Source organism: Brassica napus, chromosome C4 (assembly GCF_020379485.1).
Source record: "Brassica napus cultivar Da-Ae chromosome C4, Da-Ae, whole genome shotgun sequence".
Classification (NCBI taxonomy): domain Eukaryota; kingdom Viridiplantae; phylum Streptophyta; class Magnoliopsida; order Brassicales; family Brassicaceae; genus Brassica; species Brassica napus.
The window spans coordinates 38,486,472-38,630,650 of NC_063447.1; the positions used below are offsets into that span (position 1 = coordinate 38,486,472).

Genomic DNA, 144,179 nt, shown 5'->3' on the forward strand with positions numbered 1-144,179 from the left:
TCCATGTTTGGGATAACTCGCCAAAATAGATGATCCATGTTTGCGTAGATTGATTCCGTTGGAAAGATTGCAGGATTAGATGGAATCTTAGAGAGCGCCCATGTCTGAATTGCCGGTGGACATTCAAAAAAAACATGGTTTATAGATTCCTCTGGAGCACCACATCGAGCGCAACAGATATCTCTTTGCATCCCTCTTGCCTGCAAATTTTTCCTAACCGATAGACATCCAGATAATATTTGCCATAGAAAATGTCGTATTTTCGATGGGCATCGAGTTTTCCAGCAGAAGGACTTGAGTGAGTCTACCGTGGGTCCGTAGGTTTCTGCCTATTGATTATTGATTATAACTATTGATTATTTTGATCATTAATAAAATCAAAATTTGGTGGAAAAAAAAATTAAGGACTTGGATGGGGAAATGGATTAATAGAAACAGTTATGGCCCTTTCCTAGACTGTTGAATGGGGGCACGCTGATATGAGGGTATCACACACTAGTAGAGGCATAATCGTGGACAATGCAATCATGTTGGTTTTTGGGTTATAACGTTATTCTCAGTACTAGTTACATATAAATATAATCTAAAGGTTCAACACTACAACTATACTATTAGATGCTGGAAATGTATAGTATATTCACTTCGGTTAAATTTTCACAAAGGTAATGATCATGAAGAAAATGTCCTGACACTTTGGCTAGCAGTGTGGTTACATCTCAATCTCAATGGAGCATGTCCCACTGTAGTCCATCTTTTCTTGAATTCCTTGTTAAACGTAAAAGGGAGTATACTCAATCTCAATTCTTCACAGCACAGAAAATGTGCTGATACTTTGGCTAGCAATGCCGTTAAATCTCAACCTCAATGGAATCATGTGTTGAAGTCCTTGTAAACCCAAGGGCCTATACAAATAACAGTCACCAAACTTTTGGTCATATAACATGGCAATAAAATCTTTCGGAGTTGATACTACAACAACGCTTTTAGTAATCCAAAACTCTTTTCCATCTATCAAAAAATGAAATGTAGAGATGACTCCATAAAAGGGATCCTCCAGCTGAGGCCAAGACCAAATCAAAGCCTCCTTCCCCTTCTTCCACCCTTTCTGCGAGTACTGCAGGTTGGGATTGGAGTTACATCCTCTTGAGCTCAAAAACAAAAACAATGTTAGAGATTTGTTCACATTCTAAGATGCAATAAGCAAAAACATTTGAGATGAAAAAATTGCTTTTTTTTTTACCAATGCGACCAACTTTCATTCCAGAACGGGCATGGGCTCTTAGTGCAGACTGAGCATCAGGACCAGGGGTATTGGTCTTGTTACCACTCCTGTCCAAAAAACGACTACAATTACAGAAACGGTTTAATACTAAGCTTGGTAATGCATGTTCTCTCTTGCCTCCTTAGTCCTTACCTTGCATCTCTGAGCTACATCTTGTGCAGCATAAGGTGAGGACTCATCTCTATCGGCTTTCACTTATAAGTTAAAAGACAACAACAACTTATAAGTCAACACTACTGCATCGAACGATGCTCTATTTAGAAATGCTTTAAAGTTGTCATAGTGTGAAGAAACTAAAAGCAATTCATCTCAGAGAACTAGGTACTAGATATAGTTCAGCAATATGTTATTTTGGTCGGAAATTAAAACAAAAATGACAGAACAAGGTTGGTTACTGACAATGAAAGTGTCGTTGGATGAAGCAAAGATGTGAACAACACCAAACACTTGCTCTCCATCACGAACAGCAGGACCAAGAGTCACAGTCTCTTCCTTTGGCTCTCTCGTCTTTCTCCTCGACTACAACATTTGCACCAAAACTTGCATTACACGTTTTGAAATTATCTTTAAAAACTTGACTGATTCCACACTACAACACAGTATCAGAGATTCTACCTTCCAAATAACACTAAAACTATGATAAGATTATCGTGTAATTAATTCTCTATCTTAACGATCTGCAATCACTGAATCCAAGAAAAAAAAGAGGCAACAAGCTTTGGACAAAGCTTACTACCATTGGTCACGAAAGGACGATGAAGAGAACCTAGGGTTTCTTTTTGCTTAGCTAGCGACCAAGAGTTAACTTTAATAGTCCGTTAAGTTTAAGAGTAGTAGTTTTATGGCCCCACAGGATAACTCAAGGCCAATATGTTACCATTATAAAGCATGGACTCGTCGTTGTTTTAGTATCTAAAAAACTTAGGATGAATCGTTGGAGATAATTTGCTTTTTAACATTATTCTATCATGAGGAGCACATAAGTAATAACTAGTTACGATTGAATTTGCTATTTTGGAGAAGAAGAGAGATAAACCGTAAGACCATGATTAACCCGAGTTCTTACGGTGAGGTTCTTAGCTTCGGTTAAGAACAGTTTCTTAACTTTTAACTAAGAAAAAAGTAAGAACCGGCTCTTAAATCTTATAACATAAAGAACAAGGCTACTCTCTTTTTAGAGCTCCACGTCATCAAATAGGAGAGCGAGAAGCTGCCACGTGTCGAAGCATCCAAACGCATCGCGTTGTTTAGTCTGTGGGTTATAGACGCTTTGTTTGTTGGGCCTTGCCATTTAGCCCATGCAATATAAGATTATACAAAACACAGAGCTTTGAGTTAGGTTTACGGTGGTTGTTTTGTTGCGTCTCCAGCTTAGATCGTTTCACTCCTTGCGCATCTGACCTTCCATCTCCTCCATCGCAAGACCTCAGAAACTGAACGAGCGTCTTTAATCCCGTCATTAATCTATCACCCACGATCTGGATTCAATGCGATATTTTGATGTGCGATGCGTTTGAGACGACTATAAGAAGGTATCTTTCGTTCTTCTCAGATACTACATCACTTCCGTTCTACATTCTTCTCGGAAAAAAGTGCTATGGCTAACGTTTTGGTTCTCCTATCCGATCTCCATTCCGGTCGCTCTTCCTCCGCCGTCGAAGTCCGCTTGCTCCGCTTCTGGGAGGCCAGAAACGTCCGCCGTAGTGGAGAACTCATGGGCGTCGACATGCTCTTACTCGACTCGCAGGTTAGGTTTTACATCCGCCATTGGTTTTGATTATCCGATTGAATCTGTACGCGTAGCCGCCGTCTTGAATCCATATTAAAAGCACGCCGATCAAATCTTTGGTTCTTGCTGATGCTCATAATATATTTAATTAATTGGTTCACAACTTCACTGCCTTGAGTTTACATTTGTCGGAATTATTGATGGAAGATTTCGTAGATAATTATATAAGGTTTGTCAGTTTCTTCACGTTGGCTTTTGTTGATAATTTTATAAGATTTGTATATAATAATTTTTAGATCTACCTTATTATGATTTGCCTTGAGTTTACATTTGTTGGATTCATTGATATAAGATTTGCGAGATAATTATATGAGGTTTGTCAGTTTATAATTATGTTATTTAAGATTTTAAAAGATTTGTTGGATAATAATATTTAGTTCTCGCTCATTATGATCTAAATATTTGGTTACTAGGTTCACAACTTCATTGCCTTGAGTTTACATTTGTTAGATTTAGAAAATTATTTGAGGTTTGTCGGTTTATTCAGAGTTTTGTATAAGATTTGTTTAGATTTTTTTTCTTTGTTAATCATAGTTGTGTTTTGTTTCATTTTCAGTCAACCATGATGCCGGCTACAGTTAATGTTAACCGTCTCGCAACACACCTGACTAATCTTGAAGAGGGTTCGGTCTACTCTCTTACAGGTTTTGAAGTCACACATTGTAACCAGAATTATCGCCTGTCAGACTCTTCTCTACTAATCCGGTTTACCGACTCCACCTCTTTCAAGAAGGTCACCGAACCAGCCGTTCCAATACCTCTTGAATCATTCCGGTTCCGTAACTACAGTGAAATGCTTGGTCTTGCTAATTCCAACAATCAATTACCGGGTAATGCTCCTCTTATTACCTCTTCTGATTACATATATATATATCTGATAGTCTTTTGCTCACAGATCTTATTGGCGAGATTACTGCTGTCAAGAGTACGGTAACTGACCCTCCTCAGGATAAGAATCGTGTCATGGCGACCATTAGGATGGACAAGTAAGTTTTTATGAGCTTCAGTATCTTCACAGTTGTTTTGTCTTCTTACTGTTCAGTTTCCAAAATTGCAGTGACACGTCTGTGACTATGAGCCTCTTTGACGCTCAGGCTGTTAAGATTCATAATCAGCTAGAACAGATAGGAGTGGATCCAAGGGTTGTTGTTGCAACCAGTGTGAACCCAAAGATTGTGGGAGGTAAGCAACCAGTGTGATACAAACATGTCTAGCCCTGAAATGATGTTGATATCATTCATACTCGACTTATAATGCAGGGCGTCTGTTTTTGAACGCCACATCCGGCACACACATCTATTTCGACAAGCAAACAGATGCAGGGGAACGATTGTTTTACAGGTATCAGTTTGCGTGCCATTGCTTTCAAACATCTTGATTGTAGTATTTTCTGAACTGTGCATGGGAGTGCCTAAGGACATTGTTATCTTCGTAAACAGGTTGGTTGAGCGAGACACTGGACTCCCGCCAGTAGCTCCGCTGCTAAAGAGTTATGCTAAGGTGGAGAAGCTGAGTATATCTGAGCTCAATGATTTTGTCGTCACTGCTACGTCTCAGGTTTGTTAGCATGATTGTCATGACCCATATCGAATGTGATTTAGAATTCTTAATCTGACTTTATAACAATGCAGGAAATTGATTTCATTTGCGCCGGAAAGGTGACTGGAGTGAAATTGGACAAGGGGTGGTGCTATGTTTCCTGTTCAAAATGTTTCAAGAAACTCCAACGGTCTGTCTCATCTCTCACGTGTATGTCTTGCAACAACACCAGTGCAGTTGGTGTTCTTCGGTATGTACTTACCCTAAGCGGCTTAATCATCTACGCTGAACTAACTGTGTGATTTGAAAATTTTATATGCACTAGATACCGTGTGGAGATGTCAATCGCAGACGAGACTGGTGAAGGTTTGTTTGTTGCGTTTGATGGAGTTATTGCGAAGCTCCATAACATGAGGGCCCATGAAGCTGCCAACCTCTTGGTACGTTATTTTATAAGGTGCTTTAATTGTCGGTTGAATATATACTTAGTGAACCGTACCATTGTAAATGCAGGCCGGTGATGATGTCAACCCCGAAGAAACTGATGCTCCTCCGTTTGTTCGAGACATGGAGGGAAAGTCATACACGTTCCAGGTGAAGGTGGGCCCATACAATTTCACAGCAAATCATCAAAGCTTCACCATCTCACGTATTCTCGGGGAGGGTGAACGTGCGCCACAGCCTGAGTTTGTTGAAGATGTAATACTCTTATATCCTCCACTACCGTTTCTGCTTTGAATAAATTTAACGTTTTCATTCTATAGGGTGGTGACGATGACAATGGAGATGACAACGACGGTGCTGGCTTGGTGAGACGTAAGATGAAGGATGGTGGATGTAGCAAGTCCGCAGGGCCATCTGCTAAGTCTAAGAAGGCACGGAAGGCATAAGTGGGAAGGCAGATACCCCTTCTCAATAATAATAAAGTTTTTGCTTTTTTTTCAATAGACAATTATGCATTTGGTGTTTCTCCTTTGGTGTTTTTATCTTTGTTGACAATTGCGTTTTCTTTATGAACAAGTATGCATTTGGTATTTCCCTATTTATTATTCCATGTTTCGTGATAGCTTATAATTTTATCTACCATTATTAAAGATCGAATTATTTTGCAAAAATGATATTGTTTATTTTCCTTGGGAATAAACCAGCTAGCGTTACATAACATCAATTTCCCATAAAATATTTTTAGTTGTTTATTTGTTTCCATTATGTGGATTTAGTATATTTGTCCACTTATTACCTTCATGGTGATTAGCATGTTCCTATAAAAAATCAAACAAATAGATCATTGTTTTGGCGGTGGTCTCTTTGCGTTACTGATTTCATAAAGTACAAGCGCTCCTGTAAATATATATTGTTTATTCTCTCTTTATTGACATTTGAGTTGTTCCTTTTTTTATGTTATGTGCTATCTTACGGCTTTAACTATATTTATAAAACATCTAATTATTTTAGCAGAACTGTTAACGTCGACCATTTATACAGTATTATTATGTAAATGTCACAATTATCATTCCATCAATGGTTTTTTTTTAAAAAAAATGATCAGTTAGTATACAATTTATAAATTTGTTCGGTATTGAATTTAATATCTTATATCTTTTATGTTATAAGATATTAGTTTAGATCATTTAAAAATATTAAAAAAAAAATACACCTAAATAGCTAGGTACTAAAAAATATATTATTGACAATCATTACATAGCTTTGGAATATTTATCGATTACACCTATTAATATTCAAACTGATAAATGTTTAAAAGGTTATAAATTCTCTCTGGCATGTTTACTACCGTCACTATGAACACAATTCCTGATGCAACTCTTCACATACGCATCAGTCACTTTGTAACTGCCAATTAAATGCCTCGCAGAAGGCTGTATATGTGGGACGCTAGATCGTCAGCAATACATACACGTCCCTCATGAACCCTCAAGATCCACTAAACAACTGAGAAAAACCATACTCGAAGATTTCTTTACGATGAGGTTATGGTGAAGAATTCAACTGCCCAATCCTCAGACGCATCTAACGTTGCTACTACCTCGATTACATGTTTGTATTATCTACTTATCCATATCAGTCGGCGAATTTTTTATACTTGAGTTTTACTGACATATTAAAGTTCCGGCTCGACCCTTTGAACAAAAACTAAATTTTCAACCACATTCTCATACGGTCCAGGTGCAGCGCGACATGTGAGGGCTGTCATTCGAGCATCTAAGAGAAGACAGCCATCGACGAGAGGTTATGCATTTATTTTGTTTTGGAACATATTAACTGAGAGTTGGGTCCGCATGTACTAACACAGACTACACGTTTTTAAAATTTACTTCTTAGATCCAACTGAGCAACCAAATAAACGAAGAAGAGGGAGACCGTCACTTAAACATCAAAGTACAACACACACAGTTTTATAAAGAAAAATACATAGAAGTGAATATACAGTGTCTAAATAAACATCATATTTCTTTTTGTCGAGGTCAATGCTCTTCCTCGAATGGAGATACTGACGTGCTTCATCGGCCGTGGCTAAATGAAATATACAGAGTACCTGAGTCATCGCATAACAATAATCAAGCGAGCAGCATACCATCTGGTACACAAGAATTATGTTGAACAAATAATTGCTGGTTTACCGAACTTTCTGTTTTCTAATCACGACCACGTTGCAGGTTCTGCTAAAAAAGCAAGATTTCTTAGGAAGGCACTATGTGTACGTAAGAAGGAGTCGCAATTCACACAATCAAGCGATAATAAAGGTCAGTGTTGTGCTCAACTATTCGTATAAATAATAAAGACAGAACTGTAGTAAAACATATTCGGTCAACACACAATCTAATACTCTGGCCCATAATATGTTGTGATCAGGAAAAAGGAAAAAAAAAAGTGATGCCAGGTACGAGATAGTATCATGTCCATCATGCAACGCTTTACTGTGGGCTGGTGAAGCTGTTGGTGGTGATATCAACCGCGGGGAAGGACAGTTCAGCATTTGTTGTCAACAGGGCAGAGTCAGGCTACCACCCGTGCGAGAAGCACCGTCACCCCTCAAAGAACTTCTTGAAAGTAATAAATTCCGCCCCAACATCAGAGTAGCTAACAGTCTGTTGGCATTCACATCAATGGGTGCTAATGTGGATCACAGTGTAACTGGTACTTCTGGACCATTTACATACCGGGTCAATGGACAGGTTATACACAGGATCGGGTCTCTACTACCTGACGATGGTGCTCTGCCAGAATATTTACAGTTATATATTTTTGACACCGATAATGAGCTAGAAAACAGAAAAAGAGCGTTCACTCAAGGTTCCTCCTCTTTGGCTATCCCTGACAGTATTATTGTTCAGTTAATTGAGATGATGGACAAACATAACCACCTTGCAAAGACGTTTCGTCACGCCCGTGATAGATTTAAAGAGACTGGTACCATTGAGTACAGTATCACTCTGGTCAGTCAAACTAACCTTGGACGTCAGTATGATCTACCAAGTGCGAGCGAGATTGGTGGATTGATTGTTGGGGACCTATCTGCGACGTCTGTTGGTAGAGATATTGTTGTGGAGCTTAAATCATCTGCTTTGCAGCGAATAAATGATCAACACCCCCTGATGATGAGTCTCCAATATCCATTGTTGTTTCCGTACGGGGAGACTGGATATAACCAGAGACTGCCATATGAAGGTCCTCAGATGTCTAAAATAAGAAGAGAATATATGACAATGCGTGAGTTTTACGCTTATCAGTTTCAGACTCGGCCAACTGAGGGAATGACAATCATAAAAGGCGGGAGATTGCTGCACCAGTATATTGTAGATGCATACACTGCAACCGAGCAAGAGAGATTAAGGTTTATTCTGTTGAACCAAAAGAAACTCCGAGCAGATTTGTATAGCAACTTGTGTGATGCTGTGGAGAGCGGAGATTCAGATGCAACACAGCTTGGCAGGAAGATCATTCTACCTTCTTCATTCACTGGTGGTCCTAGGTACATGGCTGAGAAGTATCAAGACGCAATGGCTATATGTCGGTGGTATGGCAATCCTCATCTGTTCATCACAGTCACAGCAAATCCAAACTGGGTGGAGTTAAAGCATCATCTGGACGCATACGGTGGTGAATCTGCTAATAGCCGACCCGACCTTGAATGTAGACTGTTCAAACTCAAACTGGAGGAGATGGTTTCTGATTTCAAGAAAGGAGTTTTCTTTCCCAAAACTTCTGCAGGTAAACACTCTTTATCGTTATATTAGCATATTAATTTATATATGTTACATACTCAAATTGTGTTATTAACTTGATTGTTTTTTTTTTGGAAAATTTAGTTGTATACACCATTGAATTCCAGAAACGAGGACTGCCTCATGCCCATATTTTATTATGGTTAGAAGGCATTAAGAAAGAAGCAACCACCTCAATGATTGATCAGTATATATCAGCTGAATTGCCAGACAGAGATGTAGATCCTGAAGGTTTTGCATTGGTCGACCGCCATATGATTCATGGGCCATGCGGAAAACGTCGACCAACATCACCTTGCATGGACAAGGGAGAGTGCACCAAGGCTTACCCTAAGCCGTTATCAGATCATTCACACATTGACAAGTCTGGGTTTGTCAGATACAGAAGGCGATCAAATCCCAAGCATTTAGTCTTGAAGAGCAATATTGAGATAGGGAATCAGTACGTTGTCCCTCACAACCTCAGTCTCCTTAAAAAATATCAGGCCCATATCAATGTTGAATGGTGCTGCAGAACCAGTGCAATCAAATATCTTTTTAAATACATTACAAAAGGTGTTGATCGAGCTACTGTTCTTTTAAAGGAGGTGGAAAAAAGAGGCGATGGGAAGGAGAAAAAGAAAGAAGGGGTGGATGTGGTCAATGAGATAGATAGATATATGGAATGTCGATACATCTCTGCATGTGAGGCCTCATGGAGATTATTTGCCTTTCAGATACATCACAATCAACCTAATGTTATTAAGCTGCCTGTACATCTACCAGGTCAGCACTATACTGTCTACGACGAGTCTTCTAACTTAGAAGAAGTTATTTCAAAAGAAGACATCGAGAAAACGATGTTAACTGCATGGTTTGTAGCATGTGAAACGTATGAAGAAGCACGAGACCTGACGTACGTTGAGCTCCCTACTAGGTTCGTTTATCACACATCAGGGAAACTATGGACCCCCAGGAAAACGGGTGGAGCAATAGGCAGGGTGGTTTACGTCAGTCCAGCGGCCGGTGATAACTATTTCTTGCGGATTTTGGTAAATGTTGTTAGAGGCCCAAGGTGTTACGAGGACTTAAGAACAGTTGGTGGTGTGGTGTTTAAAAAGTATAGAGAAGCATGTTACGCACGCGGTTTGCTTGACGACGACAGAGAGTGGCATGATGCTATAGAGGAGCCATCATATTGGGCTACTGGTCGCCAGCTCAGACGGTTGTTTATGATTATCTTATTGTTTTGTCGAGTTGTAAATCCACTGAAGCTTTGGGAACATACCTGGAAGTTCCTGGCAGAAGACATCCTCTACACGAAACGCAAAGAATTCAGATTCCCAGGTCTTGAGCTCAACGACGACCAGCTGAAGCAATATACTCTCATCGAGCTCGAGCAACTCTTGAAGGAGAATGATCAGTCACTTGCGGACTACCCTGACATTCCATTGCCTGATGATGCTATTTTGACTGAGATTTCAAACACAGTGCTGATGCAGGAGTTGAGTTATGACATTCAGCAGGAGAATGAGACACATACAGAGTTGTTTGCATCAATGAATCAAGATCAGAAAATGGTATATCATGCAGTGCTTCAATCTGTTGATAAGCAATCTGGGCAGTTGTTTTTTGTTAATGGGGCAGGAGGTACAGGTAAAACATACCTATACAGGACCATCATCGCAAAGCTTAGATCAACCAATAAAGTTGTTATCCCAGTCGCATCATCTGGTGTTGCTGCGCTATTGCTCCCAGGAGGAAGAACAGCCCATTCTCGGTTCAAACTGCCGCTTACACTGAGCGATGTGTCAATGTGTAATATTCCCAAGTGTTCTATGTTGGCTTCATTGATAGCAAAGTCGGATTTAATAATCTGGGACGAAGCTCCGATGGCCCATCGCCAAGCATTTGAGACACTTGACCGTTCACTCCGGGATTTGTTGAGTCCTTCAGATCCAACGGCTTCCGACAAACCATTTGGTGGTAAGACCGTTCTCTTGGGAGGTGATTTCAGGCAAATATTACCAGTCGTGCCTCAAGGAAGACGTCCAGACACAGTCCTTGCATCAATCAGCAAATCTTATCTATGGAAAAAGGCAGAAGTTTATACTCTTTCCATGAACATGCGATTGGAAAAAGAAGAAAGGGAATTTGCTAAATGGATCCTTGAGGTTGGTGATGGAACAGCTGATACCATCCTCTCTCATACGAGCAGCAATGAAGAGGGTGAACAAATTGTTGTGGACCAAAGATTCATGATCCCTTCAACAGATAAACCACACGAAGCACTAGCAGCTGCGGCATATCCTGACTTCCTTCATAATTATCGGAACAAGAAGTACTTGACAGAGAGAGCGGTGCTGACACCTACAAATAGTACTGTTCATGAGCTAAATGCATACATGCTGTCCCAAGTTCCCTCACAAGCTAAAGAGTATTTGAGCTCCGATTCCGTTGAGCTGGAGGCCACACCAGAAGATGATTGGAGTAGCCACTATACTCAAGAGTATCTTAATTCTCTTGAGTTCTCTGGACTGCCTAACCACAGACTATGCCTGAAGGTGGGGTCCCCGGTGATGATGCTGCGTAATCTTAACCAAGCGTATGGGTTATGCAATGGGACACGGATGATAGTCAGTCGTGTAGGTGACAGGATAGTAGAAGTTGAGATCATGACTGGCACACAAGTAGGCAAAACAGTGTTGATCCCTCGAATACAGCTTTCTCCTCTTGACACCGTGCATCCATTCACGTTTTGCCGCCGTCAGTATCCTCTGCGCTTATGCTACGCAATGACAATCAATAAAAGTCAGGGACAAAGTCTCAAACAAGCTGCTTTGTACCTCCCTAGATCGGTCTTCACCCATGGCCAGTTGTACGTAGCTTTATCTAGAGTGACATCACCAGAGGGGCTTAAGATATTAGACGATTCTTCTGATTCGGACGGTACGGACGGAGTAAGAAATATTGTGTACAAAGAGATCTTCCAGGGCCTCTGTGACAGAAAGGTTTACATTCAAGTGATTTTCTTAATATGTCAGTCTCATACGGATTGTTTCGACTAATAACCAAATCAAAATGCTTGCAGGGAAAGAAGGCACTGTGGACTTGAACATCCAAAAATCATGTACTTCTACTGCAGTTTTATTCCACCTTATGCAGTTCTGTTCTAATCAATCATATATCCTTCTCATTTTCTCTGTTATTTTCAGTGTGCAACCCTCATGGATCAAATGGTGAGAACACTTTCATTCCAGTGATTGGATCAAGCGTCAAGTATTATAACTTCATATTCTGTAAAAGACATTGGCGTGACTGTGAACATAGTGTTTCTTCTAACACACGCAATTCATCCTATCTGTTATCAAACTTTTTGAATTTTTCCACTCATTTACCCAGTCCTTACAATTTCATTATTACAACTCCATTTAATATTATCCTCTTTGGTTCCTACTCTATTATTCACAGTTTGCAAACAACATATTAAAAACATATCACTCAACAACATATGGAACCCAGAAGAAAAACGTTAACAAGTCATGGCATGCAACAATGTATTCTATCACCAATGTATTCTCGACTGGATGCGCTCGAATAAAATATTCTTTACCATCCTCATGAATACTCTACACCTATTAACCAGGCGGAATAAATTGGTAAATAGTGTTTGATCAAAAAAAAATAGAAGTTTATGATCTGAAGCACGCAATGCATCATGTTTGTTATTTACCTTTAAGATTTTCCACTTTTATTTTCAGTCATTACAATAGCATTCTAAAAAGTCGATTTTATCAATCCGGTTTAGTTGGCAAACTTAACCGGACATGTTATTGTCTTTAAGTATGTATATTAGTTTCGTGATACTTCTATTTCACTAATTCCTTAACATTAAGTTTTACAATCAAATGAACCAAAATAACAAATCAGACCGAACATGAAATTAAATAAAAATTTACAGGTTCATCAAAACCCCCCGTACTTACAAAATTGTATACATTACTAAAATGACTCAAACTGCATCTGAACTCTTAGCAACACTTATCAAACTCTAGAAAGGCACTGATCTTAGAACAGCTTACATATACTTCTGAGTACACGATACAGTCGAACACTAAATAAGTCTACCCCAAAAAAAAAAAAATATTAGATGATAATAATCTAGAAATACTAAATATAAATCTAATAACATACAGTGCAGCCTATTAGAACATGGCGTTACTCCACTTCCAAATTTCGCGTAAAAAAACGTCATTGGGCCTTATCAACATGCAGCCCATAATGACACGGATTTAAAAACATAATGTCACGATACGCAACGTTTTGGATCAGGTTACGCTGGGATTTCCTCGCGTCTCTAGCTCGAAAGTCGATTCACCTTGCGCATCTGACCCTCGGTCTCCTTCATCGCTCGAACTCATAAACCGACCAAACAATCATCTTTAATCACCCCCTCCCTAATTAATCTATCATCCACGATCTCGATTCAATGCGATGTGCAAGGCGTTAGAGTCGACTATAAGAAGGTATGCTTGGTTCTTCTCATAAACTACATCTCTTTCGTTTTAAACTAATCAAAAAAATACAGTACTATGGCTGACGATTTAGTTTTCCTCTCCGATCTCCAGGCCGGTCACTCATCCTCCACCGTCGAAGTCCGCTTGCTCCGCTCTTGGGATGCTAGAACCCTACGCCGTGGTGGAGAACGAATGAGCGTCGAGATGCTCTTGCTTGACTCTCAGGTTATGTTTTACATCCGCCGTTAGTTTAACGATTTCCCGACTGAAAACAAATATTCAAATATTATATATCTACCCGACGATCATTTTTTTTATCTTCCTGATTAAAATATATAATATAAAAAATATCCAATAAGATTTATTTACATATTTACATCTTCATACATATTTGTTAGATTTATTTACATATTTACATCAAATTTGTTAGATTGATTTACATCAGATTTGTTAGATTTGTTGGATTTATTTCAATAAGATTTGTTAGATAGTTGTATGATATTTGTTATATATCCTCACGTAAGAATTGATAGATTGATAGATAATTATATATTTAATCAATTCTGTGGCACTTTCTTTTATTCCATCTGTTTTTGTTAATTGTATTTGTGTTTGTTTCATTTTCAGGCGACCATGATGCCGGCTTCTGTGAACGTTAACCGTCTCGCAACGCACCAGACTAATCTTGAAGCGGGTACGGTTTACTCCCTGACCGGTTTTGAAGTAACAAGGTGTAACCAGGATTACCGCCTCTCGGACTCTTCTCTACTAATCCGGTTTACTGACTCCACCACTTTCGAGAAGATCACTGACCCGGCTGTTCCGATACCTCTTGAATCATTCCGGTTCCGTAACTACAGTGAGATGCTTCGTCTTGCTAACTCCAACAACCAACTTCCAGGTAATGATCCTCTTATCATCTCCTCCGACAACATATTTAAGTTTCTGATAGTCTTTTCACAGATCTTATTGGTAAGATAACTGCTGTCAAGAGTACGATCACTGAACCTCCTCTGGACAAGAACCGTGTTAGTGCAACCATCAAGATGGACAAGTAAGTTTTTATGAATTATGATGTCTTAACAATCATTTTTGGAAATTGTAACTACAATATTCTCACTGTTATGCCTTCCCACAATGCAGTGACACATCTGTGACTTTAACACTCTTTGACGCTCAAGCTGTGAAGATCCATAACCAGCTCGCTCAGATGGCGGTAGATCCACGAATTTGCGTTGCAACCAGTGTGAATCCGAGAATGGTGGGAGGTAAGCAACCAGTTTAACACTAAAATGGCTGCCTCTGTAATGATGTCGAGTTCATACATATTCTACTCATAATGCAGGGCGTCTGTTTTTTAATGGCACAGCCGGCACACACATCCATTTCGACGTGGAAACAGTTGCCGGGGAAAGTTTGTTTTCCAGGTAGCATTTTCCGAGACATTACTTTTAAACATACCGTGACTATAAAATTCTCTATTTGTTCATGGATGTGCCTAATCACATTGTTATCTTCGTAAGCGGTTTGCTTGAACAAGACACTGGGCTTGCGCCAGTAGGACGGCTGGTAAGGAGTTTTGCTAAGGTGGAGACACTGAGCATAGCTGAGCTGAACGATTTTGTCCTCAATGCTTCGTCTCAGGTTGGCTATCATAGTTGTGATACTCTATATGGAATGTAAATTATCATGGTCGTATCCTAACTTTACAACCATGCAGAACATTGATTTCATTTGTACGGGGAAAGTTACTGGAATCAAGTTAGACAAGGGGTGGTGCTATGTCTCCTGTGCAAAATGCTTCAGGAAACTCCACCGGTCTGTCTCATCGCTCACGTGTCTATCTTGCAACAACACCGATGCAGTTGGTATCCTTCGGTATGTACTGACTCTGATCAAGTTAAACATGTACGTTAAACTTGATGTGTTATTTGATACATTTATTCTACGCGCTAGGTACCGTGTGGAGATATCAATTGCAGACGAGACTGGTGAGGGTTTGTTTGTTGCGTTTGATGGAGTTATGGCGAAACTCCATAACATGAGGGCCCATGAAGCTGTCAACCTCTTGGTACGTTCTTCAATTCTGTGATTTATTTGTCAGCTGAATATATACTCAAGCAATCGTATCATTGTACATGCAGCCTGGTAATGATGTCAACCCCGAAGAATCTGATGCCCCTCAGTTTGTTCTAGACATGGAGGGAAATACATACACGTTTCAGGTTAAGGTGGGGCCATACAATTTCACGGCAAATAATCACAGCTTCACCATTTCACGCATTCTCGGTGAGGGTGACCCTGAGCCACAACCTGCGTTCGTTGATGATGTGAGATCCTTATATTTGCCCTAGCGTCTGTTTTTTTACCTGCATATAACTTTTCCATTCGATAGGGTGCTGCTGATGACAATGGAGACGACAACAACGATGTGTAGAATCGGTCAAGTTGCATGCGTGGAAACGCATACTACATTCTAAATAATAATGAAGTTGTTTTTTCTTTTTAAACCAAGTATGCATTTCGTTTTTATACTTTGCTGTTTATCTTTTTTGCCATTCGAGTGTTTCCTATATACACAAGTATGCATTTCGTATTAACATATTTCATAATTTCTACTATCTGTTACCTTATAGGTCGAACTAAATCTATTATGCCTTGGCAATATTCCGTTTCTTTTTTTCCTTTTACTTATAGATTATGACCTTATACAATAGAAAACAAATTTTGGTGATCATATAGCTTACCATCTCTTATTACATGCTCAAATTTTAGTGATCATATAGTTAAAATATACTTTTACCCTTTAATACATATTTTTTGGTCATTTTTGTCATTAAAAATTATTTTGTAACAAAAACTAAGAAAACTATCTTAAAAAATTATTAACATATACATAATATTTTGAAAACCACAACTCCGTTAGAGATTAGATACAGACACTATAAGCCAACTACAATATATATTCGTTTAACGCAACAAAACACTTTTAACTACCAAAAAATGTCATTGTACCAAGTAAAACAATACAAGCATAATTAATTAGCCTTTGACCAAAAATTCAACATTGCAAAAATAGTTGCGTCAAACACATTAAATTTTTGTTACCTGATATCTCATTGTAACTGAACCATTCTTCTAAACCAAAGTCTCCGATGTAAAACAATTACACGAAACTGCCCCCATCTACAAACACTCTATATAAACATCCAACCCGTGGAAACATACATATAAAACCTGTTATTCCTAAAATTATCAGGTGGAAAAAAAAACACTACAAATGGTATCTGACATTTCAGAACACAATTATGACTCGGACGAGAGCATTGGTAGTTCTGAAGAAAACTCCTATAACATACCCCCAACCATCTTTTTCAAGAATCAAACCCTCAGTTACTTTGTAGCAGAACCACTCCGTATGTATACAACTTCAGTGATTTGAAGAATGAATGTTTAGTTGCTGGCAATCCAAGGGCTCACTACATAGAGGGGTTGCTTCAATACTTTCAGTGCCGTAAATCTATCAAAGGACTTGACCATCTTCGTCAATCCGCAGATGGAAACTATGATAATGGTACCTATATTTATGGTATTTTAATGTTGTGCAGGGGCAACTTTGCTGAGGGACAATATTACCTCGATATGTTATCCTGGAAAACTAATCAGGACAGAACTACCCAATGCTTGACAATGCTTAAGCAATCCCTTAAAGCAATCAGGGTCAGTGTGAAGGCAAAATATGTAGCAAATACAGACACAATGGAACCCTTAGCAGATTGCAACACTCATGCGATGGATAGCGCATGCGAGGATTGTTATTACTTTAAGAAGATGAAAGAATTTGTTGACTACATTCGCAACAAAAAACAGTAGACAACACAGATCGGTCTTTCGATTTATTTTACAGGTGTTTTGTATTATGCTTATGCGTAATAATATGAATTTGACCGCCTCCTACCCGAGCCCATAAAGAAATTAGGGAAAATAAATAATTACTAAACCTACTAAATAAAATTAAATATTATCCTAATTTAAATAAATTTGGAACAAATAAATTATTAAATAATACGTTAGTATCAAATCAAATTTGTCTGAAGAGAGATCAGCATGTGTTTTGAACATAAACCAAAAGCATGGAAGGGAAAATATACACTTTCCAGGTCAAGTCGACTACTTATGATGACTGCAAAACACATACAACACCTTCCGAACCATGCAGATCTATCACCAACCATATACAAAAATTCTTAAAAGATTTTCCAAAAGATTCTTAAAAGATTTTCCAAAAACAAAATTATTAAAAACGGTCCGTCTCGCCATCAAATCCCGCGCGTAGCGCGGGCACCGCCTAGTAAGAGATATAAGAGCTGGTTCTTACCGTAAAAAAAAAGGTCAAATCATGAGTTAAGAACTTCAAATTAAGAGTCCGGATTAATTATGTTCCAGTGATGGATGAGAGCTATAGATTTATTCTCGGAGTTCTTCGAAGGCAAGGGTTTGAAGGGATCTCGAACTCGTGAAGCATGAGGCGACCAGAGTCGGTCGTTCAAGGAAACGAATCAAAAGGTTCAGCTGGCAAAATACCATATTAAATAGCTACAGTTGAAAAATTAAATAAAAGTTGACAGCTGTGGGATTTGAACCCACGCCCTTTCGGACCAGAGCCTAAATCTGGCGCCTTAGACCACTCGGCCAAACTGTCAGTTGGTTCTAGACTTACGAGTGTAAATAAGTACAGAAACTAGATTGGCTGTTGGTCGGTGTTTTTATTTTATTTTTTGATAGAAACTTTAATCGGCGTTTTTTTTTGTCAACTACCCATATGGTTAAAACGGTTGATAGGAATGTCACTCGAAAAGTATATAACTCTATTCGATCATATCTGATTTACATGAAAAAACCTACATTTCTCATCCTAGTTTCTTTTGCTAGTCAATTTGCACAAACATTTCTGCTCATGGAATATGAATCAACTCACACTTTTTATTTTAAATGTTGAATTTTATACATTCTTTGTTTAATAAAAAGTATCACTTTTCACATATATTAAGAAAATGATTTAAATGCATTTATGTTTTTTACTAATTACACATATTTAATCATTACTAATATTTAAAAATTATTTGTAAAATCAATTATGCAGTCTGCAATTAATATTAAGTTGAAATTAAATATAAATTATATTAAAATATTAAAATGACACTTTTTGTGTAACAAACAAAATGTCAAAATAACAGTTATTGTAGAAAAGATAGTTTATTGTGTGTAATTCCTAAAATTTTGCTTTCAACAGAAAAGCAATTAATATAGATATCCAAGGTGTCATCTCATCTTAAACTCCTCCACATAAGTCCAACTCTACCAATACGCAAACTTCATATTGCATATCAATTTGCTAAGAACATTTCTAAAAGTACACTCTATAATTTTAAAAATGAAGTTTTTTATTCTATAAAAGAACATACAAATTTGAAGTTTTGAGAAGTGAAATTTCAGATATAGAGTGTTACTATTCAAAACTTTCAATAAGAAATTTCATAATTTTATTTACATTTTGGTTCTTACAATTACACATTATATTTATGATTCTTAAATATTTCAATTTTATTTTCATAAATCCATGATTACACATAAATTAAATAAAACTTTAAAGTAAAATTTAAAATGTTTAAAACTAGATTTAGACAACAAAAATATTACAAAACAAACTTAACAAATGCACTAATTGGTCATATATGAGTGTATTACGAAATAATTTTATGGATTTAAATTAATTATGGAAAATATAAAACCATAGTATAAAGCATAAATATCTTTGAAGTTAAATTTGAAATTTTGATTTTGGAGAAAAACACCTTTGAATTTCAAATATAAAATTTTGCAAACTTCAAACTAGAGTGTCTTTTTTAAGATGGTCTAATGCCTATATCATAGCAAAAATAAACATTCTTTGTAAGTAAAACAGATTATTGAGTAAAGGGAATCAAAGATCACTTTGACGAAGAAGAGGTGAATGGTGAATCTAGGATAAGCGATGACTTTAATTGGAAAGGGATAATGTTGTAACATATTTATTTAAGTTTCTGTATAAAAAGGCATTAAATACTCTAAAGGGAGTGTTTAGACAGTGGTATAAGGAATTCTCAAACCAGAACAAGACAATTATAGACATCGATCCTCTTAAAGGGTCAATGAAACGATCTAATATGTTTTTGGTGTTTTGGAACATTAACAACCAACCAATCTTGAAATGAACAAAACATGTTTTTGATTTGGATTTCATAAACCATTCGTTTCTACAACCAATGAGTTCAAAGAATAAAAGATATTAGTTTACATTGCAAGTAGATATACAAATATAACTTTATTATTATTTACTCAGGCGGCTTAATTTAGCTTTTGTAATCAAACTCGGATTTTCTTAGAGCATCTGCATTGAAGGTTCAATGCCCAGGTTCACACTATTCCCAAAAACAAAAAAAAAATTATAATATTCTTATTTTTATGAACTCACTCCTTGCAGGTTCGCTGGGATGAACTCGGTTCATCACTGTAACGCGGGCTCCACGCTAGGCCTGGGCGTTCGGGTCTTCGGGTCGGATTCGGGCCGGTTCCTTTCGGATCCGGGTCTTTTCGGGTCCTAAATATTTAGACCCACTAGGTACTTAGAAATTTTCGATTCGGGTTCGGGTCAGTTCTGCTCGGATCCGGGTCGGTTCGGGTCTATAATTAAAATACCCATAAAATACCCGTAATTTTTCGGATCCATATCGGGTCCGGGTCGGGTTCGGGTATTTAGGATCTGAAAAGGACATGATATACCCAATTCCATCAACTTTAGTTGAATATTTGTCATATATATCTAAAATTTTACAAAACAACTTAAATGAAACTATTAATAAATAAAATAAAATATTTTAAAACTCTAAATTTTACATTTTAAAGCTTTATATTACTTTAAAAATGTTAAAAAATAATAACAAATTGTTGTTAACAAAAGATATTTCAACTAAATCATAAAATAATATATATATAATAGAATACAAAATATCATAGTTTTAGATATACATGTTTTTAAGTTGGGTACAAATCGGTTCTTATCGGATCGGATCTATTCGGGTCGGTTCTTTTCGGGTCCGGGTCTATTCGGGTCGGTTCCTTTTCGGTTCTGGCTCTTTCGGGTAAAAAAAATTTAGACCCAAAAGGTACTTTTAAATTTTCGCTCCGGTTCCGGGTCGGATATTTTTGGACCGGTTCCGGTTCGGGTCTTCGGGTCCAGGTTAAAATGCTCAGGCCTACCCCCACGCCACGTGGCGGCCCGCGATTGGTCCGCTTATTTTTTTTATTTTTTTATTTTAGAAAAAATCAAAAGAAAAAATAATAAAAAATAATAAAAAATTAAAATTATGATCCCCTCAAGGTTTATTGATGCAGATGCTCTGTTAGTTTATTTGACCAGTAACGATTTATTTGAATCGCTTGAAACATAACAAATCAAGAAAAAATTGGTTGCCGGAAACAAAGTGAAAGAACTAAGTTATTCTTCACTCTTCAAATTCGTAATGAATTAAGGAATATGGAAGTAAGATAACAAGTAAAAAGTATCATAGTTTCAAAGCTTCTCTTAATTTTCATTGAATACCTTCACATGGGATATAAGTAACTGATGAAAGTATTGGATATTACCGAATGGTGGTATATGATATGCCATTTACTATCTAATTTTTATTTTTGTTGAAGTTAGTTCTTCACTATTTTAACTCCTCCAATTTTTTCTTTATGATTTGATGATGTAAGTCACATAAGGCATGTAAGTCACATAAGGCTTGAAAGCAGAGGCATACAGATGCTTTACCATACGCGGTCACGTGCCCCTACTGTTTTCTATTTCTTATGAATATAATTCAAATAAATTTGGTCAAATATCTTTAGTTTTAGAGAAAACAAAAAAGAAATACCGATTCTATATTGTTTTTGGAATTTTTTTTTTTTTTTTAAACAGGAGGTTCAGTGGCGATCCGTAATCCGCACGTGGTTTCCGATTGCCAACCATCTAATCCCCCTAGCCCAGAACCAGCCGGCACTAATAACCATTACCCAAGGACCCAGCACCAACGCCGCGTTAACTTTAAACTTGGGAATGGCGTAAAGCATTCCGTGGCCACAAGGGATATTCGAACTCGGGTCCGTATTGGTGGAAGTAACTACCTCAAGACCACTAGCCCACCACCCCGTGGTTTGTTTTTGAAAATTTTCGTATTGTATTGTGCCTCTCTACCTAAGAAATATTTATAGACCCGACTCTGCTTAAAATATATTTTTCATCTTATATTTTCATGTCCTGAAAACTAATTAACTATTTTATAAACATAATTAACATAACACATATCATTCATAATAGCATGGAGTTTAGAATAAGTGAAAATAACAGTTTAAGAAAAATACGATCAATACGTTAAATGATAGTTTTTAGTGTTTTTAATTTTGTTTAATGATAAAATTTTGTGCTATAATTTTGTGCTATATTGATAGCTCTAATACGTTAAATGATAGTTTTTAGTCTTTTTAATTTTACTAGAGTCTTTGTCCGCGCTACGCGCAGAAAAGTGTGTTGATAGTTAATTTTCCGATTATAAGTTTCAATGTTTTTGTTTGTAATGGGAGCATTGTATTTTCCAAAATGATGGAAAAATGGGTGGATATCAAGTTTATGCAATTGTTTAAAAACCAAAAGAGTAGCTTAAGTAATCATAAGTAATGTAAAAAAGAGATCAAGTCTTTTGAAAAACATAAGCTGCAATGTGGAACATAAGAAAGAAATAGCCTAAAATTGGTAAAAATTAAATTAGTTAACTTAAATTATAGTATATACCAAACTATGGTTATTTATATAAAAAAGATACATACTGGCATAGCTGGGTAGAGACTCTGTGTAAGTCCTTATTTGATTGTACCATCGTTTGGTTAATATTTTGGACATTGTAAATCTGTGAATAGAATAATTTATCAGAAGACTTTTGAAAAATTGTGGAAGTGAAAAGTTCTAATTTTAATTAAAAATATCTTTATTATGTTTAGGTCTGCTGCAAGCCGGTCATGGGCACAAGCAGTAGAAGTAGTGGCTTCCGGCTGTCGATTAATATGTAATATGTCGACCATAAATTTTTCAAAATGTGTTTTTACTCTAGTGGTAGAATAGCCCTTGTATATGTTCTTGAACCAGGGTTCGAAAACCGGACACGATGCGGTTTATATATTTTAAATTTATTATTTTTATTTTTGTTTGAGATTATTTTTATAATTTTCTATTAAATAACTTTCATCATTTTTTTTTTATTTCAAGGTTTAAAGTTATACAATAGATTTATATTCTTTAAATTTGTTACTTTATATTTTTATTATTATGTGTATTCTTTTGTTTGAGATTATTTTTATAAATTTTTATTAAATGATTTTCATATTTTTTCTAGGTTTAGAGAGTTATACAATAGCTATACAATTCTAAAAACAGAAAATGAGTAGCATTACTAACATTCCAAATGCGAATATTACTCTGACGTGATTTTTTCATCCAAGTCGTTAATTTTCATTGACTGCATATTATATTATTTTTTATTTTTTGGTAATTCTTATTTAAAATTTTGAGTAATATTGATGGATTTATTAAATTAAAATCTTATTATTGGTGTTTAGGCTATAACTAATTTTCTACATTGTTTTTAATTAGTTATTGAACTATATTAGATATGGTTAAGTAATATTTTTTCCTAGTCATTATATATTTTAGGACTAATATTTGTTACCAACATAATTTTCTTTCCACTTTTTAATGGCAAATAATTTTATGAAAGTATTTGTTTCTTATCCTATATAGTCTGCCGCACAAATATGGACCTACAATAAAATATATTTATTAAATTTCATTTTCAGTTGCATATTTTTCTATTGTACATTTAAATACAGTAGAAAATCTATAAATTAATAATCGATAAATTAATAAACACTATAATATTTTTTGTTCTCAAATTGAATCGATTTAAAATACGACATAAACTGATAAAATAAACAAAAGTTTTGAATTTTTTTTTTGTAAATATATAGTTCATTAAAATCATAAATTAATTATTTATATACATAATATTTATATAAGTATAATAAAACATTGTATTATTTGTTTTATATTCACAACGTAATTCATCTTTACTTTTCTTAACACTTCAATATATTTTGATAATATTTAATAAAATTTAATCTAAACTACATTTAAATTCTATGAAGGAGAAATTTTACTTATACCACTTTTAAAACATATTTTATATACATCAAAGAAATTTAATTAATGCATATATGGTAAAATCAATGTTTTTAATTTATACAAAACACATCTTGTAAAACAGAAAATCTAAAAAGAAATTTATACAAAATTAGTAACTCTATAAATTAATAAAATACCATAATCTCAACATCATTAATTTGTAGAATTTTTACTGTATAAGCCTATCTCTATCTTCATTTATTCCTTACATGATGTGTGTTTTACCTTTTATATGTTTTCAATCGTTTTTTATATGGTTAATAATACTCAACTTTTTGTTATTGTTGTATTTTTTTCTATTTATGTGTTTTGTTTTCTCTGGTCTTTACTTATGTTTTGTTAGATACGTGTTTAGCTTATGTTGTGTCAGCTTATCCCTTCAGTTTTGTAACTTCGTAGTTTCTTGTTGTGATATAATTTTGATATGTTTTTTTCTTTAAAAAAAGTTTATCTCGTCCTAATGCAGTATGTTCCACATCTTCTTTAAAGTTCAAGTAATAGAAAAAATAGTAAGAAAAAATATCAGTGTGACTGAGTTGGATCTTTGCAAGAAACAATTATAAAAGAAAAATACATGAATATCAGTGAACATTCCAATTAAAGCTGAGCCAATGAAGTTTTTAAATTGCAACAACCTATAGTCACAGTTAAAAATAAATCATACAAAAAGAAATCATTCATATGAACACTTCTTTCACCAACAACAAAGATTGACATATTTATACAAATATTTTAGTCTATGCCAGTTTGATAAAAAAGGAATGTCCTCTTTTCCATTCACATAAGTTACACGCCAATTAACTTAAATTCATCCCTCCATACCCATAATTACCCTCATATAGGCACAGAATACCGCATACCTAAACTGTAAAACTCAGCCACAGATTAGACGTGAGTTAAGAAAAAGTTAAAACAACATATCACTGACGGTAACATATGTCACCGCGCGTAGCCACTTCCTAGATGTATACACATAACTTGGCACTAAGCCTGTGGTGTGCATGCATAAACAATGCAACACTGAGGGGCGGACATGTTTTAGAAAATATAAAACAGGAGCAATTAATATCCAGTGAGAACCAGTACCTTAGAAATGAAGATTTAGCACAGCTGGTATCCCTGACTATAGAGACATTGATGTTTTCACCAAGGTTGATTCCTTCATGAATGGTCTCATGCACATCTTCAAGGAAGAGTATAAGTTCATGACATCAATTGTAAAAATACCCGTTTGTATCATTTCTTTAGGGTAAGTGCTTTCACTGGGGTTTATTGAGCTTCCTATAAGTATTACCGACAGAACTTAAAACAACAACAATTTTTTTTGTTTCAGAGGTCAGACAATGAAGCACAATCAACACTCACCAGAAAATATCAAGGTATGCCTCAGGCAAAATAGGAGGGCCGTTATCAATTGGCTTTCTTGAGCAGTTAAAAATGCGCCCAAGCATGTCATGTCATAGATGTGTTTTCAGTACCTGAAATCGTACAATGAACAGAAAAGATTAAACAGAAAATTATAAGCAATCATTGGTTCTAAGAAAAGCTTAAAAGAAGAGACTTTCATAGTAAATACCTCTCCAGGGAATTGAACGGTGCCAATTTCAGATGTTCCTTCAAAAACATGAAACCAAGAGAAAATAAGTTATTGAGGACATCAAACCTGTACAGCCAATTGCATTGGTGTAGTGTCAAATTCAATCTAGAATACCTGAACAGTTTCTCGCCATCAACCTCCACGACCTGACCACGTCTCGTAGATCCATCACCTAAGCAATATTAACAATCTGCTGGTACTTTGGACCCTGCAGGTACACTATAAACATTTATATAGCAAAGATATAATTCAGTATATCAATGGAAAATCTTCTCGTTATCAATGTGTATACCTTCACTTTTTCAACGATGATCAAGGGTCCCACAACACTGAGACCTTTATGTACTATACATTTAAAAGATATTCAAATCAGTCTCTTACAAAGATGATATGTACACAAAAAATTTCCTAGACAAAACAAAATCGAGTTGTTGAAAGAGAGATTACTTCTTCAAGGAACAGTAACAAAAGAAAATAGACAAAAGGATTGCAAAAATCTAACCTTGTAAGTGTTCTAAGCCTCAGCGTCATCAATGTTGTCACCATGACCAATAAAGAGCTCAGCAGTATTCTGATTTCAAATATATGAACGTTCCAAAACAGCAGCACATGCTTGGCGGAGAGCTACAGCCTCTTTCTATAAGAGTTGGTCATATTTCCTCCCCTTTGGAAACCGTACTTGTTTTTCTCTGCCAGCGAGATTAAATCATTGAAAGTATTGATGATATTAGAGAGTAGAAACGACAAAAAAAATTGCTTATATTTATCTCAACCTTAACTCTAGAGTCTGCCGAAGATCAATCATGATTGTATAACACACAGATTCCTTTCTTTCTTGGAGATTCACAAAAGAAGGAAAAAAACAGTTCTGTTCTTGTAAATTTACCCTTGATAGAGATGAATTATGGATCAAGAATGAAAAGACAATTCTGTTTTCTGTATTTGTCAGCGCCATCAATTATTCATATCAACAAAACCTAAAGAGCTCCGTATGTAATGTCGATTAGGTGAAGCGAATAGCTATTGATGAATCTGAAAATTTGAAGCGGTTTGGTTCTCGTAACATCAAACCCACTGATTAAAAAAACAAAAGGTAAAATAAGCAGGACAAACTTTTCATTAATCAAGAGCATGACCACCGTCTGCGGAGAACAACCGGACTTCAAATCTGACAGCAGGAGAGGAGATGAGAGGTCAACATTGTTGCAAGTTAATTGAATGGAAGAGATTTGATCACAGCATCCTCATTATTTATAGTGTAGATATCTCTAAATTTTTTTTTAGGTAGAAAAAGAGGAAATTAAATGTAACGTAGAGGAAGGGGTTGGTATAGAAATTAATGGAGAAGCTTAATTACAATCGTTTCATGTTCGGACTTTTCATGTTGCGGCCACTCGTTATGTTCGTGGTCTCTAACAAACGGTGGAACTCAAGGTTTAGGCCCATTTTTTACTCTGCGATTTAAAAAATAAACAACAAAAGCCCAAACCATATCAATTCGTAATGACATGGACTAAACCTGCAATCTGATTGGCTGGAATTTCCCATCCAACGTGGACAGGCTAAAAACACTTAGTATTCGGCTTTTAGTATTGTTTGATTTTTTACCCTTCTTAAAACAACATATTCACCAACCAATAAAAAGGAAAACATATTTCCAGATTTGATATTTTTATAACCATGTGAGGCAAATTGAAAAAAAAAAGAGGCCTTTTTCAAATCAACCCATTTTGGGCTTCAAAATTAAAACAATTTGATTGTCTTCTTACTTATGAAGCATTTATTTTTGGTCAAGAACTTATGAAGCATTTGATACGTTCCAAAGTTAATAATAGCTGTATTTTCCCGACTCTCCCCTTCCTCTGAGTTCTCTCTGAAGTTTGATGGTGTGAATTTGAGACACAGAAGACAAAAAAATCTTCAATGACTTTGATAATTAATTAATTGTTTTTCTAACACTAATTAAATGATTATAAATATAGAAGTTAGCATTGTCTAAATATACGTTTGAATTTTTTAAAAGTGTGATATTTTATATCAAAATCATTAATACTAGGCATGGTCATTCGGACAACCGGTTCGGATCCGGTTCGGGTTTTTTTGGATTTTGGATATTTCAGAACTAGAGAAAATGGTACCGTTCGGATAACTTTAAATTTCGGTTCAGATACGGTTCGGTACCTGTCGGATCTGGTTTGGATCCGGTTACATCCCGAAGTAACAAAAAAATTAACGTATTCGGTCCGGTTCTTAGTATATAACAAACCATTTAACCCAATAGAACCGAACATAATCCAAAAGAACCGAAGATATTCTAAATATCCGAAAAACATAAACAAGATAACCAAAATTACAATATAATAACATAACATAATCATTTAATATAATCAAACCAAAGTTTAATCTCCAAAATGAAAACAAGCATTAACTAGTGTTAGTAGATTACTAGGGTTATCTTAACTAAGGTTTAATTCGGATCTTTCGGATACCCGTACGGATCCCGGTTATAACCCGTATCCGATCCGGTACCCGACCAAATTTTAAACATTATCCAACCAGATATTTTCCTATATCCGAATCCGATCCAAAACCCGATTTTTCGGCTGAGAGTTTATGTCGATCTTCCTTGGCTTCAATCAATGCATGCAATATCTAGCCAGCTCTGATTTTTATTATCCCTACCTTTCAGATTCGCTTTTTTTAATCTGGTTTCTATTAGAAGGATTTGCGTGTCGACTCCAAGTTTTCTTTGCTCATCGAGGGAGGTTGAATCCGGGGTTGATTGGGTGCGCTCCTTGTCTTGTATCATAAGATCTTAGCGAGATCTAATCATGTGTATTGCTTCAACTTTGTGTTTCCAGTTAGTCTCCTCCGACATCATCTTTCCCGGCTAAGGCGTAAGAACTTAAAGAAGTTCTATTTTGGTGGTGTATGGAGCTTTAGTTATTTTATTCGTCTTGGATTTTCACTATGGGAGGTATCACAAACCAGATTGTTAGGTTTGTGATGGCTTCTTTGATTTGGTTCTTTCAAAGGAGCTTGTTTGATGTCCATGCAAGTTGTTCTACGTATTTGTGGATTTAATTGATCTATTTTTGGCTGTACTAGACTACTAGTTATGTGTTTGTGGTTTTAGACTAGTTGTTTGTTTCCACTACAAGAAATATACGCATTCTTAGCACGGAAAATATGTTATGGTAGAGATTTCATAGCGAATTCGTAAATGTTATGTCATCGGCAGCCATCTTAGATACCCCTCCTACGATAACATTATTTAAACATTACAAAATATGCAGATAAGATAGCAATGCTTGAATGCTATTATTAACTTATCTATTGCACTACTTTTTTGTTACAAATTGATTATGATTCATATATTCATGTTATGATAAGTATTTCTACAATAAACCAAAAATAATTATAATTAAAATAAAATAAATGAAAATTAAACTGAAAATTGTTCTATAAATAAAATAAAATAAATATTATTTATAAATTAAAATTGGTTTACAAATAAATTCTGGTTTACAAAACTAAACCAGAAATTTAAAAATAAAGTCAAACCACTACGATTTCCCTAACTAGATTTACACTAAACCAAATCTAAAATAAAAAAACCTAAACTTAAAAAAAAAAGACTCAGCCGCCTCCTCCCTCCACCATCTCCTGCCGCCGTTAGCTTCCAACTTCGACACCACCACCACGAGCTTCCTCTCCCATCTCTGGACCCTAGGTTCTTCAGATCCGGCGTTGCTGGGCTCGCTCTAGCTCCACCATCTCATGAAGCCTTCGACATCCACGGCAAGCTCGACACCCTGACGACGGCAAGCTCGAGACCCTGACGACGGCGAGCTCGAGACCCTGACGACGGCTAGCTCGAGCCCATGACGACGGCGACGATGCTCAGACTGTTGGAGATGGGCTTAGCACAGGCCCATTAAAAGCTAAGCCCAAAATCAGGTCCGGCCCGTTAAGCAACAATTGATGATTTCACTAGAAGACAAAACGTAGGTCACTATAAATAGAAGACGTCAGACTCATTGAAAGGACGGTCAGAAACGTACAGAAGTACATAAAAGGAGAACATCGCCTCTTCATCACATACAAAGTCTTGGACGACCTCGACCACTAGGCAAGCTCGGCCCAGACGACCTCAAACCATTAAATAGAAAGATACTTGTTTAGACGAACTGTTTAGACGAGCATCTTTAGTTCTTGTAATTGTCCGAGCTTGTTTATTCTTGACTATTAATACGGAAATCTCCACCCCTTTGTATCATTTATAAATATTACATCACCGACCAGATATGGAAACAACAATTGGCGCCCACCGTGGAGCAGGGGATTCTTCTTCACCTCAAGACAGCTCGGCAGTCACAGAACCCACAGCGCAACCAGACGCCCCGATTTCTGCAACCACCGACCATCCTGGAATAACGAGCGCACAACTAGCTGCAATGACAATCTCGGACCATCTAGCCAACACCTCGATGCTAGTGGCGACGACCTCGGGCAAACCATCAATGGTGGCAACCTCGGACCATCTAGCCAACACCTCGACACTAGTATCGACAACCTTAGACAAACCATCAATGGTGGCAACCTCGGATCATCCAGCCAACACCTCGACGTTAGTGGTGACGACCTCGACCCAACCATCAATGTTGACAACCTCGGCCCTTCCAGCCAACAACACAGCGTCTATGGTGGCGACCTCAGCTCTACCAGCAGCAGTTACGACCTCACATCATCTAGCCGGCACCACGTCTGTCATACCGACGACCTCGGGCGAACCATCAATGGTGGCAACCTCGGACCATCTAGCCAACACCTCGACACTAGTAGCGATGACCTCAGACAAACCATTAATGGTGGCAACCTCGGATCATCCAGCCAACACCTCGACGTTAGTGGCGACGACCTCGACCCAACCATCAATGTTGATAACCTCGGCCTTTCCAGCAAACAACACAGCGTCTATGGTGGCGACCTCGGCCCTACCAGCAGCAGTTACGACCTCGCGTCATCTAGCCGGCACCACGTCTCTCATACCGACGACCTCGAGGGAACCATCAATGGTGGCAACCTCGGACTATCTAGCCAACACCTCGACGCTAGTGGCGACGACCTCGGGCGAACCATCAATGGTGGCAACCTCGGACCATCTAGCCAACACCTCGACGTTAGTGGCGACGATCTCGACCCATCCATCAATGGTGACAACCTCGACCTTTCCAGCCAACAACACAACGTCTATGGTGGCGACCTCGGCCCTACCAGCTGCAGTGACGACCTCGCGTCATCCAGCCAGCACCACGTCTCTCATACCAACGACCTCAGTCCAACCAATAAATCTAGAGACTTACGCTCGGATCACAACTCCTGTGCAACCCACAAACAGGACAACACCTGTCGTAACCCCAGCTGCAACAAAACCACCTAACACAAGAACGATGTACTCCACTCAGCCAGACATCTCCATGATCTTTCAGACCCTTCTCGGAAGGATCGACGAGCTAGCTCGAGGAATGACCTCTCGTTTGGACGCATTCTCAGATTGCTTGCAACAACCGCATCAACAAACTCCAGTCTGTCGAGATTGGCGCATCAAGATCACAACAAGTTGATATCACTCCACGACTCCAGCGTGTTCTTTTCAACGATTTACCAACACCAATGACCGGTTCAGGAGAGCAGCGATCAATCCAAGCCAACGATCTACATGCACCAATCACAAGTTCCGGACAACAACATCAGAATCATGTGAACGAATCTTCATCACCAATCATCGACTCCAGACAGCAGCGCCCAAGTTATCTAAATGATCAACATCTTCAAAACATCAATTTCCCGCAGATCACCAACAGGGAGACCCAACACAGAGACGACGACATTGAAGAAATGAGGGCTCAGCTGGCAAGCATGAACTCCAAAGTCCATCAGGCAACCAGCACAGCACCAGAGATCGATCTTGTACTCCGCAAGACCCAGAATACACCTTTTACAACTCGTCTCCTCAGTATCCCTGTTCGACATCAGAAGAACAAAATCAAACTCCCAACTTAAAACATAACATCTGATCCAAAAGAGTATCTCACCGCCTTCAGCATCGCAACCGAGAGAGCCAATTTCTCACCAGAGGAACGCGACGCCGGTCTTTGTCAATTGTTTGTGGAAAATTTGAGCGGACTCGCCCTCGGTTGGTTCTCACGCCTTGAAACCCATTCTATCGACAACTACAATCAACTCTCGACGGCCTTCCTCAAACACTACTCGCTGTTTATCCAACAGAGTGCAACTAAAGAAAATTGGTAAAATGAAATGTACATTCTAGTAGACTCTTTATATTATTTTAATATCTTTTATAAAAACTGTACTTATTCGTACCATAAAATAATAAATAGAGTATATCTAGTTATATAAAATAAAATAAATACGCAAGCAGTGACGTAAGCAATGACGCAAGCAGTGACGTAAGCAATGACGCAAGCAGTGACATAAGCAATGACGCAATAACAATGTCGGCACCATTAGATGGAAGACACGTGTACTCAACCAATGAATCAACGCCACAACTATCAAGCCTCTTCGCCTATAAATACACAAGCTATGGAAGCAAAGGAGGCATCAGAAGTTCTCCGAAGCCCTCTCGCTCTAAAAAATTCTCACTCTAAAAATCTCTGCTCTCACCCCCTTTGTAATACTCTCTACTTATTGTAAGTTTCCAACAAAAAAATTTGTAATCAAAATCTCGTTATTAATAAAACAAAAGTTTTATTCAGTTTATGCTTTCAAAATACAAAGTCCAGCGAATCTAGTCTTTAGATTCTAGCAACCCGAATCCAAGAAACTCTGACTAACCGTTAATACCCTAAAAAGTTAATACGGTTTGACAGCAGTATCGGGGAAAACTTTGTATTTTCTGGTATCATTGGTTGAGTACACATGTCTTCCATCTAATGGTGCCGACATTGTTATTGCGTCATTGCTTACGTCACTGCTTGCGTCATTGCTTAGGATGTTGGCCGTATTGTCGAATTAATTGTCTCGAATGTTGACGTTGATCTTCAGTTGGAATTGATCTTGATAGTTGAACGATTGATTTTTCTATATTTCTGTTGTCGGTGAAGAATTTTTGCATACTGGTGATTGAGCATCTTTCTTGGTCGTATTTGTCCCACCATTTGACGCGGAATTGCTTGACTAAAGACATTGGCATGTCGGGTTGGAGTTGAGTAAGGTGAAAGTGCCAACTGCAAATCCATGGTATTCCCATGTCAATGTGGAAGGCTATTTTGGACAAGATTGGAATGGATGGTTGAGGTGTTTGTTTTTGGTAATATGGTAAGGATGTTTTAAGTATAGGTTCTCGGTAGATTTGGTCAACTGGACCAAAGTAGTACCACCATTCGTAGAACCAGTTTGGTATTAGTTTGGGACAATTGAATTGAAATTGGATAAACCATGAATGGGTGAATGGTCTACGGAAGAATGTGTAGAAAAAGGCGTTTTGGTAATCTGTGTAGGTATATCCGGGTATGTAAAAGCCGGGGGTATTGAAGGGTTTTGAGTATGGAGGTTGGTGAAGCCAAGGTCTCGGTAGGATGCAACACGGATAATTTTGCAGGTTGAGTAGTCTATTTGGTCTGGGTTATTTTGGTTTTCATGATGTACAATTGAAGCAGACATAGAGTCTACTAGAATGTACTCGTAGAAGGTTTGGTTTTTGGTTACATTGTCTGTTGTCCATAGGCTTGTTTCGTAGAAAACGCGGTTGATATAGTTTTGGAGTTCTTTTAGGGTTATCGGTTTTGGAAAATGGGTTGTATGGATGTGTTGGTAATAGGGTTTTGTATAGTAGTCGTATTTTTGAGTAGGAGTTACTGACTTCGAAGAGGTTTGCCCGGAATTTGAACTGGCCGCTTTTGCATATGATAAGGGAGGAAACTCCGCAAGGGCTGAGAAGGTGTTGGTAGTTTGGGTAAGGTGTTTGTCTTGAAGGCGTGGTTGATTTTTGATATAGTCGAGGGCTGTCATTGGTCTTTTCTTTCTATCCGTCATGTTGAATATTTTGTTGATTACGTTTTCCCTGTAAATATTCACGAGTTAAGAAGTCAGGTAAAGAATTGTTTTCTCCTTTGATATATTGAATATCGAAATCAAATACTGATAAAATCGCTTGCCATCTTGCAAAAATTTGTTTTGAAACTAGATTTTTAACATCTTTTTGTAAAATCTCTTTCGCTGATTTGCAATCCACGCGAAGTAAAAACCTTTTATTTATTAAATCGTCCTGGAATTTTGAAATACAATTTACAATCGATAAAACTTCCTTCTTAACAGTAGAGTAGTTAGTTTGGGGTCCTATCCATACTCCGGAATGAAACCTAACTATAACTTCTTTGGACTGATTGGGTAGCTTTTGCTTAAGGATACCGCCATAACCTACTTCTGAAGCGTATGTTTCTACTATCATATCGGCTTCAGGGTGAGGGATAGATAGACAGGGTAAAATCTTGATATTTAGCTTGACCTGTTTGACTAAATTAGTATGTTTATCTGTCCAAGGTTTAGGATTTTTTTGTAATCTTTGATATAATGGTTGAATAGTTTTTCTAAGATTTGGAAGGAAGTCTGATACATAATTAAGACATCCTAAGAATCTTTGAAGTTGAGTTTTTTCTCTTAATTCGTCGGGAAATTTATCGGCGAATTCTATTGATCTTGCAATAGGGACTATAGTTCCTTGATATATATTATGTCCTAGAAATCTTATTCTAGTTTGGAATAAGGATATTTTCTTTGCTGATATTACTAAACCGTGTTTTTTGACCGTATGGAAAAATGTTTCTAAATGTTTAATATGTTGTTCGATTGAGTTTGAATAGACTAGTACATCTTCTATATAGACTATTGTGAATTTAGTATAATTATTGAAAATGTCATTCATAATATGTTGAAATTCACTTGGTGCGTTTTTTAATCCAAATGGCATTACGTTCCATTCGTAATGTCCGAATGGTACTGTAAATGCAGTTTTGTATTTATCATTTTCGGATATTTGTATTTGCCAAAATCCGCTTTTCATGTCAAATTTTGAGAATATTTTTGCATCATATAATCGATTTAATAGATCTCTTTTATTTGGTATTGGGTATCTAATCCATTGTAAAACATCATTTAATGGTTTATAATTGATTACCAATCGTGGTACTCCTCGTTCTTTTTCGGCTTGATTATTTACGTAGAATGCTGCACAACTCCAAGGTGATTTTGATTGTCTTATTAATTTCTTTTTGAGTAAGTCATTTATTTCTAGTTCACATGTTTCAAGTAATTCTTTATTCATTTGAATAGGTTTTGCTTTAGTTGGAATATTTTTTTCATTAAAATCTTTTATATAGGGTAGTTCGACTGTATGTTGTTTTCTTTCCCAAAAGGCGTTGGGAAGGTCTGAACACACTTGTTCTAATAGTTTGTTCTCGATTTCTTTAATTTTATTTTGAATATAAGGTGTTTGGAGCTGTTCTTCTATTTTCTTGTAAGAAATTTCTTCTTGTAAATATTGAATGTGACTTTCTTTACTTTTTATTAAGTTTATTGTTTTTTGAATAGTGTTTTCTTGGAGTTCAAGGACTTCTTTTCGTTTTATAGGATTTAAGAATTCAAATGTTAATATGGTTCTCATTACTTTAGTGGTTACTCCTATTTCGCTTGCTTTAAATGGGTAGATTTGAGTAACAAATGGGGTTCCTAAAATTACTTCTTGTGACAAATATTTTACTAATATAAATTGATTTTTAAAACAATATCCATTATTGCATACTTTTGCACACGATAGTTTATATTTTATTATGAGACTGTTTCCTCCGGCTCCGCTTAATCTTTCGGAGGTTTTTTCATAATACTTAGAGGGTATAATTCCTTCTCTTATACAATTTTGGTCTGCACCAGTGTCTAGGAGTGCGATTATATTTGTTTTAAAATATTTTCCTACATGCAGAGTTATCTTTATATACCATTTTTGGTAGTTGATTTTTTCAATGTTTTGGATATAATCTTCTTGAGATACGTTTAATGGTTCTTTGAATGGTGTTCCGTTTGATGTGCTGGATGAGGGTTTATCGTTTTGGATGAGTGCTAATTTAGCATCGAATTCTAATTGTTTTAAAGCTTGTTGATTAACAATTGTTTGTAGTTCTTTAACTAAGGTTTAATTCGGATCTTTCGGATACCCGTACGGATCCCGGTTATAACCCGTATCCGATCCGGTACCCGACAAATTTTAAACATTATCCAACCAGATATTTTCCTATATCCGAATCCGATCCAAAACCCAATTTTTCGGCTGAGAGTTTATGTCGATCTTCCTTGGCTTCAATCAATGCATGCAATATCTAGCCAGCTCTGATTTTTTTTATCCCTACCTTTCAGATTCGCTTTTTTTAATCTGGTTTCTATTAGAAGGATTTGCGTGTCGACTCCAAGTTCTCTTTGCTCATCGAGGGAGGTTGAATCCGGGGTTGATTGGGTGCGCTCCTTGTCTTGTATCATAAGATCTTAGCGAGATCTAATCATGTGTATTGCTTCAACTTTGTGTTTCCAGTTAGTCTCCTCCGACATCATCTTTCCCGGCTAAGGCGTAAGAACTTAAAGAAGTTCTATTTTGGTGGTGTATGGAGCTTTAGTTATTTTATTCGTCTTGGATTTTCACTATGGGAGGTATCACAAACCAGATTGTTAGGTTTGTGATGGCTTCTTTGATTTGGTTCTTTCAAAGGAGCTTGTTTGATGTCCATGCAAGTTGTTCTACGTATTTCTGGATTTAATTGATCTATTTTTGGCTGTACTAGACTACTAGTTATGTGTTTGTTGTTTTAGACTAGTTGTTTGTTTCCACTACAAGAAATATGCGCATTCTTAGCACGGAAAATATGTTATGGTAGAGATTTCATAGCGAATTCGTAAATGTTATGTCATCGGCAGCCATCTTAGATACCCCTCCTACGATAACATTATTTAAACACTACAAAATATGCAGATAAGATAGCAATGCTTGAATGCTATTATTAACTTATCTATTGCACTACTTTTTTGTTACAAATTGATTATGATTCATATATTCATGTTATGATAAGTATTTCTACAATAAACCAAAAATAATTATAATTAAAATAAAATAAATGAAAATTAAACTGAAAATTGTTCTATAAATAAAATAAAATAAATATTATTTATAAATTAAAATTGGTTTACAAATAAATTCTGGTTTACAAAACTAAACCAGAAATTTAAAAATAAAGTCAAACCACTACGATTTCCCTAACTAGATTTACACTAAACCAAATCTAAAATAAAAAAACCTAAACTTAAAAAAAAAGACTCAGCCGCCTCCTCCCTCCACCATCTCCTACCGCCGTTAGCTTCCAACTTCGACACCACCACCACGAGCTTCCTCTCCCATCTCTGGACCCTAGGTTCTTCAGATCCGGCGTTGCTGGGCTCGCTCTAGCTCCACCATCTCATGAAGCCTTCGACATCCACGGCAAGCTCGAGACCCTGATGACGGCAAGCTCGAGACCCTGACGACGGCGAGCTCGAGACCCTGACGACGGCTAGCTCGAGCCCATGACGACGGCGACGATGCTCAGACTGTTGGAGATGGGCTTAGCACATGCCCATTAAAAGCTAAGCCCAAAATCAGGTCCGGCCCGTTAAGCAACAATTGATGATTTCACTAGAAGACAAAACGTAGGTCACTATAAATAGAAGACGTCAGACTCATTGAAAGGACGGTCAGAAACGTACAGAAAGTACATAAAAGGAGAACATCGCCTCTTCATCACATACAAAGTCTTGGACGACCTCGACCACTAGGCGAGCTCGGCCCAGACGACCTCAAACCATTAAATAGAAAGATACTTGTTTAGACGAGCATCTTTAGTTCTTGTAATTGTCCGAGCTTGTTTATTCTTGACTATTAATACGAAAATCTCCACCCCTTTATATCATTTATAAATATTACATCACCGACCAGATATGGAAACAACAATTGGCGCCCACCGTGGGGCAGGGGATTCTTCTTCACCTCAAGAGAGCTCGGAAGTCACAGAACCCACAGCGCAACCAGACGCCCCGATTTCTGCAACCACCGACCATCCTGGAATAACGAGCGCACAACTAGCTGCAATGACAATCTCGGACCATCTAGCCAACACCTCGATGCTAGTGGCGACGACCTCGGGCAAACCATCAATGGTGGCAACCTCGGACCATCTAGCCAACACCTCGACACTAGTATCGACGACCTCAGACAAACCATCAATGGTGGCAACCTCGGATCATCCAGCCAACACCTCGACGTTAGTGGTGACGACCTCGACCCAACCATCAATGTTGACAACCTTGGCCCTTCCAGCCAACAACACAGCGTTTATGGTGGCGACCTCGGCTCTACCAGCAGCAGTTACGACCTCACATCATCTAGCCGGCACCACGTCTGTCATACCGACGACCTCGGGCGAACCATCAATGGTGGCAACCTCGGACCATCTAGCCAACACCTCGACACTAGTAGCGACGACCTCAGACAAACCATCAATGGTGGCAACCTCGGATCATCCAGCCAACACCTCGACGTTAGTGGCGACGACCTCGACCCAACCATCAATGTTGACAACCTCGGCCCTTCCAGCCAACAACACAGCGTCTATGGTGGCGACCTCGGCCCTACCAGCAGCAGTTACGACCTCGCGTCATCTAGCCGGCACCACGTCTCTCATACCGACGACCTCGGGGGAACCATCAATGGTGGCAACCTCGAACTATCTAGCAGACACCTCGACGCTAGTGGCGACGACCTCGGGCGAACCATCAATGGTGGCAACCTCGGACCATCTAGCCAACACCTCGACGTTAGTGGCGACGATCTCGACCCATCCATCAATGGTGACAACCTCGACCCTTCCAGCCAACAACACAACGTCTATGGTGGCGACCTCGGCCCTACCAGCAGTAGTGACGACCTCGCGTCATCCAGCCAGCACCACGTCTCTCATACCAACGACCTCAGTCCAACCAATAAATCTAGAGACTTACGCTCGGATCACAACTCATGTGCAACCCACAAACAGGACAACACTTGTCGTAACCCCAGCTGCAACAAAACCACCTAACACAAGAACGATGTACTCCACTCAGCCAGACATCTCCATGATCTTTCAGACCCTTCTCGGAAGGATCGACGAGCTAGCTCGAGGAACGACCTCTCGTTTGGACGACCTCGCGCATTCTCAGATTGCTTGCAACAACCGCATCAACAAACTCCAGTCTGTCGAGATTGGCGCATCAAGATCACAACAAGTTGATATCACTCCACGACTCCAGCGTGTTCTTTTCAACGATTTACCAACACCAATGACCGGTTCAGGACAGCAGCGATCAATCCAAGCCAACGATCTACGTGCACCAATCACAAGTTCCGGACAACAACATCAGAATCATGTGAACGAATCTTCATCACCAATCATCGACTCCAGACAGCAGCGCCCAAGTTATCTAAATGATCAACATCTTCAAAACATCAATTTCCCGCAGATCACCAACAGGGAGACCCAACACAGAGACGACGACATTGAAGAAATGAGGGCTCAGCTGCAAAGCATGAACTCCAAAGTCCATCAGGCAACCAGCACAGCACCAGAGATCGATCGTGTATTCCGCGAGACCCAGAATACACCTTTTACAACTCGTCTCCTCAGTATCCCTGTCCGACATAAGAAGAACAAAATCAAACTCCCAACTTACAACAGAACATCTGATCCAAAAGAGTATCTCACTGCCTTCAGCATCGCAACCAAGAGAGCCAATTTCTCACCAGAGGAACGCGACGCCGGTCTTTGTCAAATGTTTGTGGAAAATTTGAGCGGACTCGCCCTCGGTTGGTTCTCACGCCTTGAAACCCATTCTATCGACAACTACAATCAACTCTCGACGGCCTTCCTCAAACACTACTCGCTGTTTATCCAACAGAGTGCAACTAATGCCGACCTATGGACTCTGGCTCAAGAACCTACGGAAACACTATGCTCGTACATCGACAAGTTCAGAGCCATCGTTTCTCGCATCACAGTACTCGACGAAGCAGCAGTCCTCGCACTCCGAAACGGTCTTTGGTACGAATCACCATTCCGAGAAGAGCTCATGAAGTATAAACCACTGACTCTGGAAGATGCACTCCATCGGGCGATAACTTTCATCGAAATCGAAGAAGATAAAGCTGCATTCAGCAAAAAGCACGCATCCACCAAAAAATCATCTTCGAAAAATAAAGAGCCTGACGAATATTACGAACCTAGACAGCATTATGACGAAGCATACAAAGATGGAAAGAGCAGAAAAGCATCCAATTATCAAATCAGCGACCAACCATCCAGTCGCTCCACAGGAAAGCACGCTCGCAACAGTCAAGGATCAGAAGATGCCCAGGCATATTGCAGTTCTATAAAAAAATATAAAAAATATACCTAAGAAGAAGGCGCAAGCAAGAAGACCGGCGCGCCCCTGATGTACCAAAAATAAGACCCCAGGAGGATCCGCCCTTTTAATTCAAGCATTTACTTTCCTTGTAAAGGTGAACTACGGTCGGCTTGATCCCCGCATGTGGGGTACGTAGGCAACCTCTCACGAGGCTCAGCTAGTTCTATAAAAAAATTCTATATTTTTCAAACAAATATCAGGATACGACCATCTCTCACGTAAAAAAATACGAGATCCGTTCTCAGTGCTGCAGCTCCGCGCTCACACAATCAAATGTGCAAAAAATACGAGATCCGTTCTCAGTGCTGAAACTCCGTGCTCACACTTATTCAAATTTGCAAAAAAAATAAAATAATACGAGATCCGTTCTCAGTGTTGCAGCTCTGAGCTCACACTTAATCGAATTTGCAAAAACAAAATATACGAGATCCGTTCTCAGTGCTATAGCTCCGCGCTCACACTTAATCAAATTTGCAAAAAAAAATATACGAGATCCGTTCTCAGTGTTGCAGCTCCGCACTCACACTTAATAAAATTTGCAAAAAAATAAAAATACGAGATCAGTTCTCAGTGCTGCAGCTCCGCGCTCACACTTAACCCAACAACTAAAAAAAGTTCATATTTTCAACCTGAGTCAATAAACGGGATGCACTGCCAAACCTCCAATCGCCTCACCTCCGTCCAACCCCGAGCCCTCGTCGCTTTGAAGTATTCAACGCACTCACTATCACCAGGAGCAACAGGAACACCAACTAAATGAGAGACGAGCTCAACCCCACCTCACCACGACACGGCTCCGTCGACAAACGACAAGCTCGGGATAGCAAGCGACAAGCTCGAACCAAGGGACGAGCTAGGAACGACAGGAAACAAACTTGGAACAAAACTGAAGAGCTTGAAACAAAAGCCGAACTCGAAGCCACCATTAACAAACTCAGAGCATTAGATGAGCTCGGAACATCAGACAAGTTTGGGATCTCCAGCAACGAAATTGGAGCCACCATTGACGATCTTGGGACAACAGGAGACGAGCGCGGGATCTTCAACAACGAGCTTGGAGCCGCCATTGACGAGCTTGGGACGACAGGAGACGAGCTCGGGATCTTCAACAACGAGCTTGGAGCCGCAATTGACGAGCTCGGAGCCGACATTGACGAGCTCGAGACATCAAGAGGCAAGCTCGGAGCCGCCATCGATGAGCTCGGGACATCAAGAGGCAAGCTCGGAGCCGCCATTAACGAGCTCAGAGCCACCAGTGACAAGCTCGGGACGACATGAGACAAAATCAGAACCTCCATTGACGAGCTCTTCTCAAACCCAGCTCCTCCTTCGACGAGCTCAGCCTCTCCCAACGAACTCAGAACCACCATTGACGAGCTCTTCTCCAGCTCAGCCCCTCCTTCGACGAGCTCAGCCTTTCACCGGTGACAAGCTCAGCTCCTCCTTCAAACGAGCTCAGCCTCTCTTCCCCACACCCCAGACCAAGACCAAACCTTAAAAAAAAAAAAAGAGCTCAGCCTCTCTTCTCCACACCACAGACCACGACCAAACAACCCTTCCTTCAAACAAGTTCAGCCTCTCTTCCCCACACCACAGACCACGACCAAACCTTAAAAAAAAAAAAAAAAAAAAAAAAAAGATCTCAGCCTCTCTTCCCCACACCACAGACCATGACCAAACAACCCTTCCTTCAAACAAGCTCAGCCTCCCTTTCCCACACCACAGACCACGACCAAACCTTTTAAGAAAAAAAAAGGAGCTCAGCCTCTCTTCCCCACACCACAGACCACGACCAAACAACCATTCCTTCAAACAAGCTCAGCCTCTCCTTTCCAACAATTGCTTCCGCCTGTTTTCAACGAGCTCAGCGTCTTCTTTCTTACACCTCAAACCCACGACCAAAACCCCTCTTTCTTTTAAAAAAAAAAGTGTCGGCAGAGAGATATGGTGAGGAGGAGGACCACCCAAAAATAAAAATAAAAATACAAATAAAAAGATAAGAAAAAGAGAGAAGGAACCACACAAAAAAAGACACAAATTTTTTTTTTTTACCTTGCTTCCAAGTGGGGGACAAGAACTAAAAAATAATAAGACATAACCATCACTTATATAGGAAAGAAAAAATGTGTTGTCCTATTTCCCGACAATTCTCGAACCTGACCTGATTTTCTCAGACAGAAGATTCCAGAAGAATTCAGCAAGACTCGACACTTGGCGAACAGTGGAGGGGGGGGGGGACAATTGTTGGAGATGGGCTTAGCACAGGCCCATTAAAAGCTAAGCCCAAAATCAGGTCCGGCCCGTTAAGCAACAATTGATGATTTCAGTAGAAGACAAAACGTACGTCACTATAAATAGAAGACGTCAGACTCATTGAAAGGACGGTCAGAAACGTACAGAAAGTACATAAAAGGAGAACATCGCCTCTTCATCACAGACAAAGTCTTGGACGACCTCGACCACTAGGCGAGCTCGGCCCAGACGACCTCGACCACTAGGCGAGCTCGGCCCAGACGACCTCAACCACTAGGCGAGCTCGGCCCAGACGACCTCAAACCATAAAATAGAAAGATACTTGTTTAGACGAACTGTTTAGACGAGCATCTTTAGTTCTTGTAATTGTCCGAGCTTGTTTATTCTTGACTATTAATACGAAAATCTCCACCCCTTTATATCATTTATAAATATTACATCACCGACCAGATATGGAAACAACACAGACTCGTAGAAAGAGACACAAATAAGGTGGTGGTGGTGAGCGTGACAGCTCCAGTCATAGAAGAGGAGAAGGATGTGGAGTGGTGATGATGCTAGACATGGATCTGTAGTGTCGAGTGGAGAAGGATATTGAGAGCCAGAGACAACAAGGTTTGGTGGTGACGATGAAGTCTGTGACACTTCACAAAATTGGAAGATGAGATTGTGAGTGTGACCCTTCGAAAAAATTGTGAATCTGGAAACATAAGAAACGAGAGAGAGAGAGAGAGAGAGAGAGAGAGAGAGAGAGGAAAAAGCAAGATGAATCTGGACCATTCAAAACATTTAATCAATGGTTGTGATTACACAGAGCTGATCCTCACCCTTGTATGTGATAGGCCACTTTATGTTGACCAATCAGATTTTTGTAGCTGTTTTTCTATTCTCTTAATACCATTATTTTATATTTTATTTTGTGTGTTTAATATATATAATATTTATGATATATTTCGTAAATAAAAATTATTTTGAGAAAACATCTCAATTTTAGAATTCACAATTTAATTTTTTTAGATTTAAATTTATAATTTTAAAAGTTAAAATTTGTGATTGATATTAAAGTATAGGAAATAGAGTTTAGAGTTCATAAGTTATAAATTTTAAATTAAGATTCAGAGTTGAAAAGAAAAGATAAAAAACTAGAGTTTAAATTTATCATATAGAGTATAAGATTTTCGATTGTAGTTTAGTGTTTATGGTATAGATCGTTAAGTTTGGAATATGGTGTTTGGAGTTTGGATTTTAAGATTGGAGATTAAATTTTGAAAAAGATTAAATTTGAAAAATACTAAATTTTTGTTTAAGTTAAAAATGTAAGATTGATTTTCGCAAAAGATTAGCGTTTTACGGTTAGTTTTGAAGTTTATATTTAGAGTATTGATTGTATAGTTTGTGTTTGAAGTTAGGATCTATGATATATAGTTTAATTAAAGATTAAATATTTTTCTTTAGGAAATTATAGTTTTAGATTAAGAAGATTAAATTTTGAGTTTAATTTCAAGATTTGAAATTATAATATGAAAATATTAGAGTTTAGGGGTTCAAATAGCAACTCCCACATTAATTAGGAACTGGTGGAACTGGAGCACTTGTTTATTTACCATCTCCTTATACTTGAAGACTCTTTTCTTAGCATTAGGAAAATACTATTATATGTCTTTGATATCATTTCTTAAGCCGCTTAAATAATATCTTTGGCGCTTAAGTCTAATTTCCCAATAAATTTTGGCAGAATCTGTGATTTGATCTACCCACACACTTAATTTTTAAAATAGCATTAATTAAGTGTTATTTAAGGTTTCATCCTATAATAGAGTTTATCTAACGCTATTATATAATGCATAAATTTCTATGTCATCTACGATAGCAGTTCAGTAAAACGTGCTATAACAATTTGTTATCAAGACTTTTTTTTAGTGTTTGATTATAATCTTTTTGGGGACTTTTGTTTGTCCGCCAGCTTGTTCTTACGGGATTCACTGAATCACCAAATGCTGTATCACCTTAGTATTAAACAGGGATTCACTGAATCACCAATTGCTGTATCACCTTAGTATTAAACAGTTGTGTAGGCAGCTAAATTTTTGAGGGATCAATCATATAATAAACATGTAAACATGGGTTGATAAATTAAATTTGTAAGATTTTAAGAATATTATCTTCAAACACACAAGTATTATTTTCTTTTTAAGAAAACCGATATGGGTCATTCAATTCCCTCACGACAAACTGCCACTGCGAATATATCTTTCTTCTCTTCCTTTTCTGATATCCAATTGTTTGTAGCTGATTAGATGTTGGATAAAAACTACACCCTACTGATGGAGTTTTAATTATAAAACTTTAATGTTTTATATCTTTGAATAAGTAATTGCATTTCTTTAAAATTAAGAAGTTTTGAATCTGAAATTCTGTACTTGCACTTCCATCACTAATACATTGATATATTTTTATTTCCTTGAATTTGTTATAAATTATCAGAACTAAAAGACTAAAAGCACAAACTTTTTTTTGTGAACTATGGAAAGTAACTCAAAGTAATTGAGTTCAACTGTTATTTACGAAACATCCATATGGATATTTCGTAGACATACATTTGTAGTTTTTAATTGAAACCATAGTTTGAAATAGACGTTTCAACATATTATTAAATTTTATTTTAATTTCTTTACTTTTCAATTTTTAAAATAATTATGTACGATATTTAAAAGTTTTGTTGTGTATGCTTTATTATTATTATTATTATTATTATTTAATTTTATCTATTAATTTATGTAATTATTGTTTTTTTGTAGCTTGTAAAAAATATTTTTTCAGTCATTTTTGAATAAATTGTATTTACTAAAGTAAATTTCTAAAATAACTTTAAACTACTTTAGTCACGTTATTTTATAATATTCATTGTAACAACTCTTTTATTTTCTATAACCGATGTTTTCTAAATTATTGGATACAATCCTTGTCTTCTATCTATATTAGCAAGATCTAATCACTTGCATTTGCTTCAACTTGGCATTTAAAGCTGGTATACTCCGACATCGCTTTTCCAGTTTAAGGCTTAAGAACTTAAAGAAGTTCTATCTTGCTGGTGTATGGAGCTTTGTGTTGGGAAAATTGGCGGATAATATTTTCTTTGAGAGGTTAAGATGAAATGTAGACGGTTTATGTTTTTGATGGCTTTTGTATTTGGGAAAGGGATTTTCTACTAAGGCTTGTGTTTGGAGATTCTTTTAGAATCTTTCTTAGAACTCTTTCTTGAATGTTTTCTCTCAATTGTTTTTCTTGATGTGGGATGATTACAAATGGTGCTAAGCACCCCTATTTATACAAGTGAAAGAGCACACTCCAACAAGTTCTAGATTTCTCTAAATTATTATTTATTTCAAAATATCTAACTCCATAACTTTCTCTCTTCTTCTACACAATTCTTCTTCTATACTTCTCCACTTTTCTCTAGATGTTTCTTCTTCTTGGACTAAGGCTTGATTATGATTTGATTAGTTTTGGGCTTAAGGAGAGAAATCCAACAAATCTCCCCCTTCCCGATTTAGCCCGAAACAGTCGCCATGCCTGTGCCTTTGCAGCAATCTTCAAACTTCTTGATCGGTAATACTTTGGTCATAAAGTCTGACCAGTTTTCGTCGGTGTTTACCTTTGTGAGATGTATGAGTTTCTCTTCAAGAACTTCTCGGATCCAATGATGCCGAATGTCAATGTGCTTCGAGCGAGAGTGAAACGTAGGATTCTTTGCTAAGTGAATAGCACTTTGGTTGTCACATAGCATGTTGTACTTTTCTTGCTTTACTCCCAACTCCAGCAAGAAATTCTTCATCCATAGCATCTCCTTGCACGCTTCCATTGCTGCGATGTTCTCCGCTTCCGTGGTGGATAAGGCAACACACTTTTGTAGCTTTGATTGCCAAGAAACAGCTCCCCCTGCAAAGGTAGTCACAAATCCTGATGTAGATTTCCTTGAATCTTTATCACCAGCCCAATCTGCATCAGTGTAACCGTTCAACTCCAATTTTCCATTGCCAAAACATAGACACTTCTTCGTTGTGCCTCGTAGGTAGCGTAGGATCCACTTAACTGTTTTCCAATGTTCTTTTCCTGGATTGGCGAGAAAGCGACTCACAACTCCTACGGCATAGGCAATGTCGGGTCTGGTGCACACCATAGCATACATGAGACTACCCACTGCTGATGCATATGGGGTAGTCTTCATTTCCTCTTTCTCCTTCTCACTTGTTGGACTTTGCTTCGAACTTAGCTTGAAATGTCCACCAAGTGGAGTGCTCACCGGCTTTGCTTTGTGCATGTTGAATCTCTCCAACACCCTTTCAACATATCTTTCTTGGGACAACCATAAAAGCTTATTTGGTCTATCCCGAGTGATCTTCATTCCAAGAATCTGTCTCGCTTGCCCCAGATCTTTCATCGCAAAACATCTTCCCAAATCTTTCTTCAATGCGGCTATCTTGTTGCGATCTTGGCCCACAATTAACATATCATCAACATAGAGCAATAATATGAGAAAGTCACCGCTTTCGTACCTCTTTATGAAGACGCAATGATCATTCTTGGTTTTCTTGAAGTTGTGATCCACCATGAAGGAGTCAAACTTCTTGTACCATTGTCTTGGAGTTTGCTTGAGACCGTAAAGACTCTTCTTTAATCGGCACACCAAGTCTTCTTTTCCTGGAACCTTGAATCCTTCAGGTTGCTCCATATAGATCTCCTCCTCGAGTTCACCATGTAGAAAGGCCGTCTTGACATCGAGTTGTTCAATCTCCAAGTCTAGAACCGCTGCTAGACCAAGAACCACTCGGATAGAGGACATCTTCACCACTGGAGAGAATATTTCTTCAAAATCAATGCCTTTCTTCTGGTTGAATCCTTTCACAACCAATCGAGCTTTGTATCTTGGATTTGAGTTTCTCTCCTCGTGCTTCAACCTGTACACCCACTTGTTCTTCAAGGCTTTCTTTCCTTTTGGTAGCTTCATCAGCTCATAAGTGTGATTATCATGCAAGGATTGCATTTCATCTTGCATAGCTTCAACCCACTCATCTCTATGAGTGTCTCCTATGGCCTCCTCATAACTTTGAGGCTCCCCCTCATCTGTAAGATTAACATACTCATCTCGATAATATCTTACAGATGGTCTTGTCTCTCTTCCAGACCTTCTTGGCTCATGTTCTTCCTCTAGCTCCACTTGAACTTCTTCTTCACCTTCATCACCATTCGGATCCATGATAGGATCCCCTTCGCCCTCATCTCCAATCACTTGTTCATGATCTTGAGGCTTATGAGAATCTTCATTCCTTACAACCCTTAGCTTTGGTTTCTTTGATTTGTTGATGTCTTCGATTGTTTGATCTTCGAAGAAAACAACATCTCTGCTCCGGATAATTTTTCTGTTAACCGGATCCCAAAGCCGATAGCCAAAATCATCTCTTAGTGATCCAAGATAGATGCACTCTTTAGTCTTGGAGTCTAGCTTGGTTCGTTCATCCTTAGGTATATGAACAAACGCTCTGCAACCGAACACCTTCAAATGGTTGTAAGAGACCTTCTTACCCGACCAAATTTCCTCCGGGACATCACCTTCCAAAGGAACTGATGGTGTAAGATTTATGACGTCCACTGCAGTCTTTATGGCTTCTCCCCAAAATGGCTTGGGTAGTTTAAGGTGAGAGAGCATGCATCGAACTCTTTCTGTGATCGTTCGATTCATTCTTTCAGCTAGCCCGTTCAGTTGTGGCGTCTTTGGTGGTGTCTTCTCCATCCTGATTCCATGAGCTTTGCAAAACGCTTCAAAGGGACCTCGGTACTCTCCACCATTGTCAGATCGAACACACTTGAGTTTTTGACCCGTACTTCGCTCTGCTTGGGCTACAAACTCCTTGAAAGCATCAAGAACTTGATCTTTTGACTTCAAAAGGTATACCCATACCTTCCTTGAATGGTCATCAATAAAGGTGACGAAATATGATGCCCCTCCATTGGATTTCTCGGACATGGAGCATACGTCAGTATGCACAAGATCAAGAATATGCTTTCTTCTCATAGGCGTAGATGATCTTCGGAAAGCGACCCTATGTTGTTTTCCGGCTAAGCAATCATGACATGGTGAGAGAGAAATACCTTTCATATCAGGAAGAAGTTTCTTGCGAGAAATTATATTTAAACCTTTCTCACTAATATGCCCGAGTCTTCGGTGCCATATATCGATGTCATCACTTGCGACATTTAATTCTTCCTTGCAAAGCTTGGCTTGAGTCACGTATAATGAGCCTTCTTTTCTTCCTCGAGCCATGATCAAACTTCCTTTGGTTAACTTCCATTTGCCACCACCAAAATGACTGTCCAAGCCGACATCATCGAGCTTTCCGGTTGATATGAGATTGAGTCGCATGTCGGGAACATGTCTCACATCCTTGAGAACTATCTTACATCCAGTGTTTGATGTAAGAATAACATTCCCCTTTCCAATGATCTTGCTTCTTCCTTGATTTCCCATTTGAACATTACCAAAGTCACCACTTTGATAGGTTGTGAAGAAGCTTCCATGAGGGGTGACGTGAAAAGAAGCACCAGAATCAACGATCCATGAGCTATCATCAGAGCTAAGATTACATTCTCCAACGAGATATAAATCTTGGCTCTGGTCTTCAACAATGGTCGTTGTCTTGTCCTCATGCTTCTTTGTAGGATTGAACCGATCTGGTTTGATATTACCGGCTTGTTTATCTTTCTTGAGAAACCGACATTCTGACTTCATGTGACCCGACTTACCACAATAATAGCATGTAACTCTTGGACGTGACTTGGATCTTCCTCGAGATTGGTCTCGTCCTCTGCTTCCATTGTGACCCCGAGTCTCTTCTCTACCCCTTCTATCAACAATGTTAGCTTCTGAATAAGAACTCGAACCTCGCTCCTTCCTGTGAACTTCTTCGTTTAGAAGGCTATCAGTGACGGTGTCCATGGTAAGTTTTCCCTCTGGTGCTGAATTGCTTAGAGTGACGACTAGTGTGTCCCAACTCTCTGGTAGTGAACTAAGGAGTAAAAGGGCTTGCATTTCGTCTTCAACCTTCATATCAACTTTGTTAAGCTGATTTACAATCCCCTTGAAATTGTTCAAGTGCTCCATCTTGCTCTGGCCATCCTTGTACTCCAACTTTACCAACCGTCGAACAAGAAGAGCTTTGTTTCGTGGTGTTTTCTTTTGAATCATGGATTCAAGTTTTGTCCATAATTCAAAAGCATTTGTGTAGGTAGAAACATGTTCAAAGAGAGATCGGTCAATGTACTTACGAATTACAGCAACCGCCTTTCGGTTTAGTATTTCCCATGTTTTGTCATCCTTTCCTTCCGGCTTCTCCTTCATGATGATGGGTTCATGCAAATCCTTACAATAAAGGTGATCTTCCATCATCGGTTTCCAATAAGAGAAGTTGTCCGTCGTGAGCTTGAACATGTCACCTTCAAAGGTAACGGTGGCCTCCATCTTCACTTCTTCAAAGATAACGGTAACCTTGCTCTGATACCAGCTGTTGGGAAAATTGGCGGATAATATTTTCTTTGAGAGGTTAAGATGAAATGTAGACGGTTTATGTTTTTGATGGCTTTTGTATTTGGGAAAGAGATTTTCTACTAAGGCTTGTGTTTGGAGATTCTTTTAGAATCTTTCTTAGAACTCTTTCTTGAATGTTTTCTCTCAATTGTTTTTCTTGATGTGGAAGATTACAAATGGTGCTAAGCACCCCTATTTATACAAGTGAAGGAGCACACTCCAACAAGTTCTAGATTTCTCTAAATTATTATTTATTTCAAAATATCTAACTCCATAACTTTCTCTCTTCTTCTACACAATTCTTCTTCTATACTTCTCCACTTTTCTCTAGATGTTTCTTCTTCTTGGACTAAAGCTTGATTATGATTTGATTAGTTTTGGGCTTAAGGAGGGAAATCCAACACTTTGGTTGTTTAATTCGTCTGGGTTTTTCACTATAGGAGGTATCGTAAACTGGATTAGATTTGTGATGGCTTCTTCGATTTGGTTCTATCAAAGTAGCTTGTTTGATGTCCATGCAAGTTTTTCTATGTATTATGGGCAGGGGCGGATGCAGTAAGGGACGTGCGGGGTCACGTGCCCCCGTCTCATTCTTAATTTTCTTTAAGCAATTAAAGTTAATCAAAGCCAGTGCCCCCATCTAACTATAAAATATAGTGAAAAAAATTTATGTGCCCCCGGTTAAATGCAGTTCTAGATCCGCCACTGATTATGGGTTCAATTGATCTATTTTTTGTTGTACTAGTTATCTGTTTGTTGTCTTAGGATAGTTGTTTGTTTTGATTCTATCTCGACTCTCATTTGTGGGCCAATGTATCTAGGGACATGTTTGTCCGTCAACTTCGTTCTTACATGATTCACTAAGTTATCCATTGTTGTTTTACCTTGGTATCAATGTAATCTTTCTTTTAGTGTTAAAAAAAATCTTCAATTTTATTATTGCACCTGAATAAACAGTTCTGAATCCAGCTAAATATTTGAGAGGGATCAAATATATAATAAGCATTTTAAATATGGGTTAATAAACTTAATTTGTAACATTTTCTCAAATGTTATCTTCAAACACACGCACATATAGCATGTTCGTTTTATGAACGCCACGACTAGCGGCAGCGGCAGAAAATAAAGCTAGGGCAGAAGAAAATTCTTTGATGTTCTGATTAAAAACAGCCGCAACGGACAATCAGAGACATGAAAACGGAATCGCCGCTGCCGCTGAAATTTCGAGCGTCGTATTTGCTGGGTTGAAGTTGACGCAGCGACTTGAAAAATGGAGGATGTGATTGTTTTTACAAAACCCAGCGACAACGATGATAGTTATTTGCTTTATATTTTTGAAACGCTGACGCGGCCGCGGCGTCTCCAAAAAGAACAGGCCTATATTACTTTATTTTTAAGAAAACCGACTTGGGTCATTCGATACCCTCGCAACAAATTACCTCTGCCACTGCAAACATATCTTTCTTCTCTTCATTTTCTGATATCCAAAATATTGGAGCTGATTAGAGCGGGTGTTAGATTATATGTTGTATAACAACTACATCCTTACATATATATCTGATGGAGTTTAAAATTCTAACACTTTAACATTTTATATCTTTGAATAAGTAATTACATTTCTTAAAAATCCAGAAGTTTTAAATCCGAAAATCTGTACTTGACACTTTCATCACTAATACATTGATAGATTTTTATTTTTCTCGAGTTTGTTATAAATTATTAAAAACACAAAAAGCACAACTTTTGTGAACTATGGAAAGTAATTAAAAGTAATTGAGTTTAATTGTTATTTACGAAACGGCCAAATGGATATTTGATAGATACACATTTGTAGCTTTTAATTGAAACCGTCGTTTGAAATAGACGTTTCAACGTATCATTAATTTTATTTTAATTTATTTACTTTTCTAAATTTAAAATAATTATGTAAGATATTTTAAAGTTTTGTTGTGTCTGCTTTATTATTATTATAGTTATTATTATTTAATATTATCTTATTACTTTATGCAAATTTTTAATTTTTTGTCGCTTGTAAATTTTTTTTTCCAGTCATTTTTGAATAAATCGTATTTACTAAAGACTATTTCTAAAATAACTTTAAACTACTTTAGTCACGTTATTTTATAATAATCATCGTAACAACTCTTTTATTTTCTATAACCGCTGTTTTAAATTTTGACACATACTAAAATTATTAGATTTTATATTGTACCGATTATATATTACCGTATTATGTATAGGCTTATTTTTAACCAATAAACTTAAGTAAAGTTGATAAAATTTGAACATCAATTAAAATGTTGCACTAGAAATGAAAAAAAAAAGTGAAAAAAACATTATAAAAAAAAATTATTTGTTTACTAGTCCAATTCATTTGTTCATATTTAGTTGCAACATTTCTCTCTTCCCTCAACATCTAAGCAATAAATAGTTTGCTGGGCTTGTTTAAATGCACTAATGCATTGTTTACTGATTTTCCTTTGTTTCATATATTTGTCTCTACTGTATTTTACTATTCTCCCACTTCCAATTAGTAAGTCAATTACTAGATAAAGAATCTCACGTTCTCTGTCCACAACATACAATTACTTTATTCAACAAAATTAATTATTTATCATAAATAGCTCCTTTGCGTCCTTATATATATACATTTGTTTAAGAAGCCATCAGTACCATTAAACCCCTCACCTAAAACAAGAGAAAGAAGAAAAATAATACATAATCCCTCTCGACCAGCCCGAAGTTTCCAAGATGTTAAACAAGAATGGTAAAAGAGTTAGAGACGAGTCACCGGCTAAAACGGGGGAATCTGTAGTTGCTGATCAGAGGTTTAAAAGAGGATCTTCACCGACCCACTCATCATCATCGCTTTACTCGTGCTTATCGACCACGGAGGAAAAGAAGGAGGAAGTTGCATCGTCGTGGATTGATGAGGAACCGTCGGTGCTGGTGTTGGTAGGATGTCGAAGGTGTCTTATGTATACTATGGTTATTCAGAAAAAGCTACGTTGCCTTAACTGCAAATGCAATGATCAGTTGATCCTGCTTTAAAGAATTTGTTCTTAGTTATGATTTCAGTTTGGGACTTTAGTATTGGGATTTTCTCTCTGCATGGTGAATTTTCTGTATTGTAAAGTCAAATGAAAAATCAAATTAAGTAATAACCTGATCATTTCTGTTTATTAACTGAGTTTGAGACGGTCTGAGAAACCTAAGCGGAATACGACAACTAATAAAACACAAGTTTGGCGTCAGTCTAACTCCATTTTTGACGTCAAACGACTATTTTATTACTAAAATTTGAGGTGGTATGAGTAACTCGGCCGGAATAAAACAATCAATAAATGAGATTTCTATGAAAAGATCTTACAGTTCTAGCTAAGAAATCAATCATTTCATTATGTCTTCTAGGAATAAGAGCAATCTTGAAATATCGATCGTAGGTTATTTATCTCCGTTTATGTATGTATAGTTATATATTAATAAATTAACTATTAGCATACACGGAAAATTTAAACTAAAAATATTTTGTAATAAGCACTAAATACAAATATAAAGCAAACAAACAATCAACACACCTCGAAAAAGATTAAGAAAAGCAAATACTATGATAATATATGATTAATGGTATTGCTTTTTTTGTCGACTAATGGTATTGCTTTGATTTTAACATCCAGCAATCCAACTCTAAATAAATAAGTTTGAAATACTATATTTCCGTTTTAAAATTAAATTATTCTTAAAAAACATAATGTTTTATGTTTTAGTTTATAAAATACCATCAAATTCTGAAAAGAGTTAAAATACTACAAACTTTATCACTTATAAGATTTTTCAAAAAGCTTTGAAACTATACCACATGATCTAAAGACTCTTCATCAGCTATAGAAAATTAGAAGCTCTTTATAACCCTAAAGTTCGTGAAAATTGGGTAGTTCCTTTATGGCATTCTATATATAGTATTTCTTTATACATGCATGTGATCACACAAATCATACAAAAACAAACATTGAATGTGATGGGATATCACAATTAGCGATATATTTTGAATGGAAAAAAAAATCATTGTTCTAAAAATTGGTCTAGTCATAACCGATTTTTTTTTAAAAAAAATTCGATTTATACGATTCAGATCGGTTTAAATCGATATAAATCGGTTTAAAACTGTTAAATTAAGTAAAAATATTAGTACAAATCCATAAATTTGTTTAATTTCTTTTCTTTTGTATATTTAATTTTGATAATTTATCAAAACAATTTTAGAATTAGACCTAAAAACTAAAATATCTTATATACATCAATAACTTGTTAGCGCCTAAGCCCCGTACAATATTCTAGTTGCTAATCCTCTATAAAACGCCTAGTTAGCGCCTAGCGATTTCTGAACATTGGAAAAATTATTTACTCTCATTTTAATTTTTGTGGTGCCAATCAAACCAATTTAACTTTCTTATGCTAATTATTGTTTGGAGATAGTAAAACCGTTTATTATTTTTATTTATGAAGAGTTAAAAAATCGAGTTGGTTTCAGTTTATCATTTTTCACTCATTTTCTTTATTTTAATTTCCTCTCATTTACTCCCAATATTTTCCAGTAACACTCACTAATACTAATACATGATATTGTGACCCAAAACCAAAAGGTCCATACGTTACACGAACCTACAGAAATTTCTCGGGTTTATGGTTCAAATCTAAGGGTAGTTTATGTGATTATCATAGCTGTAGGAACTATTTGATAGAATATATATTTCTGGGGACTAGGATTGAAAATTCAACTCTTTCCCGTCGTCCCTCACATATAGCTTTCTGTCTTTTCACCAGATTCTCCTTAGCTCATCTCTCTCGGCGCGAACGCGATCAGATCTCGAAAAAACTAAATCGTATCGAATCCACAACATGACTCTTGGCGCTGGAGGATCGAGTGTTGTTGGTAAGCAATTTCGATTTCGTTTGGATTTTCCTTTCTAGGGTTTTGGAAACCGAATTGGGTTTTAATTCTCTGATTTTTAGGGTTTTCGAATTCGGATTAGGGTTTGTTCGATTGATTGTTCTCATAGGTTTCATCAATCTCTTTGCCTGGCTTGGTAATAAGATCGTGTTGGTATCTAGTGATTAAAGTTCACTTTTTGATGGTTCTTGATTTCACTAAAGACAGATTATTATGATTACATGTAGTTCCAAGGAACTTTCGGTTGCTGGAGGAGCTTGAACGTGGGGAGAAAGGTATTGGAGATGGAACTGTGAGCTATGGAATGGATGATGGAGATGACATTTACATGCGCTCTTGGACTGGCACCATCATCGCTCCTCACAACGTACTTATATCTTTTTTCCTTTTCTCCTACAATGCAAATTCATTACGTGTGTGTGATTGTTTTAAGAAGCATGGATCAATGTTCTTAGCAATCATCATGACTCGTGAAGGTTTTTTCTTCTTCCTCCTTGCTGGAGTACATAGCCAGTAATATCAGTCTGTTCTAGGCAACGGTCTTATCAGCATCCAATCTCTTAACTTTTATTAGCAGTTTAGGCCATTGTTTCTTTTGCTTGTACTAACAGAAATTAATGACTTCTATGGGCAGACTGTTCATGAAGGTAGGATCTATCAGTTGAAGCTCTTTTGTGACAAAGATTACCCTGAGAAACCTCCCACCGTCCGGTTCCATTCACGTATCAACATGACTTGTGTCAACCATGAAACAGGAGTGGTACGCATAAGAATCACCACCCTCTCATTCTCTGACTCGTTTCTTTACATGCTCTGTATCTTATGTCATCTGTATGTATAGGTGGAACCTAAGAAGTTTGGGCTTCTTGCGAACTGGCAAAGGGAGTACACAATGGAGACTATACTAACACACCTGAAGAAGGAGATGTCTACGTCGCATAACCGTAAGCTTGTTCAACCTCCAGAAGGCACTTGCTTCTAGTAGCTCTTGGTTTGTTGAAAATCTTTGCCCCTTCTAATACTGAAGTATGTATCTGGGGGTACTCCATTGTCGTTCTCAAGCTTGTTTTTTTACTTCTAAATTTGTGATAAAAATGGTCTATGTGGATGGTGATGATGATGTTCGATTGATCATCTGAAGTTTATCCTTGTGTGCAAATTATCCCAAAAAAAAAACAGCGTCTTCCCCAATCCATGTGTTCAATCTCTTGAATTTACTTGGTTTATGCTAACAGTTTATCTCAGTCCTTTTATGAAATCGCCCTGATTGTATTGGTTGGTAGTTATGTAATGTTGCTAATGTTATTACCAGCAAGAAATTATCATAAAGACTTGAGATGGAGTGACTCTTATGTCATAACATTTGCTAATGTATTGCTGATCTTTTGTACAACGTCAACGTCGTAATCAAAATTAGCACATTTTTTTCGTTGGTGATGATTATGTACATCGATCGAAAGATAGTAATTGATTGCAAACTACGATCCATCCATGAGTTGCTTTTAAGAGTAGGATAGCTACAGAGGACTGAGAGAGAGGTCCAAAATCTCTTGTAAATGGTTCATCAAACTCCGTCAAACTCAATACGCTAAATATCCAACATGAGAAAACACAATCTTCAACATGTACTCTGTGATTTTAATTAGGCGTAGGACACTGCTTAAGATTTGACCTTAAGGTTAATGATATTCTCTTTTTTTGTGAGTTTCTCATGGTTAGGCTAGACAAGATGTAAGAAGACGAGTAATAGTTAATAGTATGCTTATATAGAATTACAATTAGATTGACATTTCTTACACGATCATATATGTCTAAAAAGCTCAATAATCAAATGTCCCTCTCTTTTTCACGTTGATCATTTTTTTTGTTTTTATCGAAACATGTTTTAAACACCTACACTATTTTTGGATTGCCTGATCACCCAACCATCTAATTTTTTTACATAACAGTGTTTAAAGATCTAAAAATTACATAACAATGATTAAATATCCAACTAAAACAAAATTTGACGGCCGCGCCTTGTTTTCCTTTTTTTTCCTATTTAACTGGTCTTTGGCACCATTGTCTTACAAGAATCGGCGAAAGTAACTGAGTAAACATCGCTCACGGAGACTCGGGCCAAAGCTAATCCCGCAAGTTCCAGGGCTCAGATTGATATGTATTACATGAACATAAAAACAATTCACGATTTGTTTGAAATAAAATAAAATATTTTGAGAGAAAAAAAAACAGAGATGGTCTCGGAATAGTTTGTCAAGTCTCTCTGTTTACTTATATCACTAAGCTCTGAATATTCTTGGGGGTGATGGGAAGAGGCGGAGGATGGAACCAAATAAGGCGGATAAGATGCGGAGGAAAGAGGAAGAGACACGGCGGAAGAACGAAGAGTTAGATGAAGGAGTTGGAGTAGCAGGCTGAAGGTAGGCACAAGCGGCTTGCTTTACAAGGCGGTTGCGGATCGAGATGATGGGAGCCGCTACAGAGACGGCAGGGGAATCAGCGGTGGCTGTGGTGGAAGGGAGGATGTCTCTTAGGGAGGTGTAACGTAGAAGAAGATCATCAGAAGATTTGTTGACAGAGAGGAGCTCCAAGTCTAGAGTTTGTGAAACGGCGCCGTTTCTACGTCGGAGAAGAGAGAGTTTCGTTAAATCACCAGCCTCCATTTGAGAAGAGAGAGTGAGAAGGTTTAAGCTTTGGATGTTGATGGGAGCTAACATGTAATATATATTAATATCGTGACCATCACGTTACTTTTCTTTATATTAAAAGTCAAATAAGGACTATATAGTAAAGCGTGTTGATATGATATTAATATCGGGACCTTGTTTTCTGTTGTTACAAGTAGAAATATATAGGGTGTTCAAAAAAAAAAAGTAGAAATATATAAAGATGGCTGGCGCTTACGCTCCAGTCTCGACTGCTTTATTTTTTTTTCAAAGCAAAACAACAACCGCTTTATTTTTATTTAGATTTGAATGATAAGTGTTTTGCCTTTTGGTATAAAAGTGTATTATTGTAACGTTTCTTTGTGTTTAAAAATACATGTCACTAACAATGGAATGTCTAGCTAATTCATTCCACTACAAGAATTATGACTAAACGACGACGACTGGCAGAACATTGTTTCACGGAAATGAGTTGAATAAAAGTCAAAGGAAACATCACAAGAAAAGGGAAATGTAGGTAGGATCGGCTTTAGCCAACTTCACATGAATTATGTTTCATTGCTATCCATATCCTTTGCTTTTCCTTTTGATATCACTTAGTCAATCTGGTCACCCTACCATTATAATGCTTAATGTTCGTTCGACATTCGAGACTATATAGATAAACATCGACTCGTTTAATATAACGAAGATACTGGCACATCACACGTTGTTTCGACCTTTTTGCCGTGCAGTTAACAATTTTGAAAACAATTTAAAAAATTCGGGCGTAATCAATCTTTCCAACATTTTTCTAACTTTATTTATATTATCTAGAACATGTTGTTGTAGAATTAAACTACTTAAACTTGGTCTAAAGCGAAAATAGATTATACAACTTTACAATGTCACTCTGATATGCGAAATGACAGATGACAATTGCATATTGTAAGTTGTAGTAACACAATTTCAAGTTAGCATTTTAGATGTGTTTTACAGCTTTTTTACTGATGAAACAAAGAGTCTGAATTGCAACATGCGGTACAACTGCGGTGCGGTAATAAAAAATATATGTAAAAACTTTTGTTGTTATTAATTTTGGTGTGGATGTGGTACAGATATATAGGTTGATTGTTTGCAGTTTTTAAAATAGTTTTTGGTTTTTGATTTTTTAAAATCTACTTTTTTACCGATCAAGATTTTTGAAAAATAGATTCCCTAAAATTTAGGAAACCAGATTTTGAAATAACTACCTACTTCTTAACAAAAACTAAAAACCACATTTTTTTGGTTTCCTTAAACAATGTACGTGACCTTTTGTTTTTTTTTTTAAATATTATTTCTATATTTGAGCATTAATATAGTATAAATAAATAAAAATAGATTAGTGATAATATAGTAACTATTCCAAATTACTAAGAATCAACAAAAAAGTTGTCTATCATTTAAATTTAAATTCTAAAACTACAAAATAATCTATATCAGTAAAAAAATAATAATTCTTTTGTAGGATATAAAGGGCCTTTTTAATAATAATTTTAATTTTTATTAAAATAACTTAGAATCAAATTTAAGAAGAATGATATTTATAACACAGCTTAATTTTACCAAAGCTATTACAGTTGAATAATATTTTATCTAATAATGAACCAATAGCCACATTTTTTAATTTAATTTATTAAATTATAAAATAATTCAATAAAAAAATTAAAACTAATTAATTTTTAAAATAAATTTAATTTTTAAAATTTAGCCAATACAAAAAAATTATGTATAAATTTAGTTGTATTAATGTACCTTTTAATAATTTTAGCTAGATTATGTATAAATATAGTAAAATTATAAAGTAAAGTATATATAACTTATGTTTAAACACAGAATTAAAATTTTAAGTTTATGTTTAAACATAAAATTATATTTTTTTTTGCTGTTTTAAAAAAAAAATAAGCTTATGTGTGTTTTTGTAATGGTATTATATTTTTTATTTCCAGAATAAATATTTTACTATTGATAATATTTTCATTTCATTATTTTGTAAACAAAAGCCAAAAACTAAAAACTAAAAACTAAAATCTAAAATCACCAATCATGTTTTTCAAAAAACTAAAATCTACTGCAAAATCAAAAACCAAAAACCAAAATCTAAAATCCAAAAACCAAAAACTAAAAACCAAAAACCAAAATCAAAAAACTAGAAACCAAACAAACAATCATCACCGTAATAAACATTCGGAGAGCCTAAATATATATGTAGTTATCCGATGTTGACTACTTGGGTTGGGCCGAGATGATGTACCATACTTATGGAATAGTAAGCAAATGCTCAATATACCTCTATAATTTCTTCTAAAATAGAGATCTCTATTATAGAAGTGAAAATGCTCCAATGTATGACTCTATAATAGAGTTCTTCTATTTTAGAGAAAAATATATAGGAAAATTACCTTTTACCATAAAATACGTGTACATGGACTCATGTTACTAAAATTATACCATAAAACGTGGACACAGACTATGTTATCTTCAATACAAACACTTGGCTTCTTCATCTCAATTGATAAATTATCTGCAGTTAAACTTCAATCAAGATGAGAAAGAGATGATATTGTGAGTATGAGCGGAGAGAAAAAACGAAGAAGCGTTTACCTTTTGTCGGAGAGTAATAGATCTTGCATGTCAGAGATTTCTGATCTAAAGAATTTGCAATTTGCGCTTTGTCATGATGTGGATGGATATAATTTTTATTATAATTGAATTTAGATCCCGAGATGATGAATGAAATCGGATGAATATTGTCCATGTCCACAACTAGTTTATAATTCTGTTAAGATGTTCATGTCCACAACTAATTTATAATTCTGTTATCCACGCTTTCGGGTCCACGTCCACATTTTGTTTACACATTAATATATATAATATATATATGAACATGGATCTTAAAAGATAGAGAATTTTATATATAGTTTATTATGACAATTATTTTTGTTTAATATATTTTAGAACTTGAGATAAAAGTAAATAAATACATAAAGTAGAATAAGAAAAATAATAAAATGAAATAAGAAGAGCAGAGAGATTCTCTTTAGTTTAGGTTCATAAGAGTCTTTTTTGACAAAATAAAGCGTGTCTCAAATGATAAATGTCTTGTAGTGTAATTTGAATGTGAGAAAGTGCTTCTAGATGTAAAAAATTCTTAAGATGGCCCCATACTTCTGTTATACAGACATTAAAGTTTCGGTCTGGTCCATATTGGCACCATTCATTTTCTTGTTACGGGTGTGATCAGCAGATCAAAGCAAAAATTTCCACCATCTAATAATGAAATCCACTTCAAATGATACATTGTTATATTAATTTAATCATCTATATACGTCATAGCACTTGAATCGTTTCTTAAAAACGAAGGTACAATTCATGTTCTGGCTCAAACGTAGAGGTGACGTCGCCCTGTGATTCAGCGTCGACCACCGTTGGTCCCACGACTCCCACCATGTACCTTGGTTAATTCACGTGCTTCCTAATTTCCATAGACAAACAGCATCGTTTCTCAGGAATTTTTGTTGTTATTATATTTTGTTTTTGTCCACTGCGTTTGAATTTTCCCGTGACAATTCACTACATGTCTTCCTGTTTCGACTATTTTACATTTTTCAATATGATGAATCATATTTAGTGAAATAACCACTTGGAATCCGTTAGTAAAAATGAATACCAACGTTACGTGCGTTAATCTTCTTTTGATCACACACATGTAACATGTTAGTATAGTTTATCATAAAAAAAGCAAACGGTGAAAGTCCTCTGTTTCCAAAGCAAGTTAGGAATATTTATAGGATTTTCGTGATAGTATCTAAATATGCATGTGACCATGTGAGTACGTAATCAGTTGCCTTTTGTAATTATATAAAGTGTGAAAAGGGGATATAAGTATCCACTTTGATTACAAAATTTCTCAACTATTTCAATAATCGAATGAACTTCCAAGTATTTTACGAGTCGGCCTAATAATTCTCCGATTTTACATTGAAGGGATCAAGTTATATATGAGGTTAGTCAGACTTAACAATCAGTTACAAAATGTTGAATTAGATTAATTATTGACAAAATGATTAATTGCGGATCTAATCAATCTCAAGGATCAAAATTTGCTTACAAAAAAAATAGATAGTATCAAAGCAAATCAATCTTATTAGCAAATATACCAATTTTAATATAAAACTAGATTAAATGTTAATTGAAAACCTTTTATCAAAAAAAAACTAGATTAGATATAATATGCATGTGTATTTAAATAAAATTACACATATTTATGGAATTATTCTTGTTATTGCTAAAAATCACAATTTTCATGTTTAAAATTATGCAAAATTCTTTTTGTTATTTCTAATACTTTATTAAATTCAATATTTAGTAAAGACTTTTATGCAAATATAGAAACATCACACTTTACACAAGAGTTTTTATGCAAACATATCAACCGTAGTGATTTCATATGGCATTATTGATTTCGTTGATTCTTCATCAAGGCGGTTTTATTTAGCTAAGTGCAACAAGTCACTCGTTTTAGAGGAAAGCTATTAAATTGTTTTAACACTGCTTGCCAAATTTTTAAAGTTCACAGACTTTATAAGAGGGTCAGCAAATATACATGTGGTCGATGACTCACACATATTGTACTCAACGTGTCTGGTTTGGTCAATTGATCCCTAAGGTCCATAGAGGCTCATGTAGTGATTAATAATCTATTCAAATTCGTATCAATTTAAACGCAAAAATTACATATAAAAGTTAGGACATGTACAAACCTTTATGATAATTTGGATCAATGAAAAACACATGGTAGTACTTTGTTCAGTTTTCATGATTAGTGTAATTGGTGAATAAAAGATATTTAAAAACAATTCAGTGATTAAACAACTGACGCGTGGCTAAAACCGCTTGATACCGGATCAAGTGTAAGGTCCGGTTCGTCGAAACAAACCCATTTTTAATTTATTTTTAATCACTCGGGCCTTAGAACTCGAACCCATGAACCTCACTAAATACCCCGATGCGCATGGTCTTATGAAATCGACTATGAAGCTGGATAGGGAAAAATTCACTCCTAATTACAGTTGTCCAATTAAAACAACCTGTGAATTGACTAGCGAAGATGTGCATTAATGAATCACATGATTTGTAAATGGGTTTAGCCACTTGAGTCTTGAGCCATCACATGGCCAACCATCAAACCAATTAACCAAAAATAGTGAATATTCTGTATTGGGTTTCAGTATTTGTATACGTATACATAATAATTCCATTTCACACACATTCGGTTCAAATTGGCATGTTTCAATAAATACAAATATTAGCTGGTTTTATTCTATCTTGTAACGTTTCATGTCAGACATACGAAAATACATTTCCACGTATAGTTTACTTCTAATGGTAAGTTTCCTTGACGATGAACACATTTTATAATTAATTTTTATAATTATTATAAACTTTTATAAAAGGAAGAAGAAAGTCACAGAGATCGAACATGATTCTCCACTTTCCACTCCTTTGTCTTCTTCTTACATAAACCCATAAGCCATCAAGCGAAAACAGCGCAACACAAACACAATGTCTTCTTCTTATCTTCCTTTCCTCTTCTTCCTTATCTTCCTCTCCGTCGCCTCCGCCATCAAACTACCTCTCTCTCCTCTCTCACACCACACAGACCAATCACCCAACAACGGTCCTTACCTCTCTCTCCGCCGTCTCGCCGACTCCTCCATCGCAAGAGCCCAACAGCTCAAACAACCCAGCTCCATCAAACCCGACGAAAATGCTCTCACCGCCCCCTCTGCATCCGCCGCCGTCGTGAAATCACCTCTTTCTGCTAAAAGCTACGGCGGATACTCCGTCTCACTCAGCTTCGGCACACCGTCGCAGACAATCCCTTTCGTGTTCGATACCGGAAGCAGCCTCGTCTGGTTCCCTTGCACCTCACGTTATCTCTGCACCGGATGCGGTTTCTCCGGGTTGGATCCGGGTCGGATCCGTAGATTCATCCCCAAGAACTCCACCTCGTCACGGGTTATCGGGTGTCAGAATCCGAAATGCCAGCTTCTGTTCGGACCCAATGTTAAATGCAGTGGATGTGACCCGAGTACCCGTAACTGCACCGTCGGTTGCCCACCGTACATTCTCCAATACGGATTAGGATCAACGGCTGGGATTTTACTATCCGAGAAGCTTGATTTCCCGGATCTAACCGTACCCGATTTCGTCGTCGGATGCTCCATTCTCTCGACCCGACAACCCGCTGGTATCGCCGGGTTTGGACGCGGACCCGAATCTCTCCCTGTGCAGATGAAACTCAAGAGGTTCTCGCATTGCTTGGTTTCTCGTCGGTTCGACGATACCGACGTGAGCACCGATCTCGATCTCGATACCGGGTCGGGTCATAATTCCGGGTCGAAAACAACGGGTCTAAGCTACACGCCGTTTCGAAACAACCCCAATGTCTCCAACGCAGCCTTTCTCGAGTACTACTACCTCAATCTCCGGCGAATCTACGTCGGAAGCAAGCGCGTGAAGATCCCCTACAAGTTCCTCGCGCCGGGGACCGACGGAAACGGAGGAACCATCGTCGATTCCGGATCCACATTCACTTTCATGGATCGACCCGTTTTCGAGCTCGTCGCTGAAGAATTCGCGGCGCAGATGTCGAGTTACAGCAGAGAAAAGGACTTGGAGAAGATCACCGGACTTGGACCGTGTTTCAATATCTCCGGCAAGGGATCAGTGACGGTGCCGGAGTTAATATTCGAGTTCAAAGGTGGAGCAAAAATGGAGCTGCCGTTGTCTAATTACTTCACGCTTGTCGGAAGCGTTGATAACGTCTGTTTAACGGTGGTTTCTGATAACACCGTGAGTTCCACCGGTGGTCGGAGTGGTCCGGCGATTATTCTCGGGAGTTTTCAGCAACAGAACTATCACGTGGAATACGATTTGGAGAATGACAGGTTTGGGTTCGCGAAGAAGAAGTGTATCCAGTGAGTTTCCAGGGGTAGATTTGGAAATTTAACTTTCCCAATGATGAGAAACAGTTTTATGATTTAATTTCTTTCCCAAATAAAAAAGAGTTGTTAACTGTTTATAACTATGTTTACCATTGCTACTTTTACATAATTTTCATGATTAAACGTATTATTTTTCCAGATTTTAAAAGTTGAGCCGGCAAAAAAATTATGTAATTAGAAAAATATTAAATGTAGTAAATATAATTTCAATTTATTTTGTAAGAGTTGGATGCTGAAATTGTGGACGCTGGACAGTATCATGTGAAGTAAGGCTGTATGCAATTATCTAAAACAATAGAAAATGGATGCTAATGCTGTGACACCACGTCGATGTCCATCGACAAAAATATTGAAATCGACACTATACATATTCCACTAGTTATAATACTATTTTAAAAGTTTTTAATGGTTTTTGATGTGAAACAAACATGTAAGTACATAACCATGTGTACCAAAAGTAAACAATAGTAGAAGGAACTATTATTTTTTCAGTTTCTAGAGTTTGAATAATAGGGTTGTGTAGTTTGGGACATTCATATATGAATAAAATGTATATGTATGATGCACATTATATATATATATATACATGTGTGTGTGTGTGTGTGAAGTTGCAGGTAAGTAATAAATTTGTCTTTAAGGATACTACAGTACCGGTTTATGAGGATAAATTAGATCCGGTTTAACGAAATTGGAGAATTTTGCAAAAGGCAATTCACTAATAAAAGCAATGAATGCGACAACTAAAAAGAAGTTGCACCTGCTAATTATGCCAGCTCACAAAAAGTACCTGATATAGATACTTTTTGACAACACCTAGATTAAGATGTTTATTTTTTTATTAATACTGGAATGAGGTTCCGATTGGTTTATGTTTCTGGCGCGATCAGTGTAATTTGTTTGGTCAGTGTAATCAATGTGTTTTTTTTTGCCAGCTAGAGTAATCAATGTCATTAAACAGATTGCATTTAAAAGCACTAAAACATGCTACTACGTATACTTATCAAAACCGTAAACAGAGAAATTTTCTTGCCCAGCTAGTATTAAATATTTTTTTTTGTTTTGTTTCAGGCCTTTTTATAACATATTGTATCAGCTTAGATAAACTTATCTAAATGTCATTTTAAATTTTTACATTCCAAATCTTATCAAAACTGTTATCGCTCCCCTCAGATGTGGCTGGCCAGTAAAAAGTGGGGCAGTGTATAGCCAAGATGCAGCTGGATGGATCTCCATCATCCGAAACTGGTCCAAAGGGACAGTAGATTAGTGTCCAAGCTTTCAGACCATGACTATTCAATAAAATCTGTCATAAATATGAATTTATACGGTGACAAACCAGAATTCTATTACAAACCACCAACTTAGAATTTGTATTGCTTTTAAACCCATTTTTATGACAAATATTCAATAAGATTGTCACAATGTTCATTTAACTGAGAATTAATATTCCCTATGATAAAAGACCGAACCTGCATATATTTAAATATAGCACTGTTCTATAAAACATGGTTGCTGCTGCGGTTAAACGCTCTACGTCTCTCGAACGTAGCAATTGTAGCATATTCGGCTAATTATACGGATCCGTTTGAGAACCTTAGTTTTTTTTTTTCCTTTGGAGTTCATAATTTGTAAAGTTATTATATAAACAACAATGAAACAGCAAAAGTGGAAGTATTGTGTGAGAAGTTTTAATTGCGGCCGCAAATATTTTAGAGTAAACTAGACCTTCATTTTGCGCAATGTGAGTTTATTTGTATATATTATTAATTTTTTTATATATTTGATTATTTTATTTATACATATACAATGTTTTTGGTTGTTATTATATAATTTCTTTTCGAAGGACCGGATCAATTTTTATTAAAAATTGTGAAACTAAAATATAATTAATATATCATGGGTTAATCGGATTGGACATTAAACAAATTATGACACAAAAACCTTATTTTTTCCACCAAACAATTTCTTAAAAAAGTGAACAATACTATTTCCATAGTTGAATTATTTTGACATTTGTCTTCCATATGGTTTTGAAAGGTTTCAGATAAACCATCGAATTAATACATGTCATTTTAATGCTTTTAGTAGTATGCTTAAGAAAAACTAACCAACTTCACACTGTGCTTTGTATTTATTGTGTCTTTAATCAACACCTCTTTTTCTATCATCATCATTTCAATTTTAGTTATTAACCAGATCAGTAATTTTCAATTTTATAGTTTTGCCATTAGATCCTTCAAAACAACCACATTCTTCTTGATCCCAGTCTCCATTTCTTCGGCCGTAACCACCACCCCTCGTATATACTGTAAGTTGCCGGTTGTACTATTCTACTTGAACAATATGTACTATGCTATTTCGTTGTTACTATTTTATTTGGATCTACATATTTTGATATTTGAGTTAAAGTTTATATTTTTTTTTAGGGTTTAGTGATTAGTGTTTTAGGTTTAGTTTGTTGTAGGTTTGGGTTGATGTTGGAGTAAGCATTACCTCACTCCATGCGATCATAAATACTAAAAAGTTTAAACAATATATACTATGCTATTTCGTTTGTTACTATTCTATTTTGATAATACTTAATATTATGTACTATGTGCATATTTTGATATTTGAGTTACGGTTTATATTTTCTTTTAGAGTTTAGTGATTAGTGTTTTGGGTTTAGTTTTTGAAAGATTTGGGTTGAAATTGGATTTAATTTTATTAATTTTGATATGTATGGTATACTAATATATTTAAATCATTTTATAATTTCATTAACATAAACTATACCATTTAGCATGGTCTATTTTATGTATATACTATCACCATAATCAGCGTAGATGCCATAACCACCACTGCTCTAATAACATTTTTATTTATTTTTTATTTAAATAACAAATGCTTTTTGGATGTTATTACCGGCAACTGGCTTAAAGAAAGGAGAGAACCGGAAGAAAAGGAACAAAATGCTATGAAATCTAATAATGTCAAATTATATGTTATATTCTTAATTTTGCCTCCAAAATTGGCTATCTCACCAATAAGTCCTAAGAAAAATAGAACATATAAGGTTTTCTTATTTTTGTAATTTAAATTCGTTTTAAAACATTTTAAAAATAACATATAAAGTTTCCTCATTGTTTTAATTTAAAGTCATTTAAAAAAATTCAAAATATAACATATAAAAAAATATTGTTATCAAATTTTTTAATAATATAAAATCAAACAAAAATGAAGAATGATACAAAAATTGCTATCAAATCTTTATTATTCATAATCATTAATTGTCATATATATGTTAATCATATTAGGTAATTTTATAGTTTTTATTTAAGGCAAAAATACACACTTCTTATATTTTGGGTTAATATAATGTTCCCAAGTAATTTGATTTGGACCAATATTTTTTCAATTGATTTTAAGCTACTACGTAAACTAAATTGACATCCTAATTAAGTGACACCTAAGCATGGTATCTTTTTAATTAGTACAAACTTAAGGTTACAACTTTTTAAATGATCCTCAATTAATATATAGGGGATGTGAAACCCCTAATGGCCGGAAGACGATGTGAAATTTACTATTATGCCTCTAGCGTTAAAATCACCTTTATATTAATCCTCGAGTATTACAATATGTTTTCGTAGCCATGTGTCATCAATAAGATGATTCTAAGAATCTTTAAAAAACTAAGTCGGTCCATATAAATATATATTATATTTTTTATTAAACTAACTATCAAATTGATTAGTAGCGTACAAAGAAATATTCTCAATTATTTCCTTAAATAAAAGCTACATAATTATCTAATATGATTAACATATATACTAACAATTAATGATTATGAATAATACATATTTGATAACAATTTTTGTACTCTATTTATTTTGTTTAATTTTATATTATAATAAAAATTAGATTTTTTCTTATATGTTATATTTTGAATTTTTTAAAACAATTATAAATTACCTAAAATGGTAAAAGTTCCACATTGAAAATTTTGTGATTAATAGTTTAATATTTTTAGTTCAATGAAGATACAAATGATCATAAATCGTATGACTATAAAGTCTCATTGATATATATATATTCATATTATATATATATATCATTTAATTATGTACTATGTACTATAAAAAATATATAAATATATAAATATAAAAAATAATATATATATATATATATATATATATATTTTAATTTCAAAATTTGCATTGAAAAATTATTGAGATCTTAATATTTTAATTTCGAAATTTGTATTGATAAATCCCACATTAAAAATTTTGTGATTAACGGTTTAAGCTTTTGTTACAGAGAATATACAAATGTTAATAAAATCATATGAGTAGGAAGTGTTAAATAATAAATATTTATATTAAAATATACTATATATATATATGTCAATATCACTAAATTTTAATTATATACCATATAAAGTTCATAAAGTGACTATTTCGATTTATTTACCAAAACATGATTGTAAATAAACAAAAGATATTGGTTTTGATTTATGTGCTTACGCTAATGTATATACTTTCATATATACAAATTATTTTTTAAATAGGTAATTTTTAATATGTTATTTGGTCATGACAATCCCAAAAATAGATTTTTCAAATCAAAGTGATTTTTAATTTTGGAAGCACTATATATTTTAGTCTTGATTTTTATTCGTAAAAAGCTTTTAATGAAATATCACGACAACACTCCAATCACCTCCTTTTGTGTTTGTTCGAAAAATGAGAGATTTGATCATTCGTCTAATGTTTTTTTCTCCCTAATACCCTATCTATCTATTATAATTGTAAGAATGAGAGATTTGAACTATTTATTATAATTTTCTGATTTATCATCTAATAAATCAAACAATTCTTAATTTATACATAGTTTACATATACTATAATGAAAGTATTATATATTTTTTTATCGGTATACTCTTGAGTAACTAAACCTCAAAAACGTAGGTTCCTAAAATAAGTAATTTGTTTCTGTTGTTCTAGAATTAGATGATTTTAGACCGAACTGGTGAATATATATTAGACAAACATTTATATTTCGAGTCTGCACTTATATTCTATAACAATTTGATATATTAGATTTGAACACTAATCTATGAATAAAGTTTGCCGATGATTTTCTTCAAAAACTTGATTCTGAGATATGTATCTGGAGTGAAACTAATTTTTTACAAATGTCCATCATTTTAAATTGACACTTATGTAATTCAACAAATTTAGAGAAGAAGTTAAACAAAGAAACAAAACTCATATCAGTGAAACAGAAATAAGAACAAAAACACAATTTTATAGCTGCAGAAAATGAAATCACTTATGAAAAGTCAATAGTAAACAAATCAAGAGCAGAAAACGTAATCCCCTTCGTCATTTTACAATCAATGTTGCCTATCTGGTTTTTGTGATTTGTGTCAGCCATAAAACTTAATTTCCTTTTGTGAATGTGAAGTCTTACAAATAATTAAAATGAGATGTAATACGTTAACTATTCAACAGTGATGATACATTTAAGAGACCATTTGTATTCAACATTTTACGATCGATAAATATTGCAATGTTACAAAATGTTAAAACTATTTAATGAACAAACATTAATATACAAAACTGACCCCGCACATGCACGCTGGTTATCATCTAGTAAAGAGTAAAAATGATATTTTCGCCATTCAAACCGGGGTCTTATAGACATTGGAGGAGGAAACTACCACCAGGACACTAGATTCTTCAGTTTTGTTAAAAGAAGCTAATTATTAGACATATTTTTATGAGAAAATTACCGAAATTTTAATCAGCGATTAATCCCTGCTTTTTTCATTAGGCTCTAGGCCAACCCAAACGGAAGGATTGCGCCTAGTTGAGTTTCGAAACAATGAACAATAGTAACAAAAAGGATCTTAACATATATTCTATTCTAGCGAAAACTTTCGTTTTCAAAATAGCACCAAACAAAGTTTATGCAAGTAAGCAATAAAATGATGCATTAAATAAGAAAGTTTATAAATTTAGAGGAATTTTCGTGTTTACCACTTTGTTGGTACCATTATTCATGTTTACCACCACTAAAGAGACATTTTCAAAAATATCTTCTTCATTAAGAGGTAAAAGACTCTTATATCCTTGTTCTATATATAAATATATAATAAATAATTATTTAAATAAATAAATAAAATATAAAATATAAAAAATAAAAATAATTTTTAAGTTTTCGAATTATGCTTTTTCAAATTCGAAGTTTTTTATAAATTTTTTTTTTTGAATTTTTTTCTCTAATTTTTTCAAAAAGTCTTTTTGAAAATCGAAAATTATTTTTAAAACTATTTTAAAATTTTTTAATTTTTTTTTTAATTATTTATTTATATATTTATTAGAATCGTAAATTTCATATTCCAAAAATTCTACTCCACCGCTCAACTTTAAACCCTAAGTCTAAATTAGTTAACCCTAGAATTATAAATGTATTTTTACCTCTTTAAAAATGAGAGTAAAAATGGTTAAAGTAAGCACAAAAAGTAGTATTATGAATGTGGTATTATCGGCAATTTCTCATAAATTTATATATGCTTTAAATTTTAAATTTCCACAACAAAATTTAATTATTTTTAAATCGAAATTAAAAAATCTGTTAATTTTTGAATCAAAATTTATTAAATTAAGCCAAATTACAAAAAAAAAATCACATTCAGACAATAAAAATATTGACAAAAAATTATAAAAGAATCACAAAAAATATTGTTTTGATCTCTCTCTTCCAAACAGATTATTGACCAAAGATATATAAATTTTTCTTTACAAAGAAAAAAAGCCACCACCAGAAATTTAGAAACTTAAAACTTGATTAATTTTACCACTAACACCCACGAAAATGTTATAAACAGTTGTTCTAAACTTCATAAAATCATGAACTGGTTTCTTCTAGTGTTTGCGGTTGCAAACCATTACAGATGAATAAATAAAAGCTAAAATTTTAAAATTTGAAAAATTTAAATTCAGATATTATTAATAAAAATATAAATAAATTTTATGTTTTAATTTATTTTCAATAACATTACCATAGTTGATATTATAAAAACTTAAATGAAAATTGTTCACTATAATTTTTTACACATTAATATATAAACATATTATATAAATAAAGTATTGTAAAAACATTATAACAAAAATATTCATAATATTTTTTTGTAATTATAACTTTCATCTAAGGTAAAAAAAATAAATACGTAAACATAATATTTCCATTAATTATATTAAATTAGTAATTGTTAATTTTATCATAATACTATATTTTGGATATTTGTATAATGTTATAATGTGTTAATATTAGTATTTTATTATTAAAATGTTATAGCATCTCATAACCAACCAATTATAAATGTCCCGTAAATACACTAGTTTCTATCCATTGTACTAGTCGTAAAAACTGTTTAATGACGTTTGAAACCGCATCCACCTATATACGCAAACTCTCATGCGATTGGAGCATTTCAACATGTGGGCCTGGAAGCTTTGTATAATCCAACATATTAAGGGTACGACCGGTGTAAACACAGTGGTTGCAGATGCATGAGTTAACAAATGCGAGTGTTCGCAACTTTTAAGCATTTTTAATCGATTTGTATGAGTGGTACAACTTTTAGAAATTGTTGCGTTTACGGGTATTTATGTCTGACTAACTACCATATGCAGCATCGGTTTAATATAAAAAATATATTTATAAAATCATATTATAAGTTAACAATATTAAAATTTTATATAATTATAAATTATTAAAATTATATTATTATAGCAAACATAAAAATTATATTTATAAAATCATTGTATTAAAAGTTTTAAAAATTATTTTTGGGTCTTTATTTGTTATATATATATGTTAATGTCTAACCAATTATAGTAAATATTTTTGTTTGAAGTTCTATAATATAAATTTTTGTGTATAACAGTATTTATATTATCTCAAATTTTAAAATATTTAGTTACATTTTCTTTTTTTTTATTTAAAGAATATTTTATTTATTTTTCTGTAATCGCCACAACTATAAATGGTAACTGGAACCTATTTTTGATTTTAGAGGTTTGGAATGGTGTAAGACAGTTTACAACGTTTTCATGATCTAACTCTATTAAAAGGAGAATAAGAAGTCTTCTTAGCTATGTCACCTCAGTCAGATCAGAAAAGCAACCAATTAAACTTGTCTTTAATCCCATATCATCTGCGGCCGAGTCAATAAAAAAACCCTACGACTCACTCATCGGCTTCGTCTTCTTTGTTTCCTCTTCATCAAAACTCCTTACAGCCTTTTTTGTTGTCTTTCCATTAGATTATGATTCTCTCTACTGTAATCATTTTTTTACAGCTTTCTTCTGCATGGCTTCCGGCTCCGTTGAACACAGAAGATTTCAAGGGCAGGATGTTGGGATTTCCCCATGCCGGTGTGTCCAAGATCGGCGTTGGATCCATCACCTGTTACCGCCAGATCCGCCGCCTACGGAGTTGTCCTGCGGCCTTAAACGGTGGCTCCGAAACAGAGACCAACTCCGAAACCCTAGCTTCCCGGATCTGCTCAAGCCTCCAATCGTCGCTTAGGTCCGAGAATCACAAGCTGTCGCACTCCCAAGACGGCGGGGAAGAAGCTGGACCGACGAGAAACAAACGAGAGAGAACCACCATCCCTCACCGTAGATCCGTCGACACCATCTCACTCCCCGACAATCAGACGAGCCCAACAAAGTAAACCCTAATCGTGTTCTGGTGACTAACATTCTTTCTCCGTCCAGCTACAACCTCTGAACTTTATCACTGAATCTGAAACGGTACGATTTATGTGTTTTTCGTGTGGTGTTCCTTATTAATTCAATCTCCATCAAGCATTGCATATACACTTGGTGGAGTGCAGTCCCGCGTTGCAGAAACGTCAACACCAGAACCTGAAGTGCACAGATGAAAGTAGTTCGGAGAAGAAAGCTATAAGTTCACTAGCTGGGACACCTGTGCACTGGCACGCTACTCTTGAAGAGGTACCATCAGGAGGTATGCATGTTTGTTACATTTACTTATTGAGACTCTCTTATAAGGCTCTTGGCTTAATATAGCAACAGCCAACGTCGTAAGCAATGAAAAATATGATGATCTGCATCGTTCTTCATTGTATCTATTGTTCTCTTTTGCTTGCCTTGGCAGTACCAACAATAATCATAGCTCATGAGTTCTATGATGCTTTTCCAGTTCATCAGTTTCAGGTTTGTGTGATTTGCAATATAGTCTTCTCCTTTTAGTTTAGTATGTGTATCTTAAATGGACTTACTCTGCAAAAATCTCCACTTGGCTGGTGTGAGAAAATGGTTGATGTGGGAGAAGATTCACAGTAAGTATTTGTATATATATAATATGCAAAGAAAACTTCAGAGCTGATCTATGCGTTATTAGTTTTAGGTTCCGCTTTGTTCTCTCCCCACAGCCTACACCTGCAGCCTTATATCTGGTGAAACGTTGCACATGGGCTACACCTGAGGAAAAGGAGAAGCTGGATCATGTCGAGATCAACCCGAAGTTAATGGATTTGACTCAAGAAATAGCCAAGAGAATAGGCTCTGATGGAGGTGGAGCACTTATAATCGATTATAGGAAGGATGAAATCATTTCAGACAGTCTACAGGTTTGTGTCCTAAAAAAATGCTCTAACCAATGCTTATAAAGTCTTTTGTGTCTGAATCTATGGATATGATATAAGGCTATTAGAGAACACAAGTTTGTCAACATACTGGATAATCCAGGCTCTGCGGATCTAAGTGCTTATGTTGATTTTCCTTCGATAAAACACTCAGCTGAGGAAGCTTCAGGTAGGTTCATATACTCACTACTCATCATTGTAATATTAGAGAGTTATAAACTTACTTAAACCAAATGAAAACGTGTGTGTGTTGTTCAGAAAATGTGACAGTCCATGGACCTATGACTCAGTCTCAGTTCTTGGGTTCGCTTGGAATAAACTTCAGAGTTGATGCGTTGCTGCAGAACTGCGACGATGAGCAAGCAGAGTCATTGAGGTCTGGATACTGGAGGCTTGTTGGAGATGGTGAAGCACCTTTCTGGGAAGGACCTGATGAACAGACACCAATTGGAATGGGGGAGAGGTATCTTACAATGGCTATTATCAACAGAAACCAAGGCACTCCGGCTCCGTTCCAGTAACAGGCTGAAGCTTTCAAACAAGGACACTACACTCCTTTGTTTTTTTTCTTTGAACTTGGCTTATCTTATGAATTTGATTGGTTGACTTTGGGTTTAAAGCTTACGAAATGATTTCAATCCCCATTTTATTTTCAGTGTCATTCATCTTCATGTATGGATCTCAGTAGCTTGATTTCTTCTGCTATTTTGTTTGAAATCTGCACGATTGTTGATTCTAATAGCATCTGAATCTCTGTGATCAATACCTTTGGCTGAAGAACCGTCACCTCTGCATACCACCACAATCGTGGAGAAGTGTACGCTCAAGCTTGTGGATGATTACAAGCATATGCTTTGCCAAGCTACTGAGCCTATGTCCACCTTCTTAGAGTACATCAGGTGAGAGTCATTCTTGATCAACAGATTGTGGTGCTTCGGTGTTGTTATTGCCCTTTTCAGTTTCCAGTAGTAAGCGTAGTAGTTTCGTTCATATTTAGCTTTGCTTAAAATTCTCTCGATGTGCATCATAGTGTGTAATGTTTGGTACTTTCGTGAAGCTCCTTTTTTTATAGAGATTGCAGTAAAATGGTTTTGTTACAGAATGTTGAGAGCAAATATTTTTATTATTTTGTTGTAGCTTAAATGATAGCTTTATTGATTTGTTACCTTGCCTTTAGTTTTTTTTTTGTCTGAATTTTTTTTTCACCCGAAATTGTAACAACAAGAAAAACAAGAACATCAAAATCATTTGGTACAACAAATTTAACAAAACAAACTTACTTTCCAATACATTTAACATATTATACAATATATGAAAACAAAGTATTAAAATTATTTATACGTCTATAATTAATATGATTCTATATGGATTAAAACTATTAATTATATATACATTTTTTACGTTTAGTGGTTGAAGAAGTGTTTATAATGCTTATGTTTTAGATATATAATTTAATTTTCAAACATAGAGAACATAGCCAATTTTATGTTTTTGAAAAACATCGTCAATCTCATGTTCTTGAATAAAGAATTCAATCAAAGAGAACATAGCCAATCTTCACCTACTTCTTCAATTATGTGAAAGTCTTAGGTCAGTAACCAAACTTAATTGTTCGAACCAGTCACTTCGGTAAAACAAAACATATTATTTTTCAAACAGAAACAGTTTATTTTTTGTTCTATAACCTTTGATAGCTTCCATCAAGATTTTGAATATTTCAAATAGGAGCTGGTGTATATATCAATTGTAATGATATTTAATTAGTGACAAGTAACTGAAAATAAGAAAAAATATATTTTTTACATTTATACATTATAAAAAATTATATGATCATTTAAGTTTAGTTAAAATATATGAAAAAACCCGGGCGTAGCCCGGAAAAAATCTCTAGTTTGTTGTGAACAAGAGATGAAATCGTGTTGTTCTGTATATTATTTCTGAATCAAAGTGTTCCCTTATATAGGGGTTACAAGAATTAGATAAAAGGAAAATCTCCAAATCATAATCCTAAAGAGAAAAGAAAAACATCTTAAAGATAAACATGAAAGATAAATGGAAACATCCTAATGCTAGAGGCGGCCGACTCTCTCTCTCTCTTGGGCCGCCGACTCTCTCTCTCTCTATGGGCCACGGACAGGCCTCTTGGTTCCTAGCAATCCACACTTGTTCATAACACTCCCCCTTGGATGCTAGAACCATATGGGCTTGTATCATACACGATGTTGCCTCGTTAAAACCTCTCTAGGAAAACCAAAAACCCAAGGTGGGAAAAAATGGAAACCGTAGACAGGAAAAAGAGTACAACGCATGACACTCCCCCTGATGAAGGGATCACTGCAGATCCTTCAGGCGGCGCATCCCTATCTGATGAACCAGCTTCTTGAACGTTGAGGTTGGCAGAGACTTGGTGAAAAGGTCGGCTGAGTTGTCGCTGGATCGGACTTGAACTACTTGGACCTCCTTTGCCTTTTGCAGGTCGTGGGTGAAAAAGAACTTGGGCAGGATGTGTTTGGTCCTGTCTCCTTTGATGTATCCTTCCTTGAGCTGAGCAATGCACGCCGCATTGTCCTCGTAGATGATCATTGGCTCCTCCTTCTCTTGTCCCACGGACAGACCACTCTCTTTTAAGACATGGCCGGTCATGTTCCTCAACCAAACAAGCTCACGGCTTGCCTCATACATGGCTATGATCTCGGCGTGATTGGATGATGTAGCAACTAGAGATTGCTTTGTTGAACGCCAGCATATTGCGGCTCCACTATGTGTAAACACATATCCTGTCTGAGATCTAGCCTGGTGTGGGTCAGATAAGTACCCAGCGTCTGCATATCCGACCATGTTCTCTTTTGGTCGGTTGGTATAGAACAAACCAAGATCTTTTGTTCCTTGCAGATATCTGAACAGATGTTTCACTCCGTTCCAATGCCTTAAAGTCGGACATGACCCAAATCTGGATAGTAAACTCACGGCAAAGCTTATGTCCGGTCTAGTATGACTAGCTAAGTACATTAAGGCCCCAATGGCACTTAAGTAAGGCACTTCCGATCCGAGCGGTTCCTCGTCGGGTTTCTTTGGACCGAATGGATCCTTTTCAAGATCTAAGGACCTCACGACCATAGGACACGGTAAGGGGTGTGCCTGGTCCATACTGAATTGCTTGAGTATTTTCTCTGTATAAGTTTCCTGATGCACAAGGATGCCATTGGCTTTATACTCAAACTGTAATCCCAAACAGAACTTAGTTTTTCCTAAGTCTTTCATTTCGAATTCTTTCTTTAGACACTCGACGGTTTGGGAAATCTCTCCTGAGGTTCCAATTATGTTCAGGTCGTCCACATAGACAGACATTATAACATAGCCCTTGCTGTCGAATTTATTTATGAATATACATGGACTTATTGGATCGTTCTTATAACCTTCTTTGGTTAAGTACTCGGATAACCGATTGTACCACATCCGACCTGACTGTTTTAAGCCATATAAAGCTTTGTTCAGCTTAATACAATGTTGTTCTCGAGAACCTTTCTTATCTTTGAGCTCAATACCTTCTGGAACTCTCATATATATCTCATTGTCCAGTGGTCCGTACAGGTATGCGGTGACTACATCCATTAGGCGCAAATCCATGTTTTCTTTCACGGCCAGACTGATTAGGTATCTCAATGTAGTCGCATCCACCACAGGGGAATAAGTTTCCTCATAGTCTATTCCAGGTCTCTGTGAGAATCCTTGTGCTACAAGCCGTGCTTTGTATCTCACTACTTCTCCTTTCTCATTTCTTTTCCTTACAAAGACCCATTTGTATCCCACTGGTTTGACATCTCTGGGTGTCAAGATTATAGGGCCAAAAACGTCTCTCTTTCTCAATGACTCTAACTCCACGTTTATAGCTTGTTTCCATTTGATCCAATCTGATCTTAGCATGCATTCTTGTATGGACGTGGGTTCTAGATCCTCATCTTTATCCATGATTTCAAGTGCCACTTTGTATGCAAATAAATCATCAACGTTGATATCTTTTCTGTTCCATTGTTTTCCAGACATTACATGGTTTATAGAGATCTCTTGATTGTCCGGCTCTGGTGTCCCATGAAGTCCAGCGTCCCGGACCTCATTTTGAGGAACGACCGGATCATCGGGTGTGGCCGGTACGCTTGGCTCGACTGTCATGGTCGGCTCGACCGGTCCAACTATGTCCTGGACGGTTTCCTTGATGCTCTCGGATCCAGCACCTTTCTTGGATTTCCGAGGCTGTTTGTCTTTGGAACCAATTGGTCTGCCACGTTTTAGATGTTGCTTAGACTATGTAGCCACTTGACATTGTCCATTTTGGACATCTAATCTTACAGGTGCATTACAAGCCGGGATATGTGATATTGTCACTCTATTTGGGTCAGCAAATGTATCTGGCAATCTATTAGCTAGCTCTTGTAGATGTATTATCTTTTGGACTTCTAAATCACAATCTTTAGTCCGAGGATCTTGCCAAGATGTTGATGGTCTAAACCATTCTAATTCTTTTGTTATCAACCGGCTGTTATCTCCCCCTAAGGACGGATATGTGGACTCGTCAAACTGTGAGTCTTCGTATCTGGCCTTAAACAAATCACCGGTTGTTGGCTCAAGATACTTTATAATGCTTGGGGATTCATATCCTACGTATATTCTCATCCTCCTCTGCGGTCCCATCTTAGTTCTCTGTGGTGGAGCAATTGGAACGTAGACGGCACATCCAAACGTTTTGATGTGGGACACGTCTGGCTCATGACCCTTAAGTAATTGGGATGGCGAATATCTATGCTCACTAGATGGCCTGATGCGAATCAGTTCTGTTGCATGTAAAACTGCATGTCCCCATGCTGATACCGGAAGTTTAGACTTCATAAGTAATGGACGGGCTATCAGCTGGATACGTTTAATGAATGATTCGGCCAAGCCGTTTTGTGTATGGACATGTGCCACGGAGTATTCTACTTTTACCCCCATGGCCATACAGTATTCATTAAACGCCTGGGACGTGAATTCACCAGCATTGTCTAGACGTATAGTCTTGAGTGGAAAGTCTGGAAAATGTACTCTCAGTCTTATCATCTGAGAAAGCAGCCGTGCAAAGGCTAGATTCCTAGTGGACAATAGGCATACATGCGACCATCTGGTCGATGCATCAATAAGGACCATGAAATATCTAAACGTCCCACATGGTGGGTGTATTGGTCCGCATATGTCCCCTTGGATCTTTTCCAGAAAGTTCAAGGTTTCTTTATTAACCTTGGCTGGTGATGGCCTGGTTATGAGTTTCCCTTGTGCACATGCTGTACATGTGAGATTTCGTGGGATCACTCCTTTGAACATGTTCCCTTGAGAATTCATCATCAATTTTCGCATCATTCCTGTTCCGGGATGGCCAAGCCGGTTATGCCATAAAGTGAATAGCTCTGAGGCATTTGCCTCGACCATACTGATCCGTGCATAGTAAAGACCAGTAGTCATTGCAGGCATGGTCTCTAGGATCTTTTTATTTCCTTTGGTGATCAAAGTTATGTTAAGGAATTCTTTGTTTCCTTCTTCCCATGTTTCAAGGTGGAAACCGTTCAACCTTATGTCCTTGAAACTCAATAAGCTTCTTCTAGAGCTTGGGGAATACAAGGCGGTTTTGATCTCTAGGTGAGTGCCCTTTGGCATCATCACATAGGCCTGGCCGTGACCTTCAATCAGGCTGGCCTCGCCCGCAATGGTTTGTACCTTTGCACTTTGCAATGTGAGATTCATGAAGTACCTTTTGTCTCTTAGGATCGTGTGACTTGTGCCACTATCCACCACAAGTACACTCATCTCATCATTCATTTCTATAAATAAGAATTTCTAGACTTTAGAAACTTTGTAAAATCTTTAAATCTTTCATTAATGTGAATGTCATTTTATAAAGTAAAAACACCAAATCAAACACATAAAGCAATAAGACAATGTGATTCGAAAAACTAGTCCTTTAGACAGTCGGACGTCTCAAAATCCATCTGGTCATCTTTGCTATCCCTGTCGGATTCATTATCAGCATCATATCCCTTGTCATCTTGACTGTTCTCTTGGATCATATTTGCCTCCGGGTTCTTGTTCTTGATACTCTCTTGATAGAGTTCGCACAAGTGCTTTGGAGTTCTGCAGTTCTTGGCCCAATGATTGTCCATCCCGCATCTGTGACATAAGGACTTGGACGTGTAAGATGGTTTGGATATGCCACCTCGTCCACGGCCATAACTCCCTCGACCCCGACCGTAATTGGAACCACGACCACGGTTATTGTGGTTTCCACTTCGGCCGGTTGAGTAGCTACCTCTACCGTTATGATTGTCACGCCTACGACCCCTGTACCCACCACGGCCATTGCCGTGTGGTCTCCTATGATCATGGGTGTAGTAGGTCTCTTTGGGATCTTTCTTTTCAACGTCATGGGCTTCGGGTAATGGTGCTGTCCCGACCGGCCTTGCTCCACTATTTTTCATAAGGAGTTCATTGTTCGCCTCGGCCAGGAGAAGACATGAGATCAGATCAGTATATGTGGCAAAACCTTTTGTCCTGTACTGCTGCTGCAACACAGAATTCGACTGATTGAAAGTCGTATAGGTCTTTTCAAGCATCATCACATCGGACACTTCTTCACCACACAGCCTTAGTATAGAAACGATTTTGAACAAGGCTGAATTATACTCGTCCACGGACTTAAAGTCCATGAACCTGAGATGCATCCAGTCGTGTCTTGCCTTTGGAAGCAACACCATCTTTTGGTGATCATATCTGTGCTTTAAAGCATTCCAAAGATCGAGTGGACTCTCAATTGTCATGTACTGATCCTTAAGACCTTCGATGAGATGATGGCGCATATAACATATGGCCCTGTATCTATTCTTTTCATTCTCATCATTACCCTCAGTGATGGTTTCACCGAGTCCCTTGGACTTTAGACTAATCCTTGTGTCTAGCGCCCACTGCAAGTAATTGTCTCCTGAGAGATTAAGGGCTGCATAGTCTCTGTTTGCTATTTTCGACATCTGATCCACATATCATACAAGACATTAGGTTTACAATGGGATCACGTGGCCGCATGATATATGCAAGCTCGGCCACAACACGTCTTATGCATTCATGATATCAAACAATCCTAATCGACCATGGTGCTATCAAACAAGCCACACGGCTATATGATCAATCAATAAGTTCAGTTATGCAAATCTAAATTTACCATGGTGCGATCAATCCTAGAATTCAATTCTACATGTACTGGAAAATATTAATGCCTCACGGTCATGAAAAATTTAATGCAATCAGATTCGAGATCAAACGGTTTCTATATGCTGGCCGATTCTGTTTAATCAATTGTGAATGCAGTACCAAGTTCGGATTCATGTCAAACGATCTATGCATTCCTAGGGTTTCAATTCCTTAAGATTTGTATCAACTTATGTTTAAGGTTTCAAGGCCTTAAGTGTTTTCATGTTCAGACAGATCGATTCAAGCAATCTAAACATTCCTAAACCTCAATTCCAATCATAAATCAAGCAATCAAAATAAATCTTAAAATCGGCTACATGCTTCCTTTAGGGGTTAGGGTTTTCGATTCTATTGATTAGGGTTTGCCAATTTCAGATTCAATCAATCAACATACAAGACAGGTTCTAATAGGAATCGATTCATGTTTCTAGTTCTTAGAGATTGTCGATTTTAGTCTTATGTTTCTTTTAGGGTTTCATGGTTTCCATAATGATGGAATTAGGGTTCTTTACTCTCTAGGTTCTCAGATTGTGTTTATACCTTAGTTTCGTAGGGGATTTAGAACCGGACCACCAAAGATTGGAAGAGACTTCGAGCTGAGATGATCGGACGGTCGCTGCCTCCTATCGGGTCGCGGATGAGGTCTATCGCGGCTGGAGGTGTCTCGGCTGCGAGCTAGACGGGTATCGGATTGTCTCGGACTGGTCGCGGGGTTCGGGTTCGATCGCGAGCTGGACAGAAGTTCTACTCGGTCTGGAACGTGATCTGAGAGGCTGAGATTGATCTCCTGAGTTCTTGATGAGTTAAGAACAGGTTAGTGTTTAGGGTTTTGGTTATGGATCGCCTGATTAGACTTTTAGGGTTTCGGTTTTGGTCTCTGGGTTCAGAGGCTATCGTGCTGATAACGTGTTGTGAACAAGAGATGAAATCGTGTTGTTCTGTATATTATTTCTGAATCAAAGTGTTCCCTTATATAGGGGTTACAAGAATTAGATAAAAGGAAAATCTCCAAATCATAATCCTAAAGAGAAAAAGAAAACATCTTAAAGATAAACATGAAAGATAAATGGAAACATCCTAATGCTAGAGGCGGCCGACTCTCTCTCTCTTGGGCCGCCGACTCTCTCTCTCTCTATGGGCCACGGACAGGCCTCTTGGTTCCTAGCAATCCACACTTGTTCATAACATAGTTATTGTAAAATGCGAAAAAGGGTACTATCCGCTGCATTCGCTTTTAGCAATAAAACTAGGCAAAACCATAAATTAGTGGCTCGACCAATTAATGCGCCCAGCCCTCAAGTAATGGGCTCCATGAAAGCATATGTAAATTGGGCTTTATTTTTTTTTATCTCTTTTTGAATTAAACACCAAACAAGCCCAAACCTGGACACGCAGAGGAGGGAGGATGTAGTATACACGCGAAACGGTCGAGAAAGGGTTCCTCCAAATCAATCGAATAATGTTATCTAGCACCACACCACACCACATGTCCAACAATATTGCTTAGAGATCAGAAACGTTTGATTTTAACTAACTTTGTTTGTTTTTAACTTTTTGCCCCGTTTGTTGTCATATCAGAAAAGCTGGAGCCTCTTGTGATAGGACTTTCCAACACATTACACATGTTCACTGCATTATAGCATATGCTCGATATTTAGTTGACATTATAGATTCACAAAAAAAGAAGACATTATAGATTCACATTTAAATCCTATGATATGATATTTGTGCGGCTCTGCTAGCTTAAACTCTATGAAAATCTAAGGAACAGGTGGTGAGGAATATATGCGGCGGCGGCACCACCTTAGATTCTCAAGCAAGACTCAAAATATATTTGAATCAAAACGAACCTTACTTTTAGACTCAAGTTCGAGGCCAAAAAATATTTTGTGAATAAATAAAATTTTGGGGTCAAAATCGGTCACGACGGAATCAATGTCTGAAATTCCCCGAAAAATATTTCTCAAAATAAAAATTTCGTATTATTTTTATTGAAAAGGTTATACGACGAGTTCTTGATATATTTTATCGACAATAAGAAGCAAACATTGTAGGGGTCAAAATCGATTACGACGAAATCAACGTCAGAAAAGACGTCCGAGAAATTTTTTTCTTCATTAGAAAAAAATGAAGTCGGGAAAGAACGGAAAAACTATCAAAGGTCTAAAGATCAGTTCGTCGAAACAAACAAACTTGACCATCAAACACGGATTCAGATCGGCCGTTCGCCGAGCTGGTCCCAACACGGATCCAGCTCGGCCGTTCGCCGAGCTGGATCAACCGCGGATTCAGCTCGGCTGTTCGCCGACCTGGACCCAAGACGGATTCAGCTCGGCCGAGCTGGATCGACCGGAATCCGTCTTCACCTCGTCCTCGTAACTCCTCTCCCGAGATTGCATCGAACTCATTCTTGTTTCGTCTCGATCGGAGGCATCGTTGGAACTTTACGACTTAAAAACCGCGGGAACTCGTTCTCTCGAATAACATTCAGATTGATCGTATAAAACGGCAACGGTTAGCTGAACACCTCTAATTGCCTACGCTATACGAGGAATTTTAATGTTCTTCGGAAACGACGTCGTTTCGAAAGCGCTCTTTTTATAGAATCGTAAAAAAGCCTAAGTTGAAAAACGGCCCGAAAGGGCCCAGAACGCGGCTAAGAGCCCACTTACGATTTTATACCAAATCAAGCCGAATCGTTATGACGGTTTATCTTTTGTTATGCAGGAGAAGATAAATGTCAAGTTTGGAGGATAAATGTGAAGTTTCCAAAGATAAACACGAAGATCGAAGGAAAATGGAATATTTCCGCGAAGCGATAAACTCGACCAAGGGCAGAAAGGGAAAGAGCAAACCGCCTCTAGGAGGAGTATATAAGGACGTCGAGGTTGAAGAGGCAAGGGGACAATTCTTTTAGACTTAGAACTCTATGCACTTAGAAACCTTTAGGCATTATTCTCGACATGCTCTGTTTCTATGACTGGCACCCGATTACTAGACGAACTCGCCCAGACAGTTCGATCTCTTGTTCTACTCTTTCAATCGAACTACGTTCGGGTTGATATATCCTCGAAAGGGGTACGTAGGCAGCCTTTCATAAGGTTCAGTCCGAAATCAAATCAAAACCTTTTTTCATATCTTTTTCGTTTGTTGTTATCGAGCTGCGACTCAACTAGGTTTAAAGTTTTTGGTCGTTAGAACTAGGGAAATCGCTGACAGCTCTTGCGGCCAAAGCTTTTGTATTCTTTTGTAATGATCGCAACGCTCTTACGCAGATTCGAAATAATATCAACTCTTTCTAAACTCGTTTTATTGTCTTTACATATTTTCCGCATTTATTTGGTTACTTGTCGTTGGCTCCCGCAGAGAATCCGAGATCTCTGAGAAATTAGAGTTTTCCTATCTTTCCTAAAATCAATGGAAATCGACAGTACAAATTTCGGTTCCCACAGTTTGGCGCTATAAGGAGGTGGGGGGGGGGGGGGGGGGGGGGGAGGGTACAGATTACTCTAACTCATAGCCACAAAACGCTTGTTCAAAACAATGTCTGGAAAATACGAAAGACAAAATCACAGTTCGCAACAACGCTGGTAAGACAACTCCAGCAGCCACTGCGCCTATGGCCAACGCTTACGCAAACGCCACAGTTCTTGAGAAAATCGAAAACCTAGCCGTGACTTTTCGCTACAGGAAGTGCAATGAAACAAGCTCGTGATTTCTCTGTTTAAACATAAAGGGAAACAATAAATTTTATCAAACCCCGTAAGTTTGGCTCATTACCGAACTAAAGAAGTCTCAACGTGGGTTTTACCAAAACACGTTTTCCGAAAACGTTTCGGAAAAGTAAAACTTGCTCTCCCCAAAACCGCAAAGAACCCTAGGTTAATCGCGGAAAAAGGAAGCACAGCAAATCGGGTACATAACTCACCGCTGTATTTCTTCCGAATATCTTGCGGAAAAACCCTAGGTTAGTCGCAGAAAAAGGAAACACATCAAATCGGGTACATCGCCACTGCCCTTCTTCTGAATATCTTTCGGAAAACCCTAGATTAATCGTTGAAAAAGGAAGCGCAACAAATCGGTTACGAAACCCCACAGTTGTACTTCTCCCAAATAACTTTCAGAGAAACGAAGTTGATTTCTACAGAATCACTTGAAACCTAAAACGGCTGACGAAGACTAAACAAAGCAAAATGGGATATCGTATCCCCACCACTAAAATGTTTTATGAAGCCTAAGATTTCGTAAGAATTCAAGTATCACTTCCATAGTAACAAATTCCGCGAGTTGTCGATGTTTGTTACCTAAATCTTTCTTCGAAAAAAACTGCTTGAAACTTCTACGGATCAATCCCACGGATATGAGAAAAATTTCTGATTAAGTTTGGTTGCAATAGTTAAGCTCGTCACGACTCTCGTACAACCAAAACTTGAAAACTTCTTTATGGAACAATCTCGTAAAAATTATGCTTGACAACATCTTGTGAAATAACCTTTGCAAAAATTAAGCTCGACAACATTTTACGAAACAATTTTCATAAAATTAAAATCGATAACATTTTGCGGAATAACTTTCGTAAAATTAAACTCGATATTATTTTTGGAAAAACTTTCTTAAAACTGAAGTTGACAACATTTGACAACCTTCGAAAATCTAACAACGATCGTAGAAAAAGACTCTCGGATAAGGAAAAAGATGGAGCGAAATCCGAGAATCAAAATTCGCCCATCCGCCCCTCTCCACAGTCTCACCATCCTTCCTCTCGCGCCTTGATCTTTCGCCAAAACCTCATCACCTGGTGAATCTTCCTGATCATCCTTGGCATCTCTAGATCGTCCCTGGCTATTCCTAAACGCTAAAAGTTTTCGACGAGATGCTTATTCATTTTCGTAAATCCAATGATACTAAGATTGAAACATGGATCACGAAAAATCGCAAGGCTGGCAGCAGCCTAAACGTGGCCAGGAAAGCAGAGAAGTCCAGGAATAATCAATATTCTTGCTATTTGAAATGGGCAGACATATACAAAAAGAGTAAGGGCAAATGAGCAAGCAAAACAGAGAAGAGGCCAACCCGAATCTTCAAGAGAACTAAGGTATTTCCGACTTGAAATTTTTGATAGAGAACTAAGGTATTTCCGACTTGAAATTTTTGAAATCAGACTTGGAATTTTTATAGGAAATTACTAAGAAATAAAAACGCCTTTGAGACTGCCATAGAACTTTAGGGAACTTAAAACCTAGGTGGATAGTCTAGCGAACTAAGTCTTAGGCGATTTTTCCTGTCTCGATATATCGTTCCATAACTGTTCAACCATATCTTGCAAACCGATCTAAACTCTCTAAATATTGAGAAACGATCGCCACGCATATCCAGCTCGCTTCCTAAAGAGAGAAAAAACTAGAGACATGAACGTCGTCTTAAAACTGATTCGTTTCTAGCGATTTTCTCAAAACCGACGTATTCCAAGTCGTCAACCTGGAAACAACCAAATCACAGTCCCATTCGCCGTCTTTAAATCGACCCGGATTGTCGATCATTCCAAACCTTAGAAGAAGAAACGTAGACAACCCTTCAAAGTATCGGTTCAACCGTTTTCCTTCGTAAAAAGAAAAAGGGGAGTAGGTACGTATACTATACTCGTATACTCCCAAACTTCAAAAACTTTTGCAAATCGTCAAGAAAACGCTTTCGTCAAAGCAAATCGTCCCAAATAGGCAAACGACAATCGAAAATTTGTCTAAACGCCAGCAACATATCAAGACGATCATGAACATAATCTCAAAGACTATACAACATTTCTTGTCGCCATCATGCATATAGAAAATCTGTACCAATATCAAACTGAAACTCGACGATAAGCCAAAGTCTTGAAACCTTTTTCGGCTTTATAAAGCCAGTGTCGTATAAAAATTAAAAATTATATGAGAAATCTTCACGCATCAAAAAATTTCATTGGGTTTCCGTTCAACAAAGTGAGTCACGGAAAAGCATCAAAAACATTTGCGAGAAAGAAAACTCGAATAAAAGTAGCAGATAACACAACAAAGGGAATGCTTTCTTCCCATCGTTGGCTAGATCTACCGCTGGTTGACCTATTCGTTCTAGTAACGAATATGTCATGAGAATCCTCTCAAAAGCCTATGAAAAACGTCATGCGACTAGATCGTAATTAAATAAACTTCGGTAACACTCCATGGGTAACTCCAAGCAAATTTCACCAAAGATCGAAATCAGAGCATAAGCGTTTTTCGTAAAATCCGCGGAAACATCGCTACTTTGACATGTCCATACATAGCACCGATTTAATACCTTCATGAAATTGTATGCCCGTTACTTACACGAAAAATCCTTCATACAACTCATACGAAGCAACTTTCGACAGTAAACGTAACAAGTCTCATTCTTTAGTCTTACGACTTGTTGGCTTCTGCCTTTCATTCCACTCGGTCACATCCGAGCAGACAATCATCCCGAAACTGACTCCGCATGGGATATGTATCAAACCTCTTAGGCTTCGTCTTCCTCAGACAAAAACAAATCAATTTTCATAAGACTATAGGTAATATTATACGAAACATTCATCGTATAACTGAAACATAAAGCGGAGAATCGTTTTCTACGACTATCGGCCATCTTAACACGGATAACCCTGGAAAACTTGGCCTATCAATCTGGAAAAGCACTCTTTGGCATTCGGTCAATTACGCCTTCCAGTAAAAGTCTGAACCAGAATTCGGAATCCCCTTTAAGGATAATCGTAAACTAACATGATCTTCATTTTAACACGAAAGTACCATGGTCCAATCCTTGACCTACAACGTCCTTGGTTATCTGAGTGAACACATCTTTCACGCCAAACTAAAGTATTTGAGAAACCATCGTTCCATCACTTAATGGCTAAACGACAATCTACGATTTGTCTAAAAAACGTAGTGTGACTATTAAGAGAATAATTATCGTATAGCCCACAGTCGGAAATCATATGATAAAGTTTTTGTAACGAAACTCAGTCCTAACAACCAAACGGTTAACGGAAAACCCAAACTTATCGTCAATCGACCAAGTTCGATACATTCCACAATTCACTTTAAGCCTGCTATGTTTTACCCATAATACGCGGCATGAAGAAAAAATTCGTAACAAAGCTCCTAGAGCTATACGAAACATCCTAAAAAATGTACGAAATAGATCTCGGAAGGCCAACATTTCACAAAGCACTATGAAGGAAAACGCTTCTTCCCATGGACAAATTTACCCGACCCCTCGGTTTTAATTCCTCGATCGCAAATCAAACTATTAGCATCCGAACAACAATAACAATTTTGGCTGCGAACATCCGTAGACAAACCAAAAATGTTTCTCTGACGTAGGGTTAAGACTAAACTCTTGCAACACCGCGAAACATCTTCAAGCCCGCAAACATTTCAACCACGAAAACGCAACATGCAAAAGAAAAACCAACCTTCTGCATCGCGAGACGTCGCAGACGCTTGAAGAATAAGTTTTTTCGACAAAAATACCTTCCTTGATAAAAACACATTCTTAGAAGACCAAACAGTCATACGCACTAATATCGTCTCAAACATGTATCCTTCGCGAAGAGTCAAAGACGGTAATATCTACCGATAAGTTTGTTGCTGATCACAACAAACTCTCAACGTCCTAAGCCATCTCGTAGAGATAGCTCTCGAACACCCGACACAAGGGTAATAGCGCTATATAAAAAAATCCGAAATTTTGGTTAGCACTTTCGGGAGACTTAAAAATTGTCCTCGAAGAGATGCTCGATTCCTACCATACAAGTCACGTAAGCCGAGAACATATCACGGACATTAAAGCGGGATGGAATTAGGTCAAAAACGATATGGGAAACGTAATTCAAAGTAGTCATCGCACCCCCTAAAGCCGTGATTAGACCTAGGTCTTTCCCTAAACCCAACACACTGGTCTCTAACATCTCTAGGCATAGTATCAAACACCCTGATACGAGATCCCAAAATTTGTCTCTTGGCTAATATTCGAGCGTCTTCAGAAATCCCGCAAGTGTACGCACTGCAGAAAACTCTCGAAATAGATCACGGATATAGCAGTTCACACAGAGTTAGATTACGAGATGACAACTCGTAGTCTTCCCTCTACACCCATATAAAATGACATTGGAAGCAACATGCCTGATAACCTCTACATATAAACTAGACCGTAAAGGTCTCGCTGGAAAACAGGTCATAAGAACCTTAACTCCAAAACGAACTACGAAAGGCTTAATCCCTTCAACAAGGGTACGTAGGCAGTCGTCATAATTAAGGCACAACCCCAATCTTATCGCGTTCCACTCTTAGAAGAGTGAGAAGACCACTTATGACGGACTTTCAACCATTAATTCCGTCTAACTTACCTAACTTGCCAAGCCACTCGCTAGAACCTCACGCTAGAAGCTCATAGTTCTAACGAGCTGGGGGGCTAACTGTTGGAGTCAAAATCGGTCACGACGGAATCAATGTCTGAATTCCCCGGAAAATATTTCTCGCAATAAAAATTTTGTATTATTTTTATTGAAAAGGTTATACGACGAGTTCTTGATATATTTTATCGACAACAAGAAGCAATCATTGTTGGGGTCAAATTCGGTTATGATGAAATCAACGTCAGAAAAGACGTCAGAGAAAATTTTCTCTTCGTTAGAAAAAATGAAGTTGGGAAAGAACGGAAAAACTATCAAAGGTCTAAAGATCAGTTCGTCGAAACAAACAAACTTGATCACCAAACACGGATTCAGCTCGGCCGTTAGCCAAGCTGGACCAGTCCATTTCGGCGAACGGCCGAGCTGGACCCAACACAGTTTAAGCTCGGCCGTTCGCCGAGCTGGATCAACCGCGGATTCAGCTCGGCCGTTCGCCGAGCTGGACCAGTCCAGTTCGGCGAGACGGATTCAGCTTGGCCGTTCGCCGAGCTGGACCAGTCCAGTTCGGCGAACAGTCGGTTCGCCGAGCTGGACCAGTCCAGTTCGGCGAACAGTCGGTTCGCCTTCGCCGAGCTGGACCAATCCAGTTCGGCGAACGACCGAGCTGGATTGACCGCAATCCGTCTTCACCTCGTCCTCGTAACTCCTCTCCCGAGATTGCATCGAACTCATTCTTGTTTCGTCTCGATCGGAGCCATCGTTGGAACTTTACGACTTAAAAACCGCGAGAAATCGTTCTCTCGAATAACAATCGGATTGATCGTATAAAACGGACACGGTTAGCTGAACACCTCGAGTTGCCTACGCTATACGAGGCATTTGAATGTTCTTCGGAATCGACGTCGTTTCGAACGAGCTCTTTTAATAAAATCGTAAAAACGCCTAAGTCGGAAAACGGCCCGAAAGGGCCCGGAACGCGGCTAAGAGCCCACTTACGACTTTATACCAAATGAAGTCCAATCGTTATGACGGTTTATCTTTTGTTATGCAGGAGAAGATAAATGTCAAGTTCGGAGGATAAATGTGAAGTTTCCAAAGATAAACACGAAGATCGAAGGGAAATGGAATATTTCCGCGAAGCGATAAACTCGACCAATGGCAGAAAGGGAAAGAGCAAACCGCCTCTAGGAGGAGTGTATAAGGACGTCGAGGTTGAAGAGGCAAGGGGACAATTCTTTTAGACTTAGAACTCTATGCACTTAGAAACCTTTAGGCATTATTCTTGACATGCTTTGTTTCTATGACTGGCACCCGATTACTAGACGAACTCGCCCAGACAGTTCGATCTCTTGTTCTACTCTTTCAATCGAACTACGTTCGGGTTGATATATCCTCGAAAGGGGTACGTAGGCAGCCTTTCATAAGGTTCAGTCCGAAATCAAATCAAAACCTTTTTTCATATCTTTTTCGTTTGTTGTTATCGAGCTGCGACTCAACTAGGTTTAATGTTTTTGGTCGTTAGAACTAGGGAACTCGCTGACAGCTCTTGCGGCCAAAGCTTTTGTAATCTTTTGTAATGATCGCAACGCTCTTACGCAGATTCGAAATAATATCAACTCTTTCTAAACTCGTTTTATTGTCTTTACATATTTTCCGCATTTATTTGGTTACTTGTCGTTGGCTCCCGCAGAGAATCCGAGATCTCTGGGAAATTAGAGTTTTCCTATCTTTCCTAAAATCAACGGAAATCGACAGTGCAAATTTCGGTTCCCACAGAAAATATGTTGCGCATAAAGTTCATAACATTATATTAAGAAGGCTGTCATGTCAAAATTAGGACAACTTTTCTCCATTGCTTCTTTAATCTTATAAAGTTTATCTCTTTATTTCTTAAAGTTAGGCCGTCTTAAGGAGAATTATGCCTTAATTAAACTAATTCCTCATTGATCTTTCTCTCTCTTTGGTTGTTTTTCCCCACATGGTCACACCCAGGAGAATAAAGATGGTTATCTTGAATGGTTAGAAATCTTTATTAAAAATAACAAATTGGGAACCCCTTTTGAGTAGATAATCCCATTCATACTTGATTTGGTGATAAGACTGTTTATTTTTGAAACTGTTAAAAAGATTCTTGATGCTCTTCTAAAACCACTGGTAAACCCGTAAAAGTCATGCAAAACACGTATGACTTTTTAAATCATGCAAAATTCCAATTAGTTTCAATCCAACTTAAGACATGCAATACCTTAGTTTTTCTATAAAAAAAATTCTAATTTCTTCAAAAGTTGATGTAACATTAGCTCAAAGTTTTAGTCAAAAAACATTAACTCAAAGCTTTATGGATGGAGAGACTGGTCGAATTTAGGATGTATTTTTCTCTCGAACATTGGTCCTTTAGAATCATCTAGGGTCTGGTCCTGGCTAAAGCATATTCACATTTTGACTATCCTGGTCATACACTTTCTTTAAAGGATTGGCTTACGCTAGCGACTTTTTGTGTGACTGAGGTTGAATGCTTTTGTTGGGGCAAACAAAATTAGTTTGATTGGGTGTGCCAGAAGAAACTATCTATATTCCTTTTCTTTCTTTGGTTCAAAACACTTTTGCATTTAAATGATTTTCGTCTCAACTTTGTATGTCTTATGGGTCTAAGAGCATCTCCAAAAAGGAACTCTATTTTGAAGTTTCCAAAACTCTATATTTGAAGTTTCAATGTGTTCTTCTCCAAAAGTAAAACTTCAAACCTAACTTCAAATTATTTATATTTTACACTATGGTCCTTATATTTGTCATAGTTAATGTAAATTCATAAAACTTCTATAAATAACTAGTGCATATATATAAATATCACAGAAATATTAATTAAAAAAATCTTACACTAAAATATAAAATTATAAATAAAAGTACATAATTAAATATTAAACTGCAAGCAAATAGTACATTATTCCATAAAATTATATCCGTAATGCTCCCATATACGATCAATTAGTGCATTTCGAAGTAAGAAATGATTCTCTTTATTTTTTATTTGTAGATTACGAGCCAAAAATTGTTGAAATCGGATATCCTCATAAGATACCCGCTGATAGTTTGATATCATCAAACGAAAAAATCATTGATCTTTTAAACGAAAGTACAACAAGCAGGGAAAAAGGTCATGGGATGATTGAATTACCACTGCAAAATGAAGCAAAAAAGTTAGCTTTTAAAGAAGTAAAAGAGGAAAATAAAATATTGCTAAAAAACTTAGCTTCTATCGATGATGTTAATATTCGTGAATACATTCGATCTGAACAAGAAAGAATCGTACGAAAAAGGCGTCAAGAGCAACAACAACAATCATCTTCGGTTACACAAAATTTGTTTGGGCAATATTTTGGAGATTTGAGAGGTTCTGGGGCAAATTTACCAGACTATTAGTGTTGTTATAATATTTAAACTTGAGTAATAATTATGTCTTCATGTGTCTTTTTAATAAGTTTTTATTATGGTTTTTTGTAATATTCTTGTTGTTTAATTCTAGTTTTAAAATATTATGAATCTTGTTTTAAAATTTTTATTTAATTTCATGTGTAAAACTTAAATTTATAAAACAAATTTGAATATTTATGAGATATAAAAGTTTTAAGGATTAAAACAATAAACAAAAAAAATATTTAAGAATTATAAATATGATGTATAATTGTAAGGACCAAAATGCAAATAAAAAGATGAAACTTCAAATTTGAAATTTTGAAGTTTCTTTTTGGAGAGCAAAAAAATATAGAGTTTCTTTTGGAGATGCTCTAACTCCGCCCACCCCCCCCCCCCCCCCCCCCAAAAAATAAACACGGCCAGCATGGAAAATAGCTAAGTTGGTGAATTTGTATAGGCTTTGTTCTGCATAGTATTCTAAAAATTGTTTTACACACTGCAAATCGGTCCTAAACAAAACCATTTTCTAAACCACCGCCTAAGCATCCAACTAGGCATTAATCACGTATGAAGCTCTAATTGTCGGTTTATAATTTTTTTTTGTAACTTTGGTTCTACAACTACGTGCCGCCTGATTCAGTTTAACGTGAAAGAAGCAAATTACTCAGTAATTAATTTTTAAAATTTGATTCAAAACATTCTACGTTGTTTTTGTAAAAGGCCAAGTTGTTTTTGTAAAAGGCCAAACTTATCAAAATTTGGTGGCTACATTGGTTACCTAAATCTTTTTTAGCATGTGGGCTAGAGATACGGGTTGATTTCACATTCTGTTCTTCTCGTAAACGCAAGTGCTTTAGCATATGGGGTCTGATCCTTGTCAAAGCAAACACATTTGACAGTTGTGGTCATACACTTTCTCGAAACGACTGGTTTATGCAAATAGATTTTTTGGGTGGTAGAGTTTGAAATCTTTTAGTTAGGGCAAACAAAGTTTCCTAATTTTTATTAAAGGAGAAAATAATTGATTGGGTGTGCCTGAAGCAACTATCTATATTCCTTTGCTCTCATCAGTCAGAAACACTTTTGCATTCAAATGATGTTGGTCTCCCTTTGGATTTCTTTTGGGTCTAAGCTAATAAACAAAAACCCCTTTCCTTCCTTTTGTCTGTCTTAAACCTGGAAGAAACAGTTGATGAGTTTGTGTTTATTCTCACAATTTTTCTATTTTGGTCCCACAAGTCCTCTGTAACTAAGCATTTATCAACTTCTGCATAAATTTAAACGTCATTGAAACCCCGAAAATTTGAACAAAGGGGGTCTTTCGAAATGAAATGATGTATTCCCTTGCTAATGGTCTGTGCATATTAGGTAAGCAACGTTAAAATATATAGTCCTAGTAGCATCCATGATTAATGAAAGAAATAGAAGCTCTCTTGTGAATGGTGACTTAAGCCTTAACGTTCAAATTAATTTCGTGTCCTCTTATATTCCAGATACATATATATGTTGTGTAAGTTCTAGGTTGAATCAATAAAAGAAAAGACAAAAACACTGCAAATAAAACTAAGTGCGACCAACTGTCCTTTTAATATTATTTTTATCAGTTTTGTGAATAAATAAATTTATAAAATTTTAATCTTTATATTTATAATACCTCAAAACTCTGATTTTTTTTTTTGTTTATTTGATAAAAGAGAAAACTCTATAAGCAAAATTTATTAGGGGCCTTCGCCCGTTACATTCTTCTGCTTGCTCAAGTAAAACCCTTAAGCATACTTATATTATTTTGTCACCTAAAAACAAAGAATCGTGTTTGATTTCTAAACGTTCACATACTTTTCCTTAATAATGATTGATGGATCATTGCTCTTCTTGTTTTCTGGCAAAACATATTTGTGTTTTCCTCATTTTGAATTTATACACATATGCATGGTTAAATGATACTTTAGCTTTTTTTATAGAAGCATTGGCCAGAGGAAGTGAGTGTAATGGTACTTGTTGCAGTGAATAGTGGCTTTCAGGTGAATGCTTACATAAAAACACGTAAAAAGCTGTAGAAAAGATGATTGGGGAATGAAAGGAAGATTTCTTGTTTCTTGTGAGGATATTTTATGAAACTTATTCTTCAATTTTCCATCATAAGAAAAGATAAATTTATTTACTATTTCATTAGTCTTTCAGGACATACATATCTATAGTGGGAATATAGCTTATATGATTCTCTTACCAAAGAGTATAAATCTTATTGAAGATTCCTAGGCAAGTTGAATGGTGGTGCATTTTCTCTTCTTTCTATGCAATGGCATGCTTCATGTGTGTGTGTGAGAGAGAGAGATGTTTTCATCAAAGTAGAAGTATAATAGGTAAAGCTCCTTGTACCAATTACTGCAATAATCTCATGTTTGAATAATCCATACGCGGAATCATTTCTTTTTGTTCATTGATTTATATCATTCCTTAATCACTGTTTAGATAATGGGGCTTCATTAAACTGTAGATGAATTTATGTTTTTTTGGTTATAAATTCTTGAAAGATTGATAGGCATCTGCATATGTTTTACAATTTTAGCTTTGTGTGCGTATACATATAGTGTTAATGTGTTATCAAGTTAAGATATTAATGCATGGCTTGGCATGTTTATTATTGGTACGAGAATCAAACTTTTCTTCGGTTATGTTGCAATTATAAAATAATTGAATTCACAGTTCTGCTTCTGTGAATAAATGTATCTTGTTTTCTTGTTTTTAATTTCTTGTTCTCGGATACGTTTTCTTATATTTTGATTTGTGTTCCTGTTACTGATCTGAAACTTATTTCATTAGAGCATGATTAACCCGAGCTTTTAGGGTGAAGTTCTTAACTTCGGCTAAGAACCGTTTTTTAGCTTTTAACTAAGAAAAGCTAAGAACCGGTTCTTAGCCGGAAAATATAAAAAAAAAGTGTCAAATCATGAGTTAAGAACCCCAAATTAAGAGTTCGGGTTAATCATGTTCTGATGCACATGAAAATGATTGGTCGTGTTGATAGCATATACAATCAAAGACTATCCCCACCAAGGTCCAGGAGACTAGCTTGTGCACTTTCTTTTATTATTTTTCTTGTTTCAAAACACCTTCGTTTCCTCTTGCCTCTCGTTTTAAAAATGGAATATATGGTCCAAAAGCTACACACTTTTACGAAAGTAACGAAAGTGAATGATGCATATATATATGATGTCTGTGATGGGCCAGATGGTTTGGTTTGCTTTTTAATGTTTTGATAAATTAGGAGCTGATATTAGGACATCCTGGGGATTACGAAATCACCTATAATATATTTGGATGTAACTACTAGAAAAAATATCATTTATGTATCCCCTATATATTATTTGTGAAACATTACAACTTCTTTTTATACCCACGTGTCATCACTAGGATGATTCTTAGAATTATTAGAGAAATATGTTGGTCCATCTAATTATATAATAAGCTTTTTATTAAACTAACCATAAATTTATTATTAATGTCATTTATTATTTTCTTAAATAAAGATTACAGAATTGCCTAATGTGGCTAAAAGATATATGACAATTAATGATTTTGAATAATAAAGATCTGATAAAAAAATAATGTATCTTCTATCAAATTTGTTTAATTTTAAACTATTAAAATAATTTTAAAAAATACAATAACCATATTATAAAAATTTAAATTTTTCTGTATATGTTATATTTTGAATTTTAAAAAACGACTATAAATTACTAAAACTATTAAAAATCTCACATTTTTGTGATCCATAGTTTAAAATTTTTGTTATGACAAAATACAAATGATTAAAAAATCATATAAATAAAAGTATAATTTAATTAATCATAAATATTTAAAATATATATATGTATATATATCATTCTAAATTAAACTATAAACCATATTGAATAAATAAATATTTTAATTTCAAAATTTACTTTGAATAATTTTTTTTGATAAAAGTTTCGAACTAACATTGATAATTTTTTTTTTAAATTATAAATTACTAAAATTATTAATCTCACAATGAAAATTTTGTTATCGGTAATTTAAAGTTTTTGCTATTAAATATACGCATGATCAAAAAAACATATGAGTAGAAAGCATCATTTAATAGACATTAATATTAAAAATATACTATGTATGTTAATATCATTTAAATATTATTACATATCCTATCAAATTTTTAAAAAAATTGTTTGGATTAATAAAATTGATTTATACGTTCGCACCAATTTAATTATATATGTAATAGTTACTGACTTTTAATTATTCAATATATATTTATTATTTTATAATATGTAAGAACATATAATACATAAAATAATTTATATATATAATGTTTATCCCGCGCAAAGCGCGGATCTTAATCTAGTAAATTATATTTCCTATTTTATTATGTAAAAAGTTTGATAGACAAGTAATGTATTTGTATAAATAAGTCTATTGGCTACATTAATAAAATGATAAAAAAATATTTTACAAGTTTCCTTCAAACTTATCATGGTATCAGATCCATAGATCTAATTACTACAGGTTACGGTTTTGTTAATCTTTTTTCTTTCAAAAAAAGGTTTTCATTACGAAATATTTTCTTTCAATGTGAAGTTCTTATTTACTTCGTGACGACTGACGAGTTTTGATTATTACAATTATGTTTTCTTTTCTTTGATTTTTTGTTTTTTGAAAAAGGCTTCTTTTTCTTTGATTTATTTTCTTATGGTTATTTTGCTACTACAAAAAAGACGTGGCCTCATACTACAAAGCGGAAGACGTTCAGTGATTGATAATATTACTATGGATTATGAGCATGGACCATTGATGGATCCGTTCATATTTACTTGTGTAATAGTTTCTTATTCAGATCTTCATGTGGCTATTTATCAATTACAACTTCGATGTAGTCACGAATGTGACGACTCCAGCGGGTATATACGGATCCAGTGGAGTGATGTTTTGATGATGTTGCTGTGGACTTTGAGCATGTATCAGAAATGTTCGTTCAGTTTACTTGGTAGCATGAGACGATGAAGATACACAACTACTACGGTATATTTTATTGCGATGCCATGGTGAGGTATAAACCCTATTGATAACTTTGGCGAGGTATAAATGCTACTGATAGCCTTATGGTGAGGTATAAACACCATGAAAATGATTTGATGATTGTCCAGTCTCATACGTCTTACCAAGTTTGTGGGAGGGTATTAGGAGATCTCGGAGAATTAAAAAATCGTTTAGAATATATTTGGATGTAACTATTAGGAAAATATCATTTATGTATACTAGATAGCCTATAATATATTTGGATGTAACTATTAGAAAAAAATATCATTTATGTATAAGTTATATTCCTATTCTATTATGTAAAGAGTTTGACAAATAAGTTATGTACTTATATAAATAAGCCTATTGGCTAAATTAATAAGCTGAGTTTCTAATAACCATATCCCTTATATATTAGAAGACAAGCATTTGTCATTAATGCATTCACACTATATTTGTCACGTAGTAATCAATTTCAATTTGAGTATGTTTACGTGCCGATCTCACAGTCATTTAACAATTAATGCGTTCACATACTAATTTTTTTAACTACACTGCAGATAATTTAATGTGTTTGCACTAATTTTTTTTCATCATGTCATTTTTAGTTCCTGCATTTTTAACCTTTGTATTAGTGCACTGAAATTTTTTTCATACAAATACTAAAAATATCATTTTGAAAGAAAAAAATTACAAAATCATTAAGATTTGCATCAACTAAAATGCTGGAATGAGATTATTTTAGAAATTGAAAGTTTTGTATCTTACCGAATTTAGCCATGGTTGATGCATATGCACACAAAGGCAATAAATAATTGTGATTGATTATGAATTAAGGAAACTGAGGTAAAAGACACCATATACAAAGTTGGTTCCTTAGTTTAGCTTAATATTGATTTTCTTTACGGAGTTTTCGTATCAGACAACAAATTAGAAATATAATCAGATTGTTAAAAAAAATCAGAAATCAGAAAAACTTTAAAAGAAAAGAAAATTCGGTTGAAAAATAGAATTAAGGTGCCGAGTGAAGAGATCAAATTATTTTTCACGCAACTCTAACACTTTTCACTCGATTTTATCTTGTTTTTATTATATGTACCAAGAATTTTTATAGGGCAATACACATTGTTGGTTATAGACTACGTTAATTTTGCAACATGTCCAACAATATTGACATGACACTCATCTATTTTTATTGGTATTCTTAAAGTATGATCCAATAATTATATATGTTAAACAAGCCTAGAATATTTGTTTTACATTTATTTCATTTTACTTTTATATTAGTAGAAGAAAATAAGTCTAGGTAAAATATATGGATCTGAAAAACCGAACCGAACTAGATTTGAAATTAATACTAAACACAAAGTAAAACTGATTAATTACTCAGATGGATCTAAAAGTTTAATATCTAGATAATCAGACCTAAATCTGATCAAAACTAAAATATTTTGGATACCAAAAGTATCTAAATCACAATTATATACTTAAATATGTTAATTATTTTAAATTTTATATCTATTAGATATTCAAAAAACGAAAATATCTAAAAATTATCAGCATAGTCACACGTAAATATAAAAAATAACAGAAAATGTTCAAAATACTAAAAATATTTATTTATTCTCTATCCAAATATTTAAATTGAACTAATTATTATGTAAATTTAAATATTTAGTCTTACATTATTCAAATTTTTATTTTTTATATTATTTTATTTTCGGATTTTGAGGATTTAAGTATATTTAATTTTTTTAAAAAATACATAATTAAAATGGGTACCCGAACTCGAATCCGAATCGAATTCGCAATGATTCAAACCAAATTCAAACCAAAATTTGTAAATATCCGAATACAATTTAAAATTCTAATTCTAAAAATCAGAAATCCGAATATATTAGGTGAATTCGAACAGATATATGAATGCCCACTTCCAGAAAAAGATATACAACAAATATCTTAATACAATATATAATAAATAATCCAATAAACTATTTCACTCTTCGCCCAGCGCGGATTGGCCGGTATAATATTATTCAACGACCAAGGTAATGACCCTTCTTTGTTATGTGTTTCTTGCCCTTAAGAGTTAGGATGGTAATAACATTGGTAAACTAAAGTACGATTTTCAATATCATTACATATGTGTATTTTGGCTGAGAGAACATTTTTCTTTACAAATTTTTGATAGGTTGAAAATTACATAAACAGGTTACGACTTTTGTCATCAAGCGAGTGATTTGTGATTATCTTTTGGAACAGAATTTGATACTTCATTTTTGTTACTTGTAAATGAGATAGTAACATCTATTATACACAGTCTTATTGATTACTGTTAACACCTAATCAACTAGGCCTGGGCGTTCGGTGGTCCGTTCGGTTTCGGTCCGGGTGATTCGGATTTTTGGATTTTCGGTGTTATGTTCATAAGTACCATTCGGTTTTTACTAGTTATAGGATCGGGTTCGGTTCGGTTCGGATCGGATTTAACCAATGTTTAAAATCGTACAAAAATATATATTTAAAAACCTCGAAAATTGACCAAAAAAATTCAAAATATATAAATTATTTACAAATCTAATTAAAAATTAGTTAAACTATCTAAATTAACTAAAAAGTATTCAAAATAACAAATAAAGCAAACTACAAAAATATTTTGAATACTCTAAAATATCTAAATCACCTTAATATATATAAAAACATTAACATATTTAACTAATTTCGGATATCTTCGGATCCTAATTCAGATTTCGGTTCGGTTCGGGTTATAACCAAAGTCCAAAGTAGTAAGCTCATAAGTCTCATTCGGATATTTTCGTAAAACAGTTCGGATTCGGTTTCGATTTTTCCGGTTCGGGTTAAAGTCGGTACTTCGGGTTGAGTTAAAAACGCCCATGCCTATAATCAACTATGTTAATTTGAGTGAAAATATTCTTTGGGAAAAATATTATATGTTTATTGAGACATAGTTTAAAATATATACTATTTTAAGACAAAAATCTGGTCATTGCTATGTTTTTTGTTGCTCATATGTTGTTGATTACATGTGATATGATCCTAGTAGCTTCAAAGTGCCAAAAGGAGAGACTGATTATTACCCATATCTATAAAAAACAAATTTCTACAGATATTATTGAGGCTATAATTTATTCTTTAGTTATATATTATATAAGGGTTGTTCAAAAAAAAAGTTATATATTATATAAGTAAAGGATGATTTGTAATTTTAGCTGCAGTACCCATTTATTGTTTAATTAGGTTCTTTTATCAATAAGTGATACACTTTGCAGAAAAGAAAGAGACCCACTTAGCTGCAGTACCCATTACATCTTTTTGGTGGAATTTGAGAAAGAAAAGAATATAAGGGCAAAGCTGAGTTACCTTTTCCTTTTGATACTGCTTTGTCATCACATGCATTCCACTTTTCACTACAAAAATCACTTTGGACCCTAAAAAATCCCCCAAAATTTTGCCTCGCTCACAAGAAAAGCATACACGTTTCCTCCTTTCTCATATATTTGAAGACCAAAACCCTTTTCTTTTCACCTCTCCCTTGATCTCTCCCTCTATTTCCTTACTCTGCTCTTAGCTTAATCCCACCTTCCAAATAGAAACAATATAATCCTTCTACTTTAACTGCTTTTGTTATCTATGAAGCCAAGTCCCTTGAAGCCTTTACCGTATAACTCTCTCTTCTAAGTACTATTACTACCGCTCCCCTGTCTTCCTTTACGGTGTTTTGTCACCATGAGAGCCGGAAGCTGCACGGTGGAGCAAGCTCTCACGCCTGAGGCTGCAAACTTGGTGAAACGAGCCATGGGCTTGGCTAGAAGGAGAGGACATGCTCAAGTCACACCTCTCCATGTGGCTAGCACCATGCTCTCCGCTCCCACTGGTTTACTTAGAACAGCTTGTCTCCAATCCCACACGCATCCTCTTCAGTGCAGAGCCCTAGAGCTCTGCTTCAACGTGGCACTAAACCGCCTCCCGACCTCCACGGGGAGTCCTATGTTAGGGGTTCAAACTTCCCCTTTCCCTTCTATCTCTAACGCTCTCGGTGCAGCTTTCAAACGCGCGCAGGCTCACCAGCGGCGTGGATCCATCGAAAGCCAGCAGCAACCGGTTCTAGCAGTCAATATTGAAGTGGAGCAGCTGATCATATCCATCCTAGATGATCCTGGCGTGAGTAGAGTTATGAGAGAAGCTGGTTTCTCGAGTCCTCAAGTGAAAAGCAAAGTCGAGCAAGCTGTGTCTTCAGAGACTTGCTCGAAAACAACCTCCTCGAGTAAACCCAAAGAAGGACAAGTCAGGAACGAGGATGTCATGAACGTTATAGACAGTCTTGTCGACAAAAAGAGGAAGAACTTCGTGATCGTGGGAGAGTGTTTAGCAACTGTTGACAAAGTTGTGCGAACAGTAATGGAGAAAGTTGACAAAAAAGACGTGCCCGAAGCTTTAAAAGACGTGAAGTTTATAACTTTATCGTTCTCCTCGTTCGGACAACCGAGTAGATTCGATGTGGAGCATAAGCTAAAGGAGTTGGAGACACTCGTCAGAAGCTGTGTAGGAAAAGGAGTGATTCTTAATCTTGGAGACCTAAACTGGTTCGTAGAGTCTAGAACGAATAGTAACAACAACAACACCTACTGTGCGGTGGAGCATATGATAATGGAGATAGGGAAGTTGGCTCGTGGATTGGTCATGGGAGATCATGGAAGGTTTTGGTTAATGGGTCTTGCGACTTCAGAGACTTACGTGAGATGCAAGTCTGGTCAACCCTCGCTTGAGTCCCTTTGGTGTCTGACTACTCTCACTATTCCAACAACTAGTAGCCTCCGCTTGAGTCTCGTCTCCGAGAGGTAAAAGTTTTTGTTGGATATGTTCTAACTATTAGCAATGTTTTTTTTTCTTGGATATTTTCTAACTATTTTGTCTTTTTTTCGAAAAAGACAATTTCACCTATAGTGTTTTTGCTTTATTTGGTGATCATCTAAAAGAACGGTGTTACAACGTGCATCCTCTTTATAAACTTTTTATATTATTTTCACTTTTTATATGCTTTTTTTCTTGTGAGAAATACTAAAGAAAGACTTAAGAAATCACTCCATTTCAGTTTAAGTTATTAAATCAAGTTAAACACTCCTGAGCTAATCACCATGTTGTTTTCAAAGCAGTGAGGTTGAAGTCAAGAAGTCAGAGAACTTACCTGTCCAGCTGCATTCATTAGAGATGCAGCTCAGTTTCTGTGAGGAATGTTCTACCAAATTTGAAGCAGAAGCTAGGTTCTTACAATGCAGCAATAGCAATGTAACCACTGCAGCTTTACCGGCTTGGCTTCAGCAATACAAGAAGGAGAATCAAAGTAGTCACAATGTGAGTTGTATAACAACCAAATCAAAGTCACATTTCTCATGCCAAAATCACTTTCTTATTTTAAGAGCATCAATGTTTGATTCTTGGACTTGGCAGGATTCAGATTCTATCAAAGAACTTGTGGCTAAGTGGAACACAATCTGTGATTCAATCCACAAGAGACCATCTCTAAAAACACTCACACTCTCTAGTACCCTCGACCATCTTCAAACCAACGGTGATTGGCCTGTGATCGAGACAAACAAGTACCTTCATCATCACTCGGTGACCTCTGGTGCATCCGAATTAAGACTGTTCATTCCAGAACATGACACCGAGCAAAGAACAGAGCTCTTCTCTTCGAATCCTAACTCAGCAGCTTCCTCGAGCGATGGAATGGAGGTAGAGCACGTCTCTTCTAGGTTTAAAGAGATGAATGTTGAAAACCTAGCGACACTATGTGATGCCTTGCAGAGCAAGGTACCATGGCAGAAGGATATAATCTCAGAGATAGCCAAAACTGTCTTGAAATGTAGGTCGGGATCGAGTAGGACAAATATAAACGGAATAGATGATAAAAAAGAAGACACATGGATGTTCTTTCAAGGTCTTGATGTAGAGGCTAAAGAGAAGATCGCCAGAGAGTTGGCTAAACTCGTGTTCGGATCGCAAGACAGCTTTGCCTATATCTGTTTGAGCAGTTTCTCATCGAAAGATTCGAGGAACAAGAGGTCGAGAGATGAACAGAACTGGAGTTACATTGAGAGATTCTCTGAAGCTGTTTCGCTTAATCCAAGAAGAGTGTTCTTAGTGGAAGATATAGAGCAGGCTGATTATTTGTCTCTAATGGGTTTCAAGAGAGCCATTGAGAGAGGAAGAGTTTGTAACTCGAGTGGTGTAGAAGCTTACCTTAGAGATGCGATTGTGATCTTGAGCTGTGAGAGATTCAGCTCAAGATCAAGAGCTTGTTCTCCTCCGGTTAATCAGAAGTCGTCGGACGGTTCAGATCAATCTGAGGACAAGAACGGTGGTACTTGCGTTGTACTCGATCTTAACCTCTCTCTTGACGATGGCGTTTGCGAAAAAGAGCCATGTGATGAGATTGGCTTGCTCGAAGCTGTAGATGGACGCTTTCATTTCAAATGTTCATCAACGTAGCACCATGCATGTGTGCATGTAATGTAACATGCCAGTATATGAACTTGAACATGATCTTTTCGATGACATCATGCGCTATTCGTTTCCTTGGGAATTTCTCTTTCTCATTGGGGCAATACTTTGGCCTTTGGGCTAAACGTGTAGGCGTAGTTGTAGATTTTTTTCTGGTTAGGGAACATTCTAGATGGTTATGTATTGTTTATTTTCCGTTTTATGTATGTTTTCCCTATTTAAAAACAAATGCTTTTTCCCCCTCTTACCAACAATATACCAGATGAATGTAAATTTCATGTAGCGAATGAGGCAGCTAGGGTTTTGAAATTAGTTTCAAAACATTATGCTTCACCAGCAAAGTGGTATATGTACTTTTTGCTTGACAAACAAAACAAGGTCTAGCCTAAGAGAAGAGCTTGTTTACCTACTACCATTATATATATGTCGCTTAAAGTTTTATATCGTTCTTGTAGCGACTCGCGCTGAGATTATTAATTTCGTTATATTTTTATGATTAGAAGACACTAGGTATGTTTAATTTGAATATCGATTCGGTTTTAGGTTGGTTTTTCGGTTTTAATCTCCTAAAATATAACTACCATTCTAAATCAATATTTATTTTGGTTTTTTCGGTTAAAATGTTTGAGGTTTTTGTTTTTTTTTTAAGTAATAATCCAAAAATCATTATTATTTATCTGGTTTCATGTTATATGAATGTTAGACGGTCTTAATGTCGAACCAATAGTTTCATACTGTTTAGATTGTAATTTCTAAACACAAGCAAAATCAAATCAAATCTATATAATAGTTGAAGAAAAAGAAAATAAAATCATTAAGACAAATAATTTCATTACAATTTGGTCGATGGTGAAATGAATTATTAAAGAAGAAAAAAGAATATTCCGAATTCCAAGAGAATTAGAATCTTCACTTGTGCTGAATATTTAGTTATATAGATGTTCATGTCAATGTGCATATGTATATGTATATAAAAATATATAAAAATGTTGATAAATATATAAAGATATCGTTAATTAACATTAAAAGATATTTTTGTTCAAAATAACACATAAAAGGTAAAGTTCTTAAATTAAAATAAAGTAAAAATAAAATAGGCGTAGATATTAGTGAATTTTTTTTATACAATGAAAATCAAATTATATCTGTAAACAATAAAAATAATATATATACAATTGGGTCTATAAATTATCTTTCTATGTGGAACCTTTGTATAATCTGTCGAATTCTGCATGTGAGCTTTATATTGAAAAAAAACGTAAAATATTACATAGTGTGAACATATTTATGTAGAGTTTGACTGAGAAGTTTTTTTCAAATGTAACATGTCAGTATACTCATTCTCAAATTGCTGTGAGAATTCCAAGTGGCGAATATAGTGTTGTAAACACATTGAGATATGTAATAGATTTTGAATTGTGTGATTTAAAAGTTTCATGTATTCGACAGCTTCGTGCATGCAAGTTAATGCTTAGTTGCATACAAGTGTTCGTCTCTCAGAGAACATCATAATTAAGAGTTCTAAATCAAATAAAATGTTGTAAATAAAATGTTGGGGAAATACTTCTGTTCTCGTTACTGTCGACCATAAGGTCCATATATATACAAGGTATTAGACCGTCATAAGGTCATGTTTATCCTAACAAGATAAGGATAAGGATAAACACTATGTTACGGATATACATGGAATATATACTAGATAAACACATAGTCTCTGGTTGTCTTTATCATGTCCCGGATTGGGCCTGCAGTACGGGCTGGTCCATGGTCGATCATCATTTGGTTTATAACACTCCCCCTTGATCGACACATCCGGTATAGGTTCGTTGCATGCTTAATGTTGCCTCATTAAAACCTCTCCTGAAAAACCCCAAAACCAATGTGGCAAAATGGGAAACCAAGGACAGGAAAAAGAGTACAACACATGAATTCCCCCAGATGAATTCATCACTGTAGTAGACGCATTCCCATCTGGTATCCGAGTCTTCTTGAACGTTGAAGTTGCCTATGACTTGGTGAAGATGATCAGCTGGAATCTCCTTGAATGAACTTGTAAGTCTTGGACGTTGGTATGTCTTTTGGAACTCCTTTAAGATGTGGTCAGGATGTACATCTTTGCTGCTGATCACTCCATGTCTTGGTTGAACTGATGGTGCTTCAAACGGTGCTCAGATGGACTTTATAATCTGCAATAAAACTTTACTTGCAGGTCCTTTTTCATGTCCCACAGATTCTCTTTGGTTATATGGCTTTCCCAAAACGTGGACATTCAATATATATTGAGTCATAGACCCAGAACACATACGAACAACTTTACTTCATATCTTTCGTTCATTCGGACTTATATCTCTTCGTATGTGCCAATGGCTTTATCCATTGTAACCAATCATTCTTTATTTTCTTTTGTCGATCCATGTTGAGCTATAGACCTTGTCTATATTCGTTCATAATCATGAGTGTCTAAGGTCATACCATCAATAATTATTTGCTGCAATGAAACTCATCACACAATGAATTCGCAGTCATACACTCATGTCCTTTGTACATGGTTATCGATCTTTTCTTGCTTTAGCAATGCTTATAATCATTAAGCCACGACCAGACATCCTTCTGGTCACTATCCTGGTTTATGGTTCTCACTTAGACGTGCTGACTTAATCATACACACACACACGGCTATGATTTTTCTACAGACTTTCCATATGTAAAACATAGCCTGTTTAATCAATCGATAACTTGTATTATTGAACCTTTGAACCATTAAACCTTTTTCTCTCAGTTGGTCTTTATTATGATCACAAGGAATTATAATATTTTCTGTATGGACTGACTGCACTAAGTAAATACTTAGTCTTTCATATTACTTACAGCTGCTGTATATTACAATCCATAAACAACTTAGGAACAAAGCTTGTTCTATGAGAATTTCTTTCTCATATTTCTATGGTACGTTGATACCTTTATCCAGTGATCCATTTGCTGCTTACTACACCATTATTTCTTTAGTAAATATCCAGACAAAATCAAACTTGATTTTCTGTAGTAGCATCCACCATATAGGAGCATATCTCTTTATAAATTGTTCCTTGGTCCTTGTGAGTATCCTTGTGTAATCAAGCTATACTTGAACGTTATTTAGAAGGAACATGGACACACTATACCATGTGGTCATGTCCTTTAATCTCACGGAATTTCTTATCTCACAAGATCCATTCACTGGTTTCTTTCTTAGATGGCTTTTCTGTATGTACATGGTTACTACGCCCATCTGTCTTATAATTACTTTGAATTCTTTGAACACCCCACGTCCCTATATAGGTTTTATGAGTACTCTACGTGGGTTCATGATCCTCAGGTTATATCCTTCAAATCCCAAGTACTACAATCTTTTATGAGCTCTTATGTATGTAAATACATCTTTGGTGTTAACACTCTTTATCTTTAGTTTCATACTGTTCCAGACATGATCTAATTAGATTTTGAGATCTTATTATCCAAGACCTTTATACCTTGCAGTTTGGCGTCCCAAACTACATGGTCTGGTACCTTAGATGTGTGGTTGCGCAACCTTATTTCTCTGTCTGAACTGGTTTCTCTTATGAACTCGGATTTGTACGATTCTGAGCACCTTTCATTACTTTCCGAGGTTCCTTATTATTTGGAACTTATTTGTCTATCTCTAATAGACATTGTAGCAACTTGATTGTGTCTCTTAGACATCTAATTCGTGGTGCTTAAGCTGGTATGACATAGTCATTTTTTCTTTTCGGGTCAGTGTGTCTGGCATATATTTCTGCTAGCTTTTATATCTTTTGATCATATTCTTTTAGAACGTCTAGATCATAATCTTTGGTCTGAGGATCTTGCCAAGACAACTATGGTTGATACCATTATATTTCTCTTTTACTCTTTACTCTTTATCAGCCTGATAACTTTCTCCTTTCAAAGTTGGATAATCAGATTACTATCTTTTGTAATCTGTGTTCTTGGCCACTTGATTAAATCATCCATGTTTGGCACAAGATACATTATAGTTTCGTGGAGGAAGTCTTATTTATGTAATATATATTCTCAATCCTCATCTGAGGTTCCATCTTAAATGGCACACATATATGTGGTGGAATATTCGTATTTTCTTAAGATGGTTTGTGTATATGTCTGGTTTATGACCCTTAATCATTCAGAAGTGGGAATGTCTATGCTTACATGTATGGCCTGATGTAAATCAATATTTATATACATAATGTCCTTAAGCTTTAGGTTGGACGTGAGTGATGTACCATTAGTGAGGGTCCAGCCGTGTATATTATGGTTGTAAACCATGGAATCCGAATTTATGATATGATCATGGACTGTGGGTTCTAGTCCTCTCTCCCCCTCATGAACATACTCATAATTTCGTAGTGTTTAGGACAGTGGAGCCTTAATTATTTTAGTGATTTTCCCTTTTGTGTACTTATAACACATTGTGAGATTTTATGGGATCACTTTTGTGTCTTAATTAATTTTTCATCATGTTTTGGATCAAGATGGCTAATCTGGTCATGCCATAAGTGTTTATTTTGTGGTGAACCATACTGGTTACCATGGCTTTATGCCTCTTTCATACTGATCCTTAGCATAGAATAAATCAGTAGAAAATATGGGTATAGGCATTCATAATGCTTTTAGGCGATTTTTCAAAAATCTGAAAGGAATCGTATTTTCTTTGCTCACTGGTTCAATGTAGAATGTTATAAATCTTTATAACTCAATGGGTCTGAATAATGTCGTGTCTTTTGCCATTGTCAGTACCAATTAATTGATTTCAAGTGATTGTAGGAAGGTAAAGTTGAACCTATACAATCAAGATGAAGTTAAATCTATGCGAGAAATCAATCTATCAGTGAACTGACTCATTAGTCTACACCCAACAATTGATTTTATGTGATTGCAGGAAGGTAAAGTTAAACCTATACAATCAAGGTAAAGTTAAACCATGCATGAAATCAACTATCAGTGGACTGATTATCCTTTTATTAAGGTTTTATTTGTTATTTAATCAAGAATCATCAAGCAAGACCAAGCAAGATAATATATAAAAACAAAATCGTTTTTATTATTTCAATAACATAAATGAATAACAAATAAATCAAATCAGATATGAAAACATAAAATCAGAATGTCGGAAAATTATTCAATGTATAATCCGACCTCATGGTCCATGAGTGTCCACTCGGAATCCTCCTCAGATCTCTTCTTATCAAATGTGGCTTTATTAGCTTCAGGGATTTTCATCTCACTGTCTAGTACTTCATAATATATCTCCATGATGTCATTAAACCGTCTGATGTTATCCATCCTTTTCTGCTTCTTTTGCTCAATGTCTAATAAATATGAGAACATGTCATAATAGGTGGTGAAACCTTTGGCCTGATGTGATAACAACACTTCCTCTGAATGGAATGTGTCACGAGTTTTGTTTAACAAATCCTCGTTTGTTACCAATTCACCACATAGTCTAAGACTATAGGTGATTCTCATAAGATCAGAGTGATAATTGTCCACGGATTCATAATCCTGGAACCTTAGAGCTTCCCATTTTTTCTTGGATTCGTGCAACAATGGCTCACAGAATCTAGAATTCAAAAATGACCAGAGATTATGAGGATCATTAACATATCCAAACTCGTCTCTTAGGTCCTCACAGAGATGGTGTCGCATAATCATTATGGCTCTGTGTCTTTCACACGCAAGGGTGTCATTGCCATACTTGATGCACTTCCCAAGTCCTCTAGACTTCAAGACGGCTGAAGTGTTTATAGCCCAATCAAGATAATTATCTCCAGAGAGATCAAGGGCTTTGTAATCTGAGGGTATGAAACTCGACATCTGAAATCATTATTCAAAACAGGTCTTAATCAAGTAATCTTTTTGAAATTTTTCATGCTTCATATCAATGCCACACACGGACCAAAAGAAATTTTTTTTCTAAATGATGCATTTTCTTAAAACCATACGGTTTAAGGTGTGGATCAATGTATTTTTCAGATTTAAGGTCCTCTTATTTCAAACACAAGGTTTCAAGGCCTTTAGGGATTCTATCTTAGATGATCAGGAAAATGTTCCATATTTTCTTCATCCCATTGGATCGGATCATTTAGTATAATGATTTTTTTTTTCAGTTCAGATCAGATTGCTTGAAAACTATGAATGATCTATATCCCTAACAGTCGAGATTTCATGTTCAGTATGCAATATTAGTATGCAAACAATATGCAATCAAACAAACCAATTCAATCATGAAATCAGGTTAGGGTTTTTGAAAAATATACCATATATTTAATATTATTTTTTTTCAAAAAATAATCAAATCAGAAATTATTGTGACTTAAAAAAAATAAATCAGGAAGATTTGATTTATTCATGCAATTTATTATATACTTTTCGATTTAAAAATAAATATATTTTCTCTGATATATCTCTGATATTTCGATTTTAAATATTAAAAAAATATTTTTTTCAATCCTAATCAAGTTCTAGTCGTTATCAATCATCAGGAAAACAAATTTCTCAGACAAGAACAGGAGGTAAAACCTCGGATTAATTTATGAAACCATGATCAGATTTTCAAAAAAAATTATGTAACATGCAGTCCTTAACAGTTCTAGTTGATTCAGATCAGATAAGAACATTAAACAGGACAATAATGATAAGTTTAAGCAAGTAACAATCGGTTTCTTTCAACATATAGCAGTCAGATTTTTTTTAAAAAATTGTTTAACCTTCAATCCTAAACAGTTCTATGTGAAACTATCATCAGGAAAAGTTTTAAACAATTTTAAAATCAGTTTCAGATTAAGAACATGTTCAAAACAAGTTCAGGTTCGAGATTTTAAAGAGTTTATGGTTTATGGTTTTATTTTATTTGTAGAGACATGTTTCTAAATATAGCTACATGGCTGCGGATAGGGGTATTTAATACTTTATGGGTTTTAGATGAGTTTTCGATGATACCTGAAAACTTTTGATGGGTTGATCGGTCTATCAGTTAGAGATCTTCCTGGTTAGCTGATGGATTGCTCGGAATTATTGTTTTTGTTGCTGCTTGTTGGAATAGGAGACTGGTATATGGTTGAGAGAAATTTTGGTTTTTGGAACAAATTTTCCGCCTGTATTGTAGCTGAGCGTGGGGGCGCGTCCGAACTTCGATTGATGTGGGGTTAGCGGCGTTGGCTTCGTCTCGTCAAGAGCTTTAATTTGGTATCTGGCTCGTCATCTGGATCCACCGGAGTTGAGGGATAGAGCTGTTTGAAGTTTGTCGGGAATTAGGGTTTTTACTGCTCGGATTTATTTCTGGTTTTTAGGGTTAGGGTTTATGAGAGCAACGTCGTGCTGATAACGTGTTGTAAATAAAGTGTTGGGAAAATACTTCTGTTCTCATTACTGTCGACCAGAAGGTCCATATATATACAAGGTATTAGACCGTCATAAGGTCATGTTTATCCTAACAAGATAAGGATAAGGAAAAATACTATGTTACGGATATACGTGGAATATATACTAGATAAACACATAGTCTCTGGTTGTCTTTATCATGTCCTGGATTGAGCCTGCAGTACGGGATGGTCCATGGTGGATCATCATTTGGTTTATAACAAAAAAAACAAATATTTTGTGAGTTTTAATTATATAATTAATTTTAGTGTTTATAAAGTTAAACTTGTCACATATTGACATCTGTTATCATAGTATCCATAGAGCTTCTCAAAAATTATTTGAGAAACTTTTGTTGTTTCTCTCCTAATTTTCATAATCTTTTCATTTTTTTTTTGTTTAATTACTTAGATACCGGAGGTGCTCTCATGTTCAATCGATTGCCTTTGGAAATTCTGGGACAATCCAAAGCTCGAAGATTGCCTTTGGAAATTCTGGGACAATCCAAAGCTCGAATCTTTGATAATTAGTCTAACAAAAAAAAAAAGAAAGAGAAGAAGATAAGCTAGACTTAAGCTAGAAGAAAGAACGCTTAAGCTAGAAGAAAGAACATGCAAATATTCAACGCGACAGTATACTAATCACTTGTACACAATTATACATTTATCATAAAGCATATTGTTCTTATTCGTCTTTTACTAAAGTTTTGTCGTTAACTATGACATTGAAAACTAGTCGAGTTGTACGACATGGTTGAAAAGGTTATAATCGAAACCTACCATCTTAAATATTTCTACTTATATGGCCAGACGATATAAATACTCAATTCTTATTTCGAGCAATAATGTCCATCGCGTACAGGGTGAGAAACCCGTCGGACACCTCCGGATTGTAAAGAATAAAAACTATGACAATTAAGAAAAACAAAAAACTATAACAGTTCTTTAATTTCATCCATTTCGTAATAAGCGATGCTACCATTCCATTTTCCTTTTAAAACACATTTGATATTTTATCTTTTACAATATACCAAGTGGAATCAATTTTGCTTATTTGTCTTTACAATTAATTGTTGTTGTTATGCAAGTTTTCTTTTAATTATTGTACACTCAACGAAAAAAATCATCTATGGAACAGACGGAATATAAACATGACAAACTATGATTAAGCCGTAATCTATCTAAACATAAAACATACAAAACTAGTCATTGTTTCCTTTAGCATCCAAGACAGCTTGATTGTCCACAAACTTTATTGCCACTCTGTTTCATTTCATCTTTTATTTTTCTCGAGAGAAAAGGAAGAAGCCACCACCTTAATTAGAATCTCCTGCTTTTCTCTATTTCTCTTTTGCCTTTCCGACTTTAGTTTTATTTTAAATCTCAGAAGTTTTGGGTATTATTGTGCATCCCTTGGACCGGGGATTAGAATATATATGGAACTGTTGTAATTAGAGAGTTTAGAGACCGAATATTTCTGTGTTATTATTAATGAACAATGGGGGTTCCTTATATAAGGATTACAAGATAAAGATAAATGGAAAGATTACATATCCTAATCCTTCTAGATTTAGGAAAACTACTAAAACATAAATATATAAAGAAAAGGAAGTAGGGTTTCCTTTTTCTCCTAATCTTGTGGCCGTCTCTCTCTCTCTCCTGAAGTCGGCTCTCTCTCTCCTCTCTCTAGGGTTTCAGCCATCTCTCTATCTTCTATGTATTGGGCCGGTCTTGGGCCGGGCCTGGTTATGGACATTCACCATTGGATTTATAACACTTCCCCTTGGATGCCATAACCATACAGGATTTGTAGTACGCTTCATGTTGCCTCATTAAAACCTTATCAGGAAAACCCAGTGGGACAAAACCATGATGAAGGAAAAATAGTACAACACGCACTGCTCCCCCTGATGTGAACCTCAGTGTAGGTTCTACATTCTATGCATCTGATGCGTGATCTTTCCTGTATATATAGGATGAGAGTAATCGGCTAGTTTCATTACTAAGCCGTAACTAGACCATTTCGAACTCTTAGGTCGTTTCTCATCTCTTGACATCGAGTGTCCCGGTAAAGTATGTGGTTTAAACAATATGAACCATATTGTCTTCGGAGATCACTATTTGGTCTTTGCAAATCGTGTTTGCATGTGTCCATGGTCTAGGCGTGATTGTCTACTATCAACTGCTCTTTACTTTGGCCATTATAATTACCATCGACCATGTATCAATCTGGTCGATCTATGTTCAGGTCATAGACCTCGTCCATATGTGTCCACTACTTGTCTCATGAGTGTTCAAGATCAATGATCATTGCTGTGAGTTTATAATCTCTTATTATGGCTCTGCTGCCGAACACTCTCATGGATGTGGACATCGATGTCTTTGCCTTAGGTAATGTCGTATTCATTATTCTTTGCATTCCTATCTTAATGATGGCGTCTCATGACCTTAGTTGCTGTGGATCATATCACACGCTAAGTATATATTATTAGGTCATGAATCTCGGCTTTCACGAGCTTATGGACTACAATACTTTATATCCGACAGGGAAGGATAGATTAAACATCTCCTCTTTGTCCTCTCGAGAAAACTTTGTGGGAGTTGGTCATACAGCAGCAGGAAACTATTCTGCTATGCCGGATCCTTAAGAGATCTGATTGTCGGATTGCAACCTGATGGTGGATCTTTTCTACTAGCCCGTGATCAAAGTATAAGAGCCGGACGCCTTTAGTAGAAGGGGCCGGACGCCTTTATCTGAAAACCGGATGCCTTTTAGCTTAAGGGCTGGACGTCTTTAGTCGAAGGACCGGATGCCTACAGATACGTTATGTATCAGTCTACTAACCTCTTTTAGGTTTAGTACAAACAAAAGGGATTTCAAATGTTTATGGACTGTTATTGGATTGTCTTTTATACAACTCCAAGATCATGCGTGATCACTTTCTTTTACATACTATATGCAGCTGTTTTTATTTCAGTCCATGAATCAGCTTAGGAACAAAGCTGTTCTTTCAATTTTATCCAGTGATCTATATGCTGCTTTACTACATAATTGTATCTATTTTCTTATGACCAGACCTTTTGTTAATTTTGAAATTTTGTAGCAGCAACCACCACATAGGAGTTCATCTCCTTATAATATGTTCCTTTGATCTCTGTGAGTACCTTGTGTAACAAACTATGATCTAATGTTGTTATTAGGAAACATGAACACTCTAGACCTCGTGATCATGTGCCTTTTCTCACGGTTTCTTTATCTCACAAGATCCATCTATTTCACTGGTTTTATCAGATAGCGTCTCTGTATATGTATATGGCCAATACGGCCATCTCTCCTTTAGATACTTTGAACCTCCACGTTTATCTTTCTGATTGTATGATCTTTATGATTGTATGAGTACTCATTCGTGGGTTCATGATCCTCGCTCATCTCTTTATGTTCAAGTGCTATTCTCTTATGCATCTTTTATATAACATTCATGTGTGTGTCGACACTTTCATATGTGGTTCCATTATGTTCCAGACATGATCTATAGATTTGAGATCTTATTATCCAGGACCTTTATTACCTAGCAGCTTGGCGTCCCAAGACTACATGGTTTGGTACCTTAGATGTGTAGCTGCGCAGCCTTTTCTCAATGTCTGGTATGGTTTCTCTTATAATCTCGGATCTGTATTCTATGCACCATTCTTTTTTATCCGAGATTCCTTTATCTTATGGAACACTTGGTCTATCTTGTATAGACTCTATAGCAACTTGACTACGTCTCTTCTAGGACATTAGATTTCGTTTGGTGCTAAGCTGGTTTATGACTTAGTCATTTTTTTCTATTCGGGTCAGTGTCTGGCATCTCGATTAGCTAGCCTTTTATAATCTTTCTTTATTTGGACGTCTACAATTCTAATCCGAGGATCTTTGCCAAGACCATGATGGTTGATACCATTCATTCTTTTATAATTCTTTATTTGCTCTTTGTACCAGCTTATAGCTTTCTCATTATGATGTTGGATAGATGGATTCATTGATCATGCAATCCGTGTACCTGGCCACTATTTGATCACCCATAATTTGGCTCACGGTCTCTTTGAATTCGTGGAGAAAGTCCTATTCTTATCCAACATATATTCGCAATCCTCTTCTGAGGTTCCATCTTAGACGGCAAACATATATATGTGGTGGTGTATTTAAAATATCTTAAGATGGTGTATGTCTGGTTTAAGACCCGTATATAATCTGAGGTGGAAATATCTATGCTCACTTATATGGTCTGATGCATATTATAATTCTATACATGTAAATTCATAATGTCCCCAAGCCTTATAGACTTTAGAATCTTAGTCTGATAGATGGTGACTTACATGACCGAATCTTTATAGGTGATGGCCTCTTCGGCCGGTTATGGCCTTTGCGGCCGAAGGCCGGTTATGGCCTTTGTGGCCGGGCCATTTATAACATGGCCAAGTAATGGCCTTTATGGTTTGGCCGTCCTAAACATGGCTTTAGACCATAGTAGTACACGAACTTGTAGTATTGATCATGGGTTTATCCTCTCTCCCCCTCATGAACGGGACAATTAAGCCTAATGAGTTTCCTTTTGTGTACATGTTTCACAACGTGAGATCTTTTATGGGATAACTCTTTGTGCCTTTTCAATATTAATCTTTGCATCAAGTTTTAGACTAGGATGGCTAATCCTATCATGCCATATAGCGTATAATTTTCGTGGTGTATCGCAATATGATCACTACGGCTCTTGCCTCTCGTCATACTGATCTTTGGCATAGTTTAAATCAGTAGAGATCATAGGTATAGTCTCGACCACTTTCTTATAAGGTCTTAGGCGTTTTTTTTTTCTTTAAATCCGAAGGAACTTGTTTCCTTCTTTGCCCATTGTTTCTATTTGGAAATCATTTATAACTCAATGGGTCACATATCATTGGGTGTGTATAATGCCTTATAGGCAATGCCTTAGCCATAGTTTCTTTACTAGGCTTACTATACCACATTCACGATTTCTTACTTGGTAATGCCTATGCCCTTTAGGCGATTCATTATCAATAGAATCATTCATATATTCAAGTAAGATCAGACAAGGTAATGATCTCAAAACAAATTCTATTATATCTATAAAATCGTGAATGACAATTAGGTTTAAAGCAAATCACAAAATCAAAGATTTAAAATATAAAACGTCGAGATCTTTTCTATAAGCCGGCCACAGCTTCTTTTATTGTGGACACGGCTGCCTTGGATTCATCGTGTTCCAATTCCTCAGGATATCTCATCTCACTGCTTTTGTTGCTCAATGTATCTTTTCTGAAGTTTTTCAAATCTGCTAATGGTATCTATAACCTTCTGCTCTCTCTGTTCAGTTGCCAAAAGGTATGACAATAGATCATTATAGGTTGTGAAACCTTTAGCCTTATGTAATAGCAACTGATCCTTTGGATGGAATGTGGAATATGTTTTATACAGTAAATCATTATCTATAACCACTTCATCACATAGTTCAAGACTATGGACGATTTTCATTAGAACAGAATTATATTTGTCCACGGATTTAAAATCCTGGAACCTGAGTATCTTCCAATCATTCATGGCTTTTCGCCATAATTCCATTGAGTATATGGATTTTAGCTTTATCCAAAGATCATAAGGATCCTCAATATTTTCATACTGATTTCTCAGTTCCTCAGTGAGATGATAGCGCATAATTGTTATGGCTCAATGCTTTTCACTTTCAATTTCATCATTGCCTTCAATGATACATTTCCCGAGTCCTCTAGAATTCAGGGCAATTGAAGTGTTAATTTCCCATTCTGGATAATATCTTCCAGAGATATTTAGGGCAGCATAATCTAAAGGCTCAAATCTCGACATCTGAAATCATCAATCAATTCATGATTTAGAATTCTTGCAACCAATTTAAATAATCAGTGCACATGATTTCATAAGTCTCTCTATAATACTTGGACCACACGGTCATGTATTGTAATGCTTAGATCTCACGGCCATTATGTGATACAACGTTCTTAAGGATCGGATCATGATGCAATCCGGTTTATATAACCATCCGGATACTAGGCCACATGACCACTTAAATATGCACTAAACCACACGGCTTTTAATCAATCAAGGGCACAAGGCCGCAAGTGTGAGCAATGCATTAGGCCACACGGCCGTTCGGTATGTTTCATAACAAAAACACAATGTCACACAATCCATATCAATTAAGTTTACCAATTTCAAGGTTGGTAATGTTTCAGCTAGATTTTTTGAATCAAGTAATCTAGCAACCTAACTCACATTCAATATGTAAATGTTCCTAATCTTTAAATCAATCTTTCAAGCAATGTGAGATTTAAGGTTTTCAAGGCCTTGAGAAATATCAATCAAGATTAAGGGTTTCAAGGCCTTAAGGATTTCGAGTTTTGAGATTAGATCTATCAATCAATCTATCAATCCTAACATCTCAGATCATCAATCAATATTCATTCAATTTCAAAATCAATTTTCAATGTAGGGTTTTGAGTTTATTAATCAAACAATTTTTGATTTCAAGGTGATCAATTTTAATCTTAATCAATCAATAAGTTCTTAATAGTTTTCGAATTAGGGTTTTAGGGATTTCGAAAACTTTGATCTTTGATCAAAGGGATTTGATTTGAGATTCAAAAACCTTTAAGGTTCTGATATTAATTGATCAATGGATCAATCTCGTTTTTAGGGTTTATATCGAACTTATAGAGCTTCGATTTACTCATAGGGGATTGATCTATTAACCTATGGCTTTTAGTTTTAGAGATTATATTTTAGGTTTCAATCTTTACAAAACAACCAGATTCGATTCTTGTTTTCATATTTCGAATTACCTTTATTTTGTAGGGTTGAACCGGACCACCAAAGTCGGATGAACCTCTATCTTGCACGCGGACGGACGCTGGCTCCTATCAGGTCGCGAGTTGGAGAACGGAAGCGAGCTGTCTCGGACGGTTTGGCGTCTGGTCGCGGATGTGCGCTGAGGTAGTCGGATTTAGGGTTCCAAAAGTAAAACGGCGACGCGTATTGTGGCTGAGCGTGAGGGCGCGTATGAGATCGGATCGACGAACCGTTTGCGCTGATGGATTCGTCTCGTCAAGGGCTTCAAGTTGATATGTGGATCGCCGTCTGACTTCTCAGAGTTTGAGAGATCGATCGATTTTAAGTTGCGCCGTATTTAGGGTTTATGTGTGACGGATTTTAGTTTAGGGTTAGGGATTGGCGATTTTCTTTCTCAGGGTTTTGGGAGTCTATCGTGCTGATAACGTGTTGTAATTAGAGAGTTTAGAGACAGAATATTTCTGTGTTATTATTAATGAACAATGGGGGTTCCTTATATAAGAATTACAAGATAAAGATAAATGGAAAGAGTACATATCCTAATCCATCTAGATTTAGGAAAACTACTAAAACATAAACATATAAGGAAAAGGAAGTAGGGTTTCCTTTTCTCCTACTCTTGTGGCCGCCTCTCTCTCTCCTGAAGTCGGCTCTCTCTCTTTCCTCTCTCTAGGGTTTCGGCCATATCTCTATCTTCTATGTATTGGAGCGGTTTTGGACCGGACCTGGTTATGAATATTCACCATTGGATTTATAACAGGAACGCTTTTGTTAATTAATCTGCTTTTGTTAATTAATCTCCTTTCACACTTGAAATAATAAGGTAAGCTTTTCCGCTTGGATGTGTTGCGTATGGTGGACAAAGAACGGATACTCTTAAAAAATATTTGTATTCATATATAATTTGTATAGTTATACACTAACAATTATATGTGTGGATACTGGATATCCGCAGGATCGGATTCGGATGCACGTGGATATTTATCATATCCGATATAAGTTTTCAAAAGTTGAACGATAAATATGTATGTACTATCATTACTGTATAAAATGGGGCTAATTTTGGAACAGGTGCCACATGAGCAGAAATATTTTCCACCAATCAATCTGTCAGGTTATTGCGGACTAGGTTTGGAATAAAAAAATTAAGTTACCTTCCCAGCCCATTTAAACCATTTCGCAGCCCAATCCAGAGCCGGTCTTGATACGGGTCGTGTTATATCGTCGTCTCGATCCCGTTTCTCTTTAAAAAAAATCACTCATCCTCCCTAACCCTAATCGCCGTATCGATTCTCTTCCTTTCCCCCAACTCCTCCCGCATAACGCCTCCGATGAGAGTGCTGGTACTTCAATGTTCTCCCATAAATCCTCCATTCAAGATCCCCACGGACCCTCCACATCCCCCCTCCGGTTCGATGATATCTAGATCCCTATTTATACCCTTATCACTCTTCCATCAGATCGTAAAATCCATACCCTTATCATGGGAAAAACATATTTGCCTTTGTTTGAATCAGCTCTAGGATGTCGTCAACGTTTATACGAGTGGGCTTGACATCGATCAAAGCAGTACAATCATGTTTGGCAGACAATGAAGGTTTTGGATGGAGTCCACACGCGGTCTCGGATCCATTTCGTCTCGGATCCATTTGGTGATGCTTTCCAATGGCTGGAGATGTAGGAGAAACTAACGACAGATTCTTCAAGGTAAGGCCTGATTTCCTAAATATTTGGTAGGAGATCCCTAGACACCGTCAAAATCTCAAAACTTTAATTGGATTTTTTTTAAATGTTAATTTTAGGACTTAGTCAGGTGAAGCAGCGGTGGATAAGGAGGATAAGATAGTTGTGCCTCCAAGGAAGGAGCCTGAGGTAGAGAAAAAAAAAACCGGAACATGAACATGAGTCTGAGTTTGGAAAAGAAAAAGAGAGTAAGGAGAGGAAGGAGAAAGCGTTAAAGGAGATAGAGATGGGGAATGCGGCATGCAAGGCTACAGTTTTATCTGATTTGCTTGGTAATTGGTTAAGTCTAAATGTGATCATGTTTGATTGCTGTGAAGAAAGCTTAGTGTTCTCTCTTTGATTTATCCCTCCATCTGTGCCTTTTTGTTCTTGCAAAGGTTTTTCTCACACATTTTTAATTATCAAATTTGATTTTTTTTATCTTCTAGCTGTCTCATTAAAAGGTCAAGTCTGATACAAAAACTCACAGTTGCTGGTGTCATTGGCAACTTCATTCAGATTTGACAAAGGGTTAACATAGAAGATACAATATAATTGGTTAATGCTACGTGAAGCTATAACAAAAACACTCAGATCATGATCATGTTCTGTACATATTAGGAACTATTAGTAGTTACCAGTCCAAAGCAACTTTTGTTGCTTACAAGCAGTGTTCTGGGAACAAAATGGATAAGGTTAATGAGATCAAGTTTGGCTTACATAGATGTTTTTTTTATCATGAAATGCTTCATGTTGTTGTTATATTAGATTTTGGCTTCTCATTTGATGTATCAAAAACTCGATGTTCCAATTCTACTTTGGGAAAATTTATGAAAATAAACAATAATCAAAGTTTTATTGATTTCAAATGTTATGATGTATTATTTACGTAACTTTTACTTAAGGTATAATTTTAGATACTGTGACTTTGTCTATTGTATCATTATCACATACCAAAACATCATTTACAAATTACAACTAAAACCCGGCGCAAGCCAGCATCCTAGTTTTTATAATAACATGAAAAATAGAACATTGCATATATGTACAATAATCATTATAAGTATATTAAATATGAACGGTTGTTTTCATTATAAGTATATTAAACTATGTGATTTTCCTGTGTTAATGCACTGATATAATATTTAGAAAGTAAATACATTATAATAATTTACTAGATTTTGACCCGCGCTTCGAAAACGCGGATTCTTCTTTGTATTATAAACAAAATTTATGAATCAGTATTTTAGAATTGGCGTACATTATTCTGTTACAAAGTCATTATATCGAAGAAGGGCACTTGTTTAAAATTATATAATTTGTGAATTTGTTTATATAATATATTGTATGTACACTATTATATAACTCTTTTTAGTATTAGATATTTCACCGGATCCGAAAAATCAAACCAAAATCAACCAAAAAATATAGTTGTAGTTTGGGTTTGGATCTAGGGCAAAGTACATATTTGATTTCTTCGTCGACTTGCTCTTTTTGTTCGATTCCTGGTCCTATCCGAGACCCAGTTGGGTATTCAAAATATATTAAATGTTTTATGTATATTAGGTATATTTGAGTTTTTCATATATGTATTTGGTATTTTGAATGTGTTTTCAGTATTATGAATATTTTTTTAAGTTTCGGATCCAGATTTTCGATTATAGTTTCGGGTAAAATTCAAATTATTTTGGGTATGAAGAAATGTTTTTAGGTATCTTAGGTTCCTCATGTCATATTTATCGTAGACTTTGGGTTTTTTTTGGGAATTTAAATATTTTTCAGGTATTTATTTGTGTTTTCGGATATTTTTTGGGTTTCAGTATTTTTTTAATTTTTGGTTACTTCGAATATTTTTCGAGTCCTAAAAACCCCCAAACCAATTTGGACCGCTACGTACCCAAAAATTATAAGTATTTTGTAGGTATTTGAATTATGGACCTTGATCCCAAAGAAATCGACCCGAATCCGAACCAGAAAATTTTAAATTTTAAATACCTAAATGTTTATGATCAGAAAAACTTAGACCGAAAGGAACCGATCCGTACCCAACCAGAAGACCCGATGCCCATACCTATTCTCTCACATTATATTTTGTGTACATTTTATAAGAGTTACATTTGTTGAACTTGTGAGACTTAAGATTTACTTGGTGATTTTGGCTAATTTAGTAATATAGATTTGTAAATTTTTTTAATAAGTTTTAATCTTATATTAAATAAAAAAAATTATTTTAAACTATAAAAAAATAATCTAACTTAAAATATATAGTTTTAGTTTTTACATATGGTTTGTTAAAGTGTTTGTATTAAATTTAATTTAGTAAATATTTGGAAATATATAGATGTTTAGAAGAGAGTGTAATAAAGTATATAAACTATATTGTATGTTTAGAAAAGAGTATAATAAAGTATAAAAACTATATTGTGTATATCATTTTCGTGTGATATGGTCTAATAAATAAAAGTTTATTTGTTGTATAACTTTGTTATGTTCAAAAAGATGTGGTGTAATAAATTATTGTTAGAGAAATTTTAGCTTAGATATTATTAGTCAAATATTATGGTAAGACCAAATATGTTTCTAGTTAATAAAATGGTCTAACAACCTTTCAAAAGTAGATTTTTTAAAAATCTTTATCTTTTAATAGTATAGATTAATATTTTGTTTTTAATTTCAGTTATTCTGTTTTTTTTTTATGACCCTAGTATCCGGATTCTCGAGAGGATCCGACTAGCGCCAATAACCGTCCACCGGAGTTATTCTGTTATTTGTATTGTAAATAACATGCATAGTTTATTTAAATAACATTCTGTTATTTTAATTAGAAGTATAATTTTGGATATAAAATATCTGGACTGTTTGGTTATTATTTGGATATATTAGATAACATTTATTGTTCCTACTCAACTATAATGTCTTTGTTATACAGATTTAAATTTTGATTAGTTTTTCTATTTTTTCATGTAGTTTGATTGTTGTCTTAAATTTGTAAATATATTTTACTAAGATTATGTATAATTTAATATATGTTGTTTTGAAAATTAGATAGTAAAAATAAACTAAAGTGTCGATCGATTCAAAATTACATAAATAAATATAACAATGATAGTCTTTTGAAACCTTATGCATATATATAAAAGTTTTACAAAATACTTAATTCCAATATTTGGTTAATATATTTATATTATTAGTCGAGAATTTCATATTTATTTAGTAATATTTTTAGTCGTTCTATAATTTATATGTATAAAATATTACTAGAAATAGAAATATATTATTTGTATATAAAATTTATATTGGTCTAGTTACTCATTTTGTGGGTATATTGCGTTATATATATTCTGTCATATTATAGTATAACTATATTTAATCTAATTCAACCAAATCATATTAACTATATTCATTGTATTACTATGGTTCTACATTATAGATGTGTAACTATATATATATTTTTTTATTAATTTGGTATATGTTAATTTTCAAAAATAAAATTATAAAAATAAAGTGAAGATATGTACAAAGTTGCAGAAAAACATAATCGATATATTTTAAAAGGGAAGATTATTTCTTTACTTTAATATCAAATTTATTTTTCTAAGCTTTCTTTTTTTTTTATGAAATCACATCATATATATATATATATATAATATTTTCGTTTTAAAATTTATAAATTTTTTCTTTATCATATATGTTATTTGGAAAATATAAAAGGGAACTTAAATAAAAATTAAATTAAATTTTATTCATTAAAGATATCTTAGTTTATGTTATTTAAATTATATTGTAATAATTTGAAAAATAATTTGATTTAAATAAAATGCTTAATACCTTTAATATGTGCTATGTTGTTTAAGATTATCTTTTAAGAGAGAAGATTATTTCTGTACTTTAAAATTAAAATTATTTTGTAAACTTTCATTTTTATGAATTAAACTGTATAAAAGATATTTTCTTTTTAAAAATTTCTAAATTTTTTTATCACATTGGATATTTTTTTTAAAAAAATGAATACTAAATAAAAAAGGAAAAAGGAAAAAAAATAAAAAAAATATTTAATAATGATAATTATATAGATTTATTTCATTAAGGGTATCATCTTAATCATCCACCGTGAAAGTTAACGTGAGCGCGACACATATGAAACTGAGTTCTCAAATAATATTATAGAGATATTAAATATAAACGTGTATTCATTATAAGTATATTAAATATGAACAGTTGTTTTCTTTATAAATATAATAATAGATCGATTTATTCAGATTGAGATACTAAAAGCCATAATATATGTGAATGAATTTCGGTTTGTAGGCCGTGTTTTTAATATAACTAGGGGTATTGCCCCCGCGCAAGCGCGGTGTTGTTGATAGAGTTCTTGTTGAGAATTGTTAGGATTATTGTAGCTGTGAATTTTGCGTTTTGGATTGATCACTATTTTTCAAGTTTTTTATTGTTATAGGGTTAGAGTTGTGATGATGAACTGTGTATGCACTGTTCTCCACTCACGAAAGACTAAACTGTGTTAGTAATGTGATTGATATAGTTCGTGGTATTGCTTGGTGTGTCACTGAGACTTATTGTTTGTTTGTCTTTTTAATTTGTTAGTTGTACTGTTGAGACTATATAAATTATATTAAGGTTGTTGAGAGTACCTTTTGTTTCTGGATATTTTTTCTCCAGTTTAGTTGTGTAAGTTGTGTGTATTAAGTAATAATTTTTTTTGTTCTTATTTTGTTGGTTATATGTTTTTTTTTAACTTGTTGCTTTTACGGGACCTTTAAAACAAATACATGAAGATTTGTAGAAATAACTATAAAATGAGTGACAATTAGTATTTGAGCTTTAGTGAGTTTTAAACGAATATATGTATTTTTCATAAGAAGACAATAGCATTGACATGTTGACATTGAGCATGTAAGCTATTTTCATAAGACAAGGGGAGTGAGCAGGTGGAGATGTTGTTCCCGCATTTGTGTCTGTTGGGATTGTCTGTTGTATCTCCTAGTGCGGTTGTGTTTATTTCTCTTTTATTTGATGAGTAATATGTAAACAAAAATCATTGTTAGTTGTATTTATCAGAGTTTGTAATTTACTCTGCTTTTTTGTTTAGGTAATTTCACTGATCTTGGTTGTCATCTTCGTCTTCTTCGTAAGCATCTACGAAAGTAAGTTTGTAAATTGTTAAATAGCTGGCCGTGTAGTTTGTATTTGTTTAGCTGATTCAATGTTTGTGTCATTGAGTTTTAGTTGAGTTGATTGGTTTGGTATATTTGTTTTGAAGTTTATTTTTAAGATTAGATAAAAAGAGAGGTAATCATTAATAATTCGTCTTTTTGGGATTCTAGTTTTTGGTATTTTGATTGTTTGGGTTATTGTAGTTTCTTTTAAGCTGTAAAATAAAGATTTGTGTAAAATTAGATTGATAAGTAAGGGAGATAAATAGACGACCACAAATCTTGAGTAGGAAATATTTTTGATTATTGATGTTAGCACAATATATACAGTAATATAAAGAGAATTATGTGTTGATTGTTTCTTACGGATCAATGAGGAGACGGATAATGACTCGATTTGTTTCTTTGGTGAGGTCAGAGCCCTGGACAGAACGTATTTGTCCAACCACATCTGCGAGGTTAAATATCAGTTATGATATCGAAACATAATATAAACCCAGATGCAATTTGATAGTATACATGGGAATTCTAGGTTTGTGTTCGCAATCACTTGGAGATTGTCGCGAACAGTCTAATCTTGACTGGAGATTGATCTCAGGAGCACCCGTGATGACTTCATCAATAATGGTTAGTGAGATGAAACGAATGAGGAATGGATGATCAGTTATCTTGTACATGTTTGAGCACCTAGCAACCTCAAAACGATCGACTTTCACAATGGAATCTAATTTCAAAGATGGCATGTAATGATTAGCACGTCCGACGGGAGTAAACCCATGAATCACAGAATCTGCAAATAATATTATTCAACAAAGAAAAAGGAAATCAATTATGTTAAATAATTGTGATAGATTGAAGATTAACTTGCATTTTCATCAAGGAAGAGAACCGTGATTCCCACAAACTCCATGTCTTTCTTGAAGTTCAGAGAATCCCAAAAGCGGAGGAAGCCAGAGGCTATGCTCTGACTACTACGAACACGACGGAGAGACTCGAAGGTTGAGTGACGGACGCCGGTTTGAGGAACTGGAGAAGCAGAAAGAAACATTTTCTAGAAGATGGTTAAAGCTAAGAGCAATCAATGAGTTTTGTGGAGATGCAGATTGGGCTCATCAAAGATGAGAATCATATATATATGGTTTACAGAGGGGCTACAAATCAGGAACATTTATGATCAAGCAATTTAAGATGGGGACATGAAGAGTTCACCGGTGAAAAAATAGATTACGAACAGACACACTCGGACTTGTTTGAGACAATGATGAAAAGAAATCAAACTCATGTTAAACGACAACAATTTACAATATCGGAAAACTATAATTGTTGCAAACTTGAGTTTTTTTTTCATATAACATGATGAATCTCATTTAAAAATGAAACCCATAATACACTTGTAGGCCCGACCCTCAGAAGAAGCCAAAGAAACAAGGGCTTCCGACTTTCATAAATATATATTAGGTTTGACCATCAATGTACAAAGTATCATTTAGCTTAGTGGTATAAATGTTGGTGTTTATATCTCACTGACCCGGGTTTGAGCCATGAGCTTGAGATTTTTTCACACTTTTTAAAAATGGAGTCCACAAAATGCTGACGTGGCGTGCTGAAGAATGAGCAAAAACTCAACTATTATAATATAGACTAGGTGGTCTTAACCCGCGCAAGCGCGGGGTTAGTGTGCAATATATTCTAAGTATTATTGTTCTATAATTTAAGTTTCTATTTGTTAACTTATTTGGTCTCGTATCACGATTACCCATATCTGTCACTTTTGTTCGCTCCTCAAATCATCGCACTTATTTTTTTTCACATGTCGACTAAATTAATTTTTTCTTTTTTTTTCCTATAGTATTTAACAATGTTATGGGATTTCACAGTTGATGCGCTATCAAATAGAATGTGTTCTCATTGTTAATTGTACATATGCAATTAGTCACTTGGTTACACGATAAAATGTCTTGAACATTTAGGTGTAATTTAGTTCTCTTGTTCAATATCATCTTCCATGTTTTTTATTCCTGCTTCCACCTCCGTTCCGTTATGACTATATATACCTGCGGAAGGTCATATCATATGCAAGTGTTAAACTTGTATATTTGGTATGTTTCTCAGTTCTTGTGATTCCATGGGTTTACTAACCGTTATAAACCATTGCCTGGACTTTTTAATATGAACAGATCATAAGTCTTCTGCCAGTCACTATGCTTGCGGTTTCCTGCAGTATTCATCTGTTATTTAATATTAGGTCATAAGGTCTCAAATATATCCCAAAAAACACATTGAAGAGTATCCCTTTCATTCTCACACTATATGGAACTTGCTCTGACTTATAGTCTATAGTACTTCGAAAAGGTTCCATCGTAAGTCTTTAACAGAAAAACTAATAGGCAAATCCAATACAGATCACACGATTCAGTTACTACGTATTCTATGTTGAATAATTGGAAGAAAAAGGATAAATGAAATATTGTATATAATTGAATCTAAAAAAGAAATCCTTAAATCCAAATATGATATATGTTTTCGTTTCATTTATCCCACATGCACTGGATATCCTACATTCACACACGCACATCAATTTTTTTGTATGAGTTCTAGAAATATTGTGAACGATGACTCAGCCAGGATAGACCTATTGAATACCTATTACCCCCATTAAATTGGCCAAACATTCCACGTGGCCTGAATATCACGACTTAGATATGCATGTATCTACATATGTGGGCTGCTAATGAATGTTAAGTGACCTTCCTATTCAGAGGTTTTCTCTGAAATGTATAATAACTGCCCATGGCTTATTTCCATATGCCATAAACCTATAAAGATGATAGATACACATAGTAACAAAGGAAAACCCAAGTATATGAAGTTTAAAACTCTTTCAAAATTTTGGTATCAGGTAACAGTCATAAACATTTCCATGATCAACCCAAGGGTAAAGGATAGCCTAGACGATCAGAATTATGATACACAGAACGTAATTTCCACAGATTCCTTAGAAATCCACGATTATAAGTTTATAGATCAAGAATCCTTTCTTAAAGAAAATGCAGTAACATGATTAAAACTTGTGAGACATGAACTTAGGGAACGGAGACTCCAAACAAAATGAAAGGGGAAACAAAATCCAGAAACTGAAAAATTAAGAGGAATGTGAAGTTTTCGTACCTTATGCAATGCATGCCTCTGCATCGAAATTTTGAGTTCATCTTGGTAAAAATCTACAACATATAATTAAACAGATAGATCTCAGTCAAGAATGTCTTGGAAATCCTAAAATCACAATACCAAATTTCTAATATGAAAAGATGGAATTAAACATACGCTGAAACCCCACCATTCAATAATCGCTTACAAAGATCTGAAAATTCTCCACTGATCCCAAATCTTGTGTTCCTCTTCACTTTTTATGTTCGTCGAAAATCTCCAGGAGTTATAAATCTGAATAAACAAAAACGTTCAGAAATTAGATGGCAGCAGTAAACGTTGCTTGTTTACTATTTGTTTTAAGTTTTTTTTTTTAACCAGAAAATTCCATATTTATAAGCAATCGAAATACTAAGCTCCTTTTCATGAACTGTACCCTTAGATCTAAATCCTACTGAGAAATATCTTTGACGATGTAGTTTTTTTTAAACTAAGTATTACTACGCTTACACAATCTTGGAGATGTTCTCGTTGGACTTGTTTCCTCAACCTTAGTCTTCTGCTTCTCCTTCAATATCTTCCTCACCGAATCAGATTTAACTGATTTCTTATTGGCTTTGGTTTTCATCTCTCCAAAGACTATCAAAATCATCAGAGACTTCCTTTTCAGAAAAAGAAAATCATCAGAGAGCTTTCTATTGATCCTAGCCACACCTTCATCTTCCAATCGAATCTTCTCCTTCGTCAATATCATTGTTCAGATCAATGTACCTTCTTCCTTTCACAGAAACAGGAGCCGCATGGGGAGAATCGTAATCAGATCTTAGATTTCTCGAGTTAAGCACAGAACTGTTGACGTTTCCTTTGATCTGTCCCTGGAGATGGAGGCGCGCTGGTGAAGTTGAGACCAAGGACCAGTGTGTGTCTATGGCCCCATGAGAGAAGCAGATCGAGGACAGAGAAGGGAGGATCAACGCCGTGAGAGAAAGAGCAAATATAGGTTAAGTTGACGATACAATTCCCTTTTGTTGTTTTAATGTTTAGATTTATAAGCGGGATCCACATAGTGCTGAGGTGGATAGCTTCGGAAGAGAGTAAAAACTCTTCTATTATAATATAGATTTGTCCACCTACATGGCTACATATTATTTCATGTTTCCAAAACTAAAGGTCTCTTTAGTTTGATATATATATTTATATCTTTAATTTATATTGCTTTAATATTTGGTATATAGTTCGACTAAATCCATGGTTCTTAAATTTCAACCTCCAGTATACACACGTGACTTGCAAACAATTCAAAGTAATACGTGTTGATTCCATGCACTACCATCTGAACTTCTTTAAAAAAACAATTCAAAGTAATAATACCAGTTATGATGCAGCAAAACTTTTCTATTTACTTATCCCACTTCATCTATAGTCCAAAAGAAGAACTGATACACTACAAATTGTCGGTAAATGTCTAATAGATAACATTTTATAATTATATGAATTACATCACTTGAAGGAAACACCAATGTGTACACACAAAGATATCCACATTAGTATAACGGTACTTTTGATATTTGATATGTATGCGTATAATATGTCCATAAATTCATGCATGGAATCTAAAGTTTATCCTCAAAAGCAGGAAGGAATATAAAGTTAAGCATAATTTTTGAAAAGTATATGATTAATTTATTTACAAGAATTGCAGAAAGTGGGTGAGCCTTTTAAAGCAGAAAAAAAGGGAGAGTAAAAAGCTAAATTCTATCTCTCTGCTTTTGGAGTTTTTAAGCTTTTGAGAGTCGTGTGATGGGCATTTAGTCATTAGAGACCTTAACTTTGATCTCAACGTAATTCCCTTTATATCTTTAGAAAAGTAATAAAAACACACTAACGTTTTCTCCTCGTGATAGTTTTTTATCAGTTAAGTAAGAAAAAGAGAGCGACAAAGGCATTTATTAGAATGTAAGCAGCACATGAATCCAACACATTCATTCTGTGGTACATCCTTGAGACCAACAAATCAGTTATTAGAATGTAACCAAGACATGAATCCAACACATTCATTCAGTGGTGCATCCTTGAGACCAACAAGTCAGTTATTAGAATGTAACCTGCCGTTCAAAAAAGAAAATTAAAAGAATGTAACCAAGACGTGAATCCAACACTTCTATGGTGCATCCTTGACCCCAACAACAAAATACGTATATCCTTGGGCTATATATGTATTTTCGTTCAGCGGATTATATACATGTATTTTTTTCAACGGGCTATATATGTATATGAAATAAAAAAACTGATGTAATCTTAACCCGTAAGTGTTAAAATGGGCCTTTCAACATGATGTTAGTCTGATAATCATTTCGGCTTTTCCATATTCAAATGACCCAAAACCTTATTGTCGAGGAAACACATGGCATAGCAATTGAACGTGATGTTCTTCTCACTTATAATTCACGAGTCAAGCATCACTTTTCTTTTTTTGACAAAGATCAAGCATTATAGCTTAACATGTTACGAAAAAAATAAAGAAAAATCAAGCATCATTTTCTGAAAATCGTTATCTATGCTATTAAAACAGAAGACCTTTTAAAGTTTCCTTCTATTTTACAAATATTTACAATAGTACCATTATATTTAAATTTTGATTTTATGGTAATTAATTGATAAAAACTAAGAAATATTCTCTATTTACCTTAAACAAACGACTATTAATTAAATGCATCATCAATAATTGTTATCCTTAGATGAATAAGATTTATTCTTGGATTCACCCCCTAGGATGAACTTCCACCAACCAATAAGATTTTGTTATTTAATATTCGATATCTTTCAAAAACAGAAACAAAATATTGTTAAGTTATATTATTTTTTTAAAATAAAAAATAAAAGAATAAATAAAAAATAGTAGTAGTTACAAAAAAAAACTTTAAAAGAAGAAATATTTTTAACATCGTCAGCAAAATATTAAACCTAAAATCCTAAACCTTAAATTCTTGGATAAACCATAAACCTTTGGGAAAATCCTAAACTCTTGAATAAATCCTAAATTCTAAATCAAAACACTAAAGGGTTTAGGGTTTAGGGTTTATGATTTATGATTTAGGGTTTAGGATTTAGGGTTTAGCGTTTAGGGTTTAGTATTTTTTATTTAGAGTTTAGGATTTATCTAAGGGTTTAGAGTTTACCCAAGGGTTTAGGATTTAGGGTTTAATGTTTTGGTGACGTTAAAAATATTTTTTTAAAGATTCTATTTTTTGTAACTACTATTTTTTTTTAAAACTTTTTATTTTAAAAACATAATATAATTTGTAATATTTTGTTTCTTTTTTTAAAAGATATCGAATATGAAATAACAAAATCCTATTGGTTCACCTAGGGGTGAACCCAAGAATAACTCAATGTATAGCCGTAACAATGTGTGTTTACTAACAATAAATACTAGATGATAAACCGTGTGGGGTGATGTTCTTATAATAGTGTTTGTTTATTAAATGGTTTTAACATTTTACAATACTACAATCTTTATTGATTGTAAAATGACGAATACAAATGTTGGTCTCTTAAATATATCACCGTTGTTGAAGAGTTATCGTATTACAACTCATTTTAGTTATTCTTAAGACTTCATATACACAAAAGAAAATTAAGTTTTGCGGCTGACACAAATCACCAAAACAAGATAGGCAACATCGATTGTAAAATGACGAAAGGGGATTAGGTTTTCTGCTCTCGATTTGTTTACTATTGACTCTCCATAATTTATCATCTAATATTAAGATCTCAATAATTTTTCAATGCAAATTTTGTAATTAACATATTTTTATATAGTATATAATTTAATTTAATGATATTAATATATGTATAAATGATATTCATATGATTTATGATCATTTCTATCTTGCTTGAACAAAAAAAGAAGTTAAACCATTGATTACAAAATTTTCAATGTGAGACTTTTACCTTTTTAGTAATTTATAGTCGTTTAAAATAAAATAAAAATATAACATATAAGATAAAAATATAAATTTTTTATTATATACGTAATGTGTTTTTTTTTAATTTCTTTTAAGAATATAAAATTAAATAAAATAGAGAGAAGATACAAAAAAAATTGTTATCAAATATGTATTATTCATAATCATTAATTGTCGTATTTCAAAATTAGAATTAGTTTCATAGCAACTACGTGAAACTTTTAACAACTTTCACTACATTAAGCATAACCATTGTAAAAGTATTAATTTGGTATAGTTATTGATATTTTAACTATTATATGAAGATTTCCACTATTAGGTAGCTTCACCTTTTAAATCGTATATTATTTAAATTATTATTAAAATAAAAAGTTTGTATTTTTTCAAAAAAAAAAAATTAAAAAATTTTATATTATTTTTTTCAAAGAAGCATATATCAATTTGTTTGTTAGTTTAATTTATTTTATATTGAATTTTAAAATTATCCGTTATTTTTTTTAAATTGCAAATTTTCAAATTTTATGCTATTTAAATTATTGTTCACAATAAAAAGTTTTATGGTTTTTTTAAAAAAATTGTTTGTTAATTTTATAAAAAAACATATATCAATTTGATTAATTTTACGCGATTTTTATGTTAGTTTAATTTATTTATACGGAATCTTAAAATTTTAAGTTTTTTAAATCTTTTTTGTTAACTTTCAAATATTATCTATATTGATTTTATTTCTTTTAATGGTTTTTTATTATTTTACCTTATTTTGCATGAATTTCTATTTTAGTTTGAAGAAAAAACATTGTTGGAAGTTTTAACTACTGAAAATAATGATTTGTCATTTTGATTTGTAATTTTAAATCTGACGTTGATATCTTTCAATGGCTTATAGCCTCAACTTTTATATAGTATAGATGTACACATTTTCTTTTTGACATTTCTTTTCTACATTAACAAGTATACAATACATATGTAATTTAGATAAAATTCTCAAGAGTAATGCCTTATCAAGTTAATAAAATATTAAAACTCAAAATTAGGGTTTAGTTTTGTAACCGGTCAAAACAAGTCTGGATCCGCCATTGGATGAGCCAGAGTTCGAGGCAGCACTAAGTAGCATAAGTTGAGGATAGGGTTGAGACAAAGGAACCTTTACTTGGTTCTTAACATAGTAGAACACTCCCTTATGGGCAGCATATGTGTTTTAAGACTCTTCGTGATTGATAAGTAATGCAGTTCTGATCAACAGCAAATACAAAGACAAGAAAGTTTGCTTTAGATCAAAAGGAATATAAACTGCTGCACAACCAATGAGAGTTCTTATTAACTTTATTGGGTTCATTCATGAAATTTTAAACAGAGAAAAGCTACTGGTTTGGTTGTCGGACGTGTTGAGCTTCTAAAGTTTGTATTTGGGCTTGAGTTTGATCATAATATTGAAAAATAAAATTAAAGAAGAAACCATAGACGAAATTAGAAGAAGAAGCTGTAAGCCTCAACCACCACCTAAATATTTATCACTTTGTATGTTTTATGTTCTCTATGCTGTTCATGCACCAAGTCTATCTTTTCTATTTAAGTATTTTATATTTGTATCTAAAACTTCAATCATCATTTTATAAAAAAAAAAATTTCTTTTTTGATGATTCAATTGTTCTTATGAACATCCTGATTGTGGAGGTGTGTAAACCCAAAACAAATCATCAACTTTTTTTTGTTGACTGGTGTGTCATATCCAGAACAAGAGAGTGGTGAATCTGAGGCGATTATGCAGCCTCAGTGTGACCTAAGAATCCATCTATCTATCCAAAAACTGTCATTCAACTATCCATCCCAAAATCGACCCTCTATCATCTGTCCTTGTTCGATTCAACCAAAACCAGAGTGGAATATCTTATGGAAGGTTTCATCAAGTAGTATCAAAGCACCATTTTGAAGATCGGTTCATTTTTGAGTTTATTTCTCAATCTTTTCTCTTTGGGGATTTTCTGTTTTTTTTTTCTGGGTTTTAATTTCTGGGTTTAGTTGCGGATTCTAAATTTTTCTAAGATTGATTTGTAATTCTCTTCTGTTTCAAGGATTGATTTTGAGTTCTTTATTATTTCTGGGTTTCATTTCGAGTTTTCTATCGCTGGCATTGATTACACGCCCTTATGTTCATATCTAGGTTTTTATGGAGGAAACTGTCCTGAAACCAATGTTCTTAAACCCGACCCGGACACTGAACCGGACGACTTACCAGGTCGTTGGGTCACTGGGTCGACCGCGGGTGAACCGCGGGTTAATAAATGAATTAATTTTATTATATAATAATATATATATGCTATGAAAATAAATATATAAAAACTAAAGTTTAATATTTTCTAAATGTTTTTTAAAACATAAAATAATAGTTTGGATATGTATACACTTATGTTTAAAAAGTATTTAACAAATACTTAACTTTTGTTTTTATATTTTTATTTTCATTAGACATGTAAAATATCAAAAAAATAGTTTAGACTATTTAAAATTTTCTGTAACAAAGTAAGAGTTATGACATCTAAAAAAATCAAGATATAAAACTCACAAATATTTAAATATCTAATGTGAATAATAAATTAACTTCAAATTCAAAATAAACGAAAAGTAAAGATCATTGTAATAAATTATTAATAACAGAAATAAACTAACGCCAAATCACATCAACTAATTTTGGTTCTCTCTATCATCCTTCACTTCATTTTTTTTAGGTGACATAGTGAAAAATCTTCATTAAAATCTAAAAATCACAAATATAAAACTGAAAAGGGAAAACCTAACTTCTTTTTTTCGTCAGCATCTAACTTTTTAATTGAAAACTTAGAATATAAAACATAATCTAAAAACTAAAAAAGAGTAAAAGTTATTTATTGGTTCAACCGGTATCGGGTTCCAGGTTTTAGTGGATTTTTGCGGGTTTTTACGGGTTTTTGCTGGTTTTTGCGGGTTTCTAAATATTGGGTTTTTCATAAAATCCAAACCGGATTTTTTCTGGGTCACCGGATTTACCGGTTCAACCGCGGGTCCGGGTCAGGTTTCAAAACACTGCCTGAAACATATCTCTCTTGGTCTGCAAACATGCATTCATGTATCTGGAATAATCACATACCTACGGATTAAAGGTTATCACTGGATGTTAGCAAACTACTGGGTGAGGCTATAAGATGGTTGGAGAGAGAAGAGGAGAAACATTGGTTTAAAAAAAACCAGCAATCACAACTTGGGAGGAGCTTCAGAATGGATAAAAGGTATATACCACTTCCATGAAGCTGTCAAGGAGAAATATGGCAGGAGACCAACTCGTACGAAAGTACCATCATCATCATCTCAACTCAAACTAGGCAAAACCATGTCTGATTCAGAAGGAAAAGGTAATCCACTAGAAGTAAACATTAATTTGTTGCAAGTGGAGGCTATGGTGTCTGAAATCACGAGAAGAATGTGTGTTTATCGTACCAAGCTGAGAATCATGCTGCCTACAAAACCCGAACAACAAAATCAACCACAAGAGTTTCATTTTCCTGCGGTTATAGCCGGACAGTAAAAACTTGTTGAGAAGAAAGAAAAAATGGCGCCAGAATAAACCAATCAGTTTCTGAAACCAAAGAAAGAAGCACAAGTTGTATGTGTGCATGCACCTGATCAAACCAAGATAAAAGAGGAAGTGCTTGAAGGTTCATCTACTGTTGCAGAATTGGTGTATACATTGGTTGTTCAAGGTGAAAATACTAAGACTTTGACTTCTGAATTTTTGATCAAATCTATATCATGCATTCAGCTCAGCTTAGTGGATCATCTGAGAGTTTTCAATGGCCTGCAACAAGTTGTTTTTGAACCAGGAGGAAGCTTGTGTGCACTTAGAAGAAGTAACAAAATTCTGGACCAAATTGTTTGGGTCAAATCCTTTTGAAAAGAGAGAGGATGATGCAATCATGATCAACAACAAATACAAAGACAAAAAGTAACAAAAGCCTGCAAGGTTCATTCACTCTTGGAAAATAGGATTTGTGGTCAAATCCTTTTGAAAAGAGAGAGGATGATGCAATCATGATCAACAACAAATACAAAGACAAGAAGGTTTGGTTTAGATCAAAAGGAACATAAACTGATGCACAACTAATGGGAGTTCTTATTAACCTTATTGGGCTTATTCATGAAGTATTAGATAGAGAAAAGCTATTGGTTTGGTTGCTGGATGTGTTGGGCTTCTAAAATTGGTATTTGAGCTGGAGTTTGATCAGAATACTGAGAAAAATGTAAAGAAGAAGCTATGGACGAAATTAGAAGAAGAAGTTGCAACTACCACTGCCCCAACTACTTTCATTTATTCCACTTTCACAACCACCTCAACCACCACCTAACTATTTATCACTTTGTCTGTTTTATGTTTTATATGATGTTCATGCAGCAAGTTTGTCTTTTCTATTTAAGTATTTTCTAGTTCTATCTGAAACTCCAACCATCATTTTATAAAAAAGCATTTCCTTTCTTTTTGATGATTTATTATTTTCTTATGAACATCCTCATTGTGGATGTATATAAACCCAAAACAAAGCAACCTCGTTTTGTTGATTGGTGTGTCATATCAAAAACAAGAGAGTGGTGAATCTGCGGCCATTCCGCAACCTCCGTGTAACCTATGGATCCATCTATCTATCCAGAAACTGTCATTCAACTATCCATCCGAAAATCCATCCTCTATCATCTGTCCTTGTTCAATCCAACCAAAATAAGTAGAATATCCTAGGGAAGGTTTCATCAATAAGTTTCATCCTATAAAAAAAGGCTGATTTGGGATCAAGAGATGATCTATTTTGTGTTTCTAAGGAGAATTTACACTCAAGCGATGAATTGGTGAAATTTTGACCTTTTGTTGGTGAATTCTTGATGGAAGAAAATAAGTTTTCAAACAGAGAAATCGACGTTGATTTATAATATACTTTGAGGATCGAATCATTATAAGTAGAGACATCTGCAGTGATTTATAGTCACTAGAACTTGTTTTGGTGGAACTAAGGAGAATGCTATCTTGGACTATGAACTTAGATTGTGATGAACCGAAACCACCATAATCTGACCATGATTTTTAAGTATAATTATTTTCAAGAAAACAGAACAAGGATGTTGAAAACTATTTAATTCGTGAAGAATATGTCTTTGAAAGGAGATACTGAAGTTGTGAGCCGGAGGGAAAGAGAGAGGAAATATATACGGCAGACCACTAATTTAAAAGCCCAATTTGTTGTTATTTATTGGCTAACAAAAGTTTTCTTTGTGATTCAGATTTATTACTTTTTTTTAGACTGTAAGTTCCCATCTTTAGAGCATCTCCAAAAATGAATTTTATTTGGAAGTTTCCAAAACTCTATATTTGAAATTTTATTGTGATCTTCTCCAAAAGTAAAGCTTCAAACCTAACTTCAAAATTATTTATATTTTACACTATGATTTTTATATTTGTCATAGTTGATGTAAATTCATAAAACTTTTATAAATAATTAGTACATATATAAATATTACAGAAATATTAATTAAAAAAATCTTACACTAAAATATAAAATTATAAATAAAAGTACATATTTAAATATTAAACTGCAACAAAATACTACATTATTCCATAAAATTATTTCCGTAATGCTCTAATATATGATCAACTAGTGCATTTCGAAGTAAGAAATGATTCTCTTTATTTTTTATTTGTAGATTACGAGCCAAAAATTGTTGAAATCGGATATCCTCATAATATGGCCGATGATAGTTTGAAATCATCAAACGAAAAAATCTTTGATCTTTTAAACGAAAGTACAACAAGTAGGGAAAAAGGTCTTGAGATGATTGAATTACGACTGCAAAATGAAGCAAAAAAGTTAGCTTTTAAAGAAGTAAAAAAGGAAAATAAAATATTGCTAAAAAATTAGCTTCTATCGATGATGTTAATATTCGTGAATACATTCGATCTGAACAAGAAAGAATCGTACGAAAAAAGCGTCAAAAGCAACAATAACAATCATCTTCGGTTACACAAAATTTGTTTGAACAATATTTTGGAGATTTGGGAGGTTCGAGAGCAAGTTTACCAGACTATTAGTGTTGTTATAATATTTAAATTTGAGTAATAATTATGTCTTCATGTGTCTTTTTAATAAGTTTTTATTATGGTTTTTTGTAATATTCTTGTTGTTTAATTCTAGTTTTAAAATATTATAAATCTTGTTTTAAATTTTTTATTTAATTTCATGTGTAAAACTTAAATTTATAAAAAAAATTTGAAATATTTATGAGATATAAAAAATTTAAGGATTAAAACAATAAACAAAAAAATATTTAAGAATTATAAATATGATGTCTAATTGTAAGGACCAAAATGCAAATAAAAAGATGAAACTTCAAATTTGAAGTTTTGAAGTTCCTTTTTAGAAAGCAAAAAACTCTATATTTGGAGTTATAGAGTTTCTTTTGGAGATGCTCTTAGTAGGTATGGGGTTCTTAATTCATGATTTGATATTTTTTTTGATTTTTTACGCTTTTCGATCATCTATATTCCTCTTTCAATCATCTTTCACAAGTTGAAGAAACTAAAGTTTTTTTTTTGACATCTAAATCTGAAGAAACTAAAGTTTAGATATATAGTATACTAACTTTTTTTTTTGTTAAAATGTTTTTATAAAAAAATTTCTTTTGTTAAAATGTTTTGATATTGTTTTTTTTTTTGCTAAGAATGCTAATATCATATTAATGATGTTCAGATTTACAAAAAGTTAATCTAGGTGATGTTAGGAGTTTTCAAGGCTCCTAAGACAAATGTTGTAGTATAGATGATTGTCGAACCAGTTCTGAGGGATATCAAAGCACCGAGAATGCAAGTACTCACTTAATCTAAGTGCAACCAATGATTTAGATGGGTTTTAAACTACTACTAATAGTATAAAGCAATTACAGAATGATACTTTCTGACTAAGGGAAAAAAGAACTCATGGGCATAGGGATTAGACCTTGGGTGATCAACTATCGAACTAAGGATGGCAAATGATCAATCAAACTATCGATCTTAAGCCTAGACACAATTCTAAGCAAGCTCTATGTCTAGATGAATGCTCATTTGCTAACATATCTCAAACATCAAATGTCTTTGGTTGAATAATGTGAAAGCAATCATTACTAACAAGTCTATTAGCTATCTTAGCACCTTTAACAACAAATGTCTTTGGCAAAGTATACTAAAAGCCTAGGAGAGTTGTCTCATGCATTTCATCAAACAACTTTTGGGTGGGAAATGCCTATTGATCAACTTTTGAGTGGCCAACTCAGAAGATGCATTATGAATACTCTACTAGCAAGGAACAAGAATGATCTACACTAAAACATCCTAGAACTAACCTAATCACCCTTGATCTCCCTAACCCATGAATTCAAAAGGTGATTACTCACTAATCTTCATGATTCCTCTTAAACCCATATTGGATTTCAGATTAATCATGTAGAGGAAAAGATAAGAAATAAAAAAGAATGCAAGATCAAAGCAATGAAATCTGAATCAAAAGAAGTTTTACTAGTTGTTCTTCAGAAAAAAGATATTCTCCTTCTTGGTGGCTTACAAAAGTACTTAACTTAGGTTTTTGGCAATGTAAAACGTGCATAATGAAATGACCAAAAGGCCCTTAGAAAAACATGAGTTCGACAGGAAAATAGACGCGGAGCGACCTCGACATGTCGCTCCGACAAGTCACTCCGGCCTTCGGGAGCGACCTCAGTGGGTCGCTCTGAGAGGTCGCTCCGGGCTTCGTTGGGTGTCGTCTCGCCATGGAAACGCGAGCGACCTCGGAGCGTCGCTCTGGCAAGTCGCTCTGGGAGGGGTGTCTCGCGATAGAAACGCGAGCGACCTCTTCATGTCGCTCTGTCCAGGTCGCTCTGGGAGGGGTGTCTCGCGATAGAAACGCGAGCGACCTCTCTACGTCGCTCTGGCCAGGTCGCTCCGGGATGTGTGTCACAGCGACTTCATGTAGTCGCTCCGGGAAGTCGCTCCAGGCAGTGCTCGTCTAAAGATCACTCTAATCACCTCCCTTGAGCTCCAAATGTACCCAAATGTCTCTGGGAACTCCATGTGGTACTCCAATACCTAATAGAGACATATGTATGTAAAATGCAACCTAGACATGGCTAAATCCTAATCTATATGATGAAAATGTACATGAATAAATGGATAAAACAATGTGAATATGCAAGATATCAACTCCCCCAAACTTATTCTTTTACTTGTCCTCAAGTGAACTTTCTAGAACTCATAGGGAAAGAGGTTTGAAGGTGGGAGCTCATAGCCAAAAGAAACATACAAAACACTCAAATCAACATCTAAATTCAGCATTAGTACACCCTCTCTTATTATACTCTAGCTTCTCTAGGCCTATCTCAACTCTTTTCATCCCTACACTCATCATCATGCATTCACACATGCAAATCAGCCAACTCTCAAGTTCATTAAGCATAGCATCAAGTGAATTCTTGCAAATGGTCAATTGGTCCAAATCATTTGGTTGAGTAAGGGAAGGCTTTTATTCAAGTGGGTCAAGAGGTTCAAAATCCATGATCTTTTAAAGTGGTTTACTCTCAAAACAAGTAGCCTTGACATTGCACATAATATATCTAAGAAAGTGACCAACAAATGCATACAATGCTCAATCTCCATTGTTCTACCCTTTTCCCAAACATACAGGTTACACAATCACTTCCCAATGTCAAACCCAACTTCCATCTCTCACCAAAAGATCCCAAGAATTCTTTGCACATAAAACACTTTTTCTTTGAAATCTATAAAGGATTTTCTCAACTTCTAAACAAATCTTAGCTTTCAACAACTTTGCTAGCCCTTTTTTCTTTCTTTTTCTCTTCTTTTTATATATATATATATATATATTTTTTTTTTTTTTTCGGGGGCCAAGACTTTTCACAAACTCGAGCTAGACGTTTATCTATTAATTCCAATAAGATTATCCATTTAAATACAAAGAGTCTATTCTTTTCCTTTGAACTTTTCATGCTTCCAAACCATAGTCACCACACTCACCCCCACCTATAGCTAGAGAATAGAGTGCCTAATCTAGCAAGAATGAAGACCAAGCATTGTCGTTCCCGATACTCTTAACATTATGCACATGTAAGGCTTTCCGAAAAAGGCCTCACTCATCAAATAATGAAAGCTTAAAAGGAGGAAGGGATTTGGGAATGGTGTACCACTCGAGTTTGTCAAAAAGATTGGCATAAAGGATGTGACAACTCAAGTGTGTATATCCATGACTCAGTACACAAGGGACCATAAGCAAGAAGCATTAAGTTCGTTCAGTTCAAACAAGGTTGTAGTTGGCTTCAAAGGTCGAGTTTCAGCAATCAACAAGTTTCAGAAAGAGTTTTCAAGGCTCGAAGCATACAAGTCTTTTTGAGAGGTGCATAAGCTACTCAGGTGCAAAGTAATGTTCTTTACAAGGCATTTCAAATCATTGCTCCCAATGCAAGTAAATGCAACCTATATGCTCTAGACTCTCCTAGAAATGCAAATGATGCAAACTAAATGATTTTTTTTTATGCAAATATATATGTATAATGCAATGCATGAGACTCAAAATCATCAAAGCAAACGTGATCAAATACTTGGTACCTCCCCCAAACTTAAATGACACTGTCTCTGTGTTGTCAAGGAGAGAGAGATACCCAAAAAGAGAAAACTAATATGCAAAAACGAAATGGTATATACAAGAGAAAGTAGTGGGTTACCTTCTATGGGGAATGAGTAGAGGGAGATGCTCCCTCCTCATTGTCCTCAGGTGGTAACTCTTCAAGAGGTTCATCAGCAGGAGTGCCCATCTCTTCAATGTAGAAGGCTTGCCCGAACACAGTTGGTTTCTTCATTTTCTCCTTGATGTCAAAGTGGAGAACATGCCCTTTACCCAAATGGAGATCAATCGTGCCCTCTTTCACCTTAACAATTGCTCCTGCTGTAGCTAAGAATGGCCTTCCAAGAATCAATGGGTGTTGAGCCTCCTCACTCATCTCAAGCACCACAAAATCTGTAGGTATCTCATACCTTCCAATCTTCACAGGTAGGTCCTCTAAGATGCCCACAGGGTACTTCACTGAACGATCAGCTAACACCAGAGAGAGTCTACACTTCTTGTACTGAGTGAATCCAAGCTTCTTTGCAACAGACAAAGGCATCACGCTGACACTAGCTCCCAAATCGCAGAGATATTTCTCAAATACCATAGGTCCAAGAGCACAAGGTAGTGTGAAGCATCCTGGATCCTCTAACTTCTCTGGAACATCAAGCCTCTGGATGATGGCACTGCACTCATGGGTAAGAATCTTCATGCTTTCCATTTCCTTCTTCTTTGCAGCTACAACATCTTTCAGGAACTTGTTGTATTGAGGAATCAACATGAAAGCATCGATGATGGGCATTGCAACCTAAGCTTCACTCATTTGCTTCTCAAACAGAGCCTTGTACTTCTCTAGCAGCTGCCTCTTGAATCTACCAGAGAATGGTAGTTTGGGTTCATAGGGAGGAGGAACAAAAGAATTCTCACTTGCTGGAGCAACAACTTCACCATCTTTCACTGTTTTCTTTTCTTCCCCAACCTTTCCTTTACCTTTAGCTTCCACAATCTTCTCCAAGATTTCATCATTGATTTTCTCATCAACAATCACTACTTCATCATCTAAGTTGATGGCTACCTCCTCACCTAGTTTCTCAGCATCCCTGGTGAGGGTTGTAGGAGGTAACTGGTTACCACTCCTAAGGGTGATAGCTTTGGCCTCCTTGGGGTTTTGGTCAGATTTTTCAGGTAGAGATCCTTGCTGGTGAGTCTGGTGAGTGTTCATGGAAGCAAACTGATTCTCTAAATTCTTGACTGTAGAAGCAAGATGTGAGAACTTGTTGTTGAGCTCATTGTAGCTCCCATCAATCTTGGAATGAAGGTTCTTCAACTCATAACCAACATGCTTCTCACTTCTAGTCTGAGACTCCAAGATTTGTTTCAATAAGGTATCAGTGCTGCTCTCTTGAGGAGCAGAGGAACCAGACGAGGGGTTTTCCTGAGGCTGATAGCTGCCTTGGTGGTTGTTTCTAGGCGGATAACCACTCTGTTGGTTGTTGGGATATGATTTCTGTTGGTAGTTGTTGTACAGAAAGTTGGGCTCTTTTTTGTACCATCTACCATTGTTGTTGATGAAACACAGCTCTTCCTGACCTTCCAAACCCTCAACCTC

The 144,179-nt window shown here is 35.5% G+C and overlaps 11 protein-coding genes, 2 long non-coding RNA genes and 1 other non-coding gene across 16 annotated transcripts; 9 read left to right on the forward strand and 5 right to left on the reverse strand.

Annotated features, from left to right (window-relative positions):
• Nucleotides 1-2,374: 2,374 nt before the first annotated feature.
• On the forward strand, nucleotides 2,375-5,652 carry LOC125585336. Its single transcript, XM_048754218.1, has 10 exons — nucleotides 2,375-3,029; nucleotides 3,628-3,901; nucleotides 3,967-4,057; nucleotides 4,129-4,253; nucleotides 4,331-4,412; nucleotides 4,511-4,628; nucleotides 4,703-4,860; nucleotides 4,936-5,050; nucleotides 5,124-5,309; nucleotides 5,375-5,652. Exons 1-10 carry the CDS (start codon nucleotides 2,880-2,882, stop codon nucleotides 5,498-5,500), a joined length of 1,425 nt encoding a protein of 474 aa, XP_048610175.1. The 5' UTR covers nucleotides 2,375-2,879; the 3' UTR covers nucleotides 5,501-5,652.
• A 2,083-nt stretch (nucleotides 5,653-7,735) lies between these two features.
• Nucleotides 7,736-11,901, forward strand: LOC106393719. Its single transcript, XM_048755855.1, has 2 exons — nucleotides 7,736-8,840; nucleotides 8,939-11,901. Exons 1-2 carry the CDS (start codon nucleotides 7,736-7,738, stop codon nucleotides 11,899-11,901), a joined length of 4,068 nt encoding a protein of 1,355 aa, XP_048611812.1.
• A 1,524-nt stretch (nucleotides 11,902-13,425) lies between these two features.
• On the forward strand, nucleotides 13,426-14,635 carry LOC125586061. Its single transcript, XM_048755856.1, has 4 exons — nucleotides 13,426-13,575; nucleotides 13,978-14,251; nucleotides 14,314-14,404; nucleotides 14,494-14,635. Exons 1-4 carry the CDS (start codon nucleotides 13,426-13,428, stop codon nucleotides 14,633-14,635), a joined length of 657 nt encoding a protein of 218 aa, XP_048611813.1.
• Nucleotides 13,686-15,828, forward strand: LOC125585337. Of its 2 annotated transcripts, XM_048754220.1 has the most exons (4): nucleotides 13,686-14,251; nucleotides 14,314-15,228; nucleotides 15,307-15,421; nucleotides 15,495-15,828. In XM_048754220.1, the coding sequence occupies exons 2-4, from the start codon at nucleotides 14,981-14,983 to the stop codon at nucleotides 15,702-15,704; spliced, it is 573 nt and encodes a 190-aa protein (XP_048610177.1). In that variant the 5' UTR covers nucleotides 13,686-14,251; nucleotides 14,314-14,980; the 3' UTR covers nucleotides 15,705-15,828. The 2 variants fall into 2 exon arrangements, with proteins under 2 accessions (XP_048610177.1, XP_048610176.1); XM_048754219.1 differs by having other exon boundaries at nucleotides 14,314-15,421.
• Nucleotides 15,829-17,972: 2,144 nt separating this feature from the next.
• On the reverse strand, nucleotides 17,973-18,052 carry TRNAL-UAG. Its single transcript has one exon. It is a non-coding gene; the product is annotated as a tRNA-Leu (tRNA).
• Nucleotides 18,053-54,338: 36,286 nt separating this feature from the next.
• LOC106445164 (ubiquitin-conjugating enzyme E2 variant 1D) lies at nucleotides 54,339-55,731 on the forward strand. Its single transcript, XM_013886679.3, has 4 exons — nucleotides 54,339-54,568; nucleotides 54,814-54,953; nucleotides 55,221-55,346; nucleotides 55,428-55,731. The coding sequence occupies exons 1-4, from the start codon at nucleotides 54,535-54,537 to the stop codon at nucleotides 55,566-55,568; spliced, it is 441 nt and encodes a 146-aa protein (XP_013742133.2). The 5' UTR covers nucleotides 54,339-54,534; the 3' UTR covers nucleotides 55,569-55,731.
• Nucleotides 55,732-56,330: 599 nt separating this feature from the next.
• Nucleotides 56,331-57,459, reverse strand: LOC106394809. The gene has a single exon (XM_013835361.3). It carries the CDS (start codon nucleotides 57,301-57,303, stop codon nucleotides 56,866-56,868), a length of 438 nt encoding a protein of 145 aa, XP_013690815.1. The 5' UTR covers nucleotides 57,304-57,459; the 3' UTR covers nucleotides 56,331-56,865.
• A 5,229-nt stretch (nucleotides 57,460-62,688) lies between these two features.
• Nucleotides 62,689-64,423, forward strand: LOC106390683 (probable aspartyl protease At4g16563). Its single transcript, XM_013831204.3, has one exon. The coding sequence runs from the start codon at nucleotides 62,839-62,841 to the stop codon at nucleotides 64,258-64,260; it is 1,422 nt and encodes a 473-aa protein (XP_013686658.1). The 5' UTR covers nucleotides 62,689-62,838; the 3' UTR covers nucleotides 64,261-64,423.
• Nucleotides 64,424-72,248: 7,825 nt separating this feature from the next.
• LOC106393722 (protein arginine methyltransferase NDUFAF7 homolog, mitochondrial-like) lies at nucleotides 72,249-75,599 on the forward strand. Its single transcript, XM_048754221.1, has 4 exons — nucleotides 72,249-73,641; nucleotides 73,710-73,932; nucleotides 74,008-74,116; nucleotides 74,206-75,599. Exons 1-4 carry the CDS (start codon nucleotides 73,559-73,561, stop codon nucleotides 74,466-74,468), a joined length of 678 nt encoding a protein of 225 aa, XP_048610178.1. The 5' UTR covers nucleotides 72,249-73,558; the 3' UTR covers nucleotides 74,469-75,599.
• A 4,326-nt stretch (nucleotides 75,600-79,925) lies between these two features.
• Nucleotides 79,926-80,825, reverse strand: LOC111205733. The gene has a single exon (XM_022701904.1). The coding sequence runs from the start codon at nucleotides 80,823-80,825 to the stop codon at nucleotides 79,926-79,928; it is 900 nt and encodes a 299-aa protein (XP_022557625.1).
• A 20,443-nt stretch (nucleotides 80,826-101,268) lies between these two features.
• On the forward strand, nucleotides 101,269-104,852 carry LOC106390692 (protein SMAX1-LIKE 3). The gene is made up of 3 exons (XM_013831217.3): nucleotides 101,269-102,942; nucleotides 103,258-103,456; nucleotides 103,553-104,852. The coding sequence occupies exons 1-3, from the start codon at nucleotides 101,831-101,833 to the stop codon at nucleotides 104,591-104,593; spliced, it is 2,352 nt and encodes a 783-aa protein (XP_013686671.1). The 5' UTR covers nucleotides 101,269-101,830; the 3' UTR covers nucleotides 104,594-104,852.
• Nucleotides 104,853-109,777: 4,925 nt separating this feature from the next.
• Nucleotides 109,778-110,476, reverse strand: LOC125586062. The gene has a single exon (XM_048755857.1). It carries the CDS (start codon nucleotides 110,474-110,476, stop codon nucleotides 109,778-109,780), a length of 699 nt encoding a protein of 232 aa, XP_048611814.1.
• A 9,371-nt stretch (nucleotides 110,477-119,847) lies between these two features.
• On the forward strand, nucleotides 119,848-121,063 carry LOC111205343. The gene is made up of 2 exons (XR_002657855.2): nucleotides 119,848-120,607; nucleotides 120,703-121,063. It is a non-coding gene; the product is annotated as an uncharacterized LOC111205343 (long non-coding RNA).
• Nucleotides 121,064-127,611: 6,548 nt separating this feature from the next.
• Nucleotides 127,612-130,669, reverse strand: LOC106394856. Of its 2 annotated transcripts, none has more exons than XR_001279024.3 (5): nucleotides 129,451-130,669; nucleotides 129,131-129,234; nucleotides 128,962-129,014; nucleotides 127,933-128,021; nucleotides 127,612-127,847 (listed from the first exon to the last, which is right to left on the reverse strand). It is a non-coding gene; the product is annotated as an uncharacterized LOC106394856 (long non-coding RNA). The 2 variants fall into 2 exon arrangements; XR_001279025.3 differs by having other exon boundaries at nucleotides 127,933-128,008; nucleotides 129,451-130,613.
• Between the last annotated feature and the right edge of the window lie 13,510 nt (nucleotides 130,670-144,179).

Excerpts from the sequence above, each read along its gene's own strand:
- LOC125585336 (XM_048754218.1), top strand. The coding sequence starts at position 2,880 with ATGGCTAACGTTTTGGTTCTCCTATCCGATCTCCATTCCGGTCGCTCT. Across the intron at positions 3,902-3,966 it reads TTCCAACAATCAATTACCGG|ATCTTATTGGCGAGATTACT; the intron begins GTAATGCTCCTC and ends TTTTGCTCACAG. Across the intron at positions 5,051-5,123 it reads ATGAAGCTGCCAACCTCTTG|GCCGGTGATGATGTCAACCC; the intron begins GTACGTTATTTT and ends TTGTAAATGCAG.
- LOC106393719 (XM_048755855.1), top strand. The coding sequence starts at position 7,736 with ATGGGTGCTAATGTGGATCACAGTGTAACTGGTACTTCTGGACCATTT. Across the intron at positions 8,841-8,938 it reads CTTTCCCAAAACTTCTGCAG|TTGTATACACCATTGAATTC; the intron begins GTAAACACTCTT and ends TGGAAAATTTAG.
- LOC125586061 (XM_048755856.1), top strand. The coding sequence starts at position 13,426 with ATGGCTGACGATTTAGTTTTCCTCTCCGATCTCCAGGCCGGTCACTCA. Across the intron at positions 14,252-14,313 it reads CTCCAACAACCAACTTCCAG|ATCTTATTGGTAAGATAACT; the intron begins GTAATGATCCTC and ends GTCTTTTCACAG. Across the intron at positions 14,405-14,493 it reads GCAACCATCAAGATGGACAA|TGACACATCTGTGACTTTAA; the intron begins GTAAGTTTTTAT and ends CCCACAATGCAG.
- LOC125585337 (XM_048754219.1), top strand. The coding sequence starts at position 14,981 with ATGCTTCGTCTCAGGTTGGCTATCATAGTTGTGATACTCTATATGGAA. Across the intron at positions 15,422-15,494 it reads ATGAAGCTGTCAACCTCTTG|CCTGGTAATGATGTCAACCC; the intron begins GTACGTTCTTCA and ends TTGTACATGCAG.
- LOC106445164 (XM_013886679.3), top strand. The coding sequence starts at position 54,535 with ATGACTCTTGGCGCTGGAGGATCGAGTGTTGTTG. Across the intron at positions 54,954-55,220 it reads CCATCATCGCTCCTCACAAC|ACTGTTCATGAAGGTAGGAT; the intron begins GTACTTATATCT and ends TTCTATGGGCAG. Across the intron at positions 55,347-55,427 it reads TCAACCATGAAACAGGAGTG|GTGGAACCTAAGAAGTTTGG; the intron begins GTACGCATAAGA and ends CTGTATGTATAG.
- LOC106394809 (XM_013835361.3), bottom strand. The coding sequence starts at position 57,303 with ATGTTAGCTCCCATCAACATCCAAAGCTTAAACCTTCTCACTCTCTCT.
- LOC106390683 (XM_013831204.3), top strand. The coding sequence starts at position 62,839 with ATGTCTTCTTCTTATCTTCCTTTCCTCTTCTTCCTTATCTTCCTCTCC.
- LOC106393722 (XM_048754221.1), top strand. The coding sequence starts at position 73,559 with ATGTGTATCTTAAATGGACTTACTCTGCAAAAATCTCCACTTGGCTGG. Across the intron at positions 73,642-73,709 it reads GATGTGGGAGAAGATTCACA|GTTCCGCTTTGTTCTCTCCC; the intron begins GTAAGTATTTGT and ends TATTAGTTTTAG. Across the intron at positions 73,933-74,007 it reads TCATTTCAGACAGTCTACAG|GCTATTAGAGAACACAAGTT; the intron begins GTTTGTGTCCTA and ends ATATGATATAAG.
- LOC111205733 (XM_022701904.1), bottom strand. The coding sequence starts at position 80,825 with ATGCGCCATCATCTCATCGAAGGTCTTAAGGATCAGTACATGACAATT.
- LOC106390692 (XM_013831217.3), top strand. The coding sequence starts at position 101,831 with ATGAGAGCCGGAAGCTGCACGGTGGAGCAAGCTCTCACGCCTGAGGCT. Across the intron at positions 102,943-103,257 it reads TTGAGTCTCGTCTCCGAGAG|TGAGGTTGAAGTCAAGAAGT; the intron begins GTAAAAGTTTTT and ends TTTTCAAAGCAG. Across the intron at positions 103,457-103,552 it reads AGAATCAAAGTAGTCACAAT|GATTCAGATTCTATCAAAGA; the intron begins GTGAGTTGTATA and ends TGGACTTGGCAG.
- LOC125586062 (XM_048755857.1), bottom strand. The coding sequence starts at position 110,476 with ATGTCGAGTTTCATACCCTCAGATTACAAAGCCCTTGATCTCTCTGGA.